The following is a 120,817-nucleotide window of genomic DNA, read 5'->3' on the forward strand; positions in this document are numbered from 1 at the left end:
GTTTGGTAGAGAACATTAGTGAACAAACAGCATCATGAAAAAATGGTCAAATCTGAATAAAAGATGGACTCAACCAAATGCAGAGGAATCCTAGAAGAAAACCTGTTGGGAGCTGCAACAGACAGAGAAAGGAGACTCGGGCGGAGGTTCACTTTGTACCAGGGGAACGGTCCTAACCGCACAGCCAGAGCAAACCATGTCAACAGTGACATGGTTTGGATCAACACCTTTTGTATTACTAACACCATATGATTATCTGTGGCAGGACTTGCAAGTTGTTCTTCACAGATCCTCTCTTTCCAAGGAAGAATATGCAAAGCAGGTGGACCACCACCTGTAATTGCTGTAAAACAGGGTAATGCAAAGTATTAACTTGGAGGGATTGCATAGAATTATTCAGATTTTTCAAATAAAAAAAATACCATAATAACAAATCGTCCTTCTTCCACTTGAACATTTTCAGCATTTATTTCAAGTTGCCTACATTAAAAGTGTGTGGTTACTCTGTATGCATACTGTAAGGCTCCTGCATGCCAGCTTGTCCAAAGAAAGGAAATTATTTGTTTTACATCCAAAAGTGAGCCATCAGATATTGCTCTAAGCATGGATGAGGGAGACTTGTGATGTCCTGCATGTCTGTTTAAAAACGTACTTGACCAAAACGAATGTTTCATAAAATTACTCGTAGCACAGTGATGTGTGTGCACAGCATCTTCGTGGGAATAAGGTAGAGAACTTGTCTGTGTAAACGTGACTTGTTTTAATAAGTGTAACACTATGATGCCGTTTACTAAATGCTGCTTATTTCAGTTGCTACATATTTGTCTCTCTTTATTCCTTCTGTTTCAGCCAGAAATGATTTGTTATTATCCTTCCTCTCCATTAGTGTGGTTTTGATGGCATTTCTCTAAACCCTTTGGGGTTTTGTGGTTTCCAGTTTAATTACTGAAGAAATGTTGGCATACATCCACTCAGCATCTTTATGAAGCTTTTGATTTGTCATTGAAGTAAAAGGCTACTTTGATCATTTTCAAGGAACCTAAACTGCACTTGACCATCTCTAGTTCAACATTGTAAATATGTGCACATGTTAAAACCTCAAATTAACAATTCTGCATGAACTTTTACATTTAGGGAACCTTTATTCTTTGCATATAAACCCTCAGACATAGACAGCATTTCCAGCGCTATCTTTTTAAACACGGATTGAAATATTCCAGTGTGTTTATACCACAGTTTGTTCTTGGTTTAGCATTTATTTGAAAAAGAGGATTCTTAGATTTGATTAAATCCATTCATCCTATTATCAGATTAATATTGTTTTAGTTCTTTTTTCAGAACGGGGTTCATCAGGGACTGACTGTTTTTGTTCAGAATAACAACCATTACTCTTTGTGATTCGTAACTAAAACTTGCACTTACAGAAAATTTTCACAAACTCTCATCTGGTCCCACTTTATTGTACTTCATCAAGCGTATTAACCAACCTCTGCTCTCTCTGGTTCACACGGCTCTGATTTCAGATATATCAAAGTATGTCGCTGCAGAGCTTGTTCCTGTAATAGATGTGCAGATACGCACAGTGAAGTGTGATTCACTGAATGATGGTGCAGTCTGAACGAGGCGACCTTGCAACTCCTGGGGCTGCTTGACCCAAATTCAGAGCTCCATTTTCCTGTGAAGGGTACCACACAGGCACAGTGAGCAAAGCAGGAACAGGGTGATAGTGTGTGCATCCTTTTTCATTTAATAAAAGAGGTTACCTCCATAACTCTACAAGCTGATCAGTGATGATGGTCAGTATGTTCCTAGTAGAAATGGAAATGTACCCAGATGGCGATAAATGGTTTTCTGCAGAATTAAAATGTAGATTGTTGTGGTTTCTGATTTTGATTTTTTTTTTTTTCCCCGTAAAGTGCGATAGAAGGAATAAAACATCGACAACAGAGGATTCAGGAAAACTGTGCTTGTTGCTGCATGCCCGCAGATTCACACAAAGGTTTTATCTATCCAAGATGAACTCCCCTCTCATTCATCGCTAACCCCTCCTTCTTTTCTTTTCCCTCCACCCTTCCTCCAGGGATACACCTGTCGCTCGGGTCATGGCAGCTCACTCTCCAAATTTTGGGGGATTTCCAAAGACAAGGAGCAAAGATGATTCTCTTCTGGTAACCGATCACAAAACACTACCAGGTAAGTTCAAATTACTCTTCGTTTTCTTCTTTGGTCTTAGTCTTATTCTTTTTTTTTTTTTTTTTGCAAATAATTGTACTCAAATAACAAAATCCAGGTCAAATGACACTTTAATTTAGTGAAACTTTGAAAATGGATCTTTCAGATTTTATCCACCTGAAAAAAATGTATTTTAGAGCATTAAATGAGTAAAGCAGAGACTGTCTGTGTACAGACTGCTCTTTCTCGTGACATAATGGCTGTATTCCTGTTTTATGGCTGCTCATATTTGAAAAAGTTATGTTTTATGGATTTGAAAACAAAAATTACATTAAACTTAATGGTTTGAAAGTGGTACTGCTTCAAGGTCACAGATTTTTAAAAATTTTTTAAACTATACTTGTGGTCAAATGAAACAACTAAGGGATAAAAGATTAAAAATTGAAACAGAAACTTCACAACAGTTCAAGTTAAAAACCATCTTCAGGGATTACAGAGTTCTTTGAGCTCTTCATGCGTCTGCAGGTCAAGCATATCCGTATGAAAAATTTACCTTTTACTTATTACAATTTTAATTATTACTATGTTTTTGCTCAGTTATGGTGGCGCAACAACAAACAATTTGTTGTTAGCTGTCAAAGCCAAACTAAAGGAAGCAAATACACTCGCGTTCCTTTCAGTTTTGTAATTTTCCTAAATCGTCGTTTATTTGTTTCTTCTTGATCTGCGAGGGACTCTTATGCTTTCACGTGGTGAGACGGATAAATAAATGAGTTAAGTTTCGAAATGTCAGGATACCATATAGCGTTATAAAATGACAACGTGAAACCTGTTCGTGTTTGACTTTTAGACAAAGCAAAGAAAAACACAAACGTTTTATGTATGTCTGAGGATAATAAAAGTGGTTCTCATGATCCTGGAGGGTCCCGGCAAACCAAAGCCTTACCAGTTTCCCAACTGCGCAGTTCAAAGTCTGTCCCCTGTAAGCAAGTCCCACCTGTTGGTCGGGGACATTGACGGACGGGTGTGCTGTTTTCTTTCTAGACTTGCAAAATATGTTGAGTCATGAAGACCGGAGGTCTTGACCTTTCTGTTTCCTGTGGCCTCTTCCAGGATCAGCTGCCTCTGTTACTTGTTACGACACCACGCTCTTAGTTGAACTCTTCTGGGTAAAATTTGACGTTTCTTCTGTTCGTTCAGGCTAATGGATCTAATAAGTAGTAGACGACGTTTTAACAAAATTGCTGCTTTTTAACCAACCTGTTTTTTTCAGTGCCTCTTGTTGTTATGTACTTATAACAACCCCGGCCTTCAAATCCCTAACACTTTTCCTTTTAATTTGGGAATGCAGATTTTGCAATTTGACCGGTTAAACTACATTCAGGAAATGTACAAATGGTCTTCTACTTGTTATTTTAATGAACATACAGAGCACCATGCTGTTACCTTCCTAAATATCCTCTTTTTGCTTCCAGCAGACACACTGAACTAAATCCCTGTCAAAACAAAATGCTTTTAACTGCTTCAAGAAAGGAAATCCTCAGAGTCCTGAGTAAACACGGGCACAGACAGGTGCGTAGGGAAGCCCTCTGAAACACTGAACGACACAGAAATGCGCATGGTTCTTTAAAATCAGTGGCGTCCGTCCTTCTCATTGGAATTTGGAAGAAAAGTCTGGGAGGTCTCGGGCATGTGTCCCTAAATTCAAACCCACACCTGCGTGTCACGTAGACGTCGAGCTGCAACCGTAAATACTTTGTGTGGTTTGCCGAATGTCCAAAATGTTCAGCTTGTATTTGATGAAAGCTTATTGTTGATCTAGATCTGGACCTGAAGGAAGGGGCGTTTAAGACCAGCATATAGAACATTACCATAATCTATGTGATGGATGACAAGAGCGTGATGAACCCTCTTTGGACTTTTCTTTTGTTATAAGAAATCAGTAACTCTGAGCATTATACTAATCCCAGGGACTTACTTCACTTCAGTGAGGAATGCTGCACCTTTATTTACTTAGGTTCCCTTTTAAACTGCACTGTAAGAAGCAGCCTGGGCAATTTCATGCAGTTACATCAGCTGATTATTTGTTGTGCAATGACTAGAAGCAGAAGAATGAGCAGCTAGTGAGGGTGGAAAACCATTTTAATGCTTAATAAAAACACACCTACCACTAATTCCTATTGGAAATATGAATGTCTGACATGAACGTTTCTCTGGGTACGAATTTAATGCGCAATGTTCATTCTGAATGGGGAGAAAGTGCTTGAGGTGAGCTGCAAAGCCGATATAAATGAATGAAAACTGTTGCATCGTCTGTCCAATTATGGCTGAGGTGCTCAGTTTGTTCCTCAAATCTTAATTTTTGCTTGGACAACTAAAAATTACGAATACTTGGCTTAAAGTTTCTTCCTTTAAATGATAAAACATCTTACTATAAGCGCCGTAGAGAGCTACCATTGTGCTGCTTTTTATGCATAAGCCAAATTCAGCAGTGCAGAAAAACAATGGAGAGGAACAGACGACCACTTTATGCACATTATGGAAAACAATATTTGAAGGTTTTTATATCTCATGCATGTATTTAAGAGTTACACAGTTTGCTTGGTCAGCACTAGAGTTCGGATGAGGATTCAGTTCTGCCTAAATGTTTTAAAGCGGGCCAAACAGAACTGCCGTGAAAGTGCCCTTAGATTCGGGTCATAGGAACTGGATGTTCAGGATCAGTAGAGGTGGATTTCTGCTAAACAACTGAGGGGGGATCGACAATAAGCCTGGACATCGTAAACATCACAAACAAGAGAGGAAGATCAAGGGTAGAAAACCACTAAACAGAACCTTTATGGCACCTATCATGGAAACATTTTTTCAGAATTTTTTTTTATCTGAGTCATTTAACCAGTTCCTTTTAAAACACAATTTTCCCCAAAGGATGATAAAATAAAAATTGATGATCTGGTCGTAAATGTTGATGTGTGTGTGTCTTTGCTTAAAGCCTTGGAGCTGCAGATGTGAGTGTCAGATTAATTGCATGCATGGCTCCTTACTTATTTATGCACACCCACACATTCTCTCCCCCTTTCTTCCTCATTTTCTCTTTTTTGAATTCACAGATGTGCGAAATGCTGGCAACCTAGTCCTGTTTGGGGGAAAAAAGTATTGTTTTATCTACACCACTGAATCTGAATTTATCAGTCTTATTTTTGAGGCAGTAGCCAACAGTATTACCTTCTAGTTCACAAAAAAAAACAAGTTTTCATGGAGATATGACGATATGGAGATAGCATTGCCTAGAAGGAAACTGAGCTTTACTTTTGTTCTCTTTTACTTCAGATGTTTGCATAGCCTCATTTAATCCTATAAAACCAGGTAAATGTTTCTGCAGAAAAAGCTGTGTGTGGCTTAACTATGCCTGGATGAACATCCCAGTGCAGCCAGGCTCAGGTTTCTGCTCCATTGGTAATAATACCCTGGAAGGAGGCAGGTGAGAAGAAGGTCATGGTATTACTGCAGCTGAGTCATGATGCCATCTGGATCAATTTATCTTGTCAGTTAAAATGACTACTTTCAGCTGGCAGCGTCACTATCACGCCTTGTCTGGTCCTGACTTATTCCAGTCGATCAGTTTTAGGGGAGACTCTTGTGTTTCAGACATAGAGTCAGCTCTTGCTTACTTGAGATGCTTCAACTTTAAGAAAAGAAAAGAAAAGTGTCAAGTGTGTACACAGCTTTCTGTCTTAAGAGGCAGCGTTTTCCACTTCTTGAAATCCTGTCCTTCAGTGGCTGTTAGAGTTAATGAAACATGACACCTAGTGGTTGTGAGCATGAACTGCAAGACCTTATTTTAAGAGGTCAGAGGTTAATGTGTATGTGTACTTGGGTCTATTTTTAAAATGTTCCTCTAGATTATGCACATAATAATAATAATAATAAACCTCAAAAGTGTAGCATGCATATATTTTCCCTTTTACTGGCCCAAGGACATCTGGTAAAACCAAAATGTAAAAATTTAGCCTTACGTGCAAAATGCTGTGTGTGGTGGAAACCCAGTAAACCATGTATCAGTGTGTAAGGATAGCCCAGGACCTAAGTCCAACATAAATCCAAACACATAAAATGCTGAAAAGCTTGTGACATTTTTAAGTCCACCCCACTTACACCACTTCTTTGTGTTGATCTATCACAAAGAATCTCAATCAATATGAATATATCATAAACATGCAGCTGCAAAGTGGCAAACTGCGAAAAAGACAAAGGAATATGTTTACTCCTGCAAGACACTGCATAATATTCTGGGCTTCACTCTCTAATTTTATCACCCTGGCATAAATCCTCCTCCAGCTGTTCAAAGCAGTCATCCTCGTCACTGTCAACCCATTGCTGTGGCCTCGTGGGTTAGTTGCAACATCTTCTGCATTCATTCCCACAAACCAATGAAAGCAGAGACACAGGGACAACCGAAATGAAGGCAGTAACTCTAATCTAGTTTTACATGAGCACATCTGAGAAGGAATGCAGAAACTGAAAAAAAAAAAAAGATCTGAAAGAATGAGTTGCTTATTCAAGATGACAAGGGATTTCAGAAGGTGAACATTTTTGATGTGCACACACACACTCACACACACATACATACACACACACACACAGAGATAAAAGAGTTCTCAATTTTGTCTAGTTAAAGATACAATTATGAAGTGATAAATCCAATTAGATCCTGTAAATCACCTCTGCTTACTGGAGGCCACTCTCAAACAGCTGCTTCTGGACATTGACCCAGATATCCATTTGTTAGCACTTCCATAGGTTTATATATAGGCTCGGCGCTGTTGATTGTATTCTCGTGTTGCGTACATTTGCACTGCCTACTTTTTTTTATGTGTTGCCTGGGAAACACTTCGTGCACAATAAAAATGGCCATAAAATTATTACTACGTTCACAGTTTGACAAAAATAAAGTCTAACGATATAAAGTTGAACAAAAATGGAGAAACCAAGTCGAATTTCAGAAGGAATTACTTAGTCAAAATGCAGTATTTATGAGACAAGTAAAACAAAAAAAAAAAAGAAAACAGCTGGGGAACTCCAAAATCAGAACAGCCCTAAGAGATTGGCAATGGAAGAGATGCGATCCCAGGGAAAAAACACAAATCCCCAGAGACGATGATGAGGCAGCTGATGAGACAGATACTGGCAAAGACGGAGAAAAACAGGGGTGTGGACAGCTGACGATTTAGATTTTCTCACTTGTGGCGACTCTGTGGTCTTTTAATAAAACTCGGGTATTGTCTCGTGGTCTCTGTGTTTCCCAACACCACAGTTTACGCACATGTCAAGTTCACTAAAGCAGCTGTTTAATTCATTGCTGCTGGGTCCGGTTACATTCCACTTTATTATAAAAATTCTTTTATAAATAAACTCTTCGGCTTCCTCCTACTGGCCGGTTTTCTCCCCTTCTTTTGCATCGGGTAGCATTTTTCCCAACCTCGGTGAACCGCGATGTGTTTACTCTTGACTGATCACGTGTGACAGAAAGCATGGAGACGTCCCCTCCAGGCTGCCTCTTTCTCTCACACACCTGTTGTCCTCAGATTAACCTAAAACAACACTGTGTGTGTATGCAGCAGTTTGCCTCAGCAAGCATGCGAGCTTCTCTCCGTTTCCCATGGCCCGTGGCAGCAGGCGGTGTTTTCAGATACAGCTTTCCCCAAACACCATTGTGTCAACAGCGGGGCTGACCCAAACATCTAAAGTCGAGGATTAACCATTACATGCCGCCTCGGTGTAGTATTTGTGGGCATTCTTGCCACTTCTTCAATCCAGTGACCTTGTGAAAGTCACTGGCCTTGATTTAGTTTAGGATAAAAGTTTGTGATTTAGTTTTGATTTAGTTTAGGATAAAAGTTTGTGATTTAGTTTTGATTTAGTTTAGGATAAAAGTTTGTGATTTCTCTTTGTGAAGATTTTCTCTTCCTTGAAGAGAAAAAGGAAAGGGATCAGGATGGCGTTCTCAAGCTTGCAAGCTTCTCGCTTTTCCCTCCAAATGCAACAACGGTCATGACGGGCGAACATTTGAATTTTACTTTCATCAAAGTGAAATGTTACATGTCTCCAAAAATGGAGATTTGTATCACTTAGTGCATTTGCAAATAGAAATTTTGCTTGTTATATATATTGATTTTGAAGAAATTGCTTGGTGAATTTTCCGAGAGCCTCTGGTCTCGCTGTGGAGTTTAAAGAAAAAACTTGAGCCATCAATTAGAAGGTAATCTTTAACTCAAGGTGGAGAGGGAAAGGGGGGAAAAAAGAGCGAGGGACTTAAAGTTTCCAAAACACATTTTCTCTGCCAGCTTCTCACATCAGAACCTGCCACAATAAAAGCACAAGGCCTGCTGAATTTTAGCTGCCTGTCCACACAGCTCTCATCGTCAGTCCTTCGTTTTAGCTTCGGACTGATGGGTTGGGGACTGATGGTTTCTGTTTCAAATAGTCTTTTATTTTTTACTTTTTTTTCTACAATTTTGCTGGCTAGTCTGAGAGCTGTTGTGAATTTAGCTCTTGCTTTCGACTCTGAACAACTACCAGCTGTGGCCAGCTGAGACTAAACCTCACTCTCTTTGAAACAACGAGGATTCAACCAAAAACATGTGTAACTGGTTAGCTTTGATGCTTTAGTTGACTGCCTAGAGGGATTCACATGTAACAGTCACCGTTTTTTTTTTTTTTTTTGTCAGAAAAACACACCTCTTTTGCATCAATACTCCACAGAAAAGGGATGATCTCAGTGTATGTATTTTAAGACCATCTCTAGGCAAAGATCTTGTTAGAAATAATAACAAGAAGGTTTTTTTTTCTCTGCTATTGAGTGTCTGGAGTTCATTTGTATCAGAATTTGATGTTAAGTCGTGACAAAGGTAGATTAAGCCCTAACAGTTGGCGCTAAAGCAGTCTGTTTCCAAATATACATTTTGGGACTAAAAAAGCACAAGGATGGTATTATCTGAATCAGGCACATAAGGACCTCAGTGTTTTTGTGTGTTTATTCAGTTACAGCTCAAAAAGAATGGCTCAATTTCTCTTTTCCGAGTGAAAATGTGATGTTTTATCATGAAATCCCAATGGAAACAATGGTGTTAAATGTGACAGCAGTTTAAAGTGAAAGAAGACAACAAAGAAGTCATTCAGCTGGGATGACTGAAAATATAACAAACACACATGAATACATGAAGGCAAATGAAAGTCAAGTATAGACAACAACAAACATGCCCAGAATCCTGCTGACATCTGGAATGTTGCTAACTGTGCATTCTTTTCAGGAGACGCTGACGTTTTCTTCGGCAACTCAATGTAACTTTCTACTCTAAACATGCTCCTCATTGGCCTTTAAAGGCGCCAAATAAACATAAAAACACCCCACACCTACTAAGTGGACAGATAAGAAGCCCAAGACACATACTGCTTATGTTTTGCGAAAGCACATGTCAAATACCGAGCCTTGGTTTCCTGCAATCCTTACATGAAAAGACTAAGCAGGAAATTATGTCACAGTCACAGGCTCAGATCGCCAGACACTGATAAGGTTTCTCCTCCTGGGAAAGAGAAACATGCAAGAGATAGATCCCTCTTTTGTCCTTTCATCTTGTCCCATCAAGATATGTAAAAAGCTACCCGGACATCCTTCATGGAAGAAAAATGTCATATCAATGTCAAAGAGGCTCTTATGCAGAAATCTATGTGAGGCATTGCAAGATTACAACTCTTTACTTGAACAAGGCCCTACAACTAGCAAAACTCTTTAGTATGTCAACGCTCCAATATTAATATAACGCCATAAAGGGGTAAACTGGTATTACTGCATAACTATCAAAAATAACAACTCCAAAACAAGCATAAACCCACAATTCACACAACAACCATGACTTAGAAACTACCATTAGTTTTCCCCAAGCTAGCTAATCTCCATACGTAGCATGAGCGGCAAAACTATCATAAAGCCTCCAAACTAGCATAACTTCATGATTTACATCCCCCCCCCCCCCAAGTATACACAATTTCTGACATGCAAACAGCTTGTTGCACCTCAACTGAATTAACCTAAATGCTGAATTAACCTAAATGCTAAAGACTTGTTGTGGTCAGATAATAGATCCATAAAATAATCCTGGGAGTAGATTGCCAGGAGGCATGTTAGTTTTCCCAGACTTTTAAATGGCCGCTGCTATGAGTATGTGATGTAGGAGTCATACTTTATAGACTATCAAGACATTCATTGCTGTTTCAGTCCGTATGGGAGCTCGTGTGGGTAAGCGCCGGTTTGATGTGAATCCTCGAAGGGGTCCGAATTACGTTTTTTTTCTCCGGGGGATTCCTGTCTCATCAGGAAAGAATTGGACATGGAGCACGAGGGAGAGTAGTTGGAGCACTCAGGTTCTCAGCTGTCTGTGTTTGTGCACAGAAGTGTTTATGGAGGGCTTGTGTGTTTATGTCTGTGTTTAATAAATTGCAGAACATGCACAAACCGGTAAGGGTGTGTGCGGCAGATTTCCTGTCCGGCCATATTTCCGGTACTATTGACGCTTAATCCTTGTGTACGTTCCTCTGTCTCAGTTTTGTCTGGTGCACAGTGTGTGAGTTATTTATGTGGTCTCCAATCCCCACACTCACTGACTCATGAAACAAAGATCTGCCCTTGCTGGCGTAGATGGACAGCACATCTGGATTTCATGGGCAGAAGTGCATGCGTGCGTGCGTGCGTGCGTGCGTGCGTGCGTGTGTGTGTGTTTATGTGTGTGTGTGTGTGTGTTTATGTGTGTTGAGGGGAGAAAGGGGGCAGACTGTCTCCTCTTCCTGAAGAGAAGACAGTGAGCAATACTCTGAGACAACAATTTGTGCTTGTTGCTGGTGGTCAATCTTCTTCTTTTTGTTTCTCAGTGCTGCTTTTGCCCAGTCGCTGTCTTATATTTAAGTCATGAACACTGACATTAAGTCAGAAAATGGCTGCCCGCAGTGCTTTAAGTGTCGTTCTGGCTTGTTTTGTGACCACCTGGACGAGTCTTTAGGTGCACTGAACACTTATGCCTACGTTAATCACTGTTCCTTGTCCATGGTAATTCTTGATTTAAGAAAAGCAGTTGTGTTTTCACAAAGGGCAAGGTTGATTTGGGTAACTTTGTTCCCTTTAAAAATGAATGAATGAATAAATAAATAAAATAATTAAAAAAACTTCTTGTTTTTACTTCGCATAACTTTGCTCGATGATCTGAAATGTTTAAGTGTGACAAAAAAAAGAAGCAAAAAACAGGAGTGATCCTACTTTGAAAATGCTTTTCAGTGTACTGTACGTCTTATAAATCATGTCACACCAGTGCGCCTTGTGGCTTGGCTAATGTGAAAATGTTTATTTGTTTGTCCCGGTGTGACATTCAATGACAACGCTATTTGATTCTAGCTCTTCATGGCATGATGAAAGAGAGACAATTCAAAAGCAAATTTCAGTGGCATGTAAATAAAACTGTGTAACTCATAGAATATCAGTTTCACAGCTTAGGGGTAAAGGACAAATTAGCTTCAACAGAGTGCGAAACAACTCACAGACTGAAGGGGGAAAGTTTTCTTTTAATACTTTCAGCTGAAACCTTACCTGAATCTTTGATGAAAAGAAATATTATGTTTCCTCAGATTTTTTTTTTTTTTTTTTGTGGAAATATTCATGGATTTCCATGTAATTTCTGGAATTCAAATGGATAAACACTCAGAGGTGGAGGCCAGCTGTTAGCAAACCACCAGAATCACATGCATTCTCTGGGCTTTAGCCCAAAAAATAAATAAATGCTGGCCTGTCAATCTTTTTACACATGGAAAGCCACAATAGTGAATTCTTCTGCCTGCAATGGCAGCAGGTCCTGCCTGGGTTTCATTCAAACCTAATATAACTTGCAGCCTATGGCGGGGCATATACAGTACTTTCCTCTGATCTTATGCAGCGGTATGACGGCAGTCCTGCTTGGCTTGGACCGCGGCAGGGAACCTTCTGTGGTCTCTTCTTTTGACGCTGGGCTAACGCAGGTCAGTCTGCCCGGCGGACAACTGCTGAAGAGAGGAAATGAGAAAGCCTCGAGCAGACAGTGGAAGTCTATGAAGTTAGAAGAGAGAGAAGAAAGACTGACTTAGCCTCCTAAAAGCTGTCGGGGAGTAAAACACAAAGAAAAGGGGCCAAAAATGAGGGGCTGGATTTCTGCAGATCTGGGCCACAAAAAAAAAAAAAAAGAAAAAGAAAAAAAGGTGCACTTCCTTCAAAGTGTGCTGATGCATGGGGAGGTTTGAGTGCACGGCAGAATGGGATGTGGAAATGTTTTGATTCCTATTTGGAGTACAGTTAACATCCAGCGACTGTTTCTCTGAATGCTTTGTGTTTGGGATTGTGACATATTGCGTCTGCGGGTGTGTGATAAAGCATGCGCGATAAAGAGAGAGAGAGAGAGAGAGAGAGCAAAGAAAATCTCTGAAAAGCCTGGAGGGGGATTTTCCTCTGAAAAGGGAGCGCTTTTCTCCTCCCCCTCCCTGAACTCCTTCCCTCCTCTCGCCCCCCCACCCGACGCTCAGAGGAGCTGGGGAAGTGAACTAGAAGTGAAAGAGGAGCTGGAGGATCAACAGGCAGCTCAGCAATGCACGTCTCTCTATTCCACAAAGTTAAAGTGCGTGAAGAATGGGGCTGACTTTTCTTCTTTTTCAATCAAGTCGACTCACCGTCATGCGGATGCTCTCCAGGCAGTCTCCGGTGGGGATATGCTAAACATGGCAGGTCTCCAAGCGCAGAGCCAAGTGGAGCTAGGTAAAGAGGATTATCAAGATCCAGAAATGAAGAAACTTTCTGCCCGCTAGAGGAGGGGGGAAACTCCAGCAATCATGGTAAAGTATCATGGAAACGTCGCCTCCTGTTTGTCCTTCCTGTTCATTGTTGTTTTGCGGTTAAAGCGAGCAAGTGCTCCACTGACCCATTAACTCAGACCTTGTGTTTTTGTTGGACAAGTCTGCGGCTTTGCGAAGCATTTGTGGGTGAAGTTTAGCAGCCATGAATTGTTTACCCGCAGATCCTCCCCGCCAACAAAAATAAATAAATCACCACGAATAACTTTACTTTCTTTTGCATTTTGACCGAGCTCCCAGGATCACCGAGTGTATTGTACCACTTCACCTCACTTGCTCTCTAGGTAGTAAAACTTATCCTTACAGCACACAAAGTCTGCACAGTGTTGTAACCACGCTCAGTGAAGGTTTTTGTTGTTGTTGTTTTCTGAACTCACTTGGTGAGACAGCTCACAACATCTGAAGCTTTTCAAGTGTTTGCCTACTGGGAAAGAGAGAATGAAGCTCATTGTCTTTTGTGTTAAACATTTGAATCCTTTTGGGCTTAATTGACGCAGAAACCTCAGGATGTTGAGCACGCTTTATCTGATTTGACTCCTTTTTATGTGTTCAGTTGTGGCTCTCCAAAAAGTATCCACACCTTTTTTTTTTATGAGTGGTTTAATCCCAGTTACAGCACTGTTAATTTAACAATAACAGGTTAGCCACATGATGGGAACGTTTTTATTAACCTGTGGTAAAGCAGTATCTTACAAAAGTATGCATGCCTCTTAAATCTTTTCCTATTTTGTCAAGCTACATGCAAAAACCTTTGGGATTTGATACCCTTTAAAAAAAATCCAATGCAACTGGCTGCCTTCAGAGTCTGCATGTGCGTATGTGTGTGTGTGTGTGTAACGTGACTCAATTATAGCAGAGGTAAGGCGACTTGTAGGAGCTCTGGAAGAGTTGCAGCGATCCCAAGCTAATGTGAGAGAATTGTTTAACTATTAGTAAAGGACTCTACCAACATGACCTTTCTAAAAGAGTTTCAAAAAGTCCAGTAGCGACAAAGTGACAAAAAGTCTAGTTTTTAGTTTTACACAGCTGTCACAAAGACAGCAAAAAAAAATGTGGCAGAAGTTGTTCCAATCCAATTTGACAAAACGTTCAATTTCTGGCCAAGGTGCAAAACACTGTGGAGAAAAAAAAAAGTATACGTCACATTTAGCATCCACAGTGAAACACAATGGTGGCATTGTTATGCTATGGGGATGCTTTTTTTTTCCAACAGGGACAGGGAAGCTGGTCAGAACTGATTGGAAAATTGATGGAGCTAAATGCAGAGAAATCCTGCTGGAAAATCTGTCAAAGGCTCCAAAAGACTAACAGAGAAGAATGGGACAGAAGTTCAACCTCTATAAAATCACTTATGAAATTGTTGTTCATGGACCATCCCCATCCGATCTGACTGAGCTTAAGATATTTTGCTAGAAAATTGGGCAAAACTTTCTGCATCTAAGTGTACAAATCACTCAGAGACATACACGAAAATACGTTTGACTATGACTAAAGTCTGAAGTAGTTTCACATTGAATCAAGAGGGCTGACAACACAAAGATCCTGTTCTGTTCAGATTTTTTACTCTTAAGGAATCCTGCAAACCATGCGTCATTTTCCTTCAACTTCGTAGTCGTGCCGCCGTTTCGAGCTGATTTACAACACAATTCCTACCAAATGTTGTTTGAATTTAACAAAGTGTAAGATATATAAGCGTATTTTGCAAGGTCTTGTAACTGTAACCTCTTTAACTTCCTTTACTGAAAGAAACATCTGAGTTGATGAATCTCAGTCAGACTCCTTATCAAAAGATTGAGTCAAAAGTCTAGACTGCAGTTTATCTGCCTCCGTATCCATAACTGCATACTTGTGTAACCAGCGTTCAGGCCCAAGGCTGTTTGTTTTGCTTAAAACATGAGTGATGTTTCCCTTCATGACCACCCTGACTTACAGTCATTTAAACCTGAAGAGTCTAAAGCGTCTGATTACTGCACCGTGTATGAGCAGGGCTTTCTATGTTGGGTAAACACTTAACAATGGAACAAAACCCAGATCCCTTCTCACTGGTGTGCACTGTACCTGCACTCGGTTACGGTTTGACATCCATTAGCAGCGGTCTTTCATTCAGGAGTATTAAGTAAGGTTACGGTTTGACATCCATTAGCAGCGGTCTTTCATTCAGGAGTATTAAGTAAGGTCAAGGACTTTCTTCAGCAAATCTCAAGAGAAGAAAATTTTGTTCCATTTCCTTGCTAGAGATATAGATTAAGTGCAGTAATAACCTGCTGTATATGAGCAGTAAGGTTTTCAGGTCAGTCAGACATGATTATTCATTATTTATTTGTGTTAAGTCATCAATTGACACGAGAAAGAAAAAAAACACAGAATGCAGTTTGACTTATGGTCTGTATATTGTAACCCGACTTCATGAAGTCACAGCTGCAATCCCCTCTCACAGCTATTAGTGAATTCCTGCTTAGGCTAAAACAAGTCACATCACATCTTTTCACATCATTTCACTTCCTTAATTCTGAAAACGCCATCCCTGGCTTTGCTTGCTCTGCATTCACTTTGCAAAGACCTGCTGAGAAAATAAAAATAAAAAAGTTTGGAAATTATTCTTAATCTTGTAATTAAGATATTCATATCAGAAATCTGTGGCTTATTTGTGATCTGAGGTTTTCCTCTTGCTGATTTCAGATTTCTTTTTAATAAACAATCTATTTTGCTCTGAGTGGATAGAAATTATTCATATAAGTATTTATATTATGAGAAAGAGGAGGCCGCGCGTGTGTAAGAGTAAACAAACAATTTGATGACAGATAGTTTACATTTTAAATTCTATATTACATTAGTGGTCAGTACAGTTAGCGTTGCTATTATTACTAAAATAGTCACTGTATTTATTCCCTAGAGAATGTAGATTCTTACCGTTGACATTTACAAAAGGTTGCCAACATTTAATCTAATATATTCCACAACATATAGAGCTTAAAACTAGAAAAGGTTTTCAAAAACTTTAATTTACCCATTCATGATCCGTCCTGGTATTTAGAGAAAGTTTTGCTCTTTCTGTCTCTCTCAGTGTAAATAAACCTCAAACAGGTAGACATTGTAAATAGTTTCTTCAATTTCTGTGATCTTCACACCTCACTGATTCAGACTTTAGCTGACATCAGTAACGACCTCCACACCGAAAAGTGTTGTTTCTATTACAACCTGGTAGTCTTTTCTGTCTGAATAGTTATTGTAATTTGCCCTGTTCCAGCAGCATGTGCCCCTCTGCTACGACAAAAAGTTTTACTAATATTTATGTTAGTTCAGTTTTTCAGTAATGCTAGCGGCACCATGCTAAGTTTGCCATCAGCAATTAAACCAAGCTGAGCTTGAATCGGTCAAAAAATAGTCATAAGTCTTATTTCTTAGCCATTTTTAAAAATAAAATATGGCTAAAATTAAGGGTCAGAAAATTGCAGATGTGATACATATAATCTGTTTGTCCCTGGAAATAAATTATAATAAATCTGGTTTCTGTCAGTTAAGTCAAGATACAAGTGATTTCTCTTGTATATTGGACAATTCATTAATTTTACATAATTGCAGCTGTAGGAGCCACGGTTTGTTACATACTGTATAAAATATTTTTTTCCCAGTAACATAACAAATAACATTCAGTCTGTTACAGGGTTAGGTTTTCAGATTTTATGTTTATTTTGCGATTATCAATAAGTGTTTGCGTGAACACGATCTGTGGTTCAACACCGGATATATACATGTACACTTACATGCTAAGGTTGTCAGATCAAGCTACTCAGATTTTATTCTTTCTTTTTTCATATTCTTTGCTTGATTGTTGCGCCGTATCATTTTCCCCACCACTGATAAATCCACAAAGCAAAGGCTTGCCACATATTTTCAAAACCAGAGCAGAGCAACGTATTCATGGGAAAATCTTCATACTCTGACTGTCAGTAATCAAACACAGAGAAATACGTTGGAGCTATTTGGCATTTCCTTCCCATTAAAATTCACACAGGCTACCAAATCTTTTCGTAGTACATTCACAGAATGTAAAGTTTATCTTCAGTGTTTGCCAGACTCTTTTTCTTTTATCTCGAGGTGTGTTCTGGCATGCTGCTGGTTTTCACCAAACACCTTTGCCAGGTCAATGTATTTTTTTCCCATTTTCTAGTTGAGCAACAGATGATATGAAAGTAGTTTATTGAGCATTTCATAACATCTGGTAGCCGTGCACACAATGGGAGCATTTTTGAAGCACTTTTTTGACTTCATACTTGTTCTGAATTGCAGCTGTGAGTCAGAGATTGTTTTCTCAAAAGAGACGACAGCAGATATTTCAGCTGGATCCTGACACATTGAGCTCATTGTTTTGAGACAGTTTCAGTATGACTGCCTGTTGTAGTATTGTTCAGACCCGTGACATTTCCAGTCTACATGCTAAACTAGTGTGCACTTAAACTTCTAGATATTATATATCACAGGATTTTCACCTTATAAACAAGTTTTACATTACATCCCAAAGATTTGCCAGTTTATTTTTTCTCTTTTATTTTCCACAGATTTCAGATTCCTACTGAAAAACAAAATGAGCAACATATTCAGTGCCTCCTAATAAACAGAGATGTGTTTCTATTGACTATTTTTATCGGTTGAAAAGATTTCAGATGGCAATTGACTCTGCTGAGTTAAGCAGGAGACAAAGCTGTCTCTTTACTAGGCAGAAGACACTTAATGTGAAAGAGGGATGAGAGACACTGGCCGCATGTTTTTGATTACATGAGTATGACTAATCCTGTCGTTTTGATTACGACCACAATTGCTCTGAGACAAAACCTCATTTCAAATGTGGTTTGCATGCGAAACCAGTTATAGAGCAGGTTTTTTAAGCCACATGTAAAAAATCATGCTGAGTCAGACATGGAGAACCAAATGACTCACTTCAAGTCTGCACTCACTTTACCTGAGTACAAAACGTATTTCCTCTTGACTGTGGTTGTTGCCATCGCAATCCAAACGATTTCCTGGTAAGCTGCGTCATCTTATACTTTATGAGCTTGGGGTCATTTATGCTTCACCATAGGCTAAATCCTCAAAATGCAGCCGTAACGATACGACGACCTCATTAAGTGGTACGGTAAATGTTACTGGCACCAAAAGATGAAATGAGATTTTAGCCATATTTTTGGGAAGACTATAAATTCTCTCTCGCTCCCCGCCTTCCCGTTTTATTCATAAACAGTATTCCAAAAAATAAAAAATCCATCATCAGCAAAGAAAAACCCAGACAAAGAGCAGCTAAGTCTAACACCTACAGGAAACAATAAACCAGATGAAAAGTTTGGCATTATCAGTGGGAAAAGTGATGTCACTTTTGTCACGTTTCCTATTTTGCCATGTATGCTAGCACACTGAAACGGAATGTGGAAAAAAATTTTGTTGAACATCAATTCCTGTCACATCTTTAAAGTATGTGATGCATGTCTTTTTTTGGGTTGCGCATGTGTATCAGTATCAAAGGCGTGGAATTCAGCTTCCTGCTGCTTCAGGAAAATTTTACTTTTGCCATTATTTTGTCTTTTTTTTGTTACTTGAGGGTTAACTGGCGATTTCAGATTGACGTTTAATGTACAATGTCAGATAGATAAGCTGAATCAGTCAAAAAGTAGGTCAAACCATGTATTTCAGTTTTAAGAATAATGCATGCAGGTGTAAGTGAATTGTCATCACTGTTGAGGACATAGCACAGTGTGACATTAAATGTTATCACAACAGTGTGGCTGGGATATATAGTAGCTATTAAGCAGTGGCAAATGTCTTATAGTTCTCACAAATCATTTATATAATGTCAGTTTCTATTTTCTACTGAATACCCCAAATAATCACCTTCCTAAAATAATGGCCTAATTTATTTATTTTTTTTGCTTTTGCAAAAAAAGTAAAAAAAAAAAAAAAAAAAAAAGGCAAAAAACTCTTTGAATTAAGTCATTATTTTAGGAAGGTGATGAAATGCTGCCACACAAACATGATGAAAAGTGGAAAATGTTTTGCTGCTAATATATTCCTTTTCACCTTTGTTATGTTAAAAATATGAGTCTAATAGTATAACAAGATGTCAGGCTTAACCCTTTAATACGCAAGTTTTAAATCTCCGCCTGGATGTCTTTGCTTATTTTAATTGTACGCAGTTCTTTAAATGTTTTGTGAATACAAGGTATTTTCGCAATGTACCATCTATTAAAAGAGCGACCCTCAGATTAATTTCACCCCCTGCTCCGGCGGGAGTGAATTTACCGTAATAACCTGATATTGGCTGGGAAGAGCAACGTCTCCCCTTTCAGAAACCGTTGGAAATTTTCAGATAGCGCCAAGTGTGGCGGAATTACGGTACTGCAAATTTGGCTGGACCGTCGGCGATCCATTCGGTCTGGAAGGGTTAAAACAAACATCTTCACATCTGGGCCTGTGATAAAAGCTACAGCTCACTTCATCAGACATAGTTAACTGCTGCCAGCATATGAATATTAAGAAATATCACAAACATACAGTCTAAAAGGGAAATCACACAAGGGAAGCACTTCAGAGTCCAAAGCAAAAATGAAGCTTCAAGTTCAACTTTGGGCTCCAGGAAAAACATCTAACTTCCAAATCTGAATTTGTTTATTGGCTGACAAAGTGAGCAGTAAGGCAAGTTAAAGCAGGCACAATATTCCCATAAAAAAAATCTGTATCAGTTACCAAATTCTTTTTATTAGTGCTGACCTGGTTAGCTTTTGGGCAGATCAACAAAACCAGACAGGGAGAAACCAGGCGGTGTCAAGTATTTTACGGCACATCTTTCCTTAAGTGCCACTTTTGCCTGGAGGTGGAATGAGAGCACACTCCGTTCAAAGGAATTTTAAGAGCCAATCGACATGAAAACATAAACAAAAACCCTTTCAAAATGTCACATCAAGAGCTGCTACAACTTAATTGAAGTCAATCATCTTAACATTTATGTTCTAGGCAGTTTTTCTTCTCTAAGCTTTAATCGTTGCAGCAAATGACAAAAAAAAAAAAAAAAAAACCTCACTGCCAATGCATGCCTGACAGGTTGTTTATACTGTGGCTCAAATATGAGGTGAAACTTTCTTTAGCCTGAGCCTGGGGCGGTGTGCTCCAACCTGCAATTATTTGCTCACTAGCTAACTTAGCAAAAGGACGGTGGGGCTAGAGGCTAAAATGGTGGGGAAGAAAAAGAGAAAGCCAACTTTTAAAACAAATGCCTCCTGTCTATGCTGGCTTGCCCGTTTAGGTCATACCATGACCTTTGCTGGAGCCTGAAGCTCCTTCTAGAGTTTAATCACTGGCTGCTTTGGACAATAGCAAGAGGAAAGGGAATCCCCGTGTCGTGAATGTGAAGCGGAGGCAGCGGGGGAATGTGGTCTGCTGGAAATTGATCAAAAGCAACAGCCTCTGCAGAACCAGATAGAGTTTGGGATTTATGCCTGACTGAATGCTCTTCAGTGTCTGACCGTGGGAGTAAATAGTTATTGTGAGCAGGGCAATGGCTATGCTGATGTGCTGGACAGTGTAAAAACAAAATGTAGTTAAGCAGTGACATAATTTGATCCTGATAGAGTACAACAACTCAAATACACTGTTAAGCAGACTTTAGCGGTGCTCATAACAGTTGCATATTGGTGTGTGATACTTGGTGACGGACTGTGTGAAAACTTTGTATCGTCTTCAGATGTTTTGCCCGCAGACACCAGTGAAGTGAGCGAGCTGATAAAATGGGGTCAGTGCGGCACCATCTATTGTAGTAAATGATTTTATTGGGAACTGTCATTTATGCTTTTCATGATTGCCAGCCTTGTTTGCGTAAAATCTGTTTTTTTTATTTGACTTGCTGCTCTACAGTTTGTTTGTTGTTTAGTACTCAACCCAGATCGTGCTTGAATCTGTCTCCTTTCTTGACTCCACACCCGCATTGCTAATATTTCCAACACTGCTGTAACTAGGACTGTGACTGCAAAGTGTGCTTGCTGTTCGCAAACATCTTTTTCCTCAAACTTTTTAAATTTTACGGATTCGTTCACGCTTGCAGTTCATGTCTGTCATAAGGTGGAGTCTGTTTTATTGAGATGCATGAAAACAGTCAACCTCCCTCCCTTCATTTGGCTGACTGGACTTTCTGAAGTGGATCCAGCTGAGCTTTGCTCGGTAAATCTCAGGAGGTTCTACCTCATATATTACTAGCCAAACCACCCACAGTCATGACTTCCAGTAACGGAATTTTATTTTTTTTTTTTGCTATTTTAGCAAGGGTAGCAAAACAGGGGTTTATATTTCATGTCATGAGAAGTGCAGGCGATTAACCAAAAAATGCTTATCGAGAGTAGAATGTGTTTTAACGAAGCTCTTTTTAGAATAAAATTGACTAGTACAGATTTGAACAAAGTATTTTAGATTTTAGCTAGAGCTGTTTGTTTAAATTACATGCTAACTTTGTGAGGCAGCTGCAGCGAACATTATCTTAAACATGCAAAATGATTCTTCTCGTCACAGTTCTTTTTCCCCCAAACTTAAAGTATTCGCCTTTAAGCTTGACTAGACTCGTAGTTGCAGCTCACACCTGTTTTATCAGATGAAGCAACTAGAAAGCTCTGCCTGAGACTAATTTGACGAAACATGCTGTCACGGTATTGCAAGAGCTTTTTGCACAAGATCCCATCAAACCCTTACACATTACTGAATACAAATGGGGCAAATTATTTTTTTGTCCAACGCTGCCACCAACACTAAATGTAGAGCACTAGATAAAACATCACAAAAATGTTTTATCTGGCAGTATATAGCAATGAGATTTATACACAAGTGCTTGTAATCTACATGGAAAAGAAAACAACAGGCCTTGACTATCGCGCAGAAGACCAGATGACAGTGCACATCTAAAATAGGACTTTAAAATCTCTCTTCATTTCAAAATACATTTTTTCTACTTGTAAAATATGAATTGTTCCCTCTCTGTGCATAGATCCTTACATAGCTTAGGTTTATTAAACACCTAGATGTTAAAACCTGAGTTGAAAATCCTTGACTAGGGTTCCAAACATGGACCGTCTAACATCTGTTTGGTTGCCTTTTGAAGGACTCTAAACCTGACTGTTCAGTAAATGGGACTGTAACACTCCACTTTGAAAAAACAAAGACAAATGTAGACAGATTTTAATCAATGCCTTTTAAAAAAAAATTGCAACCATTGAAAAAATGTAAATCTTTTGGACATATATTTAATAATGTTCAGACTGACTACATCTTAATCACAAAAGCCAGAGATCAAAACTAAGTCTGAGACATGAACTCACACCACTAATCAGGTTTTAAAGCTGACTGGTAAGAAAACTTCAAACCTCATTTCTGACAGAGTTGGGAGAGGCTTGTGTAACAACACTAGGGACATAAAATAGACTGTTAGTGGTTCATAAATATATTTTATTTCTGGCCATTTGTATTTATGTCAAACTGGACTCAAGTACTTTGGATAACTTTGAACATTTTTTTTTAACTCATTACGATGCACCCCACTCTTTATTTCCAAGCTTATATGAAACCTTGGAACAAATTCACTTACTAAACTTGACAACAAGGCTTTAAATACAGATTTCGTTGCTAAGAGTAAGGAGTTCAATATGTGAGGGTATTAAAGCAGCTGTATTTTTTAAGCACATATTTATATTTCTAATGGGCTATGTTGATTTAAAAAAAAAACAACTTAGGAGCAATTAATAGCAGCTAATTTTATTACATAAAATAGCATTCAAACTAGGCTAAAGGATAAAACAGTACATGATTTGCATTCATAACTTACAGTAATAATAGACAAAAGCTGGCAGGCTTCCCTTGAGAGAAGGTTAATTACAGTCATTACAGATATTAAACTTCCATGAATGTAGAAAAAAAAATAGCAGACCTGAACTTCTCTGAAAACAACAAGCGTGCCATTTTTACTGGATTATCAAAAAAAGCAATAAAACAGCTGCAGCTTCTTCAGAATGCAGCTGCAAGAGTCCTGACTAAAACAAAAAGAGATCAACATATCAGTCCAGTTCTGAAATCGTTGCACTGGCTCCCAGTTGCTAAAAGAATAGAATTTAAAATCTCTTTATTGGTGTATAAAACTCTACACAACAAAACCCCAGATTATATTACGGATCTTCTTCAGCCCTACATACCTCCCAGACCTTTAAGATCAACTGAGTCAAACCTATTAGTCATTCCGAGAGTCAGAACAAAATACGGGGAAGCAGCTTTTAGTTTTTATGCTCCAGCCCTCTGGAATAAGCTTCCGGCTCACTGCAAGTCTGCCCCAACTTTGAGTTTATTTAAAACAAGGTTAAAAACATTTCTATTTGAAGTTGCCTATTCTTGATTTTTTTTTTGTTTTTTTTTTTGTTACTTGTCTGATTGGTATTGTTTCTCTGTAAAAGCACTTTGAATTGTCTTTGACTGAAAGGTGCTATATAAATAAAATTGCCTTGCCTTGCCTTGCCTTGCAAGAGTCTGATAACTGAAATAAAACACATTCAGTGTAAAGCTGAGCTGCTCATCTTTGTGCTGTCCTTTATTAGAAATGTCCCCGGATACGGCGTTTGCTTTGCAGCGTACAGTAGAGCCCATATTTCAAGGGCTACGCGAGTCTTAAACAGCTGTGATGCATTACCGTTCGACCGTCTGCCTCCCACCGATTCTGCTCTCCGTTTCACGGGCTGTTGTGACAGATGTACACAATCAGGAAAACCGAAGGAATGCAATGACTAACAGAGGTGCGCAGAGCGAGAAAAACTGCAGGTGCTCAGATATTGATGTTGAATTAAATCCAAGGACCCTGCACTGTCTGGTGAACGTTAACTCGTTTCAGCTCTCTGTGAATGCAAATGTTAAACATAGCTGAGAGATTTAAGGTGTTATTGCATTGTCCATAAACAACAGCTGAAGTCATCTTGCACTTGTTTTCAACATTTCATGTCCAAAGTGCAGACAGATGCTTCTGTCTCTGCCAGTTGTTCTCCGAGTTGACCAGTGTGAGGTCTTTGATGCTGCTGTGCTTTCTGTTTACTTTGAGCTCCCCAGGACCTGTTCAGGACCATCAAGCCTCACCAGGACCGGGCTTAAAGCTGGGTCCTTTGTTGGACAGGGGGGTTTACAATAACACGGCAGGCTACTGAGAACCGCTTGTATAAATAGATCGCCTGGTGTGGGTCCAAAAGTAGTATCCTCAAATTAAGCCATCTATTCGACTAAACCTTTCTTTTTAATTTCACCTTTTTTTTCCTTTTTTTTTTTTTTACTGTAAAATTAAATATTGGTGCTCTGTAAAGGCTGCATTTGGTGTTCTGCCCAGACTGGGTAGCATATAAAAACAAATAATCCTTTATGTATTCATTAATAATTATTTAGTTTATGTGTGAGATGTACTTTGGTTGTCAGTCAGTTTGGCAGTAAATATAATGTATTAGTTGTTTCAGTTCTTATGTGGTGCTCATTGAGTGTTTTTATAAGGCTTTGGCATCAGTATAATATTTCTCTCTTATGAGTTTAATTTATGTTTTTATTTTTTTGTTCATGGCAGTAGAGTCTCAAGCTGTGGGTGAGGTGATCGTTCCTTTGTTTACTTTCATTCCAGTTTACCCAGTAATCAAATTGACATCAAAATTAAATCAAATAGATTTATAGTCAGTTTCATATGTTGCTCATACCAAAACTGACTTGTGCATCTCTGGATTGAAAGGGACTATTGTGGAAAATCCTGAAATAAAAAAAGTCCTGATAGAAGAAACATTAAACAAATCAATGAGTATACTTATGTAAAGTGTATAATTTTAGCAGAAGCTCAGTATTTTCACATTATGATAATTTTATTCATTTCGTCATCAATTAGCACCAGGTGACTGTCTCAGCACCAGTAATTGTTTGCCTGTAAAATGATTCTTAGTCACCAAAAAAACAATCTTATGCGCCAGTGTCATCTACAAATGCCCTTAGAAAGTTTTGATCATGTTTTAATGCACTCTGGTTTAGCTACAGTATAAATAGCTATGAGCTACGCACACAACCCTGAGGGATACCATACCAAATCAAGTCAACTTAATGATTATTAGTTTCACAACTTACTTTATTTAGTTTTTTTTTGGGAAGCTAACCTGCTGCTCAATGGTTACTAATTGTATCCATTTATTGAGAAGTTAATATTTTTAATGCGTTTTATTTTGTGCTCATGCACACTTGTCTCTTTTAACTTTTTTTATATATATATATATATATATATATATATATATATATATATATATATATATATATATATATATATATATATATATATATATATATATATATATATATATATATTCATTCAAATGCATGTTTTTTGTGTGAAAGAAACATTTCAAAATTTTTCTGTTTGAAGTTTTGGACTAATCATGTTACATTGTGTGCTACTGTTAAGTCACATGTTACCTCATGTAGAGTACTATCATTTACTTTATAGCACAAGTGGAAAAAAACCATCAGTGCTTCACTTAGGCTTCCACATTATTGAGCTTTACCAACACTTAATGGACTTGTGTATACGTTCTTTCTAAACACAGAAGGGAAAACACAACTTTGAAAAAAAGACTCAACGTATTTGCAGACTAAACCTTCAAGAGCCCCGTCCTCATAAATACAAACTACAATTTTGTGCGCCAAATGCTAAATTCATGGAACATTTCGCAGCCAGCTGACATGCCAAGCCCCAGATTTATTTTTACTGTAGCTGCTGCTGTGCTGCAGCCACAGTCGGATCAAAAGTGTTGTGTGTGCGCTCGACTATTTCACTAATCTAATCGCAGATCTTGAAACATCCCCAACTCAGAGCCAAGCTTACTGTCGGATGGGTTCACTGAAATACTTTAAAGACACTCTCCTTTCATCTGAATTGTTTCCACATGCTTGGCCGCTCTTCACTAATAGCACGGCTGCTGCTGATACCTTGACCTTGCAGACATTTGGAGGATTACTTCTCAAAAAGCGTACTTACGGTGAAAACCGGCTCCATGTGCAGTACTTGACCCAAAATCTGTTTTACAGACAGCTGAGTCTTTGAGGGCATTTGTGACTAGAAGAGATGCTCCTGTCACCTCGATCATCTGGTGACCCTGGTCAGCTGAAAATACAGTAATTTAAATTAGCCATGTCCAGGTCAGGAAAGAAGTGAGCAGAGCAACACAGGGAATACTTAGTCATATTTATAATAAAGAAAAAAAAATACATAGCTTTGAGTAGTCTTGTGTTTTTCCCTTGCTCGTGTTCCCTACAGTGATAAAGATGACATCCAAAAGTGTACTCATGCAGAAAACCATGCAGCCATTTCCTTCTTTATTTTCCCAGCTCTGAATCCAAAACCTCTTTGAGGAGACTCCAGGCAAGCACAGCAATGAGTCAAAGGTTGGCAAAGCATCTGTTGGTTTGCTCTGAAGTGTATTTACTTTGGAGTTGTTTGGACCACGAGGACTTTCCTTAATGAGTCACAGTTAAAATGTTTTGAAAATGTCACAAGTGGAGACACAGACAGTCTTTTTAGTAATTCATGATCTTCTCGGTGCGCAGCGCAGCAAAGCAAATGTATGTGACCGAAGTTAAGTTGCTCAGAATTTCTAAAATGCCACTGCCAAACTTTTGAAATGGCATAATAACAAAAGTACAGGTATGAGGCTCTGTTTGAAGGTAGTGTGCAGCTTATATATTTCCCGTAGTTCTCTTCAGTAAGTGAAAATCAAACTGAGTTAGTCTCAGCGTTAACAGCTAGTCAAAGAGAAGTTTTTATTCAGAAAATGTAGGGAAAAAAGTCCTCTGTGGTCTCTGCCTCTCTAAGACTGGCATCAGTTACCAAACAAATGGGATTCATGCTGAATAAATCTCAATTAAATATCCTGAAATGTCCATTTTTAAGGATAATATTCTGACATTTTAGACAAAGCAATACATTTTTATGATGCTGAGCTAAATGTCTGCCATTAGTGTTTTAGCAGAATCAGTTTATCTGTGAATCAGTTCAGTTTATATAAAATACTCAGAAATGTAAACATGTGGTTCGCTAAAAGTAGTTTATTGGTGTGAACATCTTCGTCCTTTTCAGCGAATGAGATAAGTGAACTCCCACATAAACAGTCACAACATCGCCGCACATTCCTCTGGGATCTCGGCCTCTACGATAGCACAATGTGTAAAACTTGAAAGTGTGGAGTCTGCCACTTCTCTTTAAATCATGTCCAACTTTAGTATTTTTTTACTATTTCCTGCTCTGTTTTCGAGTTACATTTTAAAAGTATCCTACTCTGGGTAGACAGCATGTCTGGCTCCTATTCACACTGCAGACTTCTTTGGTGGTGAAAGACTTTCCTTTGTTTTGTTTTTTTGTTTTTTTCTTTTTAGTCATATTCTTACTCCCCTTTAGATGTGTAAATCTCACAGGGAGCTGATCCAGCAGCTCAAGACAGCCAAGACTGTGAAATTCTCCTCTGACTTCAGCACCAAACAAGAAAAAAAAAAAGAAAGAAAAAAAGAAAGAAGCGGATGTCTGGGCCAGGAAGTGAAATGAAAAAAGTCTGGACAGCTGATTGTGTTCTGCTCACACTGCTGATGTGGAGTTTTAGTGAAAACGGCAAACAAACGCTAGATATGTCAAAAAAAAAAAAATAAAACCTAAAAAAGCCTTACAATTTAAAGAGGTGTACTTTTATTTTACCATGACTGTTGAAGCTTATTTTCTGAACTGGGTTATTGCAAAGCAAAATACATAAAATATGCAAGCAGTCTTTATTTTTGGCCTGTGCTAGCGCATGTGACTAAGAAATAACCGAGTCAAAGCAATTATGAAAACAACAATTTTTAACTTTGAATTTCTTCCAGAATCCAGAATCCTTGGACCTGTCCATCCAGAGTGCCTTGTCGGCACTCTTCCCACCTTTTGAGGTCACAGCACCCATCGTCCTCTGCCAGCTATTTCGTACCATCGATGAACGTTACCACGGCGATGCTCTGCAGTGCCTGCTGGACTTCCTCATTCCCTCCAAACACCTGCTGGAGTCTGTCCAGCAGGCTGCATGTGTGAGTGTGAATTCATAGAAAAGATGCTGTACATTGTCAGTGTAGATTCCCAACTGTGTTACAGAGGGTAAAGAATAAGTTAATAACTTACCGTGACTGTCAAATGTTTTAACAGAAATGGTTGAGACTTAATAGCTTGGTTACTGATATTTTTCAATCCAGAGTATTTTTATAGGTCTTAGTTAATGTTTTCTATTGTGTGGACAACAGACTGCATGCTTGAGAAACGTAACAGCAAACAGTTCAATGTCATGACTTAATAAAATTAAATTAAGCACTTCTGACGCTGAGATTCTTTACTGTTTTCAGCGCCTGTTATTACAGCCGTGGCCCTTATAATTCTACTTGTTGCCAATAAACACCATAACTGAATGAAAATTGCAGCTCTTAATCTGTATAAGCAACAAAAATATCAGAGAGTAAATATAATAATCCTTGTCACTCTGTAATAACATATATATATTTTTTTTTTCAGGCCGGATACTCTGACGTAGTTTTCCGCTGTGAGGGCTGGCCTCTTTGTCTGCACGACAAAACCGTCATCCAGTTAGCGTCTGTGAATCCTTTGCTGTTACGTCCTGGAGACTTCTATCTTCAGGTGGAGCCCTTTGGTGACCAAGCGGCCCGGATTGTCCTCAAGAGCCTCCTGGAGGAGGGATGTCGAGAGGTCGAGGAGACGCCGATCCCTGAGACTTCCTACCCCTGCCTCTTCACCGAGGAGTGGCTGCAGGACATCAATGAAGGACGCCACGGGACTCCTCTGTCCCGCTGTTTACTTTGCACAGATCAAGGTGTGATCAAGTTGCCGTGGTCTGAAATTTCAATTCCAGAGTTTTTAGACAAGCCTAAGGCTGTCCCCGCCTGTGGTGAGGCAGCGCCTCAGACCACGAAGGCCTCGGCTTCCTCCCACTTCAATTCATCGACCCTTCCAGTGGAGGCAGTGAGGTTGCCACAAGAAGACAGGATGTCAGCGTCTCTCAGACTGTCGCACGCATCCTCAAAGCTCATCAAAATGGAAAGGCGACCGCCCAGATCAGGGTCCAAACCGTTGAACAAACCTGTGGGCTGGGTTTCTCCTAACACCTGGGAGAGTCTGACCTATCAAGAAATGGAGGGGGATTATGTTGACTTGGTGGACATTGAGAAAGGGAAGGAATTTGTGGAGAAACAAACTCAACCTATTTTAGTTCTGCCCAAACCTGTGAGACAGCCGCCACCCGTCCCACTTGGAAATAGCGGACAGACCCTGCAGTATGCAGAGGAGCCCTGTGTGCCATGCGGCCAAAGACAGCTGGATCAGGATCTTATTGACCTGGATATGAAATATAGATACAGAGACTCTTATGTAGCAGCGCTAAAAAACCCGGTGCCTTTTGAAAGGGGAGGCGTGGACCTCCTAGGTGCCTTGGACGAGGTTGGACTATTTGAGGATGATGATGTAAGACCCGGAGGGGCGTTTGAAGGTCAAAAAGACCACCTGTGTAAGTTATCCAACCACTGCCAAGAACCTGCGACGGACAGTGAGTCCTGTGAAAGCGCGGGATGTCACCGTCCTTTGAGCTGTGAATCAGAAAACGCGATGAAGGAGTCAGCTGTGATTTTAAATCCCTTCTCTGGACTGAGCCCCAGCGACGGTAAACTAATTTCTCACCAGTTGGGACAGGCTTTTTTTAAGCATCCAGGATCGGTTGTGTCCTTGGCGACATCCGACGGAGGTTTGAAGACACGCCAGAAAGGGGAGGTTGCAAAACCATCGGCAAAACACAAAGTTAAAGTGAGATCTATGTCTGCTTTGTCGGACACCCCCACAGGGAGTCCTATCCTGTACAAAATCAACAACAGGAGCCACAGTGATGTTTGCCCTGAAACAGTAACCAGCATAATGCGGCTTGAAAATAGCACAGCAGAAGATCAGGAGGCTTCAAACGTGGAAAGACTGAAGGGCTTGAAAAAAGGTAAGCAGAGACATTTCATCATCTCTGTTGGCTAATTCACTGCAGATTTCATTTTAGAAAGTGGCCCACACACACACACACACACACACACACACACACACACACACACACACACACACACACACGGTCAACACATTGTTAACATTATACCCAGGCAGTCATTCATAATGAAGTGTTTCTCAATGCTCAAAGAATCTCCCAACTTTCAAGCAAAAAAAAAAAAAAACGAGTGCAAGAAACTCTACCGTGACCTTGTTGTGTTTGAGGGAATGTGGCTCCTCTGAGGGTTACGCTTCATAAAGACTCTTCAGAACAAGGGTTCAAAAGTCAAAGATCAGACTTCAGCACAATCATCCTCCGGGGAATCTCCCCTGTTCTGTCTGAGATCATTGGCTGGACGGTCACATTCACGTCATTCCTCTTATCAGGGGAGGGAACGGAAATAGCAACCTGCACCCCAGTAAAAGAGGCTCTGAACCCAGTGGGTGGAAGAAAAAAAAAACAGGGCATTTGTATAATTTAGGGAGACAGAATGACATGCGAGGAGGAGGTTTCTCTGCTCTCCTCTCTTGTTTTCGTGTCTAAGAATGCCCTCGGAGGGACGAGCTGAGATCTTGGCTGGAGACATGCTTGTCATGGACTATTAAAATAGTGGGGACTGTAGATGGGGCCTTGTTGAGAGGAGGGCAATTAGGAAGTCTGTCTCACTTTGCTGCCAGGAGAAGACTTTGTAATTTTTTTTTTTTTTTACAGAATGTCTATATAAAGTCGTGAATCTGTGCTGAATTTGTTTTGTTTAAACTCAAATAAAAATACTTGTTGATATGGAAGGATTGGTGGAAAGAATATGTACAAATTTAGGATCACTCAACATTTGCATAGATATAGTGTAAATTTAGGTTATTTAAATATTCTTTTGAACCATTCTTTCCCATGCTCAGTTAAGAAATAAAGCTTCCCACTTTAATGAAACTTAGAAATAGGAAGTTTAAGTATCTGTCCTCTAGTCCCCACGGATGACACATGATACATACACCCTGAAATATACATTAAGTATTCACATAACTCTAACTCCATAACACTTACCTGAGTGTCCTTGACTTAGTTGCAGCTAAAATGGTAGAGTCCACTTTCCTTCTGTTAAGCATAATTTATACAGTGTACATTTTTAATTGGTTGAGGGTAAGGACCATTCAAGAAAACTTATGCTAGCAGGACTTTTCTTGTTTTGGTGTATATTTGGAATCACTGTTCTGCTCGGACAAACAACTTTGTCCAATCTTCAGTCATCTATCCCAAACCTCAGATGGATGGAAATTAGTCAAGATGTTCAACAACATCCCAAAGACCACAAAGAAAGAACCGCAAAAGCCAAAATCTATTCACACAATCTTTGAAATGTGCAGTTGCACACATGGAAAATCCAAGTCCCTTTTGGAGAAAGACATGTGATTGGGAAGAAGCATGCCAAGCATACAGCTTCATCACTTAACTCTGCCTTGCTTCCCTGTTTTGCAAAATTACTGCCTGCTTTTGAAAACCAAGAGTTTTTTTGTGTGTTTTCAGCAGATTCAGATTCGAGTACATCCAGCATAAATGGATTGGGTTCCAAACTTTTCAGCATAAAGGTGGAAAAACAACCTTTTGCAACAGGTTCTGGCTGCCAGCAGGGCTCACAAACAGAACAATCCTGCTGGAGGAAGATCAGCAGTCTGCTGGAACTGGGCATTATTTGTTTACCAGGTAATTTGTGCTGATAAGTCTCTCCAAAAAATGTAAAGATTTATTTCCAAAGCAAAGTACATTTTTTTGTGATCGGACAAGATAGACAAGTTCTCTTTAGATGTACCCAGACATCTTGAACACTGTAGATGAAATGATTAAATAGACAACAATCCAAGTTGATTTTCTTATCTTATTCACTAGAATTTTCTTTGTAAAAACTGAGAAGCCCAAGCTGTGTGTGTGTGTGTGTGTGTGTGCGTGTGTGTGTGTGGGTGTGTGTGTGCGTGTATATATATATATATATATATATATATATATATATATATATATATATATATATATATATATATATATATATATATATATATATATATATATATATATTATTTTTCTCATTCTATATTTGCAGGTAGCAGGGACAGGAATGGCAGGGCGGTGGTCGAGGTCCATGGTGACAGGAAGGAGTGGATGTCCCCTCTTGTGTCAGCAGAAAGCATTTGTGAATTGCTGCTGTACTTACACTCCATACCAAGGTACACCAGACAAGTCACATGCTGTCCTTAATAATTATCTCCTAAGCGGTGTGCGACTTACTGGAAGATGGTTTCAAGCCCTCTGTTTTTCAGCTGAGAGGAATGAAAACTGGCTTGCACCAGCATGCAGTGACACATTTAGCCACAAGAGGGCTGCAGAACATCATTTAGAAATATTTCCAGCATTTTTTTTTTTTTTTTTTTTTTACAAAAGAGAGGCATTACATTCCAGCCACACAGTGTCCTGCTGTTAGTTTATAACCTTTTCTCTGCAGTATATTTTTTTTAAGTTTAGTCATCCATATCCAACCCATGAGAGCATCTAGCAATGACCAACATTTCCGGTGTTTCCACACAACTGTCTTTCATAAAGAACTTTAACAGCATCACTTGTTAACACTGGATTTATTGTTGACTTTTAAGATTCAAAAGCTCTTTCTCTTGCTATTTTGACCGTCCAGTGTCTGCAGCAAAGAGACATACCACAGCAGTCTGCTGCAGCCAGACCAGCTGCCAGCAGTCTGGTATGTAGTGTCTTGCCAGAATTAGCAGCCTTGTCTCATGTAAGCTCACACACAATAGTTTGCCTGCTCAAAAAGAAGCCCTTATAAGTGGTTTGTGACACCTCCTCAGCATGCTATCAAATCCTACAGAAACTTGTTAGCGACCCATTCTTTTTTAGTCAGGTCTGTGGCAACAGATGAACACCTAGACCAGTGGTGCCCAAAGTTGGTCCTTGAGGGCCGGCATCCGGCATGTTTCAGTTCTCTCCCTGGTGGTAGCAACAACCTTTTCAGCATGTCAGTGTTCTTCTTTGGTCTTCTGATGAGCCATCATTTGATCCAGGTGTGTTAAACCAGGGAGAGAACTGAAACATGCAGGATGCCGGCCCTCCAGGACCGACTGTTTTGGACCTAAACGATGCAGGATAATGAGTCCTGAGCACCAGGATTGGGAAACACTGCTGTAGCGCTAGGCTAACATCAGCATGCTTACATGATTTTCATCTGGCACATTGATCATTTGGCCTGTCAATTCATTCTGAGTGGATACAACTTACATGAAATGTAATTTGATTTAATTGTCATAAAGCAGTACACGTCTTTCTCTCTCTCTCTCTCCAACACCTAGAGACCTGGATATCTGATTGACCACAGTAGAATAGGTCACATAGCATGGTGAGAGCAGAAAAGATTCAGATTCAACGCAGAAAAATTACATGCCATCATTAAACTAATGCACACAAATGAGCACAAAAATAGGTGTGACATCATCAGGCCCACAACAGGTAACAGGAAGTAAGTTTTCGCAGGGACTTCCAACCCAATAGCAATAATAACAACAATAATAATAATAATAATAATCCCTAGAATGGGACTGAGAGATCCTATAGTTGTTTGTGAGCAGGTTCTTGTCAGATGGAAATAAGAAAAGGAATGCAAAAATTTAGAGTAGCTCAAGCCTGCAGTGAGAATTCACAAAAATGGATACTGTGTCAAGCTCTGGTGTGCTTTAACTTGATGCAATGTTTTCATAGAAAGGATGTCCGAGAGCTGGGAATGACTCTGGTGATTAATGGCAGGAAGAAGCCGCCTCCGCTTCACCTCTACAAGGCTCTACTGATGGCGCAGGTTAAAACATGAAAACTGCATGCACACGCTCACGTAGCCGTCTGATAAGATTCATAGTTCTGGGAAGGCATTTTTTACCAAAGCCCCTGAATGATTTTCTACGTAGATGCAGGATTTGAGGGTGAAGGGTGTTTACTCCCGGTTTAAATGTGCTGTAAAGCTATAAACTTTGCATGTACTGTGGTTTAATGTAAAGATTATATCATGTCTAAATATCTTAAGCAATACAGAAATGCTCTGTGAATGCAAATCATATTCTCCCTATATGTTTTGTGTTTGACTTTTCGCCTGCCGTAACAGGAGCAAGCTCTCCACGCTGTTCACAGCATCGTCATGGTGATCGATAAGGACAGCAGTCCCCGGCCTGAGAAGCAGCCGGGTCTGCAGGTCAGAGGTCACAGGAACTTTCACTTCCCATCAGTTTCTTTCAAAGTTTTAGTTAGATAATAGATGAATCATACTTCCTCAAAGTCTTTGTGTGTTTTTTTTTGTTGTTTTTTTTATTTAACAGATGGATGTTGTCACTTCGACGAGAGCCTTAAGCAAAACAGTGGAAGCTCCCCAGCTGACCTCTGACCTGGGAGGGACATTTGCCTACAATCACAAGGACTGGATGCAGTTCCATCAGGTATTACATGTCAAAGTTTCCCTTCGAAACTCATCAGGACTGGTTAACCTCAGTTCATCTGGAGAAATTTTTGATCACACTAAAACAAAGGCCAAATCATTTTTAGAAACCTTTATTTGCTATTAATCTAACATTAAAACGCCACCAGAGTAACAGAAAAGAGGATGCGACATGTCCTTTCACTTTCTGATGTTTTTAGATCAAGGAACTAAAACGTCAGCCTGTTCGCCTTTGCAAAATAACACAAGCTCACTTCAATTAAGTTGAAAGTTTTTTTTTTTTTTTTTTAATTTAGGTCTGGACTTTGACTGGGCCACAGGCCTTGATCAAAACCATTTTATTGTATCTCGGAGCGTGTTTCGAATCCCATTTTAAACTTTACCACAGTTTCATCCCTGAGCAGTCTGGGTTGTTCTTTGGTCCTCCTGATTCTGTTTTTTTTTTTTTAAGCAAATTTTCATGTCTCTGAGAACTTGGAGCAGGTTTATTTATAGTGGGAACACGTTGCCTCATTTTTGGCTGTCATGTGACTTACTCTGCAAGGTTCAGTCGGTGCAAATATTTTTGTGAGGCGCTTCTCATCATTAGATGTGATCAAATGTACAGCATATACAACATCACCACTCTGCATAAACAAAGCTCGCGCCGTATAAACATTTGCGGCAGCACAAACGTCTACGTGCTCGCGTGTTTACGGAGGTTCTGCTCGCATTTTTGATCTGGACAATTTATTTTACTTCACTTGAACCAAAGAATGCTCCAGCTTCCCGCTTTGCATGAGATTACAAATCTAAACAGAAGGGAATTTATAAAGTCTTACTCTGGCAGTTTCACATCGACAGCAGCCACATGAAAGTTGTTTGACGCAGCATGAGATGTAGAGACTAGATAACGATCTGGTGTTAAATATTCGACAGCTGGTAGTTTGCATGAAGATCTGTGTAAAGACATGAAGCATTTTTTTTTATTAATGGCATCCAATTAGTAAGAAAGCCTAGAGAAAAACAAACTCATAAATATTATGTCGGATGACTGAGTGAAGTTTTTGATGTAGCTTCAGAAGATATTTGTGTGAATATTTTCTGTGGTTGCAAATTTCACATACGAGTGCACATTTTCTTCTGCCTCCAACTTTCTTTGACATCACTTGTGGATCACATTTCTGTGGTTTCGTTGTACACAAGAGAAACCTGCGACTTTGCATTGACACCCACCAGTCACTTTGGGTATTACACAGGGTTGGGGCCTCAGATTCAACAAGGTAACAAAGAATTATTTCTCGTCTTCGCTATACGGAGATTTCGGTACAAATGGACATGATAGAATCACAAAGTTGTTGCAGAATTGTTTGCTTCACAATCACGATGAAAATCTTTAGTTCCTGTTCCAGTTCTTGACACAAAGAGAGGTTCTCTGTGTGGTCGTCTGCTGCTCGTTAAAAGTGTTCAGTCTGTACCTAGACAGCGTGTTTGAGACCTCCTCCCTGACATGCCGCAAGCTTTGGGTGATAAACACAACTTGTTTATTATTGGATCTTACACGATTGGTCTTTGAGTGGCATCTTTATAGTTACACGTCATGTTTCTGCCTTTTATTTAATTCGTTTCAGAAGCACGTACCTTTCATGGCAAACCTGCGAGGGGCCAACAGCTTGTTGCAAAGGGCCATCAAGAGAGTGGACAGAAGGAAACAAATGGACTCTGCCGAGGTCGGACAGGTGTAACAGGCGCTGTCAGTTTTTCCATCCGGTCTCACGTTTTGACTGCCCGCTTTGTGGTTACTGCAGGAGGTTCAAGAGAGCATTCAGGAGCAAAGGGTTCTGATGAAGGAGGTTCTGGAAGATGACAGACTGGTGACTCTCCAAAAGGAAGGAGGAACGTTACTGGCGAGGATGAAGAAAGACGAATTCAGATTTCTGCAGTCTGAGGACTATAGGTACGAGAGTGAACTTTTGACTTCTTGTTAGGCAGGTTGTCAAAATCTACATGCTGCAATAAAGGAAGCTCAAACGACACAGCTACAGACTTTTCTCAGTTACACTATTCGAGCTTGTGTACATGCTGTCTTGTTCGTAAAATTTCCTACATCTGACCAAAATCGTAGTCACGCGTTTTCATTCAATGATTGATTCGAGAGTTGACGTTTAAATTGCTCAACTTGGGCAAAGACGAACAAAGGAGAAGCTGCTATATGTCAAGGCCCATTTCTACGCACTCACAGAGTTCTGAGGAAATAGTGGATGTAGAAATGCTGACTGTGTGCTTTCATCTCTATGGGTGTATTTCCATACTGAGCATACTACTTTACACCACGTTAAAGGGAATTATTGTACTGGTATTAAAGCTTTGCAGTTTTGTTCCTGCCTGAAGCTTAAAAGATATATTCATTTCATGCTGTACAATTAAAAAGAAAACTACAAAAAAGAAAAAAAACAAAGAAAACATATTTTTGTGTTCACTAAAACATCTTTTTAAGCCCCAAAAAGTCACTTTTACTAATGAACAGACAGGAAGCCAAAAAAAAAAAAAAAAAAAAACTAACATCAAGTATTTCATTAATTTAGCTCAGACACTGTGTAAAGAATCCTACTTTTTACAATGTTCTGGGCATTTTTTTTTTTTTTATCAACTTCATGTTCAGGTTTCTTTTGTGTTTTCAATTTCTGTCCAGAGATGCTTTGGAGCTGGCGACGAGTCTTTACAACCAAGTGGAGGAGAAGCTCCACATGTTGGTGATGAAATCAAATGAGTCGCTGCAACACCTGGAGAACCTGCTCAGGCACAGAGACACGGAGGCCAAAATCATCTCGGTAACTTTTTTCTTTCTTTCTTTGGAATTGTGCTTCTAAAAATCCACTAAAGTTCACATTCGACCACAACACATTAGTGGAAATTTCCAGGCACGAAGCTCGTACAGAACTGTTTCTTTCATACACCATATGTTTTAGCAGTCAGGTTGCAAGGCAGCTTCTCTTAACTCCTGCTTTACTTCTTCCAGGAGGGGTTGTGGTTCAGTACCGAGGGGGAGCAGATTCTGAAGAAGTCTTACTCAACCGATGACACACTGGTGGGCAAGGAAAAGGCCATGGAAGACTTTAATCTGTTTCTCACTAAGTCCAAGGTACACTAACACACCAAGAAGAATGCTGTCCAGTTACAATCAGCCATATTTGAATGCCTTTTTCTCTTTAAAGCACAAGGGGAATTAATTAAAGGGCATGGTAAAAATATTCACACCCCTTTTACTGTTTTTTTTTTTTTTTTACATTTTGTTGCATTACAGCCACAAACTTCAATGTATTTTATTGAAATGTTATGTGACAGGCATGCACAGAAGAGTGCTTAAATGTGAAGTGTAAAGAAATTAAATGAGCTTTTCAAATTTCTTTTCCAAATAAAAATATGACAACCACTGCTTGAACGCTTGAATCGGTATTCACAACCATGTCATGCTGCTGTTGGGTCTGTAAAACTTTTGATGTATGTCTCTAGCAGTTTTGCAGATGTAGAAAAAGTGCCTCAGCCTGGGGCAGGGGGCTGGGATCCAGCACTAATTTTTTTTAGTTCTTGTCTGCATTATTCTAACACATGGATATGATTTGAGCTAAATACCTCTGGTGGTATGCTTGGGGTCATTATTCAGCTGGAAGGCGGATCTCTCCCCTTTTCAAGTCTTTGTTTGTTAGCATGAATTGTTTTTTTCTGTTTTTTGCCGAATTTCTCTGCATTTGGTTGCATCCATCTACTGCAGCATGTCTTGTGGCAAACTGGAAGTGGGACTTCGTCCAGTGATTGTTTTCATCCCAGTAGAAGGAAAAACATCCCCAGAGGATGATGCTGGAATCACCGGCTATCAGATACGAAAGGGGGTTAAAAAAGAGGCACACTTTCAGATTTTAGTATGCAGTTATAGTAGGGGTGGTGTGTGCAGGGGGGGTGTTCCTTTTAAGTTTTAATACAATATAATAAGTAATTGAATACCATATATGCTGTCGATTAAACTTCAAAGTTATAAAAATCCTAACAGAATACATTGAGGTTTGTGGTTGCTAGGTGGAAAATATGAAAATACTGCAGGAAAATGAATACATTTGCTACACTTGATGCTATGTGATTTGTCACAGGACAAACAACAGTATGCCTTGATGCTCATCAAGGAGGCGGAGGAGATCATTGGCACCACTAACTCAAGTCCCGCTGCTGAGATTTTTCGGACCCTGGTCGGCACTTTCAAATCGAACGTAGAAGACTTCGTGTTGCGGGCGGAACAAAGGCAGAAAGATTTAATGTCAATCGTGCATTTGTTCAGGTTTTGTAAACAGGTTTGTAGCTTTGTAAATCTTTAGTGTATTTCTTAGTATATTTCTTCTCACTGGGCCTCTACAAAACTTTACTCGTTTTGTTTCGTATTTCCAGGCAACAGACTGGGCTAAAGAATGTCGTAGCCTTTTGGATCAGGTCGAAGAAGGATGTTGCTCATCTCAGACCCTAAACACACTTCAGATGCAACGAGAGAGATTAGCTGGTGAATTTTCCGCCCCACACTTCCAGGCTCTGAGGGCTAAGGCCTCTGTCATGGGAGCAGAGGCCTCCGGGATGCTGAGAGCCTGGAATGCAGCCTGGATCCAGAGCCAGGAAGTCAAGCAGCGTCTTGAGGAGATGCAGGAGAAGCACAAAGGCGCAGAAAAGAACCCGACCCAGCAGACCACAGCTGCAAACCCTCTGGGGGAGCAGGAAGAAGAGGAGAGGGAGGGGAAAAGGAATGAGCCGGGGGAGGCTCGAAGCACTACCATCCCACAGCAGAGCTCTCATGTGGACGTCGTCAGCACTCTGAAATGTCAGGGAGAAGCCGTCTCCGCGGCATTCTCAAAGCACAACTGTGAATCTGACCTCAGCATTGAGAAAGAATTACTTGAAGCACAACGCAAAAACTCAGAAAATACTTCTGCTTTGTCACAAACTGGCGATTTTCACACAGCGAGCCAATGCAAGTCAAAAGAGCACCACAACATTGCAGATCTCAGCGGTGCAGAAAGAAAGGATTTCCCGGCCCATCAGACTCTGGGTCGGTCTCTGAGCGAGGGCTCGTATGAGACGAGTGTCTCTGGCTTCTTGCCTCTAAGTCACAAACACTGCCACGGCAGGAAACACTCCCTGGATCAGAATCTGCAGCCCACCCAAAAGCTGCAGACTTTACATCAGGAGGGCGTGCAGCCAGACAACCTGAGCTGTGAGTCGAAAAGAGACGGTAAACAAGGGGAGGGAAAGGACGGTACCATCCCCACCCGGAGTCCGGAGGATTTAAGGACTTCAGAGACATTACTCACTCCAGCAGAAAGCAACATTTTGTAAGTAATCCTCCCTTCTTTGGTTTCTAAAGGAAACTGGAGGACAGGAAATGGAAAACAGCAAATGCAATCACATACACTCACATTCAGTAAATTAGAATATCATTTACTTCAGTAACTTAATCCACTAAATAAAACACATCACATATAATCTCATACAGACTGCTTTCAAGACTTTTATTTCCTTAAAATCATAATTTTTCACCTTAGAGTTGAAATTAAATGTTCTGATTAAATTTTTTTTTTAAAGTGACACATTCGGTTTTTTGTGCTGTCTGACGAGGTTGTTGGACTAAGATTACTGGGCGTTTAGATGTTTTGGTGAACGTCTGATATGTTAAATGACATCTGACTCATTTACTTTAAGGCAACACCTCAAGCAGAAGTCTGGTTTATTGCTGGGTACAATTTTCAGATGCCAGAAGATGTTACGTTTATACATTGAAGCCGTTCAAACTAGTCAAAGACTTGGAGTTTTGTCCTGTGGTCTCTGGAAACAGAAATGAATCAGTTTTGACCGTAATCAATCAAGCAATCAATCAAATTTTATTTGTAAAAGCACATTTCAGCAGTGAGGCAGTTCAAAGTGCATCATAAACGCACAAACATCAAAAGCTGAAACGTTACACTTTTCCGAGTGTCATCATTAAACCTCAAACTGTTGGTTGGTGTTTCATTTATTGTGGTACAACAGTCTTGATTTTTAAGGCACTCAGTGTTTCGCTTTGCAGTTTTCTGGATGTTTGTTCCAGATTTGTGGTGCATAGAAGCTGAATGCTGCTTCCCCATGTTTGGATCTGGTTCTGGGGATACAGAGCAGAACCAGAACCAGAAGACCTGAGAGGTCTGGTGGGTCGATACAACAACGACAACAACAATAACAACAACAACAACAACAGATCTTTAATGCATAGTGGTGCTAAACTGTTTCGTGTTTTATAAACTAAGTATTTTAAAGTCTATTCTCTGACCTACAGGGAACTTTAGCACTGGGTGATGTGCTCTGTCCTCCCCTATGTGAGAATAATAACAGATTTGGGGGAAAAAGCCAGAATATCATTAGCAACATTGTAAGTTATTAATTTACAATGTTGCGATTGTGTCTATTGTACTATTGTATCCATTGTATCCAGAAAAAATATAGTAACTCAGAATAAGATTTTATGAAAAATATTGACGAGTAGTATTAATGTTTTGTATCAGCCCCACATTTTTTCCACACTGGTTTGAGTGGCAGCGTCTCGTTTTTTGGGTGTTTTGCTGCAGGAGGGATTGGTGATGATTTTTTTTTTTTTCATTTTGAAATTAGATCACATCATGATGAATGAATGTTGTGTGGAAATGTTGAAGCAACATCAGCCATGAAGTCAATGTTTGGGTGCAAATACTTTGCCAACTGGACAATGTCCCTAAGCAACTGATCAGATTATTTACAAAGTGGCTTAAGGACAATAAAGTCAATCGTTTGGAAGGGCCATCACAAAAACCAGCTCTACGAAATGCTCTGAAAAAAGTATTAAAACCTTTTAGTTTGGAAAAAGTAATGACAAAAATAAAAAAAAATAAAAAGGCTCATTACTCTGGCATTCAGCAAGTAAAAATATTTGATTTATCCTAATTGATCTAATCAAATGTCAGACAATGAGAAAAACCTGTTGTGTCTTTTCTGTGCCGGTGTGTGGTTTCCGCTGTGAAGATGTAAAAGAAATATTCGCATGGATCAAAGGAGGAAGTTATGTGGTACGCATAGCTAATGAAAAGCGCAATTGTATAAAATCAGTAACTTTGCATTTTTCATTTCCTACTCTTGGAACAGGAAAGTCCAGAAGATCTTGGAGGAGCTCCTGTCCACAGAGCGGGAGTATGTCAAAGCTCTGGGTTACGTCAGAGAGCACTACTTTCCCGAGCTGGAGAGAGCAGACGTCCCGCAGGACCTCCGGGGCCAGAGGGGCAGCATTTTCGGGAATTTGGAAAAGCTCCACGACTTTCACCGCCACTATTTCTCGGACGAATTGGAGAGCTGCGTGAAGGAGCCGTTTAGAGTCGGGCGCTGCTTTTTGCGTCATGTGAGCTCCTGAACTGCTTCCTGAATTGCTTTCCTTTGCACCGTGTGCAGCTAAGATCCCGTTTATTACGACCCTAATCAAGATTTTATCTGAGCCTGCTGTAATTCGGCAGATTTGATTCAGTGTAGAGTCACGATTTTTCAGTTCTGACCTTAAATTTGGATAATTGACCATAATCAGTTGCAGCGAAAACCATTCCAGATGTTTCATAGCTGAAGAACTGAGAATACGTCTGCTGCTTCCAAAAATGTCTGAGTTTCTTTTTAACAATTTAAACCAGTAATTTTCTAAACAGGACGGGAGTAAGTGTTTGACTAATAGAAGTGCGACTTATTGTTCTCACCTTTGCGTTTCACATTCTGACACAAATTAGTTTTAAAGGTGATGATGGTTGATGGTGTTTATTTGTTCCCTTTTTTTTTTTCAGAGAGAGAGTTTTGCTTTGTATGCCCTTTACAGCAAAAACAAACCTCAGTCTGACTCTCTTCTTACCAATCATGGAAAAAGTTTTTTCAAGGTGAGAACCCCACCTTTTTTTTGTCTTGGTCCCAAAAATAATGTAGTTATTTTCTGTAGCAGGGAAAACATGAAACTTATTTTATCCCTTAGCCTGGTTTATATGTTGTCACTTCCTGGGTCTTATTGGTAATTTCCTAGATAATCCAGAACAAAAGCGGTGCACGATTTTGAAGTTGAGGGAAAATTGCCATACGCCAGGCTTTTCAAAAATACTAATCTGACAGTTGTGTTGTCCATTTGCATTAAACCTGACTGAGTTGATACTTTTGCTGCAGTTTCAGTTGCACATCTATGACTCTGCAAAAATACTGGCTGAAATGTTTCCCATATTTATTTCCAAAATAGCTCAGGCTCAGGCAGATTGGATGGATAGCAACAGTGAATGGCTGTTTTCAAGTCTTGAGTTCAATTTTGAACTTTGGGCAGTTCTAAAGCATGAGGGCGCTTTGACCGAAACCTTGCAGCTGTGTTTGCTCCATTCATTTTCTTACATGGTTTTTGTTGGAACATTCGTATGTTGTTCTTCTGCTGTGCACTATGTTTTGTTGGTGTACCACAAATAAAGAGTGCACGCCATTGGAGTCTTTAGCTGTAAAATGATGAAACTAAATAAAATGAACAGGTAAGAAAATTGGTGCAAAGCACTGTATAAAGGTTCGAACCATTTACATCATAACTTCATAAGTTTACTTTATGGGTTTAAACTGACTGATGGACTGAGTTTTAGCCCACTTAAAAAAAATACATGCATAACTCGATTGCCAGTAAATTCAATAACCTTCATTCACCATTTCGTACCACATCTGCACTCTAACCACAATGTTGCTTTGTTTCTGTTGCGTCATTCAGCAAAAGCAGCTAAAGCTGGGGGATAAAATGGACTTATGGTCCTACTTGCTGAAGCCTGTGCAGCGCATCAGTAAGTACAACTTGCTGCTGCAGGACGTGATGAGGGAGTGTGGACCGGAGCAAACGAAAGAGGTCGCCGAGATCAAGGCAGCTCTGGAAGTCATCCACTTCCAGCTTCGCCACGGCAACAATCTGCTGGCCATGGACGCCATCCGCCAATGTGATGTAAGCGGGGACGCAGGAGTCGTTTTAATTTAGCGTCGAAACGATATCAAGCAAGATTAAAGCTTTGTATGTCCTTTACATGCTTTTAAAATCACACTCAGCGAACACAGCAACAAATACAAGATGGAGAATTCCAGACGCGGATCCGTTCCGTGTGGTGTTAGGCAATTTTACAGGACTTGGTGATGTGTTGGCAGTAACAATACACTCTAAGACGCAAGAAGGCGACTTTATTGATAATACGAAAATTCATCTTTCGTTGGTTTGGTGAGGTTAGTTATCCTGACATGTACAGGGAGGGAGGTGAGGTAGAAACAATGACAGATCATCAATCTCTCCTGAACTTTTCCCCGAACTTTGCTGTGTTGCTCCATTATCTGGTGAGCAACAGCGGCAGGAATGGAGTTGAACCTACAGGAATGCAGTTATTTCTTCAATGGCAAACAGACGCTCTCAGAGATAATAAGAAACCTCTGGGGTTTTTTGGGGTTTTTTTATGCTGACTTCTGTCCATTTTAACCTTTCAGGAGCAATCGCTGACATTCCAACAGAGACTGCATAGTAAACGAAATGAAGCTTCCTTTGAAAAGCTGTTTTCACCTTAAATGACCACTCGTCCTCTTGTGTGCGCTCAGGTCAATCTGAAAGAACAAGGTCAGTTGATACGCCAGGATGAGTTCTCGGTAACTTTCAGGAAGAAGAAATGTCTCCGTCACATTTTCCTCTTTCAAGACCTCGTTCTCTTCAGCAAGACCAGAAAGACGGATGTGGGAAATGACACATACGTCTACAAACAGTCCTTCAAGGTAACCATTTAGTTCAGCACGTCCATTCACAAACATGACCCTGCAGAAAAAAACAAACAAACAAAAAAAAAACATTTCTATGTCCAAGATTTAGAAACACTTCCTGACATGCTGACAAGGAGCACTTATGTGATGGATAAAATTGACTAAGCTGATCAGATGCATCTTCAACAACTGTCCTTTTTTTTTTACTTTATCTTAATGATAATGACCCCTTAAAGATTTCTGAATAAACTTAAAACAACATAAAATAAACATATAAAGCTGACTGTCCTTTATACTTACAGAAAAATACAATGTTCTTGTTTCTTTTTGTGCCTCTTCCTTTCTACACAACGATAAGCACAACTTACATCTAACATTTTACGCATGTTTGGTGTTTCCTCCTGCTCCAGGAACTGCTTTGCTCCGTTTGGAGCACCGATCTTAAAGAAATCATGTTGTCCTTCTCTTGCATTCAGACGTCTGACATCGGCATGACGCAGAACAGCGGTGACAGCGGCTTGTGTTTCGAGATCTGGTTCCGAAAGAGGAAAAGTCAAGACACGTACACACTGCAAGCTGAAAGCCGGGAAGCGAAGGAGGCCTGGACCAAAGACCTTGAGCGGATCCTGTGGGAGCAGGCCATACACAACAGGGGTACAAATATAAATGCACCTTGATTTGCAAAGCGATTCCATATAGGGAATTCATTTAGTAGGAGCTGTAGTATTAGCCACATGCATTGAAACTCCTTTTTGTATCAGTAAAAAGCTTTAATTAAACATTTTCGTGAAGTTGCTTAATATCACACTGAAAATTTCTGAAACAAATCAACCTTTCATATAAAACCTTCAACAAGTATTGAGAGATCCAGTTTTATGAATTTGTTGTTTGAAACTAACAAACTTGTGGCTCATTTATTGCCACGTTTCCTCAGTATTTTGTACAACTCCGTTCTGCGAATGGGACTGTTTATAGTCTTTCTAAACAACATTTCATAAGGCCGCAGAAAACAGAAACAGGGATATTTGGCCATTTCCCATTGTACAATCTATCTGGGGACTGACGCTGGGAGCTGCAGGTCACTAACAGTGAGGTTTGAAGATTTTTTTAACACTCTTCTGCTCATGGTGTGAAAAAATAAATATAGCTCCTTATCCAGCCTAGTGGATAGAGTTGGACAAGAGCTGGGGTAGGCTCTGGATAAGTCACTTTTTTATCACAGAATAAAAAAAATAATAAAAAAAAAACCTCAGAAACGTCCTAGAAATCCTGATGAGGATTTTATTAAAAGATCTCATTTATATCAATTTTAAGGAATTGTTGGGGACATTTATGATTTTGCATGTCAAACAGTTTGTATTTTTAGACATTTGTTTTAATGAGATCATACCTCTGCAAGTCAGTGTACATTTATTTCAGTGGTTTTACAATTCATATGATGAAGTTATGCTTCCTTGTTAGTTTTAAATCTTTGTCCACTCACATTTGTCTTGTCTGTTCAGAGGTCCGTATGCAGGAGAGAGTCTTCCTGGGTATTGGAAACAAGCCCTTCATGGACATCCAGCCCAGCGAAGCGGCTATCAGTGACAGAGCTATAAACTATGTTCTGATAGGAAGGGGTGAGCATTTGGTGCAAACGCTACAACCTTTTTTTTTTTTTTTTTTTTTTTGAAATCATAATTAGGTTTATAATGTTTGGTCATCCTGCTGCTGATGAAAACATAATTGTCCCTTCAGAAAACAAGGCGCTGTCCTCGTTGGGGTCGTCGGCCTCGCAGGGTGGGCTTCTGGAGGGACGACCAAAATCTGTTGGTTCAGGCAGCAGCTCCTCTTCCTCCTCTTCCTCTGGACGCGGTTCCATGCCCCCTATTGGATTTGTTGGTGGTGGTCCAAAGCGAAGGGTGGTCTCAGGGGGGCTTGTGGGATACGTATCGCCTCCTGGATCTCTAGAAGAAGATGAAATGGACCGTGAGAGTGGAAATCAGAACTTATTACGTGAGTGACAATTTGAAGAAAGCAGGATTCACATTTCCTGTACAACATTAGCAACCTTAAGATCTGGCTTATTACTTCTAGTGCGAAGGCAAGGGTTTTCCTTTGCAAGACTTGTTTCTGTCAAGGTAGAAGGTTTTGCTAACGCCAAAGTAAAGCCAATCGGTAAACTCCTCCGCGTGTTTCTCCGTCCTCCAGTGGACAGCTCCGAGTCGTCGGGAGAGAGCGTGAGCGGTTTCAGCAGCTGCAGTCACAGCTGCCGCTCCGCTGCGGGAGAGATGGACGACAGCTCTTCTGTCTGCGCCTCGATCATCACCTTGAAAGAAGTCGGATCTGCTCGTTCCACCGAAGCTTTGTCCGTTTCCCAAAGCCCAGACACTCTTCAAGAATCTGCAGTGAGCAGCCCATCACCAGCAGCCCCCAGGATGAAACTCCAGCAGCAGCAGCAGCAGCAGCATCAGACCGAGGATCTGCCTGACAGCAAGGTGTGACGCCTTTAATTTACTCTGCAGATGGTTTAAAACAATACAATGAAATGTATTTGCCTGCAGTGTCTATATTATTAAATACACAGTTTAAAAGATGGCGTAATTAAAATTAAATTATGAATCTTTCAGGCTGAAAGCACAAGTGCTGGAAAGTCTACAGAGGTTTGATCTGTGAGATGCGGTACAGTTTAAAGTAAGTATAACAGAAATGATACTTGAAACTGCCGTCACACTGTCCCCTGTCTTGACAAGTGTGTTGATGTATTAAACAAAATGGTACTTTGGTCTGAAGGAGGGGAAATTAAGTCTGTTTTTGTGTAGTTTATGTATATTCTGATGGATGTAAAATATGCATCGTTTTACTTTTGCTTTGTCGTCGCTGTCACATTTAAACTATTTTTGATTATATAAAGGATCAGCTGACCCAAGAGGTCAATTAATGTGCAGCTAAAGTGATCAAATAGCAGCACAGAGAGCCGACAGCTGGCTGGATTTGGCTTCTGTTGATGATCCAGACATGAGTAAATCTTTATCAGCTGAATCCTTTGACTCTTCAAAAAAATAAAAATAAATAAAAAATCTTCTCTGGAGATCAAATTGTGCCACTCGAACACAAATGACAGGAATTAAACTATTATTTGCACTTTGAATTTTACATAAATAAATTATTTTTTTTGGTTGTATTTTTCTGTGTTTCATTTTTCTCCAGAGGTTAAAAACAAATAAACGCTCACTGAAGGTCTTCAGCCCTGAATAAATTAGTTTTTGCTGCACCCAGGAGCCTTGGAAGTCAGATCCAGGAAGGACTTTACACCTCACCGCAAGACGGAAAACCAGTGGGAACTTTATTATACTCAGTGATCAGGTTAACCACTACCACCATTACGGATGACAAATAAATATTTCTTTGTGTCTTATTCATTCACGCACTAAAGGGATTCGTTCACAAATAGATGTTGGACACCGTTATATATCCAACTGATTTAACGAGATACAAAACAATGGACGCAATTTATTTACTACTGCCACTTTTACGTTTTATAAGTGTACCAATCATTTTGCATTTTGAGCTTGAGTTAGTGAGTAACCTCAAATATTTGAGTTGAAAGTTCGACTTCAGAGGATGTTCCAGTTGACTTGTAAGTCCATGTGGAGCAAACCATCGTTTCCAGCTGTTTCTATATTCTGTTACAAGTTTGTAAATAGTTTTTTTTTATATATATAAAAACAGTTTTTTATATCACCACTAAAGCAATCACTTAGAAATGTATCTTAATTGATCTTGATTTTGAAATGCATACAGTATGACTTTACATAAAATAAAGCCATGTGATTTCTAGTTGTTCTAATCAGATATGTTTAGATGTAGATCATAAAATTAATGCAGTCAGGTTATCGTATTGCAGTGCTGCAGTTAATTGCACAGTGGCTTGAAAACATGTAATAAAAACAAGTTTTGTTTATGTAATAATTCTGTTGGCATAAATATTATAACTTGGTGTTTAACATTTGATATAAAATTGCTTTTATTTTGAAAGTATTTCTTTCCATTTTCAGCCCATTTAAACTGCATTACTAGTAGGTAGTGCATAATGTGTTGGCTTTTTATATCACAAAAAATATTCCCACAAAGTTTTTTGTGTTTGCATTTCGGTGTTTTGTAATAAAAATAACATTTTTGTATCAACCAGGGTTGAGTCTTTATTTATTTATTTTTTCAGTTTCACCATGAACAATAATTAATAGGGATGTAATAACATTTTGTGATGTTGAAACACTCCAGAAATTTCTCTTAAGTCATGACGCTCCACCATTGTGCTGTCAGTTTCCTACTTCATTTGTCTGATACAAAATTGTATTTGATGACATAAAAACTTTAAGTGTGACAAAGTTATAAACAGAGGAAATCTAAAATGCTTTTCACATCCCTGTATTGTTATGAGCCCAGTACAAGAAGTTTAGTGCTTTTAGTTTGAGATGTTGTTGTGTATACATTTGAGACATTTGAAATAAGTAATTTTTCAATGTCCCTATTATGTTGGTAGACCTGGCAAAAAGAAAGACATCTTATTAGACTGACATTTGGTATAAAACATACTGAAGAAGAATTTATTCTATTTAAAAAAAAAACAAACAGGAAGCATTTCTTTTGCAATTTTTGAAATTAAGACCTGAGAATTCGATAAACATGCTAATCACATTCTATAGATTAGTAAAGCCTGGACTGGAATATTCTACACTTATTACAGATTTTAAAAAAAAAACAACCAAGAAGCAGTTTATGGTTTGTTAAACATTTTTTCTATTTTAGTCCAACAACTGGGTGCATATAATTAGATATATTTGTTTATCAAGGTGTATAGATTCAAAAAGACCTTTTGAGTGATATAGGAAACTGTCATAGACGGACATATTGATGAGCGATCAATACGGCAGACAGCTCGAGTTGACTGTGCAAAATTTTATTATTATTAGTATCAATCCATACACAATAAAATTATCTTTAGACTTATGATCTCATTAAACAAGAGAGACCATACTTCAAAGCATCAGCACATTCATATCAGCGAAACAATGGGAATTATTGGTTTTCCCACAAATATCTTCTAAATCTGGTGCTGTGAGAATAATGCACCATTAAATCTAAAAAAGAAGTTTTGACAATGTCTGATGAAGTCGGTCAGTGCCTTGCAATAATATTCAAACTCCTTCAACTTTTTCACAATTTGTCAAAGTAGAACCACATATTTTAGTGAATGATGTTTATTATTTAATGTGGTAGAACAAGAAAAAAAATACTAACACAAATCAGAAATGAATTATTGAATCACAATGTGCTGCCTTGTGTTGGCCTATCACAGAAAATCTCAAGAAAATATATTGTTCAAGGGATATGAATAAATAAATAAATGTGCATATTTCCAAATTATCTGTTTTTCTTTCTTTCTTTTTTTTTGCATTCTTAAAATTTCATGAGCAATCCAGATCATCCAAGTAACAAAAAACAAAATCCTCACTGTGTTATTTTGGTCTGATCTTTGGTCTTTTTAACATTCCTTGGCAAGAAGACCAACTTTGAGGCCAACATGCTCACACAGAGAGCAAAACACACTTTAGTTTTGACCTCACATGGAAAAAAAAAAGTGCTGCAAAATCCTCAGAAGAAACCATTTTTACTTATTGAACATGTTTTACAAATGAAGTGAAGGAATGTTTTCATGTTTGCTTTCTGTCTCCAGAATCTGATAACTGAAACATTGTGATAGTAAATAATTTAACAAATAAAAGGAAGCGCTACACAGGAAAAAAAAAAAAAAAAAAAAAAAAGAGATTATTTTATGGGTAAAATTAAAATGAAAAGCAAACAAACACACAAAAAACCCCTATTAAATCCAGTTGTGCCTACATAATGTACTCTTAGGGTGATTCACCAAAACCAAAACCCATAGCAAACAGAAATATAGAAGTTTTGTTCACATGTTCATCTGATTAGATGGTTATATATAATCAACTTGCGAATGCCTATCATATCCTTCCAGTCGGGAAGGATATGGTTTTAGTGTTGTAGTGAGGCAAGACCTTATTCAGGCGTTGGAGCGACAAACCCTTTGTACTTGGGAATGGCTACCTATGCGGCATTTTGGGGAAATTGTAGTCAGTGATTTTACAGAAGAGATTTGGAGTCAACACGCATGAATGGCACACAAGTTGTTATGAACTGTGCAATGCTGTGAGAGGTCTGGTGCAACCAGTGGCACATGTCAGGAAAAAAACTAATAATCATCCTAATACTTCCTGTCTTCCTCTTCATCATTTCCGACAGTAGTAACATCCGGGTGTTGATTACGTGACTCTGATGCAAAAAAAAAAAGTGTTTCCATTGTAGTTTTGCAAAATCCATCTATGTCGATGCGGCTGAGAAACTTGCATTTGTATAAAAACAAATGCATGGCGCACTTTCCAGATTTATGATAAAATTAGGAAAAACATCGATATTTGTACTTTACAGATATTTTTGCTTTGATCTGTCAAAACTAAAATCTCTTTAGTTTTGACTAAAGAGATTTTAGTCAAAACTAAAATCTCTCTAGTTTTGACTAAAGAGAAACTAAAACGTGAAAGTTTTAAGTTTCACGTTAAAAACTTCACTTTTTTAAAGTGAAAAAAGTGAAGTTGTGGCACTTGCAACAAAAATGCTTTTCTTTCAAAAATATAAAACAACTTTAAACACATTTCGAGTACAAGTCTTTGAGGATCAGGAGGCGTTTAAAGAAATCATTTTTAACGCATTTATGTGTATGTGCTTATTCATGTTTAATTTCTGGATGATGCAGAAACGGTCCGAGTGAGTGTTTGTCAAAAAGTGCATTGAAGCTTCCAGCGAAAAAAACATTTGACAGACTTTACTGTATCTGACGGGGAGGAGGTGAGTGAATCACTATTGCATACAGTTTGTGTGCGCAATGCAACCAAGTCTCGCCTCGGGTCGTCTTTTTTTTTTTTTTTTTTTTTTTTCCCCCCTCTCCGGTTAAATGAGGGTTGTGTCACACCCACTTTCTCTGACTGGTACAAGGACGGTTAAATATAAGACCGAGATAACAGCAGAGAGGTATCTCGCTTTCTGCACTGAGCAAGACATTCATTCAAACAGAACCTCAGACTTTGAAAAGCACCGCAGCAGTCATGGCGCAAGGTAAGGAAATGCATCTGGACGCTTTGGTTAAATCTAACTTAATCTGGTTTTTAGAAAGTGATGTCACAAGCCTAGATTGCTTGAATGCGTTTGCTTTACTGGTTGCAAGCAACATAAGCTTGCAAGCTAACGCTGATTGGTTGATTTTTGGCACCGCTGACATACTTTTGGTTTAATGACGTCTTGATTGATAGTGTAAGCGCATTTAGGCTTGATGCGAAAGTTTTCAGATCGATATGAACCTTTTATGTTTGAAAGAAAAATGTACAGAAACTTATTATTAGCAGAAAACAGATCATGTTTTAATTATAAGTAAGAAATTTCCCAGTTTAAGTCAGATTTACAGATTGTAGTAGAAGACACGTTTTGTTTTCTCACTGCCCGATATGAAATCAGATTAGTTTGGATCATTGGATCAGAAGAACTACAAATATTTCTGTTTGCAAAACGTAAATACGTCCACATCCAATAAACTTCATTGTTGCGAAACAGCCTATTAGAAGCTCACAGTGCCATGACATCATCAACATCTGGATTTCCCAAATTGTTCACAGACATAGTCGTGTTATAGAAATGTATGAATCTTTTTTTCTTTCTTTTTTATAAATTCAGTCTCATTGATTTTTCAGTATTAGGCCAATAGAAACTATTTTGGTAAAACTAATTAATCTAAAACATCAACATTTGGGAAAAAAAATATTTTGTGGGGTGTATGTGGTTTTCGCTCTACGTAATGTTTATAATAATTATCTATGAATATGAGAAAATGTTCAATAAAGAGTTAGACAGGCAACACCCTGATGGCTTTAAACTGCTAATTTTCTAAGCTCCTGCAGCCTGTAGCTGTGCTGCATGTGCAGATTTTTCTAGTTGTGTGTGACTTAAGTTGTTCAAGTTGAACTGTTATCTATTATTTCTGTTTTCCTTGATGATTAAAAGCACGTTTGAGAACATTTGTTTAGAGAAAAGTGTTTTATTGCCTGGACTTGTGTAACGTCACTCTTTGAGTTGTCTTGTTCAAAGTTGGGCTGTAACCCTGCTGGCTCTCCCCCCACTTTCTGCTTCCTGCAAGTAGTAAATATGTTTGACTGGTAGTGTGTACCCAATGAGTCCACCCTCTTTTTCTGTTTCAGTCATCTCACAGTGAGTCGTCACTATGCCTCGAATATTCTCATTGTTTTACAAAATAAACCACTGTTGCTGTTTGCAAATAGTTTAAATGAAGTAATGCAAACATTTCCAGTGAGCAGAAACCAAACAGACACCACAAGCAGTTGTGGAGCAAAATCCAGCAATAATTAAAGGAGAGAACTCTGCTTCATACTAGAAAATAACTATAAAAAAAACAGCAATCTCAGACTTAGGTTGTTTTTTTTTTAAATATATAAAATTTTATTCATTACTAACGTTTTTGGTTTTTGATTTCTTGTGCAAGTCACACTTACAACATACGTACTGTAATACTAGATGAACTCTTGGTGATCATTTGTCATTGTTTATCATTTATCAGGAGAAATTTCCCATCATTATAATAATAATTTTTGATTTATTGTTGTCTCAATAAATTCCAATTAATGGTGTTAAAACCCCCAAAAACTGACAATATTATCAGAGATTTAAGTATTTCTATTATCTCCAGAGCGTCAATAAATATCATTAAATTCTAAAACATGATCAAATGAAGTTACTTTGTCCAGATCTGAAGAAGCCTGTTTCAAAGATGAATGTTTTTTGAGAACAGGATTTGTGTTTGTGGTGCTTTGAATGCTCTGCCATGCAATCAGAGCCAAACAGTCACCCACAAAATAAGCAATAAATTGTTTTTAATCACTGTTTTCATCATTAGCATAATTGTAACAGCACATCATGGTTAAAATTTAAATCCACATCATTCACCTCTACTCTTGTGATGTAAAACGGTGTGTTTAAGTTTGCCGGTGGCCTAAACACTCACAAAGCCATCTTATTGTCATCAAGCATCAAACACATTCTGCATGGTCCGGTCCAGCAGCACACAGCTAGAAGGAAAGGTCTTGCTGACATGAAAGCATAACAAATATTTCAGCTTGATGTTTAAGTAGACAACAGCTGCTCTGAGATTATAATAGCCTCTGAAAACAGGTGCAGCTCTGAGCTGCCGCTAATTGACTCTATATTTGAGGGTCCATCCAGAATGATCTGCGTTAGACCCCCAGTGAAGGTATTCAGAAATATTCAAAGAGCAACTCTTCGTGTTTGTATTTTCACCCAGACGTCAAGCTGGAGCCAGAAGTAAATAACTGTCTCATAGAACTCTGGATGCTTTTTTGTCAATGTTGTTTTTCATGTTGTCACCAGAGAACTTCTGAAAAGCAAACGGAGCCTGTTTTTCTTCCTGTTTGTACACTTATTGCCACCTCCAAATTGTTGCTAAACAGCCTTACGACGTCACAAGTGACACCTGTTTTCCACACGAATGAAGCATTCATTTTTATTTTAAAAAGTGCCTGTGGTGTAGACCTGGAGTCTGAGTGGGTGTTACCTGTGAGACTGAAAACTTCATTCACATCAGAGTGTTTGCTTGTTTGTGTTTCCTGAACTAAAATAGTCTTTTTGGTCCTTGCTACCATATTAGGTCATCTTTATTTAATTTCCCTTTAATGCTCATACTGAACCAAGTGTTGCTGATGACAGAGCCCCTTTTGTGCTGTGGGGTCAGGGTTTAAGGAGCGACAGGAGAGGCACAGGCACACAGAGAAGAAGGTGGGGAATCTCAGGAATCTCTCCTCGTATAATCCGTTCTGGTAGTGAAGTATCCCTATAGATTCAGCTGCAAGTCAAGGATGCATAAGGTTCCACTTTGAATCACAAATGTGCTCCATCTGGCAGCCAGCGCTCGCTTTGTGTTGTGTTTTTTCTTCTTAATTACCAACAATGGACATAAATCTCTTCAGAAAGTTGGGCATCTGTTTTTCATTCCTTTTTCAGACATCTTGGGCATTCCTTCATACGTTATTAATTGAGCAGCACACTCTTAAAACTATGAGGCAAGAAAAAAATAACTCAATATAGCATGTTAACCTACTTTTGGGTCAAACATGGACCAGTCTAGTTCTGGTTGGATTTAACATTAAAGTGTTGGATTGTGGGTTAACATGGCTCATGTTTAAATGTAAGGCTACAAAAACGTGGGTTGAAAAGGATAATCAATAAAATTGATTATTAAAGTAGGTAAAGGTAATTTTATTTATATAGCACATTTTCAGCAACAAGGCAATACAAAGTGCTTGTACGGGTAATGTTCTATAGCAACGTAATGTTTCCAGAGTTATTTGGGTGAAGGGGGGAAGGTTTTGATTTTGTATGTCTCCAATAGTTAATGAGTGAGAGGCAGGATAGGTCATCAGGTTATTACAGGAACACGCAGGAAAGACAATCATGTCCTGTGGTGGAAATTATCAACCAGCAATGGACAACATGGGTACACTTGCCAAGTCATAAATTTGCTCAGAAAAGTATGTATCTTTTCAAAGTTATGTCTTCAAATAGACATTAACATGTCCACAACAAGTAACAAGTTGATGAAAGGAGGCATGAAATAATGTATTTTAGTCAAAAATGCACACATTAAGTGTACAGAAACCTGTCCACTCTGTTAAATGTTTTATGTAGTACTAAATCTAGTCTAAATATACTAAGGGTCATTAAGGGTTCTTGCTTTGTCTCTCCATCAGTTTGGTCTTCCCGGGGGCGGAGGGGGAAATGTTGAAGCCTTGTGATCTGGAACACTGTACCAACACCATCCTGTGTGTATTTTGTTTTGGATGAAGGCCAAGATTAAACACTGACTACTTCCCAGAAGTGTTTCTTAATTAACTTACGTAAAGCAGCAGGAAGCATTTGTAGCGCAACTAAGTCTAGCCCAGGCTTGACATCATAACAGAGACTTGAAGCGAAGATCTGGGCTTTAGTAAGTGGTGAAAGTCTAGCCTTCTGACATGCATTTCCATCTGTGGAGGTGTTACACAGGAGAACTGTAGCCTCTTGTTTATACAACTGTCCTTTGGATGGGACTCTGTGTGTTTTAGCGAGGTCCCTGGAGAAGGGAGACACTGTCCGTGTTTAGTTCCTATTGAATCATGCAGAAACTAAATGATCTTAATGAACAGTAAATAACCGAACAAGCTGGTGGTTATGTATCTGATCTGAAGAGCTCACACTAAATCCTAACATGCAACCACATCATGTCTAAATTAGAAGAGATTGTTATGAATTAACAGCAATGATAAATGGGAGTGACAATGAGTTATATGAACCGTGTTCATCAGGACAGTACTCCACTAAGTAATAAAGATTCTACATTATAGAGCTAAAGTTTATGACATTTTTTCTAAGAATATACTCCATACCTGGGCTGCCTTTTGCCTTCAAAACTGCCTTATGTTATGTGATAACATATGCTCTTTTGGACTGACATTTTCCTGGTCAGCAACAATAATACTGAGGCAGCCTATGGTGCTAAAAGGATCTCTTAAGAAAATATCCCTCAAAATCTAAGTCTGGCATATGAATATTGAATTGGAAATTAAGATCTGTTGCACAATCTGTTGCTATCCAACTTTGGAAAACCTCCAAGTTGTGACTGCAGTTTCCTGTTTTTCCCTGACAGGAGTGGCGCCATGTGTAGCCTGCTGATGCTGAAGCCCGTCAGTCTCGGGGTTCCCTGTGTTGTAGATTCAGAGATGACATCCAACATATTTTGATTTCTGTTGCCTCTTTATTGTCTTGAACCAGGACTCTCATTCTCCCTCGACTTCTGACATCAAGGCCAAGCAATTCACACAACTGCTGATTGCTGGATGTAATTGGTTTTTTCACACCATTTTCTGAAAACTCCACAGATGGTTGTGAGTGAAAATCCCAGCAGATCAATAGTTCCTGAAGCACTCAAAACAGCTTATCTGGAAATAACAACCGTGTCACGTTCAAAGTCAGACTCCTTTTCTATCCGCTTAGTCCACTTAGAAACTTCCCATCCGCCACAGCCAGATGCATTCAGCTGCAGCGGTGTGATTGGTTTACGTAAACACACTGACTTTACAGCAACATTTTTTATGTGTTATTATATGAGGTCAATTAAAGGACATCACAACAACAGCGTGTTAATAGAAAAACAAAATTTGACTTAATTTAAAACAAACAAAAAATTACCAAAAATATTAAGATGATAGAATCAGATAAAAGCCACTGTTTAGTATGTGTTTTTACATTTTTGTAGTAAAAATACTTCTCTTTAGCTACTGATGCTTGCTTTATTTTAAGCTCTGGACATTGAGCGCTGGAACCCGGAGTGCTTGTTCAACAACACGGACCATCGCACCGACCTCAACGGAGTGGATCGGCTCATCGTCCGGAGAGGCCAGCCGTTCACCATCAGCCTGTACCTTCGGTCTGGGAGCTACCAGCCGGGCATCAGCTCTCTTGACTGCATCGCAGAAACAGGTGCAGTCTTTCAATTTAAATAGTTGCTGTTCATCTAAAAAAAAAATGCATGGATTAATTTAAATTATGGATTGTACAAGTGTGTTTCTCTCTGGTGAAAAAGCGTTGAGGTTACTTCCTCTCATTCGGGAAGTGAGTGCACTCGCCCACTTATTGCTGGGTGTGTTTGTTTATGTTAATTTCCTTTGCAACCTGTTTAAATATGAAGAGGGAAAGGGAGCAGCAGCGGGAAGCATTCTAGTCCAAACATGAGAGGTGCTTCTCAATGTGTTCACTTTTCATCTTTAGTGCATTGTGCTGTACTTCCTCTGCTAAAGTCAAGCCCTCCAGCATTTTTGTGTATGACTGTAATCAGGCTCTTCTGTTATTGTTGGAAAGCGTAGCTCTTACATTGCATTGAACTTCTGAATTAAAAAAAGAAAAACCTATCTGTCTCTTGCAAAAAGCCTGATAAGCTGCAAACCACCCAATTCAACAGTGATATCAGGAAATGTTGCTGGTCGGAAGGGAAGTGTGTATAATCACAGATAATGCTATCGGGCCTTAGAACGCAGCTGTATTTTGATGGATTCAAGTTGGCTTTTCCATTCAAGTCAGGAAGAATATCGCAATGCAAAGCCAAAGGCAAAGTTGCTTTAGTTGACAAAACTGCTGGAAGATCTTCCAGAGTTCTCTGAAGTTTAGTGTGTAAGCATTTATCAATTATTTATGGCACCTCTGTGCTGTAAATGAATGTCCGAACACTTACAGATGCTTTAAACCTAAAAACCTTAATCAAATTTGCATTGACTCTAAAAATATTCATATTTGTACACACTCATCATGGACACAGATGTTATGTTAAATTTGGCCATTTATTCCTGGATGTAATACACAACACACAGTTTTATATTGCAAAACTGCAAGGCACAAGTTAGAATTTATTTTCACCAGTTTGAAATCAAACAGGTTCGTAATTGTAGACTTAAATATATACATGCCCCTAAACGTGGCTTACAGTCTCTTAAATGTCATGGGTTGCTTAAAAACCAACTCCATGTGAACGGGTCTGTGGTTCCCCACACCCACCGATGAACATTATGAAGAAACCTTACAGCACACATGCGCACAGATGTTCACATTCAGGAGCTTGTCTGGTAAAGTTGCAAACAATTTTGAAAGATTTGATTTCTTCTTTCTAATTAACTGTTTCCTTGGTTGCTCTCAGGTCCTCAGCCCTCTGAGCAGTATGGCACCAGGGCCCGTTTTGGTCTCTCTTCTAGCATCGACACTTCCACCTGGAGCGCTACGGTAACCAGCCCCCCTGGAGACATGGTGGCCCTGTCCATCTGCTCGTCTCCCAAAGCTCCTATTGGACGCTACACCCTGACCCTGGGCCAATCAGAGAAGATTGAGTTCATTCTTCTGTTTAATCCCTGGTGTCCAGGTGGGTAAACATGCCTGCATCTGGGAGGGAGGACATGTCTGTCAAGCAGAGGATCTAGTGGAGCTTAGATGATCATGTTTCACACCAGTGTGTGTTAAGGATTAGAGCTGGCAAGAAGAGGGGATAATAAATCATAAAAAAAAAAATAATAATTGCCAAAACTTGGTGCATTGATCGATAATAAGCTGCAGTGAAGCATCTTAGGAATTTGTTTAAAACAAAAGTCTGCCAGTTTGAACTCACCTTGGGACATTGTTTGTGCTGTGTCTTGGCAACAGCGGATGCAGTGTATATGGACAACGAGCAGAATCTGGCAGAGTATGTGCTTTCTCAGGATGGGATCATCTTTCGAGGCAGCAGCAAACACATCATACCCACTCCGTGGAACTTTGGCCAGGTACCAACACCAACACTGACTCTGTTAACCTCTCCTTATCACCCTAAACAATCAGTCAGATCAGCCAGGAGTTTTGTCAGAGTGTTGAATGAGTTTCCATAAGAGTCATTACGATAAGAGGAAAATATGCTCTCACAAGATAACCTATGGGGTTTCTAAAACGCTACAAAACTGTGCTGCTTTTACACTTCTTGAAAATATCCAGCTTGGTTTTGTTTTCCCACATTTACAGCATACCTTCCCACAGCCAAACATTCATTAAGTGCATTTGTTGTGTTTGCAGTTCGAAAGTGGAATCCTGGATATTTGTCTGAGGATTCTGGACATGAATCCCAAGTGTTTAAGAAATCCTGGAAAAGACTACTCAGGGAGAAGGAACCCTATCTATGTAACCCGAGTGCTAAGTGCCATGGTACGACTAATTACTCCTGTCCAAGACTTAACATTTCACATGTGAAAAACGTTTTAGACCCAACTTTTTTGTTGTCCGCCAGGTGAATTGCAATGATGATAAAGGAGTATTGCTGGGAAAATGGACAGATGGATACGAGGGAGGGGTCAGTCCCTTGTTTTGGCGTGGCAGCGTGGAGATTCTGCGAAATTGGGACACTCAGTCCTGTCAGCCTGTTCGTTACGGACAATGCTGGGTGTTTGCTGCCGTGGCCTGCTCCGGTAAGAAACTGCGGGCTGTTGGCCTGTTTAGAGAAAAAGACTCATTATTTTTTGTCAATCAAAAACAGCAAACTTGATCTTCCTTTGTTTTAGTTTCCAGAGCATTGGGCATTCCTTGCCGAGTCATAACCAACTATCTGTCTGCCCACGACACCAATAGCAACCTGGTGATTGAGCGTTATGTCAATGAAAACGGGGAACTCATTCAGTCCAGAGAAATGATCTGGTTAGACTTTACTTACACTGTATTTACTGAGTGATTGGCAGTATTATGAACACTCACATTGTGTAATATATCTCCAGGAATTATCACTGCTGGGTGGAAAGCTGGATGACCAGACCTGACCTCAAGCCTGATTTTGACGGGTGGCAGGCTAGTGACCCCACTCCCCAGGAGAAGAGTGAAGGTAATACTTTTAAAATAAATATACATGTTTTGTAGAACTATTATCTGTTATTTTCAGTTCTAACATTGTCCCCTTTGTCTTAGGAGTGTATTGCTGCGGCCCCATCCCTCTCAGGGCCATCAAGGAGGGAGAGCTTGCGTTCAAGTACGACGCCCCGTTTGTTTTCGCTGAAGTCAACGCTGATGTTGTCACAATGATGAAGAAAAAGGATGGCAGCACTTCAAAAGTTACCACAATTGGACTGGTGGGCCAGATGATCAGCACCAAGAGCGTTGGCAGTGACAGCAGAGAGGACATCACTCACCTCTACAAGTACCCTGAAGGTACCACAATGTATTACTCATAACATGTAAAAATAATTATTTTCTATACGTAGAATACGTAGATATACTTGCATATAAAAGACAGGTAAGTAATTAAGTAAGTAATAGACTTTAAACTCTCATAAATTTGATTTTGTAGGCTGATTTGAACTCAGGCCATTCATATTAAATATTATTGGGTAAGATGAAAGTCACTCTTCCTTTATTGAATATTTTAATGGCCAAGCAATGCATTACCATTAGATTTTCACTTGTGCAACAGAAATGGTAGTTAAAAGATAAGAGCTGTTTATTTTTTACACTTTTTTGTGTAAAAAAATATTTGCCCCAATATGGATTTCCTCTATTCTAGAATATTTATTACCTTTAAATGTTTCAAACCATCAAATACAATTAATTAATTAATCAAAAGATAGCCAGAGAAAATAAAAAATGTAGATTTCAAATGATGGTTTAATTTATTTAGGTGAACCAAGCTATTCTAACTAGCCTAAATGCCCCCTTTGTAAAATCAGGAATTAAATGTGATTAAAATGCATCATAAACATTTGATATTGTAACACCTTATTTTAGGATGTAGATATCTTTAAAAAAAAAAAAACGCTTGTCAAGAAATCTGTCTCCTCTCACTGCTTTCAAAATAATTAATTTGTAAGTTTTAATATAGATGTACCTATTAAGTGGACTTAACAGCCTGTGCGAATATTAAAGCAGATGTTTAGGAGTGTAGATTAACACAATGCCAACATAAAATTAGATGAGGAGTTTTCACAGGGAAGCATCTGCTGCAGCCCATAAATCCCGTAAGGGTTGCAAGGTCATTTGAAAAGAATTTGAAATCCATCCCTCTTATAGTAAGGAAGATCTTTCACAAGTGGAAAAAATTACACGTTTGCCAAAACCCTCTCAAAAGATGACATATGAGCAAGTTCACACCGAGGTGAAACTGTGTAATACTCTGAGACATGCTTACTTAAAGATCTCAGAGTGGCAGCTCAAACTGTGCAGCCATCATTAGCTTCCCACAGTCCTCACATTTCTACAGCACGTGTCCTCAAACGCCTCATACCATGTACTGTCAGTACATTTGGTAGATTTGCAGCCACACAGTCCATTTATATAAGTTGGAGGTTATTGTTGAGTATGAACTCCTCTATGTAGGAAAGTTCCTCGGTGAAATGTGAGGTTATCTGTCCGACAGCTGGATGCTATCAAAAGCCGAAGCCTGGAGCAGAACAATTAACCCAAGCAAAGGCACAAATGTCCACTACGGTGGTGCAAAAAGGAAAACAAATCGAGTCATCGAGATGGCCGAAGTTCAAGCCTCACCCCACTGAAAGTATCAGGCTGTACTTTAGAGAGGGCCGTCTATAAACAAACGCACGCAAAGCTCAGTGAAGACGTTGTATAAGAAAAATTGAACCGACTTGTTTGCGCCATGTTGTGAGAGACCGATTGGGTCATAAAGAAGACAGCTGTGTTTTAACAATCTGCGCAAGCATTTGGCAAATTTAAATGCTTAACTTCTGTTGAATAAATGTAATTAGAAAATATCACCTCCTGTTCTTTTTTGGCTTAGTTTTCCTTGGAGTAGATGAAGTGTAATTATTGAAAATACAAAGTATTTCTTCATCTGTTGCATGCATAATTTTCATTTTTCTAAATGTGTTCACCTGCTGGAAACAGCCAAATCAAATGCTGTTAAAGCTTTCGGTTATTCCCTAAATCCCTTATCAACAGGTTATTAACTCGTATGTAAAAGACAAAACAATATATAGCATTTTGAATGTTTCATTTTTTATTTTTTTTTTTTGACCACCTAAAGTACAAAGTCTCCCCGAGAGTCAGTGCATTGTGCTTCCACATTCCCAGGATCTGATGAAGAGCGCGAAGCATTCACGAAAGCCAACCACCAAAACAAGCTTCTCCAAGAGAACCCAGACCTGGGGCTTCACGTCACCATCAAAGTTACGCCCGACATGAGGAAGGGCTGCGACTTTGACGTGTTTGCTGTTGTCACTAACAACACAGAGGGAGAGAAGAAGTGCCGCCTGGTGTTTGGGTCCTGCGCTGTGTCCTACAATGGGTTTTTGGGGGGAAATTGTGGTTTCAAAGACCTGCTGAATGTTCAGCTCCCACCAGGTGCAGGTGAGTCACGCCACCATCTTTACAGGGACATCTCTGAAATGATGCTTGTTCTAATTCTGTCAAAAATGCATTTGTGTGCGACACTCCAGAGAGGCGAGTTCCGCTAAGGCTGAATTACTCAAAGTATGGGAGCCAAGTCACAGAGGACAACTTAATTCGCCTGGCAGCTTTACTGCATGACTACTCCACAGGACAGGCCAAGCTGGCGATGAGAAACATCGTACTGGACAATCCTGAAATCAAAGTCAGAGTGAGTACAGTTCCTTTTTGTGCACTTTGAGGAGTGTTGCACGACCAATATTTTTGAAATCCTTTTGAGGTTATTCTGTCAGTTATTGTAAAGATTTGGTTTTGATTCTTGTGCATTTCTGCAGCTCCTCCAGAGTAACCTTTGGCCTATTTGTCTGGGCTCTCGTTGCCCGGCCTGTTAGTGTAGGTGGATGGCCATGTCTTGGCAGGTTGGCAGATGTGCCTTTTTTGTTCTGACTCTATTTATTAATTATATTAATTATTAATTATATTAATTAATTATATTAAGTAATTATTATATTAATTAGTTCTGACTCTATTTATTAATTATCCTAAATCTCAATGCAATTGAGTGCACTGGACTTTATTAAGGGGTGTCACCATGAAGGGGGCTGAATATAAAAGTATGCCATGCTTTTCAGATTTTTTGTTTTCTTTTTCCAAATGCACATCTATTTCCTTCCACTATTTCCACTCTTTAGTTTTGTGCTACTTTTGTGTAGGTCCATCAGTCAACATTCAAATACAGTGAACTGAAATTTGTGGCTGTAACACAAACATTGTAGAAAACTTTAATTGCTGTAGAATGTTTCTGCAAAGCACTGTTGATAAATTTAACAATCGGGTGATTTTAACAGATCAAAAGCAGTACAGACCCTAAGGTGAAGTGGAGCAGGACCGTTTTAAGGGTGACTATAAGGTATAGCTGTTGAGTGTGTATAGTACTGGAGCTACATAGCAGGTAAAAAGGTTAAGTTGGGTTATCCAGAAGCAATAGTTGTAGGGGTGTGCAGAATTTGTCAAATAAGTCAGAGTGAAATTGCAAAGATAAGCTTTCAATGCCATGTTTAAGAGCTGAATGGTGAATATGCAGCTCTGTGTTGGTAGAAGTTTGACCTGGCGATGACCGTGTAAGAAGCCAGAGTAAATACGCTGTAAATATCAGGCATTCGGTTTGATTGCCCGGAAGTGTCACGTTCAGAGACACATAACACACACAGAGGCCACAGCTGAGGAAGATGTTAGAAACTTCAGAGACACAAGCTGAGAGTTACTCCTTTGAGGAATTTAAATTTATCTTTTGTCCTTCTGACTTCTCACACAGCTGCAATGCAACTGCTGTAAAGCAGTCCTTTCCTTCTTTGGTGCTTCTTGTCTCCTTTTGCTTTTTCAGGTCACCTTCTGCAGATAAACCTTTTTAAGGCTGCTCTGTATTGCTTGTAAACATACCTCAGCTTGTAGATTTCAATTGTGGAGATGAAGTATATGCATAGTTCTAAAATATTACAAATTCTCGATTCAATTTAGGTGAACTTTGACTGGCCCATTAAAAAAACATGCAGATCAGAAGGCAGCTGGTTGCAGTGGATTTTAATTCGTGGACCACAAAGTAAAGCGAGTTGAATACAAATGAGCATCTCAATTTAAGATTTTTAAATCCACTTCACACTTACTTTCTACGTTGTGTTGGTTTGCCACATAAAATCCCAACAAAATACACCGAAGTTCTTAGTTGCAATGTTGCAAGACTTTAATCAGGCTAGTGTGGTTGTTCCCTACAGATCCTGGGTGAACCGAAGGAGAACCGGAAGCTGGCCGCAGAGATCAGCCTCCAGAACCCTCTGCCAGAGCCGCTGGACAACTGCTGCTTCAGCATTGAGGGGGCCAACCTCACTGGAGGAAACATCATCTCTGAGAGGTTGCTAGATTTCCAGCTGCACCTAAAATGATCTCCTGTTTACACACAATTTGTGTAGACAGGAGATTAAAAAGAATCCTTGCATTTTGATTTCTGTCTAGAGCAGCTCAAACACTGCTGCTCTGGCTGCATCACCTCCATAGATAGTCATAAGCAAAGAGTTCTGTGCCTGCAGAGATTTATATCTGTGAAATGTTTATGCAATCTGAGGATCTTGACAAAGCCTCCAAGCAGCGTTCAGAGAAGTAATACTTAAATATTTACCTTCCAGGTTGGGCTGCACGGTGGGACCAGGGGAAGACGCCAAAGTCAAAATCTACTTCACTCCGACCCATTCTGGCTTGAGAAAACTGGTCGTCGACTTCGATAGCAACAAGTTGTGTCACGTCAAGGGCTACAGGAATGTCATTATTGGAAAATGAGGTGTTATATTGACCTGAAGGTGGAAACATATTCCATCTGTTTTTCCATCATGCTTTTCCAAGCAAATTTACACTCTTTTATTTCTACCGACTTAAAAAAAGCTTTTATTCTCATGTATTTTCTTCCTCTTCTTTTCTTATATCATTCATTTAAGCTTCCTGTTGTGAGAAAAAAAATACTATAAGTTAGTAGAGAACTTTGTTAATCAAGGCATATATTTTAAACTCTATTTGTATTCTTCTCACAGTCTGAAGCGATGATTAGCATCACTTCAGATGCTAATAGGGCTTAACTTTTTTTTTTTTTAAAGTTCTACAATTAAACTCCTGTCTACAACAAATAAAGAATTGTGAGAGCTTGAACACAGATTTTACAAAGAGTGACAACTGTTGCAGCATCTCATGTATATACGTTTTGATTGTATCTCGGGAACAGTGAAATAAATACGAATCGTCATCTGATGGGACGATACGTGACTTTCATTTCAGAGGAATATGCTCTTCAAATAGTTGCTCCACCTTCCCACCACTCCCAATTTTAAGTGGCTTTCCAATTCCAATTGGAAATTTTCATTCTTCCTTTGCTCATCACACATCACATTATTTACAACACAGATTCGATTCTGTCCAAGGCAGCCCAGCTAATTGCATCAAATCATTAACTTTCTAGGGCAAGCATGCCCTAGAAAGACATGGAAACCTCCATGTTGCCACATGCTTGCCCTAGAAAGTTAATGATTTGTTAAGTTAATGAAAGTTAATGATGGAAAGTTAATGAAAGTTAATGATGGAAACCTCCATGTTGCCACATGCTTGCAACATCCATGGCGACATGGAGGTTAATTTGAGGTTAATTTAATTTAACCATGGTTCTACTGGCTCATGGCTCACCGTGAGCAGCCATCTTCTGCTATCAGACTTTGGTTAGCAAAGAAAGAAAGATGCAGAACCACTGGACATATAGGGCAGAGGGGAGAAATGGTTTCACCAAAGACTTTATCGAGGAAAAAGACCTTCAGACAATAAAGCATTTCACGAGGAATACTTCTATGGCGATCAAATAAGAACCATATAGGTGGTTCATACTTTTGTCTCACTGAAGACTACATAAGAATATAACATAACCCTACATGTCTTTTAAGAGCTTGATAAACTTGTTTTACACACTAACCTGGACCCCCTTTTTAAACTTATAGACTGACAACATGTAAGAAACATAAAGTCCTCCTCCTTTCACATGTTCTGCTAAATGACCCCCTTCATTGTCATTTTCATTGTTCATGGACAGTTCACAATGCCAAAATTATGAAGACATTATACCTTAGTACTCCATGGAGGAATACTATTAATGTACAATCTCAGGTAAAGTGCTTTTTAAAAAAGTTTTGGGTATATAGTTCTTTGCTTTGGGCGACACTGCATTAGGGAATTGACTCAGTCATAAAAAGTTTCTGTCAGTTGTGCAGCAAACAATTTTTCCACAGGATATGATGTCTACGCACTGGTCGATTTTTGACGCTAAGGTAGATTTCTGGTCAGCACTTAAGAAAAGGACTGTCCAGCTGTTTTATGGACTCTGAAAAGTAATTTCTTATTCCGAAATTTAAAAATCGAGACAGACTAAACAAGCTAGAAACTATTCAGTAATTAAAGATAAGCCTCAGGAGGTTGGCGTTAATGAAAGGAATCCCATTAAGAACCAGTATTTTTCCATCAAGTTACCTCAAATCAAACATTAAGTATCAGTAACCAAACCAGAACTCAGTTGTTGTCAGCAGGACATTTAGTGCAGTAGTACAATTATGAGCACTTCCCAGTGAACACCGGTTTCCCTGGAACAAATACCTTTCAGAGTTTAAGTGAGTTAAAATAATGTTATATCAGCACTCCGTACATCTGCAGCAGCATTTCTGTCTTGCCTGGTGCTTTTCTACATATGTGTATATCTTAAACAGTGCTGCTCTCTGCTGGTGAAAAAGATGAACTCAGTGTTGAAAAGCAGCATGGAGAGCTTGCTCCCGTCAGTCAGGAGCTGGCAGCAAACGACAATCTGGAACATTTTTCCATATAGTTTCTGTGACGCAATTTGTGCAACAAAATGTATAAAGGTAAATATAAGTAAAGTCAAACACACACTATCCAAAGCAGATAAAAGAGGGTGCCTTTATTAGCCACTAATCGAGCAATTCATTTACATTCAAGATTTCTGTCACTATTATGTTGCCGTATCTTCTATCTGTAACCCTCAACAAAAGATGCAATTTAGTTGTTGAGTGAAGGATATAAAAATGCTAGATAGCTACCTTCAGGCTTGTGATTTCTTATTTATCATTTAATTAAGCAGGAACCAAACAAGATCACCAAACAAGAAAATAAAATAACGTATTTGAATAATGCATTTACAGAAAAAATAGCAGCAGCACAAATAACACAATTCAAGTCGAGCATAAAGTTACATGCTCTGTTAAAGTGGAGACACAAATTGATACTGTGAATAACGGCAGCCATAACATTACTAACAGTAAAGTGCTTATGGTCAGCTTGATACGTAAAAACAGATTTTAAAACCCCATGTGATTAGAGGACATATATCTGGTTTAAAAGTCAAACAATATACGGTTTACTCTAAATTGACTGCGACTCATTCTTATTTTCCAGAAGAACAAAATAAATATACTTTCTTTTTTAAAGCAATTTTACAGTAACACTGATAATCCCATTGTGTTTCAGTCAAAGACAACCTAAGTAAAAAGTAAAAACCCCAAAATAATCATTTGAATCAGGCATTTACATCCACTATATATAAAAAGGCACAACCATTTTTCTGTCACTGACATTAAATCAGACTATATAGTTTAGTCAGTCAGGACTACAAAATGTATTCCTTTTTGCTAAATGTAAAAATAATGAGACTTTTTATTTTATTTTCTCTATAGTCAGAGAAAATAAATTAACTACAAATTTAAACAATCAACCAGGTGATCATATCGCAGCTTTTGCAAGATTTGAGGCACTCTCAAAACGCTTACATGTAAGTCAGTCAGAGTATTCATGACGACACATGGTTAGTTGAGGGGTTTTAAAGCGACAGTGTAAAATAAGATAAAAAGAAATCAACAAGAATAATTGTGAGAAATCAAATTTGGCCATTACATAACCTAAAAACATTACACTAAAGTCGTATAGGTTGAAAGGGAAAAAAAAACTTTGAAAAAAATCTGAAAAATATCCTCGTGCTCCTTTTCTAGCACTTAGCAAATAAATTGACCTAAAACCAGAAAGATTTAGTCTGATTTAATGTCCGACTATCAGAAATAAGTGGTTATGTGTCTTTCTATAGGAGGTTTGTATAATGTCTGGTTCCAACTCCCATTTCCTGCAACTGCATTAATAATTTCGGCATTGCTGTTTTTCATCATAAAATAGCAGAAAACAAGTTCACTTTATTCATTTCTTGCAGTTACTGTTCACATAATTTTAAAGCAAAAAGCACATAAAAATAAAAAAAAGAACAACAAGAACAAAAAATGTACTGGTACACAAAACCCTTTAAATAACATCCACCAACACTGGCTTCCAAGCAACAAGATAAGATCATTAAGCACAGAATATCCTTCAAGAAATAAAGAGCCACTAGTGTGGTAACCAACACACACTGGTAGTTCTAACAGAGGAACATGCAGACAGACACAATTCCCACTCTAAAGGACACAGCGCCCCCTACAGTCAGGAATAGTGTGAGCTGATCTCTTCCTCAGTTCCCGGTCGTTGTTCTGCTGCAAGCGGCTCCCCCTTGAGGGGTGTTCGAGTTCCTGCAGCTGAGCGTCGTCAGACTCCTGAAGCCTGTCCGGCTCCACTCGGAGGTAGGCCTGGACACGGTAGCGCTGCTCCACAGGGCCGCTGTGGTCGATGACGTGGCACTCGTACGTGCCCTCGTCTGCTGGTTTCACACCGGAGAGACGGAGTTTGTGGGAGATGTTGCTGCCGGCCACTTTTACCACCTGTCGCCAACAGAGGCAGAGTGTCTTAAACGAAATACTGCCGGAAATTACATGAAATGTCACTATTATAAAGTACCCAAGCAAAAAAAATAATCTGTAAATTAAGTATTTCATCATCTTCAGCTGCATATTCTTTGGAAAATCTTAGATATATGCTTCTGCGACTAAGAATTTTCTGAAAATAACTTGGACTCACTTTCCACAGAAACTTTAGTAAATAGGCGAATCAGCAAGCTACTAATAGACAGAGGTCTTCAGAGACAATGCCATGAAGACTAATGATGAAAGCATAGAGGTCAAACATAAAGCTGTGGAGAAGTTTAAAACCAGGTAAAGTTACAAAATTGCACCCCAAATTTTGAACGTGGCACAACGACAAGCCTACCAAGACATGTCCATCCACCTGAACCGAAAGGCCAGACAAGGAGAGCAATAATCAGAGGCAGTCAAGAGGCCCACAGCAACTCTAGAGGAGCTGCAGAGATCCACAGTTCAGGTGTGAAAATCTGTCAACAGGACAACTAATACTTGGGCAGATCCTTTGCAGATTAAGTACAAGAATAAAGCCATTGTTGAAAGAAAACCATAACTGGTCCTGTTTGCAGTTTCACTCAGTAAACGTGTGAAAGATGGTGCTCTGGTCACACAAGACCAGAATGCAAGTTTTTCTACCTATATACTTAGGGGGTAAAAAAATAATGAGCTAATTGAGTATGTGATCAGGCTTGAAAATGAAAGTTAACAGATACTCTCCAGCAATTTTAAGCGAACTAGAGAATTTTAACAGAATTGGAATACCATTTCTATATGTGTAAAGCTGCAATAGAGAAATACTCTACTGTAACACTAGTGAACAGTCGTTGTATTAAGCACAGATTAAAGCACACTTCAAATTCTTATTTATAAAATATATAGTATTTCAGAGCAACAACATTTTCTTTCCTCTTAGCAATTTGGCACTTGAAGTTTGTGGCTGCAATATGACAATTTAAAAAAGGCTCAGTGGGTTTGAATAATTTTTCAAAAGTTGAGTTTTTGTGCTTACAAATCCTGCTTACACTAATTTTGGTGGCATCTTTCGGCATTTCCTCGAGAGTCCCAACCTGCACGGAGACACAGAAAGCAGCTTAGGAAATTTACAAACATCTTCTTTGCGAGCAACATGAAGCAAATATGTCTGATGATGTTCTTCATATCCCTTTTATGTCACTGACATCACGTCTTATAAAGTCCAGACTCACAAATATGCAATATGCTTACATGCACCCCGAGCACGTAAGCTTCCGACTAGGAAAACTTGCGATTATATATGCGGCTGCACAGAGGTATTCTTTTGGGCATGGGTATGAATTATGCATGGAGAAAAGGGAGATTTTGACAATCTATTTCTTTCTCAGAGCCAATTATAGTGTCCAGAGGCTCAACAGGGGAGCCTGAGTCCCCCCCAACCCCACCACCACCACCACCACCCAATGGGAGGAAGTCAACCTGTTTCCCCTAGTGCTGGCAAATGCTAATCAGCAATTATACCTTCGTTTTTATGCCAGAGGCTGTCTGCCATGGCTAATATTACGTTTCACTTTGACTGATACATAGTCAGCTTTAAGCTCGGCTCTAGCAGTCCTCAAAGTGTTTTCTCTCTTGGAGATAGTTTGTATTCAGCTGGAGTGGCAACAGCTCAAGAAGGCAGGAGGTGTTTAGAGGGGCTCGTTTACTCAGAATCAAAAGGGTCCAAGATGAGAATTTTTACAACCTTATGCCCGTTAGTACCTGTTAGAGATAACTCAGCTCACAATATTGAGTTTGATGATGCCCCTCAATGAGGACCTTCAAGAGACTTTGAAAACGTATTCAATTCAGCCATGAATCACAATGAGAAAGTAGCTTCTGGCATCTGTGACTTACTCGTTGGCAGTATTTCAACTTTAAAATGTACATTTTTGCTTTTCATAAATCTCTGAAAACCGAAAATCTTTGTTCAGACAAAGAAGGAAGGAAGACGTGCAATGCCATTTAGCTTACTGTGTTAGAGATTTGTGAGGCCAGCCCTTGAGAGTCTTTGTGGTTCTTGATGTACCACCACTGGATCTCCAGGGAGAATGAGGGAGAGCCCGCCCCATGGAAGGAGCAAGCCATCTCCACGTCTTCACCGATCTGTGTCGTAACGTCACGAGGGACCTCCGTAAACAGAGCTGGAAGATAGAGGAGAGAGAATAAGAAATGGAAGAAACTCCAGAGTAAAGAGATTAGTAGTTTTCCCCCAGAATATCATAAACAAAATTTTTTTTAAAAAACTTCTATTTCCTAGATAGTTATGGTTCTCTGCTGGGTCTCCAGAGTTATCATGGCCCTCCTGGCCCCGCCTCTATTTGATGATGTCTTTCCTTTCAGTTTAGTCGGCCATGTCTGGGTGGGTTCGCAGTTCTGCCATGTTCAAGGGTTGGGGAAAAGACAGATCAATAAACCTTAGACCTACAGTAAAGCAGAGAGCCTGTCAAAAAGGTCTTATAATCTACTTATTCAATTATTTAAAAAAGAAAAACATATGAATAAATATCAGTAAGAGGTGCAGATGTAAATATCTCAGAATAAGCAAGACTGCAGTTAATGCATACATGCATACTTTACAGACATGCATAAACTATATACAGCACCTCAGCTGTATATGGCAAACAAAACAAAAACAAAACAAAAAAAACCCCAACAACTTCTGTTTCTATTTATTCCACCCAATGAGGAAGGCATCATCTGGGATAAAATTGTGTAATTTGAGTCTACACTCAAATTCTCTTGAGATGAGTGTAGACAGTAATGACACCACATATATTTACTCTATTAATAATCTTATTTATGTTGCTTTGTGATGAACTGGCAACCTGTCCAAGGTGTACCCCGCCTCTCGCCCAATGAGAGCTGGAGATAGGCACTCTGTGTCCCTGTCGGGATAAGTGGGTATAGACATTAGATGGATGATGCTTCATTGACTTTATGGAAGCATTTAAGTTTTATTATTCAGTTGTGAAACTTTCCCAGGTGCTCAGTGGAAGCAGTGTTAAGAGACAAAACTTATAACCAAGTGTTGTCCTTGAGCACAGACAGCTTTATCATGACTAAGATACACCAGCAAATAAGAAGTGAACAGAGCAAGGATAATATAAAATTTCTATATCTGAGATGTGAGTCTGTTGGAGTTAATAACCTCTTGAGAATAAGTTTCTTTCTCATGCATCTTGATTAAACATTTTAAATGAATTAATTCAATAATTGTGAAGTGGAACTGAAACTGAGAAGACTGAATGGTTCATTTGTTGACTGACTCAGTTGACAAATAAATTAAGAATCTGAACTGTGGAGCCTTAACCAATTTCCACAAAAGCTGTTTTACAACCAATTGTGCTTTGAGATGTGTGACCAAAACAGCTAAAGAGGTCAGTTGACTCATGTTAGTTTAAAGGTCCCATTTCAGTGTAATGGTTCTGTTACTTCCGCCCCATATTCAGAACCGCAGATGCTTTTGAAGGTGTTGTCATTCTGCTGCACATGGTTATATTATGCATCACCATTCCAAACTGTCAGCACATCTTTTGACTGAGGTCAAATCTTACATACAATTGCATTGCAACACTTTTCTAGTACAGTAGTATGGAAGGAAGAGGATGTTCACGAAGCTTACCACACACTCCCTCTCCACAGCCACAAGGATGCTGGTGTGCATCTTTCGTTAAGCTCTGATCCCCTAACGGGGTTGGATAATCCCTCTGACAGTTGTCAAATTACATTTTTAGTTTGCTATGCAGACACCCTCCTCCCCAAACAGGGTGCTAAACGCGACTTTGTTCACAAACAAACTGCGTGCCGCTGCACACGAAGCGAGCCTATTCAACAGACACCCAACAGCTTCCCGACTTGAATCACAGCAGCATCTCCCAGAAATCAATCCCCATAACCTTGGCAGAATGCTAAATCAACCCAAAAGCTGACTCCGCTTGCACGATTTCAAGGCCCTGTCTGTGAAAAGATGAAAAACATGTAGTTCTCGGTATTGACTTCCAGGGAAATTTTCAGCACACCAGGCTGTCTCATTTATAATGCTTGAGAGCTGGCAAAGAATGAGTTTGCTTGGCTTGGCCTCGTCTAAGTATAGATTTTCATAAAGGCAGTACTGTCAGAACCATCCTCAAGCAGACGCAAGGGACTCGTGTTTGAAGCTCTACGTAGGGCACATACATATTTAAAAAGGCCCTCCTTAGCATTTTTCACTTTATTGCTCAGTGAGCAGTGATAGAAGTGATAGCTGCTTACTCTCCACTATAGACTCATAAAAAATTAAGAGGGGATAAAATAAGGAAAGCATGTAATGGGAGAAAGACGACACATGCTCGTATGGATGAGAAGAAAGCAAGACACGTGTATCTGCTCTTGGATCCTACATTGCATTTGGGAACAAGAGAGGGAGGGGACCAACCCAAAAGACCTTCAGGTTGTTTTAGCCAAAATTTTATAGGATAAGACTGGAGTAGTTGTAGAAAATCTGAGCCTGTTGGAGATAGTGTCCATAAAAAGTATAAGCTATAGGTTTATACACACATATGAAGCAGTCAGCGGTGGTTTAAATGCAGATTCAGCCACATACAACTTGATTCTTTCGTCTTTTACTACCAGATAGATAATAAGTCTCTCGCAGAAGTAATCTGGGTTTCCATTGCTAAAAACACACTCAAGCTACAAGCTAAGCTTCATCTGACCAAAACTTCAGCAGAAGAAGCTTAGTAAGGACATGTCCACTGGTGCTTTATGTTAAAGAAGTTTAGCTGAACTGCTAATCAGTCACTTTGAAAACACAGCTCAGTACATACCCATTGGAAGCTGCTTTCTCTACCAGTCTCACCAGAAAAATGGTGTAGCATCCACTGTTTTCTAGGTCAGGTTAGATCCATCCATCCATCCATCCATCCATCCATCCATCCATCCATCCATCCATCCATCCATCCATCCATCCATCCATCCATCCATCCATCCATCCATCCATCCATCCATCCATCCATCCATCCATTATTACCCTTGTTACCCTGAAAGGGTAACAAGGGGTAACAATTGTAGGGCCCAATCTCCAGCAGTCATCAGGCGAGGGGCGGAGAACATCCTGGACATGTCGCCAATCCATCCCAGGGCAAGTTTAGATTGATGAAAATAGAAATTAAAGATTTAAACTTTAACACCATAAAATACAATAGGCACTAACTGACCTAGAACAGTGGTAATTTATTCATTGCTAAATATGTTTCAGCTAAAGCTGGAGATTTTGACCATAGCACTTAAAGCCTTTTTTTTTAAGATTAAAATTCTCAACCAAACTCAACACAGTTTTCCTGACGGTTCTCGTCTAAAACAGATGCATTCATTAAGTCACTAAAGGCTGAGGGGAGCTGGAACATCTCCGTCCGTTTCAACTGCAATGTTTCTCATGAGAAGATGCTTCTTCGTTGGAGCTTTGCGCAAACTCCTTTTTTTTTTATCAACTTCTTTTAGTGTCTCAAAACCAATGAGAAGAAATTTTCAGGCTTATAACTCCCACCACACAGAACGTTAACAGCCTGTGGAGCGAGTCCTTCTGCGAAAACGTAATTCACTAATGTGATGAATGGATTTAATATTCACCGACACCCAGAGAGAGGTTTGAGTGAAAACAACAGTAAGCTGCTGTTAAAAAGAAAATCTACAGGGGACGTTTATCTTGATCTTTGGAAGCTTTAATCTTGCATCAAAAGCTTTAATCCTGCGTACAATAAGATACTAAGTATGTTAACTTAGCTTGGGAAATGCTAAGATCTGGGAAACAATCACTCAGTACTCAAGGGCTGTTTCTTTTGAGTGCAGCTAATAAGATATTGCTTTAACTAACACATCGAATCACACTGACAGTGAAATATTGGATAATTATGTAATGTTGACGCAAGTTCTCTGAGATTCTTAACGCAAATGGTAAGAGATTTTTTTTTTTTATTGTTTTTAAAGCAAAACAAACAAGTAAGTACTGAGGGATACTTCATGAAAGTCAATAAGTCTATATTTGGTTCAGAATCATTAATGGGGTATACCGGCAGATTCTCCTTGGGGAAATAACAGTACGCCGAGAGACCTTCAGCCTGAATTCAAGGTGGAAGGTAAAAATAATGAAATACGAATGGCACCAGTAATCAACCGAGCATCTGTCTGCTTGTTGCCACCCTTACTTCTGGCTCGTGGAGTGAATTTTTCATAGCCCCTGGGACACGGCACTCACAAGCTATTTCTGCATTCTCCACCAAGAAGAGGCAACGTGAACGATGTGGCACGAGTTGTAACACATGCCGTTTCGCACAGGTTTTTCCTAAGCATGTCATACTACATCACAGGTAGTGAGAGGATAATGTGAATTTGTGTACATCCACAAATTCAGAATCTCAAGAAAAAAAAAATTGTCACTCATTTTATAAAGTTACACTCAATATGTAAACATTGAGTGAAAAATGTCAAGCGTTTATTGACAGAACCTTTGATTATGGTTAACAGATGGATTTAAAAAAAAAATCTAAATATTCAGTGCATCATAAAATTTTAATTTGCTCAGTAAAAGGGAATATTAAAAATGGAAATGTCACATGAATTACTACATCGATGCAGAGTGGAGCAGAGGTAATCAACCTGTGGTTCTGCTGAGGTGTAAAGGAAGCCCAGGTTGTTGTGTTGGCAGCCTTCGGGTCTTCTTTATTGTTGGATCTCGTGTCTCTCATCAGACCCAGCAATATGGACGATTCTGTGCCTCTCCACCCGTTCTACAGACGTGAAGCGCCCCTAAATTTTTGAATGGATTTTGCTTGACAATCTTCTCCAGTTTGCAGTTGTCCCTGTTGCACCTTTTCCTTCTACACGTTTTTTTCTTCATCTCAACTTTCTGTGGATATGTTGGATGCAGCACCTTGTAAACAACCAGCTTCCTTAGCAATGATTTTTTTTCTGGTTTACCCTCCTTGGGGAGGGTGTCGTTTTTGTTTTCTAAACTCCTCCCCCCCCCACCTCGACATCTACAGCTTTTCCATTCACAAATGACAAACCATCCCTTCAAATAAGATTTACTCTGGTCTCGATGCATATCTTACAGGGTACATTGTTTCAAGCTTCCTTTATTGCCTTTTTCTTTCTAAGCAGTCCTCTGCCTGCCTGTGCTGTGACAGCATGACTCTATAATCTGTCCACCCCCACTCCAACCAGCACTGTCAGAGCACCATTAAATTGAAAGCCAATAAAAAGTGCCGAGGCTGGTCATCCTCATTAGGGGGACACCTAGCAGAGGATCCCAGACACTTTGGAAGTCTAATGAATTTGTTACACACTCCAACACTGTGAAGGTGCCACACTTGCAACGGGGTGAAAGAAGGGTATCTGCAGAGGAAAGTTGCAATGAAATGTTCAAAAATAGCGGGTTTCACAACAATCACCATTACATGTCCTCACCATGTGCTGTCCAAGAACTAAAATGCACTCGAAGACCCAATTTCACAGCCGAGATCTGACCTCAATTTAAGTGTAACAGGTAATGCGTTGAGTGGCTGCCGTAACGCCGCAGTTGTTCTTCGCGTAGATCTTTTTTTAATTTTTTTCCTGCATGTGATTCACCAGACACCTCAGCTCAAGCAGTAAGTGGGGTGCAGGGGCCAGACGTGCTTATCTAAAAACGTATGAGCCAGGGTCGACTCTAACAAGCACTCTTCAGAACGGTGCATGCAGCCTCTCTGCTCTGCATGAGGGCTCAGCTCCCCCTCTGCTCAGGCAATTTATCAAAGAGTCTGGTTTAAAAAAAAAATGAAAGAGAGGAAGAGAGAAATCTCCAGAGGATTACCAAAATATAAGAAATAACAAAAGTCTAAGTTTTCTGCTACTGAAGATGCTTGTGTGCTGCTAAGTGTGAAATACGGTGGGACTTCAAGGCCTGCTACTAGACCTTAAATTATTCATAGCCTTGAAAGATTTATATTTAAAATTATTTTCATTCAACCAAGAAGCAGTCTCTTGAAACACAGTAAAAATAATGTTAAAGAAAAGCTAATTTTGAAATGAATAGGTTGTCTCTAATCAACCATAAAGAGTGGGATATTGAGAATAGTTTGTGTCCTCCCAAATAATCAGTGGCAAAAACTTTATTGATATTATTGCAATCAAAACCTACATATATTTGCTGACCAACTTCCTGATGTTTTCACACGTCTTCTGATGGTTTACTATTGGAGAGCAGTAGGCTGATCCACAAGTTCTTTATCCTTCAGCTGTATGTGGGGTAATAATAAGGATGTTGCAAAAATCTATTAGTGCATGTACATATTCGTGAAAGTGACTTTTGTATGTCTATGACAAAAACATTCATATAATTCAAAAACCTGAAGAACCTGCAGCAGTTTTACAAAACAGAAGTCAGTCTAACCTTGCAGCTACAGAAAGAAAGGCTGTAAAAGAGAATACATTTCAGCAAAAGCTGTTCATTGCCTCCATCAGACAGTTTAGTAATATATCTGCATGTTTGTTTTTGCTGTAAGACAGTTTCAAAGTTCACTTTTTCACTAGGTCAATCACTTATTTGTAATTGTTTAGCTATAACGTATTTGTTTTGTGTTAGGCTTATATTTATTAGAGACTCATAAAAGGGACTTTAGTTTTATAGAGGTCTGCGCATTTGAAAACACATTTCAACAAAAGTTCACTGAATAAGCATTCCCTCATATTTTTCCTTAACAACGTTCGCTTTACAACACATTTTGCCGCATGGGCTGCAACTGAGCAGTAAGATACGAAAATGTGTTTTGCCTTTTACTAAATAGTGGAGAAACAGACTTTGATGTCTTATTAAATCTTACAAAATCTGCTGCATGGAGAAGGTCACAAAAACTGGTCTTTAAGATTTGTTTGAGTGAATCTTGTCGTGTTTGGCCCAAGGAACGTCAAAGATAATAAAGGCAAATCTGTGGAAACGGTGCCAGCTAGTGAAAAACGGGGGAAATCTTCCTGTAAGTTATTTGGGCAATGAAATAGACAATTAAAAATAGTCAGACTTTAAATTTGCCCCTATATCATTTCTTCTCAATGTATATCTTATTCCAATGTTCCTCTCCACAAGTTTTCCAACAACAACTGAATTACAGCAAAAATTAACTGATGCATGAATTTTTATGATTGTGGAATATTAAACATTGATCAGAGGTGAATACCAGAAAAGCTGCCAACATTTCTGTAAGCAAACTCTTAAAGTAATACATTTACCGCACAACTACGGATGAACTGTTGGTATTAAAAAAAAAACAAGAAAAACCTGCAGCCTGAAGAAAGCAGGAAAGATTCATTAAAGGTTAATGTGTTGCAGTGCCATGCGCTCTCTTTACACTGCATGGTTAACACAAACCTTATTCTAAACCAGGTGTTTAAGGTCCTGCCGATTTCTAAGGAAACCTGTTTGTATGGATACTGAAATTTAAGTCAGTGATATGTTAGAAATTTGCAGGATCTTGCAGTCCTCCATCCAGCTGAGCCTAACATTAGCAGCTGTTGCTGTTTGAAGTTTTCTACATACTTCAACTGATAATATTGAATATGCAAGATTGGAGCTTAATTAATAAATAAGTAGTAAACAGTGGTTTATATTTTTGTCAAGATCTACATTTGATTTTAATGGAACTTAATGTATTCCAAAACTGTAATGCAGGTTTTACCTTAATTATTAGCTGTACAATCTCTTCAGTCTTTTAAAATCCAAAAACAAAGAAATGGGGAAAAAAGACAAATCCTCATCTAATCAAAGTAGTATTCAATAAAATATACCAGGACACTGATTTTGATGGCTATTAAATGAATGATCTCAGTCATGGTAGAACGTACCATTTCCAGAGACGCGATTATCCACCTTTACATATCCGTCACGCAGACCCGCGTTAAGTTGAACGTAAAGTCCCGCGTACTGTAAAATCCTCATCATCAGTCCAAACGCTCCCATAGCCGCAGCCGGTGTTTCAAGCAGCTGAGTTAAACTGTGACATTAGGAAGAGAGCATGGATAGCAGCTGATCTCCTCCGCTGACACTCTCTCTCACACACACACACACACACACATACACACACACCCACAGCTGGACCTGGAGGAAAACACAGGGCTGTCGCTCCTGCCTGAGCGGGAGGAGATGCTGCGGTCAGGCAGGCGGAGGGAGAAAGGAGTGCTGCGGCTCGACTCAATTAAGCGGATGTATCTCAGGAAGACGTGAGTGGTGAGTCTGAGTGCGACTGTTTTAATTCAGCTATGAACTCCCACAAAGTTAGCCTATGCACAAATTAATGCCGGGTTCTCAATTATCTCCATTTAATTTTAAAACTTGATTAAATAATTCACAAATGAGGCGCGCAATTGTAAAATTCACAACCTTACCAGAGATAGCAAACTTAAAAGGCACTTTTCTGGCTTCCTTAGACCTTCGTTGGTCTTGACTGATTATGTAATATTCACACTCTATTAACCTTTTGTCTTCTTTTTTTTTTAAATCCCCCTTTGCCCTCTTTTAAAATATGGCATTTGGCAGGTGATTTTTGTTCTGCCTTTTAAAGAAAGAACAGAGTAATAATCAACCAACATCAACCAAAATTGTAATGAAAATAAGGGCTAAGCTCAGTGCACTATTTGTTTTCGTTTTGTTTTTCAATAATTTATTCATATTCTAATAAATCCATACGGCTCCATATGAGGTTTTTAAAGCGAGATGGTCATTTTGCTATTAAACTAAGTTAAAGCATATTGGAGCACATATTTCTTTTTCACCGTAGTGTGTTATTAATTTTGCTAAGATGTAAGTAAACCTTTTATGATTCTAATTGTGATGCATCTTTGTACGATCCTGGCATGTGGCATCCACAGCATATAGTTTTTAGATATCCTGGCTTAAAAACAACAACAACAAAAAAAACACCAAGTATTTTTTTGTTGAATTTGTCACCAATACTGCAGTTTTCTTCTGTACCCAAAGTGAGTTAATCTTAGTTTGTGCATAAGAGATTATCACAGGCAAGAGCTCTGCTTTTGAGCATAGAGATAATTCCTAAAGTTTAGAAATAAATCCACTGCAGTCTTTCTTTTGAACTCGTCAAGAAACCGTGCAATTTTCCTTCAGCACCTGGTTTAGAGAAGGCTCACACAGCCACTTGTGTTCTTCTTTTGTCCTGCTGTCTCTTTTTTTTTCCTGTCACGATCAACTGGCCTCTCAAGCCTGAAGTACTCAGAGTGAAATTGAAGCTGATATATGCAGGAGATAGCCTTCAAGACAAAGACAACACCTGTGTAATAACTCAGAGCTCAGCATCTCCACAGCACTAACTGCTTCAGACAGCCTCTGTCAAAAAAATGAGCTATAAATGTATGTATGTGTGTGTGTGTGTGTGTGTGTGTGCGCGTGCGTGCGTGCGTGCGTGTGTGTGTGTGTGTGAGGGTGTGCGTTGGACATGTTGGCTATACCGCAGAGAGCCAGTTAAATGTAAAATGGAGTGAGAGAACTGAGAATATGGCTCAACCTGGGAGCGCATTTCAAAGCCGACAACCTCCACCGAAGCTTCATGGCATCCATTATTTATTGGGTCCTCTTTGACATATTCAGCCGCCTCTTTCCCTCCTAGATAGGAAAGTGGACCGCTAGAACATCTGAGGAAATTCATCCACAAAGAAAACAGTTCTCTCCAGTCTGATAAATGTTTGTGCAGTTTATTGTATAAAAAAATTACTTCACGGTATCCTGTGGTACACTATTGCGTACTGATTTGTTATTTCACATAATCTGAATGGCATAAAAAGTCCCATTAATACTCTTTAAGCCAGGGATCTCCAACTCCAATCCTCAAGAGCTTTTTGATGCATCACTGCTCCATCACACCTCAGTCAAATAAATGTCTCATTGTTGGATTTCAGCAGAATTTGATGACATGGTGTGGAGCTAATTCAGACGTTTTATTCGGATGTTGGAGCATCTAAAAGTTGCTCTTGAAGACTGGAGTTGGAGAACCATGGTTTAAGTGGGCCTATGAGGGTGATTACAGCGCAGTGTAACCTTGACATTTTGCCATTTTGCAGCTAAAACAACTCAGTTACTAATTTGTTGGTGTAGTGTCTTTTAAATATAAATTAAACAGTCTGGTTATACACAACATTTTTGCTTAGATTAATGGGTTCTGCTGTCTCTGGGCATCGTGCTGAACTCCTGAGCTGTAGGTTTCTTCTTCTGGAGGCCCGAGCTTTAGTGGTAACCTCGAGCCTTTTGTGTTTTGCCTACACTTTTTAGAATTTCAGCATTACGTATCTGATCTTTGTTTTTTTACCAAACATAATGACAGATTCTGAGGATGGGGGATTGCAAAAGCACAGTTTGTAACTAGCAAATACCTGATAGGATTTTACTGCCATAGATTCAGACAAAAAAAAAGAAATGACTGGAATGAAAACCAGATTGTATTATTATTTAATAGTGACTATTGTGATTTTATTCCTGTCCTTATGACTGTTATTTCTACCCAAAGACGTGTTTTTAGCACCTCATCACATTGTAACTTTTTACCTGAACATCTTTTTGTCTCATGCTGACGTAACACAGAGAGTTTTGGAGTCAACCTAACCTGTGTGAGACGAATGCTTCTGCTCCTTCTACTTTGGGCCAAATAACAGTGTGTGTTTTTTGACACTTGACTGTGCAGAGATGTCATTACTGTCACTCCACGGATATCAAAGAAAGCTCCAAGGTAGAAAACATCACCCTTCAAACATCTTGAACATGACAGATGCAGAAGCAGCTGCTAACATGCGTTCTCCTTCTTTCAGCTGGATATTTTGGATTTCCATTTTTTTAAAACCACTTTTGTGATAAAAGCTTCTCGTACATACACTTCATGCTGCATCTATTTCTTTTACTTAATTTACCATTAAACTGCCACCATATTCCTTGGAAAATGTAGAGTTTGCATTCAGAAAATCATTTTTCCTTTTGGGGGTCAAGTGGAGGAGGAGTGAAAATTGGTTTCTGAACTCATGTGCTAAAAATCGTCTGTCACTACAACTGCCGGCCCACCGGACTGTAAACCATGAAACCCTTTTTTATTGCACCAAATGACCCTCCACAAATGGTAGAGCCTACACCGGTGGGGGAGTGTTTTCACACTCCGAGGAATTCATCACCTTCCAGGTTAGATTGTTTGCTAGCGTCTCTCCTTCACCTGTCATCCTGCTGGCTGTAAAATGTTTATGCTGAAGAACAGCAAAGATTTCATAAGAACTAAATTAATTTATGCAGATTACAAAATTGAACTAACTTAGGATAATCAGTCTAGTAAGTTAATTATTTTTAGAATTTATTTAAACGTCTTAGTTAAAACTAGCAGGAAAAAGTTTTATTTTGAAACAGAAAATGGAACTGTTAGATGTTTTGTTTTGAGCTTCAATTTTAAAAGCCTTTTTTTCCCCTGTTATTGCAGTTCTGGTACATTTTTAACTCATGCCGCTTAGATGAGAGGATGACTGCAGGTGTGATACATTAACTACCTTTCTCTTTCCCCTGTTCTCATGAAGCTAATGTGGTTTGACAGAAACATGGGAAACATGAAGATGGACCAGGGTCTGGTTGCTAATGTCGCATGTGACTAATAGTAATAATAAAATAAAATTTAAAAAAAATAGAAAAAAGAATGTTTAATCATTTGATGCATAGATTATTACAATCTCAGTCAAGATATTTTTTTCAATAGTGTTCATGTTGCGAATGAAAAACGTAACATTTATTTCTTACAGTTTTTTACATGACTTTTGACTGCATTTATTTGTCAAACTGATCAACATTACGTATTGTGAGAGACTATGGAATAATATGATTTTTTTATAAACTAATGCAGCCACATATTGTAAAATATGCTAATACTGTCTATTAGAATGAGTCAACAATGAACATGATGTATAAATCAGTTTCAAAAACATTTCAAGATTGCTTTTTCTTCCTTGGTTTATTTCTTCTTTTATTTTTCTTGCAGTAACAAGTCCTAGTGTGTGGATCAGCAATTAGTACCTATGTAGTCACTTAAATGCTACTTGTGCAGAATAACAATGCCCTCTAGTCTTTTAGGAACTGGAAAAGCAAAATCAAATTCTGGCTTTTAAAGAAGGCAGTGTAAGTGTGCTTTAATTAGAGAGAGCTTTTTGCACAGGACACAGTGTAATTGTCTGTCTTTTCTCTCTCAGCAGCCCAGGACATTTCGACACAGTGGGGCAGATTGTAGTGAACGGACATTTAATCATCCTCCAATTTTCATCAGTGCACTTCATCATTCCACCAGCCAGCTTGCTGACCACATTTCGATCAACTAAACTGATACGAACATAGTTAGAAGTGAAACAGGGCGAGACAGCTTGGGCAGGATCTCATATAACACTATTTGTTTTCTGTACATTCTGGATATTGACTCATTGCTTGTTACAGATCTGCAAGAAAAAGATTAAATTGCAGCTTTCGGTTTGCTGAAGCAAATTTTTATTCTTTGAGATCTCTTGGGTTGAGAAGTTTTTGTTTCATTTCAGCTAGCAACTATGACTCATCCTGCAAAATACTCAAAGTGTGTGTATGTTGTTAATGCTTTACCACCTTGACACATTGAACTGACAGACTGTCTCAACACATTTTCTGCGTGTGGAGCTTCAAACCCAGCACATCTCTTAGTTCCTGGGTTTGAATCATTTATGAAGAATATACACATTTAGCCTCATTATCCTCAACAGACCCTACAAACATGAAAGTCATAGCAAATATTGTAAGGAAACACTTTTTGCCATCACATATTTAAACCTAAGGAACCATCATGCGATGATGTCGACAGGAAGACTGATTTGCTTTGCCTTCTGAATGATTCATCCACATATTTGGCTCAAGGTGAGATCTGGAGAGTGTGTAGGATCCTTCAGAGTAATATTGGATCTCATTGTAAGTTTATCAGGATTCTAAATGCTGAATCAGTCAGTGGTTCATTTTATTTTTTTTTTTTTTTGCCTTCACCACCTTGATTTGTTTCCTTAGTGACATGTCTTGCTACACCCATAGCATTTTGCAAGTGGAAATTGGGGGTACAGAGGTGAACTGTCTACATGTTTTGGGGGAAACTCCCCCTCTCAGCTCCTTCCGACTAGCCAGCAGCAATTAGCAAACACCTGGCAGAACTGCACATATGCTGAGCTCATTATGAGCTACTTCTCATATAAAGGGGTAAAAAAAGAAAGTTGTTAAAGGGTTAATTGAGGAGCAATGTTGTGATGGCTTCCCAAAGGCAGAGTTTCAGAAAGAGCAGGGATTTTTAAAGGGACAGAGGCCCAATTTCAAGATGCTAAATTACAAAGTCAAATTTCTTTTAAGTGATATTTAATATATACAGCATTTGTATAACATAGTTAATAAAAGGTAAAATAGCTACTTGATTGTGCTATAAAATGGCACTATGTTCCTGGAAAATACATAATACTGCCCCTTTAAGATTTTTATATGAAGCATTTTTGAAAACTGTATCTTTTTCCTTCCTCTTCATAATTATGAACTTCTTTTTATTGTTGTGTTACATAAAACCCTTATAGAATATATCACAGTTTGTGGCCGTAACCTGAAAAGCTAAAGCGGAATAATTACTCTTCTGAGGCAGGCAGTGTTTGCTATCGACTGAAGTTTTTACAAACGTCTTCTTCAATGCTTCTTCTAACTGCAGCATTAAAGAAGATATATTACCCATCGGTATTTGTGGACAAACGCAAAATGTATTCTTTATATTTTCATTTTCAGCTCTCATTGGTAGATAGGGAAAAGAAGGAACCTCCAAGACTTCCAGACAAATTTTCTAGTGTAAAATGAAGTCTGCACCTCCTCCTCCACACAGACAAAACAACACATGCTCCAATCCAGAGGACCAGCTTTGGTTCCATAGGACTGGCTTACCATCAGTCCTCCAACAGATGGATTTCTATTACAGTTTTATAAGCCGAGGTGCCAAGCTCACCCAGTGAACTGGCAGACACTCCAAAGGAGCCCCTCTGGCAAATTCATGTATCTTGTGAAGAACAAGAACTCTGGTGTAGTTTGCCAGGCTGCATAAAATTAGCTTAACGCCACAACAGACGCTGTGTCACTGTGGTTCCTTCTTTATGGTGGAGATAAAACAGACAGCGGGAACGGGTTGTTTTTCTTCTAGACCTCACAGTTATGGCATTTCATTTTCTAAAAGAAACTTCAGCATCAGACATGCAGGAGATTTCACTGAAACATGTCATTTCTTGCACCTACTTCTGACATGTTCTGCTAGCATCTCAGAGACATACATTTATGTTGTGTACGTTTATTTCAGTAGCATAAATGATGTGCGCACAATTATTAGGCATGTGAGCATTTTGACCATGTCATCATTGTACAGCTCACGCAGTACAAACTTGAATACCTGTTGAATTTAAGAATATGAGGTGATGTATATTCATGTGTAGTGAGAGAGGGTGTGACCAAAGGAGATCAGCACCTCATCTGAAGGTGTGCAGAATTATTAGTCGGTTCTATTCCTAGGCTACCTAAGAAACATAATTAAAAATCAGAACTTGTAAAATGTCTGAGAGATTTTCAGCACTTATATTGTAGCATAAGCATTTGAGCTGAAGCATTTTCTTGCAAACATATTGAAAAACTTATATTTGATACTGAAAGAGCTGAGAAGATTTAAACATGACGCAACTTGTTATCCTGCAGTGTTGTAAACTTCAACAACTGCAGCCCACCCGAAGGCCCAAGAAGTACCAGATGTTCAGTGGTCAGAGACAGGAAGGCAGAAAACCAACCACCACTTGACAAGACATAAAGCGAGGACAACCTGCAGCGTTTGCAAAAGGAAGGCACAATGCGCTGCCATAAAAACGTCAGCTTTTTGTCAACACCACAGAATGAACGAGGAGCACTGAAAGGTAAAGCGGAGGTGATCATTTGTAGAGGGCGTGCTGGCCTGTACTGACACTCTGATTAGCTTCAGGTTCCAAGTATGTAATGACCTGCCACCGTCACTAATCTATTGCACAGTAAAAGTAGAGTACGCCTTCCTCATCTTGTTTCCGTTCCTCCTCCCTCAGTCTCAGAAGACTGATTGGATTACACAGCTGCTCATGACCTCTCTCAGGAGAAGCAGGGATGACTTGGAGGTTACTGAAATACATTGCGAGAGGATTTCTAATAGTTAGCTTAAGCCGCTTCTGGAATGTCTTAGTTCGTTAGTGAATTTCTGATGCAGATCTGCAGATATTCAGCAGTCTTTAATTAATTACTGGAAAGCAAAATATACCATTAAATTATATAATATTTTCATCTTGTTTCAGCAAAATTTGAGTAACTCTTGAAAAATGCTCTGCATCCACTTTGACCATGTTTGAGCTATTTTGCAAAGAAAAATGGGGCAATATTTTAAGTCTGCGGAGGAGTGTGTGTACGTGTGATTGATGAAATGAGGTGTAACAGTCAACATAGTCACACAGCTACAACAAATACATTAGGAAAAATGAGCGGGAGCTGCTGTGTTCTGGTCTGTGATCAAACGCTGCAGAAACACAAGCTTGAAATGATTTCCCTTCAGAAAGAGGGAGCAAATTGGCCTGAGAGTTGGAAGAGAGGTCAGGGGGAAAAGTGAGAAAGCACAGAAACAGTATTACACCGAATCCTACATAACGGAGATGGATGAAGTACTGGGCATCCAGAGGGAGGAGACCTGAAAGAGAACTGATAGAGAGATAAATTGTGCAGTCCTGCAAGCGATAACAAACACATCGAGTATGAGGAAAATGGATCAAACGCTCTTGCCAGTGGTGGCAAATTGTGTTGAAGTGTGTACAAGCACAAGTGCATTGTGCAAGTTGCAGAGCAAGTGGGTGGTGCCACCCACAGTTGTTGACACCTACAGTAAAACCACTGAATAAACTAAACTTTCACTGATGTAGCATAATCTGTAAAATCCAACCTTAAATTTGACAGCATTTATTCAGTGGAGACAAAAACACCTGTAGACTAAAAATTTTTTTACCAAAATTATATGTGACACAATTATTGGTGCAACTAGCAATCACATACGGATGAAGGATGAATATCAGGTAAAGTTCATGTAGCCCACTGTTAGGTATTGTAGAGGTTTGACGATGCTGTGGGCTTGTTTTACTTTCAGAAGCACTGGGACATAAGAATCCATGATATTGTGAACTTAGGGTTAGTGAAAGGGTTAATACAAATCTGCTGGTCTGTGCCAGTAATGTGACAATCTGTCATCACTGAGTCTTTCAAGAAGCCAATAGTAAAATAAATAAAAAAGAAAAGAAAAAAAACACGGAGAAAATAACAAAGAAATGATTCAAGAGACACAGAATCAAGTCCTCAGACCTGTGGGAAATTTACTGGGTGAGCCGAAGATAAGCCAGACTATGAAGGACCCAGGAATATGGACAATCATATTGAGAGATTATGCAAAAAATAATTGTCAAAGTTTGCTTTCCATGCTTGGTTTGCTTAAGAATTAGACTTTCTGGATGAGGTCCCAGGCGTTCTGAGGAATAAAAAGCTTACATCGCAGAATTAGGTCCTTTAAAGGATTTTAACTCATGCAATTTATTCAACATCTAAATTAGAGAGTTGTAGTTTTGATATCAAATACTGCTTTGATTTTTGTTTTTATATTGTTGAAATATCTGACAAATTCACCCCATGTTTAGCTTTAATTACAACCTTACAGCACTTTGACTTTTTCTTTGCAATGCACACAAAACAGACGGCTACAAAATCCAGCCATAATTAGAAAACTGAGATTTACAATTGTCCTTTTTCTTACAAAGCCCGCATTTCATATCAAACACAGAGTATTGAACTACACAATAGAGGGAGGTTTTAAACGGGCATAAAGGGAAATATTACCTCGGCTCATTTTGTAATTAATCTCCATGAATCCATTCTGTAGACTTTAAGGAGTCTCTGTTTGAAGGTATTGTTATTTTTGTTGTCTTGAACCCATAGATGGCCCACCGCCCAGATCCTGCCAGAACAAATGAAGAGGAAACCTTTCCCATAAATCCCAAGAGGTGACTGAAGAGAGATCATACAAATCTCTAGTCCCTTTGATGCTAATGCCTGCAGCTAGAAGGGTCGGAAGGTTGATAGGCAGATAGATATTAGCTAATATAACTTTATACATATGTTATAGTTTCATTGGATTCTAGATTATTATTATTATTATTTTATATCCAAATAATCATACAACTTTATCATTTGATAAAAACCTAAAAAAACATCACAAATACTATCATATAGATGTATTTGACTTGAGATTCAATTATTTTAGTATCACTGCCCATAATTAGCAGTTCCTCCAGCAGGGGGTGCAGTGTTCCTGTTGCCCCTAGTTATCACAAGGCCACTTTTTTGGCAACGCAAACATAATCACACTAACTACAGCAAAGTCCAGAGCTGTGGCGGCAAAACACAGCTGACCATCCGAGAGATAAGGAACACGTCAGGCATGAGTTAAAATCTGTCCGTGACACAGAATACTAATCTGAGATGTCTTCAAAAAAGAATCCTGAACAGTCGGTTGCTATTCGAAGCACATTCCTGCAGAGTTGTGACCACAAACAACACAGATTAAGGGCTGCGGATCACAGGGCGACGTCTCACGTGGAGCATACTGTGTGTCTGCATACCAATCAGCTCATTCTGTATTTCGCCACACACACAGGGACCGAATCTCGCGAACTGCAACCTCCAATCAGCGCAGCAGCTGCCAATGTCAGACATTTACTGTTAACAGATGAAGTCGGAATAAAGCCACAAATTTCTCTCAGGAGTACCTTGGTTGCTACAAAATACAAACCGAGAAATTATTAAGATTTTAGAGTTTCCTTTCTGTTTATTTCTACTCCTCTTGATTGTGAGGAGCTTCAGCGTTTTTTCTCCCCGCTAAATCGAGTGTCATTCAGGTCTCCTCCAACCCTGAGCCAATTTGTGCCAATTTGAATAGTTAGTCTCCTTAAAACATGGTCTGTAAAAAGTCTTATTTCCAGCCAATAACAAGGCAATAAAAAACTTCTTTCCAGATGTATTTTCTGATAAATGCTCTACGATCTTCTGAGGCTTTGCATGGTGTCACGTTCAACTTGGGTTCTCGACCCCCATTCTTCATGGAATTAGTTCCATATTTGTAAGATCTTAAACTGTTCCAATGATTGTGACTGTGGATATGGACACGTTCAGGTGAGTCACTCCATTTCCAGACTGATAAGGATAAAGACGTGCAGTCGAAGAAAGAACTGATATCATGATAAATAAAGACAACATGAACCACGGTGAGAGAAAACCAATTTGTCCACTTGATAACGATAAATTTAGTTTTCTGTATGATCAAAAAAAAATAAAAAATTCTGAATTTAAGAGGGATGAGGTAGTGATGAGCTGCAGCTCATCTCTGATGATGGATGCCGTGTTGCGTTCACTGACAGAGGGAAGCAGTTGGTGCATGTCCATTGCTGTCTGTCTTTATATCGTCGATGCTTGTTTGATTCCACATTACTACACATGCGGACTTTCCTCAGTCTAATACATTTAATGAATGTGTTTGACATATTTTGTCTTTCAGAATATATTTTAAAATGGTTTACACATCTGCACCAGAGGTCCAAATAAATATCTAGGGAAAAAAAAGTTCTTACGCTACTCTTGAAAGGCAGATATGATATCAAAGTTCTTCAGCAGCATACAGTAAGACAGCTCTGGACAAGCAGAGCTAAAAATAATTTCTCTCACTGTCAGCAGTCCTTCAGCGGTCCACTCATTTGAGATAAAAGTAGTCGGACCAGCTCTGGGGCACAAAGAGCGCAAACACCTTTCACCTCTCAGGCATGTCAGTCCTGTAGGTTCCACTCTAGAAAATGCGGTAAAAATACAGGTGTAATTTCAAAGGGGGAACATTTTCAAATCTGCACACGATCCGCAGAGACCGAATGTTAAGTGATCGCACTGTTCACACAAATACTGTATATCGACATCTTGGCTATAAACATGAAACACAATTTATGTGAGATGTTATACTTTCAAGTATAATTTTGTGGTAATTTTGTGCTTGCATTTTTACACGGTGACCAAACCTAGGAGGAAATGCCTTTGTCTTGCGGTTGTTTCAATGTTTCTTCCTCTGAAAAAAAGTGTTTCAGCAACGATGTGACAGATTCATCGTTTTACCAAAAGGAGAAGAAAAAAAAAAAGACTCATTTGCTGTTGCTTATTTTCAGAGAGCTTTTGCCAGCGACGTGTTTTCAACTGAAGAGGGAGCAAATTACAGGCTAGCCATACACATCACTTTTCAAGAGGCAGCCTCATTGAAAATGCAATTGACGGTCTCATTCAGCAGCACTCCGGCACGTCTCGGTTTTTAACCGAGCAGATGAAAAAGCCCCAATAAGATGTGATGAAACTCATACATTTTAACAAGTCTCCTCTAGCTTGGCCTGTTCTCAGATCCTTTGGCTGTCTGGCCCCATCAAGTGGCAAACAGTCACACACCGCGGGGTTAATCAGTGTCACTAATGGATGCTGAGCAGCCAGGAAACATGACCGTAACAAGTGGAAATCATCGGACGCAAGATTGCACAGGCCAGGAGGAATTCAAATCATATGTCCTTCATGGTTGAAGGAAACGGGGAAGCAAATGGCACAGAGCATCTTTTGCAGGAGAAGCACATCTCAAAAGGTTGCAGCACACAATGACAGCGGTAATTGATCATTGTTGGTCAATAATCAGTAATGAAACTACTGCAGAACAAGTATTAGCACCATATTTCTATTAAAGGACACAGCTTTCAGCAAGGACAATCAACCAGTTTTCCACAGGTAAACACTGACATAATGTTTTCTGTTTACCTGTGGAAAACAGCAGACAATAATAATTATCCCGGCTAATAAGCCTGATAGATGAAACACTCTCATTTTGCTGAGTACAGGGTGAGCTTTCTGATTCAAGTATGCGTTGTAAAATAAAATCAAATAAAAAGCAATCTGGTACTTGTCCATCATGCAACAATATGAACATTCTAGTTTGCCTCTCTTCTTTCTTAAAAAGAACGTCACGATCAGATATGCAAAGACATGAAACTTACCACACACATCAGTTTTGTTGGGAGAATGATTAAATAGAATAGAGGATGTGAACAAAGTGCTGTGCTGGACTGATTTTTGGTTAGTCAGATTTGATTTTGCACAGGGACGCTTTTAAAGCAGGAATCTTCTTGCACATGATCCTTCTGGAATATGCTTTCTTATACATGCTTCGGACAAAGCCTGCACGTCTGAGTGCATTTTTACCAAACGTGGCACAACAATAAGCACGTGTATCCACAGCAAACGAAACATAGACCTCATTGTGGGTGACTCTAAAAGGTTCAGAATTGAAAGAAAATTCACTTTATTGTTTGCAGATCCTGCAGGTTTTAAAAGAAGTGGAGTTATTGTATCAGGGTTTTTCATTTTGGGCCCTTCCCTTTTTGCAGTATGCAGAAGCACATTAATGAAATAATTTACTGGCTAAAGGATCACAATGGACTTATTTTGAAATTCATCCCGGCATAACCAGGGGTATTTGTTGTTTCAGATTACCAGGTAAATGGCGATAACTTTAATGTATCTGAATCTACAACCAGTCATTATAATCAAGGGTCCTATTACACTTTGTTTATCAATTATACATAACTAAACACGTCATATCCATTTCTTTTCAGTGTGAGAAATACGTGGCGGGGCGCTTAGCTGTGTGTACGTGTTGAAATGTGACCTTTTCACCATAAATGCTTGAGATAACTAAGCCTGAGAAATATGTGTGTATTGTTATTTAGCTATACACAGAAGCATAATCAATTGACAGCTATGGCTTACTTTAAATTCCTGGGTTTCAGCAACACATTGGAAACCCAGGAGGAATTCATTGAAACTGCAAAAACCAAAGTTGTTGCAGTTTCAGAACTGCAACAACTTTAGTCACACAAGCGTCAGAAGCTGCAGGCAGTCTTCCCACCGGGCTACTCAGTGAAAAAGGAGAAGACGATTAGCCCAGCACCAGAGCTGAGTTTAATCAACCTGCCTCTCTGAACCAGCGCTGGACGATTCCCCCTGCAGAGAAGCAAAAGCCACACGCACCAGCACAAGGAGGAAAAATCCTTAATGGTGAGCTCGGTGACATAAAACAAACTTGGCATCCATAACAGATAAATGTGAAAGATGACAGCAGGATCTTTTTTTTTTCTTTTGACAGATAAAGCCTCTTATGCTAATTTCTCACTTTCTAGGTGGTATAAATCCTTATTCAAGGCTACAATAAACACATATATGGGAATGGAGAAAAATGTTTCACCATCACATGGAAAATGGATCAAAATTGCTAAGGTCGAGATCTGCACAAATGAAGGGCCTAACCTGCTACTATAGAGCCATGCAGAAACCATGTATTAAACAAATCGAGACAGTCTGATGGCACAAGCAAGCGTGGTTTCTTCAAGAGGTACATATCCAGAAATGTGCATAAAGCAATTTTATTTAACCGATATGCTTATCTCATTTCTTTTCAAAAACACACTTCTTGGTTGAATGAAAATAATTTGAAATCTAAATCCGTCCGCGGTATGAATAATTTTGAGCATAACTGTAAGTTTATGAAAAGCAGAGAGCACACAGATAGTAGGTAGTGTGCATTTCTCTGTTCGACTATTTTTTTTCTCCAGGCTCAAGGTCATAACATCGCCCCTCCTCCCGATGGGTGCCAACGCATCAGCCTCTTTATGGTTCTCTCTGGTCTTGGCACTCGCTTGTGTTTGACACACTGTGATTTTACCCTCCAGCAGTTTTCAATTTAGATTGCGAGAATTAGCTTGTTCTTTACGGACAGCGGAGAAGTAAATCTTAAAAAGCTGCTGTGAAAGCACAGTGACAGTTTTGTCTGTGAAGCTTTTCTGGTAGACCCAGTGTCAAGAGTCAGGCTGTTCTGATAGAAGCTGACAACCCATTAGGCTTGCATAAGCGCTCTAAAATGACACGTTCTGATACGGTTCCCTCTTTCTATGTCCTCAGAAAGATTTCTTAAGAGGACACAGCAAAAGTTTGATTTCAAAGGATGAAAGTTTTTATGCTTCCTTGAAGAAAAAAAAAAAAGTCACAAGTCAGAGGCTATAATGGGATGGGGGCGTTTAAAGCTGCCTGGAAAAAACATCCAGACTTCAGTGCTGTCTTGAGCTGCCAAAGACCTCGAAAATCTTCCTCTTTCTTCAGCTCTATGAAGCTGTTTTTATGTTAACTTATAGTTGTTTTGTAGATCTATGTTTGAGCTTTCGTAAAATGGTTGTTTTTATGCCAAACGATATTCACTTATATTTCAGTCTTCACTCTAATAATGCAGTTGTAATAAGCGTCATTCTCCTTGAATGTGCACCGTCTGGCACATTTTCTTCAGAAAATACTATCAGGTGAATCAAAATGTAAACACATTCAAAGTCAAACTTTTTGCACTAGTCAGTACATTTTAGTGCATGTAGAAGATTTAAATATTTTTCACATAGTGTATCCATGTAAAGTCTCAGTATATACTGTTCTCTGTTCATGTCATCATCTAGGAGTTTTGAACGTTTTGGGCGTTGAACGTTCACCTTTTCACGCGCTCGCATGTCGATGTAGGCCTGGGCGAGGCGCTTAGCACTAGAGTGCCTACGGATCTGTATTTTGGTGTATCAATGTATGAGCGTCTGTGGGAGCAACTTGTGTTTTGGGTGGCTTGTAGGACTGGATGTTCAGTCTAATTCAATGAAAAATGAAAAATCAATTCATGTTTAAAATTTGTATTACTCCAAAATAATAACTTATTTACTGACTGGGACTATCGCTGCGCTACAGCAACATCAGTGATGGGTAAATATACTGGTTTGGGGTATAAGCCAGGGCTGGTTTTTGTGCCACCGGGACCATGGAGAGAGAGAGAATTTGCAAAACAAACCACTTGGTCCTAGTTTGCTGCAGTTTTTCCATGTAGCTTAACTCATTCATTTGTTTGCTACAGCTAAAGATAAGCTGAGTGGAAAAGCTCTAAACAAGCACATTGGATCAGTCATCTCTGTACATAGTATCTGGTGTTTAACATCACCCTTTTGATACTTCCTAAACACAGAACTCTGTTTTAATTATGCTATAAGTGTTTTTAAAGGAATACATGTAATACATTGCATCAAATACTTTTACAGCAGAACATATTTATTTCTTCTCTTCAGTGTTTCTTCTATACATAATCGGTGGCACTGTGTTACAGATTTGGAGGTAAAAGAAATCAGAGGCTGGTCTCGGGGCATGACAGGCAGAATAACAGGTTAATCTGGCAAAAAAAAAAAAAAAAGCTAAACTAAACAGAGTATATTGCAGAAGAGAAGTGCAGGAAGGGACACTAAATAAATACACAGGGAACAGGAAAAACAACTATGCAGAACACAATTTGTAAAGCTAATAAAAGGACTAAACACCAAACTCAGAAGAACCAATACCAGGCCATACAACAAACACCAAGAATACCAAAACCCAAGAACGAATAGAAACTCAAACTAAAACCCAAAAACATTGAATTTGTGATTTGGGTTCAGTTTGAACTCAACTACAAGGCAGACCGCTCACAGCGAACCAACTGTAGAATTAGATGGAGCGCTTTTAATTTGCATAATTTTTTTTCATGACCAGATATATTTGCAAACAGCCAATTTTATCTTTGTCCTAAACTTGGAAAAAGAGATCCAACCCTTTTTTTCAGTCAGCCAGATAAAAAGTCCTCTGGCATTTCTACAAATAACCTTAGAAATTAAGAATGGCATAATAGAAAATTGAGTTTTAAAACAATAACTTCTTAAAATCTCTGTATACATTGAGACCCATGCCCACGACAATCAACTTTTATTTATTTATTTTTTTTAACGAAGCATTAAATATATGTTTAGCTTACAATCAAGAAAAGTAAAAAGAATAAGCCTCTGTACGGGGGAATGGAGGCATGATTTCCATACTGGGGCTGCAAAGATCTAATCTGTTGTATTTTGGTTAAGCAAACAATCAAATCAAGTAAACGTGAAATGAGTGTGACATGTACCATGTTTGTTTTGAAAAGCTGCTCCAGATAACATGAGTTAAACAAGTACCGCCATCCTGGTAAAGCATCTCAATCACCTTCTATTGATATTTTACCAATATTGCTCAACAATTTGCAGCAGGTGTGTGACATGAGGAAGACTGCAGGTCTTACCTGGACCGTCGGGCAGTGCTCCATTTTACCCAGTGCTGGTTCTGGAACCAGAAATTTAGTTCACATTGTTTAAAATTAGTGCAACCATTAATCATTTCCTCAGCTGACCCGGCAAAGACAGTCTGTCTCCACTCCTCCTGTCCTATCCCTGATTCGAGAGTAAGGCTGGAAGAAAGAACCATTCAGCAGCTCCTCGGTGGTGAGCATCAATAACAGAAGATGAAGCAGCATTCTGCATGCATTAAGTCAGTCAAAAGATGCTGAGGACTTGTCTGTGAATTAAAAAAAAAATCATCTTATATATATCAATGCCAAACATGCAATCGTTTAGAATACCCCAAATAATTCAACACCCTAAACAAACAAAAATAAATACTCTTGCTCCTCTTTTTACTAAGGCCAAAGCTGCAAGAGCATAACTGACAGCTCTATAAATCTATCCCAATTTAAGAGCTGGAGCATCTGAACACCGGTCAGCAGACACAATGCATCAGCTGGAGGGCAGAGAGAGGCAGCGCTGAAACAAAGCTGCTACTTCTGCTCTGCTCAGGCCCATGTGGGTTATCTTCCTTGACATTACTCAGATGAAATCCATTTATGTTGTACAAAGAGGCAGTAGAACCAAACACCTGAGCAACAACAGGTGTAAATGAAATAAAAACACAAAACACAGTATGAATTTAAAAGGGGGAGTATTGTGTAAAATTGACATTCATGTCATGTTATAATGCTATTCACTCATTATAAGCACACATGGAGCGTTGCTTTGATTTATTCTTGTTTTCACGGTTGGTGTGTGCTTGGTGTCAGCAGCGTCTGCACTCTGTCTGCACTCTGTCTGCACTCTGTCTGCACTCTGTCTGCGCTATGGCCAGCAGAAGACCGCACATTCAAAAGGCATACCTTTTGAATTGTATATGTCATATAAGCTTTGGTGGGTTTTTTGTTATACCAGAAAGTAACAGTGGGTATTAGTTGTTTGCTGTTAGTATGGAGGGAAAAAACCCCCAATAAATCCATGGTGCCCCTCCACTGTTTGTCTTCACTGCTTATCGTAACGCCCGCCGCCTCTTCCCAAAGCTGAGCAAGCTGATAGGTACCTGTCAGCTTCTGCTTATGTTTGTACATTTTATACTACGGGGAAAACTAGTGAGGATTTACAATGTAGCAAGGCCATAAACACTGAGACCTGATTGGAGTATTGTCTTCAGGACAAATAACCCTAACCCTACCCTAAATGCTCATAACAGCAAAATGAAATAGCTCAAAGCAATGTGAGTGATTTCCTTTTATCTACCTCGAGGTGGGGAAAATTCTCCTCCAAATGTTTATTATTATTATTATTATTAGCTACATAAGACTTTTTTGCATGTACCGGCATCATTATTATGACTTATTCTAATTAGTAGGTGGTATTTAAAGACACATCCTTCTGTGCTTTTTAAAAAATGCAATCTGTTTCACACGACTACATTAAAATCAGCCGATAACAGTTTGATAACAGTTTCTGAATGGTCCCTAAATGGTGCATCTAGCTGTACAAACACTAGACTCCCCTGTAGAAGCTCGAATAATGATTGACTAGCCTGAAGCATGTTGATGCAGAAAAAAATATTCCCTGGGTGGCTGACGACTACTTCTAAATGTTTGTACCGTAACGACGTCCGACTTTCTCGCCTTTGACATGCTCTGATCACAAACGTTTAACCAGTCGGATATCCGCACATAATTACATCAATATGAACGTTTACGAGTACAACCACAGGTTTCCTTCCTGTGACTCTATTGTCAAAAGTAGTTGCTCTTCTACTTTCACACTTACATGTGACATCATTTTCTTTAGTCAAAGGATTAAATACAATTTTGGTCCAGCCTGTAAACCCCTTGGAAAGTTTAGGAGTGGTATTATTATTATTATTATTTTAATATTGGCTCATTCTACCAGAAACCCATTTGTGAGGTAAGATGTGGTATTAGAAAGTTTCTGGTCTTTTTCATCCCAAAGCTGCTCTGTTGGGTTGATGTCAGGAAACTTTGCAGATTTTTCCTCACCATGCTCTTTGTAGACTTTGCTTTGTGTGCTGATGTGCAGTCATATTAGAACATGACTAGAAACTGCAGTTGTGGGACATTTTTACCCTATGTGAAGGCTTCATCGCTAAAAAAAACAAAAAAAAACCAAAAAAACTTATAAAACATGCTTACTTTTATTTTCAGTAATCAAAACAATAATAAAGAGAGAGACTTTTTTGTTGTTTTTTTTTCTCAGATTTACTTTAATGGGATGTTCATACAGACTTCAATAACATTCAAGCTTCAAGCCACTCTGAATGCTTCCATAAAGTAAACCTGGCTTCAACATAATTTGAGGTCAAAGGCAACTGGAGGGAAAAAAAAAACTGAATGAGAGTTTGAACAAGACAAAAAGGAGCAAGTCAATAACCAATCAGCTCACAGGGTTCAAATGTAAACATGTTCATTCACTAAACGTTTCAAATTTCATATTTTTCCAGTGTTTTAGGTTCGGCCGGTGACTTGCTCCAGTTAAGCATCAAGCAGATCAGGCAACCGAAAAGCCAGATTGTTTTGCCACACAGACTGCTAAAGCATCATAGCGTAGCTGTTCAAACTATCTCCGTTTTACTCCTCCACATTAGCCTTTGTTTCTCTTTTTCATGTTTTTATAAGATGTCAGTGCAGAAAGAAAAAGAAAACATTGCCATGTTAACTGACCTGAGCCTTCAGAAACTTCTGTTATATGTTGTTGAACAAGACAGACAAATGTTACCAGTTTTAAGAGCTGCTGATTATTTTGGGGATGCTCAGCTAGTTTCTTGAACACATGTGACAGCATTGCTTAGCACCATGAAAGGGTAGAGATTTAGCACAGATTTAAAAAAAAAAAAAAGAAGTTTCTGAAGGGTGCAAAGGGGATGGCTCTCCTTTTAAAAGACTTCAATAGTATCTTTTGGAACTGCTTTGCTGTGTGACAGACTTGGTGATGGTGCCACCATAACCACCAGACATGCCACCATAGCCAAATCCGGAGCTGCCGCTGGACAGTCCTGTGGTAGAAAACAAAACGGGAAGGTTAACATTTCTTTTTCTTTGTTATTACACTGGTTTACTTGTGATAATGATAAATCACGCTGGACACCTACCACCGCTTGAGGTGGTCTGCTGCACGTGGATGGTGGCGCTGGATCCTCCGCTGGTCAGTCTTTGAGAGAAACGACGGCATGTTAGTGCTTAAAGTGGTGGCTTGAGCTTACAATTCACCCTTGAAACATAAGCATTTAAGTTTTCCCCCACCTGCTCTCTTCTCCTTCCAGGAGCTTCCTGTAGGTGGCAATCTCAATGTCCAAGGCGAGCTTGATGTTCAACAGGTCACTGTATTCGCGCACCTGCTTGGCCATCTCTGCCTTGGCCTTTGTCAGAGCCTCCTCCAGATCCTTGATGCGAGCCCTGGCGTCCTTTACTGCCAGCTCGCCACGTTCCTCTGCCTCGCTGATCTGACTCTCAAGGCTGGATTTCTGTGGGAAATGATGTCACAAACGTCTGAACGTCTAAACAAGACTCTAAACAATAATAACGCCAGACAGACGAGAGGTCGCTGAAGCGTACCTGTGCTTTGACAGCCTCGATCTCATTCTGAAGACGTGCGATCATGCGCTTCAGGTCAGCAATCTCAGCCTTTGTTGAGCGCAGGTCTGTTTCACACTGTCCTGCAGAGGACTGCATCTCGTCGTACTGTCAGTCAAAAAATAAAAACCGAACATCAAAAATCAACAATTAGGAAGGTTAAAGGCTCACACTTTGCAGCCGAATAAGGGGAAGAACATCGACTTTAACGTTGCTTACCTTCTGCTTGTACCACATCTCTGCTTCAGCCTTGCTGCGGTTTGCAATCTCCTCATACTGAGCACGGACTTCAGCCACAATGGCATCCATGTCGAGGTGACGGCTGTTGTCCATCTCCACGATGACGGAGGTGTCCTTAATCTGTCCCTGCAGCTCACGAAGCTCCTACACAAAGAAGCTGCCAAATTAGCTCATTTGTGCAGGAAAATTGTGACTACACTAGTAGTCATAACTCTGTATCAAGTAGCTCGATTTCAACCGTAAAAGTCATACGTACAGCTTCGTACACGGCCCTGAGGAAGTTGATCTCATCCTGAAGAGCATCAACTTTAGCCTCCAGCTCCACCTTGTTCATGTAGGCAGCGTCGACATCCTGGAAGTACAAGAAGCAGGCATTCGTGAGACTTTTTCAACACTAATCCATAGAAGCAGCTGAAACAATTAAAAGAGCCATTTTCATGTTGTCTCACCTTCTTCAAGAGCACAAACTCATTCTCAGCAGCTGCACGCTTGTTGATTTCATCCTCGTACCTGGTGAAACACAAAGCAAAATCATGAGCATACCACGATTTCAATATCTGCAAAGTGAAAGAAACTCTGGGCATATATGCTGCTTTTTTCCCCCTAAATACTAACTTATGCTTGAAGTCCTCAACAAGGTTTTGCATGTTCTTCAGCTCTCCCTCCAGCTTAATCTTCTCGTTGCCAAGCCCATCAAGCTGTCTGCGCATGTTGGCAATGTAGGCCTCAAACATGCCGTCAATGTTGGAGCGGGTTGTGGTTTGTTCCTGCAGGAGGCTCCATTTGGTTTCCAGCATCTTGTTCTGCTGTTCCAGGAAACGGACCTACGGAAAAAAAAAAGAAGAAAAAGAAACTCCATTATGTCTTTTTTTTTAGTTAGTTTTTGAGGTAGTACTCTTCATATATTTGAAATGATACAGAATGATGTTTGATAGTACAAAATATTTTAAGCTGAAAGATAAAAGTAGAAAAAAAACTGGGAGGAGTTGTGCAAAACAAAGATTTAAAGGGTGTGTCACTTCAGGGATAATGCTTGAGAATGTCTGCTTTTAACTGTGCGACTGATTACATGTATACCTATCTAAACTGCCACACCTTTGCTGAAACAGTTGCAACTCATCGCTGCCTCAGTTTGAGTGCATACTCTTTAATAATTTGTTTTGTTGGTATAAATAGCTTTAATTTGGTATGACACCAAAACGTTCATATAAAACTAGGAGTGTCTCAGAAAATGTTTGTATTGTTGGGCTATGACTCAACCTCCAGCCTCTATTGAGTTATCATAACCACAATGTTTTTCTAGCCATAAAAAAAAAAAAAAAAAAAAAAAAAACTAGGTGTGGCACTTTAGGCATAAAAGACAAAGCAGTAGTGTGTCATGAAATGATTATTTTCTGAACTGTCTGCAGGAAACTGCAGAGCACAAAAAAGACATATCTAACTTCAAATTGAAATGTGTGGTTTTAAGATAGAATCAGGTGAAAGTGAATTTACAGCCATGTAGTTAAAATTCATGTTGCCCCTAACAACCAGGTGATAGGTGTGCAATGTGCAAATGGTAGACTTTGGACTCCATGGAAGCAGTGCAGATATGTCCCGGTTCTTTACTCCGGTTGACCAGCTGAGAAGTGAGCATCGATATGACTGATGCTATGTTTACTCAGTGGGCAGAGTTAGCTGCCATGGACTCAGACAGGCCATCCAGGCAAACGCAGTAGATTCATTTTTTTGCTGAATTAAAGGACGAGGAGGCAAACTGTCACATGACAGTCTGACTTAATATTTTTATGAGCTGCTCTGGTTCTAGACACCACAGGTCAGAGCTGACTGTGCTGCAAGGATACAATCCACAGCGTCCCTGCTCTGCAGTCTCCATCTTTCAGCCCACAAAAATCCTAAACACTGCATTTGCGTTCAACTTTCTCGTCATTTACTTTCACATACCGGTTAAAGATGGTAGAATTAGCTGCAGTTATCTAAGGCAAATCACGCTTACGGTAAATGAACCGGGGCGGAGATGCTGACACCAACCTTGTCGATGAAGGAGGCGAAGCGGTTGTTGAGGGTCTTGATCTGCTCCTTCTCCTGGGTGCGGATAACCTCGACGGATTTGTCAAAGGTGTTAGGAATTGGTGCCAGCAGACTCTCGTTGACCTGGACAGCTGTGATATGTGGCACGACACCCTGCTGGCCAAAACCCTGATGGCCAAAACCCTGATGGCCAAAACTCTGCTGGCCAAAACTCTGCTGGCCAAAACTCTGCTGGCCACCATAGCTTCCTGACTTCAAAGACGTGCTGCTGAAACCACCAGAGTAGCTGGGTGCAGAGGCATAACTGGAACCGTAGCTGGTCCTGGAAACACTGCTGACTGGTGTGGCGTAGGACCTTCGGATGCTGGTGGAGCTTGTGGTTGACATTGCCTTCCTCATTTTGGCAGAGTTAAAGGTTGTCCGCTGGCTGAGCAAAGGAAAGCTGGAGATGTGAAAGCTTCAAAAGGAGAGCCAAGTCCCAATGAGTGTCCAAATGCTGATACTGTCTCCTTTTATGCACCAAGCAGGGGGCGGGGAGGCTCTTCTTCAGCCACCTCAACCTGTTCTCTCACTTTTTTGCTGTAAAGCCTCCGCTTTCCACACCTATGCTGAATAACAGGAGTGGCTAATCCTGTTGAACAGGTATGAAGGGATCGCCAGGAGATAAGCTGTGACACACCCTGTCATGGGATAGACTCCGGCGAGAAAAAAAAGGAGACGAGGTAGAGGCAAAGCGCTACAGGGAACCTCCTTTTTGTGGTGTTACTTGGTTTATCTTGGATCAGTTTTACTATGTTTTGTGCATTTACATGGGCTACAGGCAAAATAATAGTGAAAATAAACAGTTGAATGAAATACATTGATCAACTAAAAGATAATGTATGACCAAGTACACATTTCAGCTAAGACACAGTGGGTTGAGGATGCACAAATAGATTTCTGAGCAAGACAGAAAGCTTTATAGCAGAACATTATGTTCTAATTATGTGCATTAGGTAGTTTTGCAAAGTGATGTAGTCTATGATGGGCTTGCTCCTTTTCCAACCTCAGTTGTCAGATTTCCTTGGAAAGGATCAATTTTATGTCAAGAGATAAGATTTTCTTTCTGCTGAACCTCTTGCCAAAAAGCAAACAATAGAACAAACATGGGAACACAACTCCAAATATAAAACGTTATTACAGTTTATCTTTCTGTCTGAGTTATCTAATGAAATTTCTGCAATAATACAAGACGTTTTTGAAAGAAAAGACTGTAAAAAGAAAAAGACCCCTTAGGGCAGGGGTGTCAAACTCCAGTCCTCAAGGGCCACTCTCCTGCAGTTTTTTGATGTGCCACAGCTAAAAAACACTGGAATGAAATTGCTGAATTACTTCCTTCTTGTGCAGATAAGTTCTCCAGCGCCTTGCTAATGACCTAATTATTCACATCTAAATGTTGCAGGACAGTGGCCCTCCAGCACTGGAGTTTGACACTTGTGCTTTAGAGCCTTTCAGTCTTAACATGCTTTTTCTTGAAATTATCCCCTGAGGTTGATCAGCGATGCGCATTGAACACTCTGAAGTTGTTTTTCTACCTGATGCATTTCGCTAAACCCACTCCCTGGATTCTCAAACACATTCATTGCGTTGTTTCTCTCACTGCAACTTTTATTTTTTTTGGAATAGAGGCCTGCATTTCTTGTCATCCTTCTCCATCTTTTCACATGCACATGCCTTTAGCTTCTAACAAACGTGTCAGATTTTAAGCTAAAGCTCAAATAAATTCTTGCTCTGCACTCTCTCTTGTGAGAAAACTTTTTTTTTTTTCATGACATTTTGACTATCAACAACCATAAAAATCCTGCAAATATTTGCATTTGTCCTCTGTGTTTTTTAAGCTGTGCCACACATTTTGACAGGATTAGTCAGAGTACATTCTTGTCCTCGGCAGCTGCCAATAAATCAGAGCAGCGATTGTAGCTGGGTGAAGTAACAGCATTTAGCCAGTCCAGTTTTGTACATGGACTGGCTAAATCCATGTACAAACTTGGACTTAGCCAAGTCCAAGTTGGCTAAGTCAACTTGGCAGAGCTCTTGACCAAGTCTGGTTACAGATTTAAGCATAGTAATAATAATAAATAATTTTTTTTTAAATCAGCGGAGCCTTTTCTGTTCTTGCTAGAATTGCCATCACTGGTCATGACTGTAGTTATTAAAGAGTCCAAGCCTGGTCAAGTCAGGGTAACATGGAGCACTCATGCATGTTCAACCTGAAAGAAATTTGCTAAAGATGTCTGAGATGGCACAGATTATAATCTTGCAGAGAATGCACCTTGTGTCAGGCAGTGCTGCTTGCAATAGGTTGCTGCATATGTTACTGCGCTTAAAGAAAAAGGAGAGCAAATAAATCAGTGAAACTATAGGAAAGTGAAACTGTTGAGGCTAAGTGATACAAATCTATCCATGTAGCTTACATGTTAGTCTCATTTTTGTAATTCCATTGTGAATAAATGAAAGCAGAGTAAATGCATACATAGCTTAGGTTCCACATAATGTAATTTCTTTCATCTCGGCTCGTAGTAAAGGAGTTGGGAGGAGTTAGCTCTCCGTTTGTACCCAAGAGATTTTATAGTTTTGGATGTCACAAGGCCTCTCCACTCTAACTTCCTCATTGCTGTCTTACATAGTGTACATTTAAAATTACAAATAAAATCTTAAACATTTAGATTTTTGATTCATGACAATATTTGCCTTGTAGATCAATTTAAACTGAGACCCATAATGAAACTTTATAGAAGTTGCTTTGTACCGTAGTATGTGTAAACTGGGTGTGGACGCCTAACAATGTCTGAGGTGTGGTCTGACGGGCTGTCCTCCTTTACACCACACACTTTAATAAGTGGACATGTACAAAACTGGACCGTTTAATCCATTCACAACATTTGCAGTAATGAATCAATCTCTCTGAGGCGTAAAATCCACGTGAGGTGTTGAATACCCGCACAGCAGGGCCTCACACGTTAGGTAATCTGTGATGGTAAAGATCACACTGGTGGTATTCCTTTGTGAGTTGCAGCGTAGAAACCAAAGTTTAATTCAGCTTTGCAAAGTTTAGCGTAGAAAGTGGGGTCAGGTCACCTCAGTGACCTGACCCCACTTTCTCCAATGTCCATTTCTGTGAAATAAACGGCTGCATTTTTGGTTTAATCTTGCTGCAGGTTGAGTACAGTGCATTGAAAAAGGAATTTATTCACTGCAAGGCTTTTTGAATCTGCCCCAGGATTTACCAAGACAAACTAGATTAGAATTATGAAAAGGAAGAATACTTTAATTAGGCCCGAGCAGCTAAGCGCTGCGAAGGCCTATTGTAATTGCGCTGTTAATTATTATTATGCTTCCGCCAAATAAAATGGCTTTTTGGGGGCTTTATCATATTCAAAAACTCACCAAACTTGGCGGACGCGTCAAGTCCGCGTGAAAATTACGTATTTTAAGGTCGACGGAAAAATCGCAACAGAAACGGCTCAAGGGCGCCACCTAGCAATTTCAAAAGACCCTTTCCTATTCACTTAGTTTATCGTAGAGACTTGAAATTTGGTACACTTGTAGAGCACCCCAAGACACTCTGAATTTACAATTAATGTCATAGTGCAAGTATCACAGAATGTCGGCCATTTTGGATTGAAGATCCGATTTTGGCCGTTTACAGGGTTCGTATTTGATCGAACTTGTCCTAGGGATTTCGATCGATCGGCTTCAAACTCGGTCAGATCGTTCATAAGGCATGGCCGATCCAAAGTTATCGTAGGTTTGCGTTTTTTTTTTTCCTAATTGGAGTTACCTGGGGTCAAAGTTCACCTAGTCGCCATGAAAAATAAAACGGTTATAACTTTTACAAAAAAACTCACAGCAGCACCAAACTTTCAGTGATTGATCATCATCAGGTCCCCTACAATACCCAATGGTCAAATGATGACGTCACTTAGGCCACGCCCCCTGAGAACAGGAAGTGTCATGTTTTACTGTGAACGGTCACTATCTGACCCCTTTGACCTAATCAACATGAAACTGTGTCCACAGACAGAAAACATGTTGGTGTGTCATGGATTCCAACCCTGTTTGGCTTCGATGGAGCAGGTGGGCGTGGCAGCGTGGCAAAGTGACTTGTAACGCCGTCGCCATACGTTTGGCTCTAGATTCCACAATTTTGAGCCCAGCTGCACTAAACTTGACATGACTGATCCTGGTGGGATGCCTGACGATCCTATGTCGTCATAGTCTGACGTCATCTAAGCCCCGCCCCCTCAGAACAGGAAGTGCCTTTTTGTGACTTGTAAAGCTCCATCTCTGGCTCTCTCAACCTAATCAAGATGATTCTGTGTTGGATGACAGATAACATGTTGGTCTCACTTGCTTTAAAGCGCCAAGAGTTTTCAGTAAAGGGCGTGGCCGTGGCAGCGCGGCGAAGCAGAGGGAACGCCGCCGCCATACGTTTGGCTCGAGATTCCACATCGTTCAGCCCAGCTGCACCAAACTCACTAGGATGCATCCTTATTCATCCCCGAACAGGAATCCATAACAGTCGTTGATGGGCGTGGCCTAATTTCTCTACAGCGCCCCCTAGAAATTTTTGAATGATCAGCCCCAAGCCATTTTTTAACCTAGAATTATGAAACTTGGTACACATGTGTATCATGTCAGGACCTACAAAAAAGTCTCTTGGAGCCATGGTGCAAACCCAACAGGAAGTCGGCCATTTTGGATCAAAATCAGCCATTTCCTCTTTTTCATAGACATCGCATCTGATCTATCTCCTCCTGCAGCTTTTGAGATAGAGACTTCAAACTCAGTCAGCAGAGACTTGAGACATTAAAGATGAAAAGTTATCGTAGGAATTTTTCTATGTCAAAGCATGTGGGCGTGGCTAAGTCCCAAACTTTGACTATACACCATCAAACATGAATGTGAAATAACTTCCAAATGCCAGGTCACAGCTGCATCAAACTTTCTGTGTCTCATTATAGATCAGCAATCATCACAGTTAGGTGGTCGATTGATGACGTCATCTTAGCACCGCCCACTTCCGACAGGAAGTCACCTGTTTTTTCTACTGTATGTCTTACTTTTTCTCTCTAATTCTTATGGGTTTCATCCTGTGCTGACTGACATGAAATTAAATGATGAAGAACTCTGCCGTGATGAACTCTACTGACCCGTGGGGGCGTGGCTAAGTCCCAAACTTTGACTATACACCATGAAACATGAATGTGAAATAACTTCCAAATACCAGGTCAGAGCTGCATCAGACTTTCTATGTCTCATTATAGATAAGCCCTCATCACAGTTAGGTGGTCGATTGCTGACGTCACCTTTGCCCCGCCCACTTCCGAAAGGAAGTAACATGTTTTTTCAAATGTATGTCTTACAGTCTAATTCATATGGGTTTAATCCTGTGCAGACTGACATAAAATGAAATGATGATGAACTTATTGATGATGAACTCATTGATGATGAACTCTACTGACCCGTGGGGGCGTGGCAAAAATGGCTGTCCCTCGTAATATGCATACGTTCGTCTCGTATTCACAAACGCATCATCCGATTTGCACCAGACATTGTATGAGTGACACTTGTGAACCTCTAAGGAGCCCAATAGAGTTTAATTGTGATTTGACTCCACTGCGCCCCCTAGGTTAATCAAACAGCTGTATCTCCTCTCTACATGGCCCGATGTGCTCCAGATTTTTGGTTCATCGCCAGGGAGCTCTGCCGAAGCCGTAAAAGCGGATAGCGTGGATGAGGGCGCGCGAGCGTCGGCGGTGGCGGGCGGGTGGCGGTGCTGGTACCCCCGCGGTGGCTATAGGCCGGAGCAGCGCTAGCTGCGAGGGCCGCTTGAGGCTCCGCGGAGCTTTAATTTCTTTTGTTTCTTTTTTTTTTTTTTTTTTTTTTACAAATAGAAACCTGAACCGGATGTTTGCAGGGCATCTGAGTCGATGCTTTGGAGAAATAACTTTCACTCCAATTACACCTGCAAATCCTGTGGAAAATCTCTCTACCTGCTTCAATGGTGTATGTTTGTCTACGGTCGATGCCCCACAGGAAGGGGAACCTCACTGCTTAAGTAAAAGCATCCCCACAGCATGATGCTACCAGCACCGTGTTTCACACATTGGTGTGTTTGGAGTGATGTGTAGTGTCTCACAAAATGTTTAGTTTTGTGTTTTCACACAGTTACTGAAGGGTTCTTATCTACTTCCATGATTAATTGTATTCTTGCTGTCAGTTTAGATGAACTGCTGTGTTTTGATAAGTTTGAAGATGTGCAATACATTTGATGTGCAATACATGCAGTACATTTTGGAAAATGTACTGCATGATGCTTGTTCATTGACATTCAACAAATCTCAGAATACCTCACAAAATAGCCGAATTGACACCGAGGCACTGTGATTGAATGAAAAGCAGGTTTATTCAGTTAAACCTTTTTTGTATGCTGTTATTTCGGTTGACTAGCTGCAAAAACAAAACTAGCTGCAAATGTGTCACAGTTTCACTGTTTACCCTTTCAAACCAGAAATCCGGCCAGGAACTAGGGTTTTACTAACGCTGCAATCAGAGAAGTAAAACTGGCAATTATTCTGGTTCTTTGCCATAGAAACAAGCTTTCACAATGAAACAATCACAATCTTTCTTTTTAAAACCCAAATAAAAGAACACAACAGAAATGACAAAACTGCAGTTATGTTTGACATGCGCTCCACCTCCGCCCCGGTGTTTCGAAGCAAACCTGGCAGTAAAAGTGGGGAAAGGAAGTTTTCTGCTTTACAGCTGGCAGCGTCTTCACAGCCCGAGGCGACTGGAGGACTAAACCTGTCAACTACTAAATTCCTGAGTCTGTTTGTTTCTCTGGCTCTCATTCCTTTTTTAAATCTTTGTCTTGGTAGCAGAAACCTGTTAGACAGCTTCTGCCTCCAAATGTTGTTAGCGATGGGCTTCGTTTCTGATGTTTCTCAGCGCAACTTATTTCTTATGTACTGAACACGGTTATACTGCTCAGGTCACAGGCTCTCAGATTAAATTGTTAATGTTATAAAATGCAGCTGTCCAGCTAAACGAGATTGGCCAGTAATGATAACCCACTTGTCCTCACCAACAAATACTTCTCTTTTCTGTTCAGTGAAACATCACTTAGGTGCAAAATGTACGTAAGACAATACACGTAATCACACATGCCAATGAAACAGCAACAATTAACCAAATTAATGGGGAACATTATTTTGAATATTGTCAGTTTTTAATCATTGGATACATTAGTCTTAAATGTGTGTGCAGGGGAAACATGTTTAGGCAAAAATAAATAATTCCTAATGTTGGTCTTTGATTGAAATGGCAAAGTCGGTGCTTAATTTCGTTAGGCGTGGAATGACCCAAATCAGGCGAGATGGGTCACAGTTTACCATATGTTGCGTTGCTCAATGTGACGCTTTTGCAAATGCAAGTTTCCAGAGAAAAAAGATTTTTGCTAATCTCGGATCACTGAGGCTTATATCTGATGTAAATGATTTTTGGGTGTAGCACATTGTAGACAAAGCAAAGAATCTATGCAAATCTGTTATTTCAGGACGCTGCAAACATTTTGAGTCAGACGGTTTTGTTGCTGTGATTGTCTTTCTCGCTGACAACCAAAGCCTCTGAGGCAGTGGCGCCACATAAAGACCAAAATGAAACTTGGCTACAAGGTAATGGTGGTGGCAGAATTATTAACCCTACAATTATTGTAGGATTTATATTGAAGCTACACCTGAGTAGAAGTTATTTAGTAATAAGGTCAGGAAGGCAAATTGGTTTTCCAGAATTTTATTTAGGGTTACAGTAGTACTGTCTATATTTCAGATTTTTAGTTTGCAAAAAGTTCTGAAAACCAATCTCCTTTTCTTTTCACAGTTATTCACTACTCTATATTGGTCCATCACACACAATTCCAATAAAATATGTAGAATATGAATGTTGCTATAACATAAGAAGTCTGGAGAAACAATGAATATATTTGCAAAGTATTGCATATCACTGACCAAGATGAAAACTAGAGAAAAATAAAGAAACCATATAGTTAAAGACAACATTAGCATGACGTCTCCACATAGCAAATAAAATATAGTTCTCCTGCTGATTCCCCATCCAGATCTACTGGCTTTGGAGGATTTTGTTGCAATTAACTGATGCATGGTGAAGGCTTATGACGCCAAAAGATTTAATGCACCCGTAAATCAAATATTTTTACAACCACACCTTAACCATAGCTCAGCAAGTTAAAAGATTATTAGATTAGTTTATTTCCTGATTAGTAAATTGCAGTGTGGTTAGAGATGTCTGCTTTCTTTTTAAGCATCCATGGGAATTTTCTATCAAAGAAAAGAACAAAACCAAAGACAGTCAAATGCATTTAGGTATTCTAAGTATTAAGAAGGCGGTTTCAAGTATGACCAGTGTGGTTAATAAACCTAGGTACTCATTATCTTTTTCAGAGGTGCCTTGATGATTTTGATAATTGTCCTGCTGTGTGTCCCAAATACACTTGTGTTGTGCAGTAATTAGTCGTGCTAACAACACTAAATTATAATTGGACCTCAGCAGAGTGGGCATCTAACTGAAAAACCAGTGAATGCAGAAACAAGAGCAATCGACAAGAAGATTCCCTACAATTTACATTAAAAACAAGACAACAATGCAAACAATACAGGACTTATTGACGCTCCAAAGGATTAGAGGTTAACTAAACCAGAAAAAGACACTGTTCTTTATTTTATGCAAATCTGCTTCGCTTCAATAGCAATGGTAAAAGTTTAGCAACGTTTCTTAAATTTGTAAGAGGATAACCAACCTGTTAACTAATGATAAAAGGAATTACAAATAACCCACACAATCTTGGACTTTTGGACGTGTGAACACACCCACTTCCCTCGCCATTCTTCAAAGTTCTGGGTGTGTTCACCATGATGGAGTGGTGAGTACACTAACGTGGACCTCCCAATTTCACCACCTGCAAAAAGGAACACGTCCTTACAACACAGTGAGCACAGCCCAAGCACAGAAATGTCTGGTGAAGGCCAGCACAACAGAATGCGGCTAATCTGCAGTGGCGAATATGTAAAAGTTAGTTGGCTGAACAATGAGCTCCCTATCTGACGAAACCCTCCCAGTGACTAACACGTTCAGCTGCATTGCAGAGTCAACGTCGCAAGCTAATTTCACACGGTAGCGGCACTATTTGCATGCAGACTGTGGGCAGGTTAGAAACTTCTCAAATGACTACGCATTTATTGATAAACCATCATTATGATCCAATAATGGACTTTAACATCTTGTTTATAGTCCAAGCACTAACGCATACAAACTCAAACTCATAGAGCTATTCTTCCCAATTTGGGCCTTTCATTGGCTTCCATTGAATATAGATGATTTAAGTTTCTTTTTAGGGTGACTTTAGTTCATATACTGAAAAACAACAAACATATAACATCAAAATTCTCCACACACCTCAACACAGTTACTGTCTAGCATGGGAACCCTGGCAATGCTGCAATCGGACATGATGACTCACTCTTTGTCAGACAAGCAAGATCAGGAAAGTTGTCTGGCCAAATAAAAACCTAGCAACCAACCCATTTGTGTGTGTGTGTGTATGTGTGTGTGTGCATGCGTGTGTGGGTGTGTGATGCTTTACAGTATCTGCTTTTGTATGATGTCACATACCTTGCCTGTCTCACACATTGTTTTTCTGTTACTGGTTTTGTTTTAACAGTTATGCTACAATGCTCATCAACTCTGTCTACAATAAGTGACTAAGGATTAATAAATATCTAATAGTCCAATAGCAAATCTGAGAAAAGCTTCACTCTACCCTGAAAAGAATAGCTTTGGAAATTGTCTGTGTCTCACAGGTACGGATGTGTAAGCCATAAAGCAACTTGATTTTGCATTTCATACAATGCCTCTGGCAATGCTATGTTAGGCTAGCATGCTTGAAAGTTAATCTTGTGACATAATACCGCTAATCTTAAATTTTGTAACTGCTGCAAGGTAATATAGCTACATTAAATCAGTACACAATATTAAAAAAAATGTTAGTGTGCTTAAATGGATCACATGGAAAGCGACTCTTCCATGTTTGCCATTTGCAACAAACCCAATGGATATATAACTTATAGGTTGATTAGTATGTTGGTGAAAAGCATCAAAAAGAAAACCAAGCTGTAAAAACTGAAGTTTTTGGAAGCATTATATCATTTAACAATGTCTTACACAGGGAAAATAAGTCAGGTAAGTGGGCTTTGTGAAGTTAAAGCAGTGTTTCTTAATTATTTTCTGTCATGCCCCCCCTGCGGATCATAATTTATTCGCCCCCCTGTTCAGTACCCTTCCCTCCCCAGAATTTAAATAGTATTGCGGATCTGTTCATATTTAATAATTTATTGTACTGGCTCTAGCATTGTATCACCTTATTATCAAAATCACTGTTTTATTGTTCTAAGCCTCAAAATAACTTCCAAAATCAGTTTATTGAGTGAATCACTAACATTTAATAAAGACTACTCAGTTTGAAAATAAAAGTGCAAATGATTCACTGGGATTTGCATTTTTAGACTTAATATAGTAAAACGTTTTACATCTATAAGCATTGGTTACTTGTCAGATTCTTCAGTTTAGTTGTTCACAAGGCATATAGTTCTTAAAATTTATTGTGGAAAAATTTGCAGCAATTTTGCTTATATTTCAGCTTGTCAGATGAGAAGAGATGAAAAATGCATAACATTTAGCATTAACCATAAAAAAGATAGGTTTCATCCATTTCCTGGCCTTTTTCTGCAGCTACAGTTACTTGCTTATGATGGAGTATAAGTGCCGGGCTCTGAGTTTTTGATTTGTGTTTTAAATACGAGTAAAGTTCGATGAGAATAAAGTCGTAATTTTATAACTTTTCACCATACTGCACTAAAGTGCGGACTACTGAGGATCTTATAAGGTTATAGTTGGTCCTGGTTTAACAAATGACTAAGTACTAAATGTTTTAGCACATCAGAAGCAAATTTTCAGCCTCAGGACTTTGAAGCGATTGCTCACACAACTTTTAATTTAACAGAAAGAACCAGATTTGCTGAGCGGGTCACGTTACATATCACTCTATCAAAGCTTTTTAATTTAACGACTTTCTTCCGGCAATATTGCGTCTTTATTCTGCCAATATTTAAATTACTCTGCTGATAGGACTGGGTTCTCGTAGTATAATGACTGTATTCTTGTATTTGAAAATGAAAATTTCTTAGCCTGGCCATAAAACTCCGTCATACTTGCTTTACTGACCTCTGCTGCCGTTTTTCTTTTCACTGTCAAACTTCTCCATCTCTCCTCTATGACTGTAGATATATTTGTATCCTTCGCTCCGTTTTTTTCTTCTGCTCCGTTTACGACAGTGCTGTGTAGCTACTTCTACTGGCTTTAACAGGCAGCCTGTTGATTAGTTTGAACACTGCTGCCAACTAGTGGCCGGAGGCTTGTTTATCAGTTAAGCATGAACAAAGAATATAAAATCCTGCTTCTCGCGCACTTTGAGAAGTACTGAGTTAAAGGAAAGTTCAGGAAACAAAGGTCAGCTGTAACCAGTAAAGCTTCTCTCACACTGTGTCATGTGTTGTCATATACTGAAAACATGTTTCCAGGCATTTTGCTGAAATGAAGCCATCTTGTTTTGGGGTGGGGAGGGATGGTAGTTTATTTGTTTTAACAATAAGCTGACCATCTAGGAATAAAATTTCAATGTTCAGTGAGAGCAGCCAAGTTGCAGATAAATACCAGTCGGATCACTCGGAAAGTAGGTCAAGCCATTGGTTTTAAGTTTCAAGCGTCAGCCCTTTCAAGGTAAATGAATCTTCATCAGTGCAGATAACGTAGTGTAGCATGATATTAAGTGATGCTATCTTTGTGTTGTTGCTGGAATTTGAGTCTGAGTTGCATCAATTCCGTAGCAGCACCATATGTGTGGTATACATGGCACATTTTCTGGCTTATCAATTGATTAAAATGTGTATGCAATGTGTCAAATGCAAGGTAGAATGATGCCAGAATTCACATTTTTCACATTTGGTATTGAAATAAAAAGAAAGTTACACAAAGGTGTGATGGGCAGCATAGAGACATTAGAAAGCAGCATTTAGCAAATGCTTAGTGGACTAATTGAAAGTTAGATTCACTGGTGATTTCTCCTGAAAACAGATTCTGGGTGAAAGTTAGAAGAACGCTACATAATTATAGTCAATTATTCACAGAATCCGCAACAATTAGCTGAGTCCAAATTAACAACCAATGCAGTATTCTTAGTTTTTGGTGATAATTTTGAAAAAATCACATGCTTAGTTATACAAAATTTGATTAAACTGCTGACGAGACTTAGACAATAGCTCCATCCCAGAGAGGTTCACAAACTTTACTACTACTACCACTGCTTTACATTGACTGCAACAGACAATGTCAAACAAATGGAAAAGAAAAGTCTCACAGGGTGCGGTTATGTAGTATCTGATTAGTCAACACAGTGGCTGATTATAGGTCTCTTGCGAGTAGTGAATCCCGTCTGATGTTGAAACTGAGCTTTTTTTCCCTAAGGTCTCAAAAATATCAGTACTCACTGTTTATCACAGAATCTGAGTGAAACTTACTTGTAGGCATTCAGCTCTCATTTAAAACTCTGCCCACATTCTGAAGTCATAAAGTAAATAACACCTGACTGCGTGTAATGTTGCTACAAAATAGCTCCCACTGACACAGCGAACATCCCTTTCACACATTTGTTGGTGTTGTTGCAATGCCTAGCAACCAACAGCAAGTCTGCATAGTCATAATCTCCGTAATTCCTTTATTGTGGCTTATGGTGAGTTTTTGTGTGTGTGTGTGTGAATGTGTGCTTTTGTACATGGGTTACTACAACAAGAGTGGACACTAACTTATTGGGGCACTTCCTTTTACAGTTGCAGCCAAATTGTGGAACCTGTAAATGTTTGACTTAAGTTAAATATGTTTAGGTTTGAGTAAGAGTAAAAGATAATCATTTGACTATGGAAATTGGAGAGCATTTTGTCAACTTGTTAAATAGAGTTAGATGTCTATGTGAGCTTTGAAAACATGTGAAAAGAAGGGTTTAAGATTTATCCTTTATCAAGTGAAAACAAATCAAAAGAGGATTAAAAAGAAACAGAGAAGTGTTGCAGCTAAAAGCACACTACTTGACACATCCCTGCTGCCTTGCTTGTTTGAACAGGTAGAAGGAAAGTCAGAATGTGTCACGGAGCCACACCACCACTCCAAGCCTCACATGTCCAGGAGCCCAGCTTTGATAGTAGAAAATGATTAACCTTACCTCCTACTCTTCAGTCTGCCAACAGGATGCTAGAGGTTGGCTGCTTATCAGCAGTCATTTTGCCATTTTGCTAAAAGCAAACCTCTCTCCCTAATGTCTCACAACTCAAACAGGGAACACTTCTCTGGGCATTTAATCTAAGACGATTTAAACCTTTTGCAAAAGTTGCAAAATTTCAACAGCAGAGTAAGTTCTGATGTAGGTTTATAGTTTCTGTTGCTAAAAGGGCAGGACAGACAGCAGAAGTGTGATTGTGTTAGCAGTTACTGAGATGCCGTTATGTTTTTCTGTGAAGGTAACTCACCCTCTAGGTAAGTCTTTCACTGCCTTCACTTTGATGAAATACAGATTAGTTGTCCTGCTACTTTGGCCAAGCAAAAAATGTGCTTCTGCAAGACAAAAACAATCTTTTTTTTTGTTTGTTTGTTTTGTTTTTTTAAATGTCTTGGCAGCAAAATTGTGAATTTTAACCAGATTGAAGGCTAGATTTGTGAAGTGTACAATTAAAAGTTGTCATGGTGAGCTGAGCTGTGGGTCTCTGCTGCTCCTCCATAGTTATGATGGGCCTTTTGATTGCTTCTCTTATTAATTCTCTCCTCTTCTGTCCTTTCTATTTAGTTGAATGACTACGCAGAGATAGGCCTGCAATTATGCAATGCTTTTTATATATTTTGCCTTTACCACTAAAGACAAAATCAGCCGATAGCTTTCAAATGCCCCATATGGTTGAGAACTAGCTTCCTGCAACAGTGAATAGGGATATAACTCATCAAACCCTGCCTATCACACGTTTGTTGGCATTGATATCAAGTGGCATAATCTAATGGCTCCATTTGTCAAAATGTAAAAAATAAATATATCCTCCAGGTGTGAATGAGTGGCAGTGATGAAAAGGAAACTCAGGAACATGTCGGTTCATGATGTTTCTCCTGTGGTTGTATGATTTAGTCTCGTAAGCTGTCAGGTTTAATGGTTTAGATGCACCAAACCTTCACCAGAGGCAATACAGTAAATCGCTACACCAATTTGTCTCACTTACAATTTGTTTTTGTGGGATTTGAGGTGATCCCTCAAATCTGTAGCAATACTGGCAAATGTTTCCACGCCAAAATCAGTGAAGAAAAAGTAGTAAAAAAAAAAACGGTTCTGTCACTCATCTTGAATAACAGATTGGGATTCTTCTGCAGGTTCAAGGTGGAGACAACTGAGACATGGAAGATTAGAGTCTGCACAACTTCAGGCTATTCAGTTTCTGCACATGCTTGGTGCAGGTGTGTCGCTTTTCCTCCAAATGCATACAATGAAAGAATGCACTGCATTTGTTGAACTCTTGAAGTTGCAGTGCGGGGAATGGCATTTTTATTGCGCTTAAAAGTTCACAGTGTACCGACTTGGAAACAGGTTGCACAAGTGAATTAAACGTATTTTAAATTTAAAACATTTCGAGACGGTAATCACATCTAAAGCAAAGCTGTAATGCATATGTACGTAAAGCAAGTTAAAATATGAGTCAAGTAGGTTATTAGTTGAAAAACTGTGTACACATTTTCAGCTAAGATCAATTTTACTCGACTGAAAGTAATTTTTTTGTTTTTGCACACCATGTTACCTGTGCATGAAGATGTCATCTTAGCAATAGTTTAGCATAAGCCTCAATGTACTGCAGAAGTAAAACATCTTCATTAAATAATTGAGAGTGAAGTTATTTTTTGCATTCTCTCAATGCTTTTGCAAAACAAGCAACACTTTGAAAAGTCCAGAAATGAAATCCAAGGTGATATTTGTGGATTTCAGAGATGCATCCGATGTCTAGGCTAGTGTAAGTGCTGCTTAATCACCATCCTGTATATGATCATGTCCAAATGAAAATGAAAAACAGGGAAACAATCAGTCCAGAACAGACTGATACATGACAGGTACATGGTGAGAAATAAATGTGAATAGCCAGAATGCCACACTTTGTTACTTACACCTGGTTGCACCCCTTTAAACCATTCAAATTATTTGTTGTTTGGTTTCTGACAAACACGGAATGTTCTCTTGCTTAGCAATGCTGACAGAACACAACAAAGCTCTGGCTGTTGGCCGTCATTTTCCACTTGCGCTGACTGACGAGCTGCTGTTTACCCCCGGCGGGCAGGAGGGGGAGGTCCCGCCAGTCAAACTTCATCTGACAGCTGGACCAACATGTCAGCTGGATTACTGAAGTTTGTTATCTTTTCTATAATCTAACAGGGTGTGCCTCTAAATAGTAGATGTTCAAAGACCTTTACGCTACAGATGGAATACGGTGATAAGTTTGTTCAAAAGTTTAGGAAAAGTGCCAGGCTACTTTTTGTAGCCGTACAATCCGCTGCTTTCATAAATATAGATTTAATCCCCAGCTGACAACAATGTCTGTTTTCATTTTTTGCTTTATCATTTGGAAACAGTTTCCAAGAGATACAAGCTTCTTATTAGGATCGGCTCATCCGTGGGCACGGGTCCAGGTTGTGTTCTTGTTTGTGATCCGATCCCTGAGACGCTGAGCGTCTCAGGGATCATAAACTTCAAGCTCTCGCAGGAATGCATGCACTCTCACTGTACATCTACTTTTCTCATGCATAACTTTTCACCACAACAATGAGGTGTGTCAAGATAAAATTCTCCAGTCTTTGCATAACCTACTACAGTGTTTCCCAACCCTGGTACTCAGGGCACCAGGGTTGGGTGCCATGTTTTAGATGTTCCCCTGCTTCAGCACACGTGATTTCAATTGTTGACTGATTAAATGGGTTTTGCTGAATTGCAATCATCTGCATGGGGTGGGTTGAAGCAGGGGAACATCTAAAACATGCAGGTCAGTGTGCCTTGAGGACCAGGGTTGGGAAACACTGACCTAATATATAAGAAAAGGTAAGACGGGTCATTTGTTTGATCAGGCGTTTTGTCTGTATGAACAACACTTAAAATCCCTCTCCTCCACATCTCGTTTTCACCTCGATATCATCCAACTTCAACAATAAACCAAGTGGATTAATGAAAGAAAGTATTTAATCCTAAAGCTTTGAATGATTTTGAAACCATGCTTTATAAACTATACCCGTAAGCCATTAAAACATTATTTTTTTTCCCCTTTCGCTTTCATTTTTAATTGAAACAGAATTGGTGAATTGAAATGACAGTTGTTGTGAATTGGCGCAACATGAATAAACTGAACAGAACGGCTCTCAGCTTTGTTCAGTCCCTCAAATCTAAATAAGTCCCCTGCTGGCAGAAACAGCGGGTTATCGTTGGTTTTCTTACGTAATGCTAGAGAAGATGCCGCGTTTGTGCTCGGGTTTTCTGAGCTGCCATTTTTAATCAGCTTTCACACAAAACATTCAGATGAAATGTGATCTGGGAAGCCTTAATGTTGTAATGTAATGCAGTGTTACGACACTCCAACCTTTTTGACCTCTAAGCAAAAAAAAAAAAGGCGTTCACTTTTCCTTCCCATTCATGTGTGAACATATTTACTCTGTTGAGAATTCCAGCATACGCTGCAGCCCCACAGAGACACACTGTGCAGACTGCACACTGTGACGGTAAAACTGATAACGTCAAGGCTTGAACACATTCAGTTTAACCCCACCTATCCGTTAATAAAGTGACTGAGTTCAGATTTCTTTTGTAATTTCCCTGTGTACTTCACCTGCTTACCCATATTGCCTTCATATTCTCACTTGTCACGTATTTGAAATATTTTTCTTTAAAAACTTTTGTCTCTCAACTCGGAACAGTCCACAATTGTGATCATAGTAAGGAGAGCAACTGTCACTGACCGTTTTCAATGACTAACACCAATACTTCTAAGTTCAGCATTGTTGCGGCAAGGTGGAGCTTGCACTGTGTTAGTTTAGCGTGTCGTCTGCTGAGTTTGTGTAAAGTAGACCCATTCCTCCCATTGGCTAAACACACAAGAGATAAATGAGGTGTTGAGTGAATGCATGTGTTCATATGCCAGAGAATAAAAAGCGTGATTCAGTGTTTAGACGATGACCAAGACTCTGAATGTAGAGCTTGATTTGTCAATGGGCGTATGAAGCCACTTGTGTGGCTAACAAGGTAAGCCAGACAAGTGTTGCTCAACTCAGATACATTAATGATGACATATTTGAAATAAAACTTGGAAAAGTTCAATACATGTTCACATTGAGAACATTAATTGCGCCAAACATCCAAAATACAAAGAGAATATACACATCCGTGCTTTTCCTTACATATTCTGCACATTTTGCTTTCCATGTTTTGGTGTTGTATGCCTCAGTTCACTACATCTCTTGCCTGAACGCTTTAATTCACTTTCTGGTTGTCTGACCAACAGTACAACTTTTTTTTTTTTTTTTTTTTCTCAGCAATTCCGGGAAATCTGTTGACGTTGACGTGTATGTCTATGTTTGTTTTTCGTGGCAGATTTTGTTTTATTTCTGAAACTTAGTTACCTACGACTGAGTCTTCCTAACTGGTTTTGGCTTCAGTTTGTTCTTCCTCAATGCTTTACAGCATGATATGTTGATACATTACTATTATTTAACAACAGGGTGCTATCATCAGCATATTTGCATATCAGGTCATTCTAGCATGGGTATATTCCTCTCATGAAAGGAGCAGAAAAGGTCATGCTCTGGTGCAACAGATAGATAAGTTGGTTGCCAGAACTACATATTATTGTTAGCAGCAAATGTGAGGCAACGCCTTTGAGTTGGATCCAGCATGGGTGCTCCCTCATGTATGAGTTTTCACGCACAGTGTATATCAAGCATACCATAGCAAGTTGAAAGGTCTATTTAAGTTGCAAAGAATCCTGTTTCACTTTTCTTTTCATGCCTCTGCCTGCCGCTACTGCTGCTGCTGCTTGCAGCTACTACTGGGCTCTCTTCAGCTCCTGCAACACACCAACAACCTCCTTGGCCTCCAAGTTAAGAGAAAACTCTCTTTACTTAATGGATAGAGCCCAGCCCCACAAGAAATGTTGAGCAGTGTATCTACAGAATGATGAGATAGGAGCCTAGAAGACAAACGTCTAATATTGCAAAATATGACGTCGTAATATAGCATTCTGTTCCACTGATATGTACATTTTCCATTGCAGTTTAAATTTCCTGAAGTCCCCTAAAACAGGTGGTGTACATTTGAACAGCTTATTAGCTCACAACATTTGAAATATATACTTTTGAGCAATCTAACTATGAATTGGCATCTACAACACATAAGGCTACTAGAGGAGAACCAACAAAAACTTTACAGAGAATAACTTAAAAAATTAAAACTACCCCTTTAACTGCATGTTACTGTTTTTGGATGTATCAATAGAAAACTCACACATACTTGAATTCATATTAGCCCGTCATGCACATGTAGTCCAACAAAAAACAACAAAAAAATAAATAAATGACAGTATACAACAAAATAACAAATAATACATAATCGACAAATAATCAGGCTTTCAAACAATAGTCATCTTACTGTGTATTTTATTTAGTTTATCTCCGTACGTTCATGGCTGTTTTCCCACTTGTTCTCTGTTGTTCATCCTAATGAAAAGCAGCATTCACCAGACAGCGTGGGTGTCTGTTTCTTTCTCTTTATGTTAGTAATTTGATCGACCGGTGAGTCACGGGTGTGCCCCGCTCTATTCTAAGTAAAGTACATGTGTAAAAATGGCTTTCAAAGATTTATTTATTTTTTTTGTACTGTCATTTTTCCCACCTGAGATGAACTGTTAGCGTCATTTCAGGTCAGATATAAATACCACTGCAAACCCAATCTGTTTACAAACTGTGGGTCCTCTGTGGGGAGGCATTTTTGCTCAGTTAGGTCATTATTTTTTCCATGTCTGTTCCAGTGTCTGTCAGCTCTGTGTTAGCAAAAGCCAAACATTGGGTGGGATTTGGGCATTTGGCAAGTTTCCTGTTTCTGACTCCATGAGAGGTTGCATGACCTCGGGTGGGGCGCCTCCATCCATTATCCTTGTTCAAACCTGTTACCTGTTCCTCGATGGACTTTTTTTTTTAACTGAAAAAGAGAAAAGATTATACTACTGAATTATACTTGGTCACATTTGGACAATCGCTGTCCCCCCACTTATCCCAGTTTTATTTGTATTTACCTGAATTTTTGATTACATTGCTTTATGAGAACTCTGGCTGGAAATCTAACTGTAAAAAGGGTCTGACATCATTTAACAAGAAGCCATGACCAATCGTTGATTTTGCCAAATA

The 120,817-nt window shown here is 39.4% G+C and overlaps 4 protein-coding genes across 5 annotated transcripts; 2 read left to right on the plus strand and 2 right to left on the minus strand.

Moving 5' to 3' along the window:
* The first annotated feature begins 12,765 nt into the window (after nucleotides 1-12,765).
* On the plus strand, nucleotides 12,766-48,654 carry quob (quattro b). Of its 2 annotated transcripts, none has more exons than XM_014981150.2 (24): nucleotides 12,766-13,074; nucleotides 28,021-28,218; nucleotides 28,694-30,173; nucleotides 31,740-31,916; nucleotides 32,308-32,431; nucleotides 33,969-34,062; nucleotides 34,363-34,449; nucleotides 34,574-34,690; nucleotides 36,300-36,398; nucleotides 36,477-36,625; nucleotides 37,361-37,499; nucleotides 37,688-37,810; nucleotides 38,814-39,011; nucleotides 39,106-40,037; nucleotides 41,854-42,103; nucleotides 42,531-42,620; nucleotides 43,472-43,696; nucleotides 44,332-44,502; nucleotides 44,964-45,141; nucleotides 45,990-46,106; nucleotides 46,225-46,482; nucleotides 46,678-46,964; nucleotides 47,097-47,160; nucleotides 47,677-48,654. In XM_014981150.2, exons 1-23 carry the CDS (start codon nucleotides 13,072-13,074, stop codon nucleotides 47,133-47,135), a joined length of 5,535 nt encoding a protein of 1,844 aa, XP_014836636.2. In that variant the 5' UTR covers nucleotides 12,766-13,071; the 3' UTR covers nucleotides 47,136-47,160; nucleotides 47,677-48,654. The 2 variants fall into 2 exon arrangements, with proteins under 2 accessions (XP_014836636.2, XP_087861617.1); XM_088005491.1 differs by having other exon boundaries at nucleotides 31,743-31,916.
* A 2,863-nt stretch (nucleotides 48,655-51,517) lies between these two features.
* Nucleotides 51,518-65,351, plus strand: tgm2b (transglutaminase 2b). The gene is made up of 13 exons (XM_014981147.2): nucleotides 51,518-51,660; nucleotides 56,962-57,141; nucleotides 58,349-58,567; nucleotides 58,846-58,964; nucleotides 59,248-59,376; nucleotides 59,459-59,636; nucleotides 59,730-59,862; nucleotides 59,940-60,043; nucleotides 60,127-60,366; nucleotides 62,239-62,514; nucleotides 62,604-62,764; nucleotides 64,326-64,462; nucleotides 64,734-65,351. The coding sequence occupies exons 1-13, from the start codon at nucleotides 51,651-51,653 to the stop codon at nucleotides 64,882-64,884; spliced, it is 2,037 nt and encodes a 678-aa protein (XP_014836633.1). The 5' UTR covers nucleotides 51,518-51,650; the 3' UTR covers nucleotides 64,885-65,351.
* Nucleotides 65,352-67,879: 2,528 nt separating this feature from the next.
* On the minus strand, nucleotides 67,880-78,903 carry vstm2lb (V-set and transmembrane domain containing 2 like b). Its single transcript, XM_014981146.2, has 4 exons — nucleotides 78,789-78,903; nucleotides 70,908-71,077; nucleotides 69,944-69,988; nucleotides 67,880-68,885 (listed from the first exon to the last, which is right to left on the minus strand). Exons 1-4 carry the CDS (start codon nucleotides 78,901-78,903, stop codon nucleotides 68,586-68,588), a joined length of 630 nt encoding a protein of 209 aa, XP_014836632.1. The 3' UTR covers nucleotides 67,880-68,585.
* An 18,614-nt stretch (nucleotides 78,904-97,517) lies between these two features.
* Nucleotides 97,518-101,687, minus strand: LOC106914393 (keratin, type II cytoskeletal 8-like). Its single transcript, XM_014981143.2, has 9 exons — nucleotides 101,186-101,687; nucleotides 99,770-99,978; nucleotides 99,604-99,664; nucleotides 99,411-99,506; nucleotides 99,134-99,298; nucleotides 98,897-99,022; nucleotides 98,585-98,805; nucleotides 98,434-98,492; nucleotides 97,518-98,337 (listed from the first exon to the last, which is right to left on the minus strand). The coding sequence occupies exons 1-9, from the start codon at nucleotides 101,582-101,584 to the stop codon at nucleotides 98,228-98,230; spliced, it is 1,446 nt and encodes a 481-aa protein (XP_014836629.2). The 5' UTR covers nucleotides 101,585-101,687; the 3' UTR covers nucleotides 97,518-98,227.
* Between the last annotated feature and the right edge of the window lie 19,130 nt (nucleotides 101,688-120,817).

The sequence above is a fragment of the Poecilia mexicana genome, unplaced genomic scaffold, assembly GCF_051168715.1.
Source record: "Poecilia mexicana isolate PSO_F unplaced genomic scaffold, ASM5116871v1 scaffold_5, whole genome shotgun sequence".
NCBI classification, from domain to species: domain Eukaryota; kingdom Metazoa; phylum Chordata; class Actinopteri; order Cyprinodontiformes; family Poeciliidae; genus Poecilia; species Poecilia mexicana.

Coding starts and splice junctions, on each gene's coding strand:
- vstm2lb (XM_014981146.2), bottom strand. CDS start 78,903: ATGGGAGCGTTTGGACTGATGATGAGGATTTTACAGTACGCGGGACTT. Junction 69,989..70,907: donor CCTCACAAATCTCTAACACA/GTAAGCTAAATG, acceptor GTCTCCGTGCAG/GTTGGGACTCTCGAGGAAAT. Junction 68,886..69,943: donor AAGATGCCACCAAAATTAGT/GTAAGCAGGATT, acceptor TGTTGGCGACAG/GTGGTAAAAGTGGCCGGCAG.
- quob (XM_014981150.2), top strand. Junction 37,811..38,813: donor TGTTTCTCACTAAGTCCAAG/GTACACTAACAC, acceptor GATTTGTCACAG/GACAAACAACAGTATGCCTT. Junction 46,483..46,677: donor TGGAAATCAGAACTTATTAC/GTGAGTGACAAT, acceptor TCCGTCCTCCAG/TGGACAGCTCCGAGTCGTCG.
- LOC106914393 (XM_014981143.2), bottom strand. CDS start 101,584: ATGAGGAAGGCAATGTCAACCACAAGCTCCACCAGCATCCGAAGGTCC. Junction 99,665..99,769: donor GTTGAGGACTTCAAGCATAA/GTTAGTATTTAG, acceptor GTGTTTCACCAG/GTACGAGGATGAAATCAACA. Junction 98,493..98,584: donor CTGGAAGGAGAAGAGAGCAG/GTGGGGGAAAAC, acceptor TTTCTCTCAAAG/ACTGACCAGCGGAGGATCCA.
- tgm2b (XM_014981147.2), top strand. Junction 58,568..58,845: donor GTTTAATCCCTGGTGTCCAG/GTGGGTAAACAT, acceptor TCTTGGCAACAG/CGGATGCAGTGTATATGGAC. Junction 58,965..59,247: donor CTCCGTGGAACTTTGGCCAG/GTACCAACACCA, acceptor TTGTGTTTGCAG/TTCGAAAGTGGAATCCTGGA.